General features: G+C 40.2%; 2 protein-coding genes across 6 annotated transcripts in view; both read left to right on the forward strand.

Annotated features, from left to right (window-relative positions):
• The first annotated feature begins 6,336 nt into the window (after positions 1-6,336).
• Positions 6,337-119,702, forward strand: NCKAP1 (NCK associated protein 1). Of its 4 annotated transcripts, none has more exons than XM_039494900.1 (32): positions 6,337-6,512; positions 29,025-29,042; positions 30,247-30,357; positions 47,412-47,504; positions 47,747-47,803; positions 50,421-50,563; positions 50,652-50,742; positions 52,792-52,929; positions 53,942-53,990; positions 55,566-55,722; positions 57,610-57,666; positions 62,370-62,466; positions 62,649-62,755; positions 65,634-65,766; positions 69,975-70,056; positions 71,275-71,333; positions 78,001-78,146; positions 81,649-81,781; positions 85,375-85,494; positions 88,037-88,176; positions 89,543-89,674; positions 93,434-93,652; positions 94,052-94,182; positions 94,588-94,685; positions 98,927-99,020; positions 100,310-100,392; positions 100,892-100,972; positions 108,813-108,906; positions 110,346-110,462; positions 113,984-114,093; positions 118,069-118,158; positions 118,762-119,702. In XM_039494900.1, the coding sequence occupies exons 1-32, from the start codon at positions 6,405-6,407 to the stop codon at positions 118,876-118,878; spliced, it is 3,405 nt and encodes a 1,134-aa protein (XP_039350834.1). In that variant the 5' UTR covers positions 6,337-6,404; the 3' UTR covers positions 118,879-119,702. The 4 variants fall into 4 exon arrangements, with proteins under 4 accessions (XP_039350834.1, XP_039350835.1, XP_039350836.1 ...); XM_039494901.1 differs by having other exon boundaries at positions 47,418-47,504; XM_039494902.1 differs by lacking the exon at positions 29,025-29,042.
• A 17,913-nt stretch (positions 119,703-137,615) lies between these two features.
• The window catches only part of FRZB (frizzled related protein), a 33,601-nt gene continuing 27,037 nt past the window's right edge, over positions 137,616-144,179 (forward strand). Inside the window, exon 1 of one of the 2 annotated variants that reach the window (XM_039495848.1) lies at positions 137,616-138,881. In XM_039495848.1, coding sequence (XP_039351782.1) covers positions 138,422-138,881 — 460 coding nt within the window. In that variant the 5' untranslated portion in view covers positions 137,616-138,421. The remainder of the gene's footprint in view (positions 138,882-144,179) is intronic. The other variant, XM_039495846.1, reaches the window with a different exon arrangement.

The raw sequence follows: 144,179 nt of genomic DNA on the forward strand, positions 1-144,179 counted from the left end.
CTAAAGATTCATATGTCCCTTCATGCTTCAACCACCATGCCAGAGGATATGCATTCATGCTAATGACAGGTTCTGCTCGAAAACGATCCAAAGCAGAACGGACCGATGCATGTTCATTTTCATCATTTGAGTTAGATGCCAGTAGCAGAAGGTTGATTTTCTTTTTTTGGTGGTTCAGATTCTGTAGCGTCCGCATCTGAATGGTGCTGTTTTAAGACTTCTGAAAGCATGCTCCACTCCTCATCCCTCTGAGATTTTGGATGGCACTTCAGATTCTGTAACCTTGGGTCGAGTGCTATTGATAGCTATTGGTAGCTATTTTTAGAAATCTTACATTGGTACTGTCTTTGCATTTTGTCAAATCTGCGGTGACAGTGTTTGTAAATCAAACAACATGTGCTGGGTCATCATCCGAGCCTTTTATAACATGAAATATATGGCAAATGTTGGTAAAACAGAGCAGGGGACAAACAATTCTCTCCAAAGGAGTTCATTCACAAATTTAATTAACACACTATTTTTTTTTTTAACAAACATCATCCACATGGAAGCATTATCGTCCAGAATGGTGGCATGAAGCATGAAGGGGCATATGAATGTTTAGCGTATCAGGCATGTAAATACCTTGCAACGCAGCTACAAAAGTGCCATGCAAATGACTGTTCTCACTTTCAGGTGACATTGTAAATAAGAAGCAGGCAGCAGTATCTCCCATAAATATAAACAAACTTGTTTGTCTTAGCAATTGGCTGAACAAGAAGTAGTGAACTTGTAGGCTCTAAAGTTTTACATTGTTTTGTTTTTGAGTGAGCACTTTGTATTCTGTGTTGTATTGAAATCAATATATTTGAAAATGTAGAAAAACATCCAAAATATTTAATAAATTTCAATTGGTATTCTATTGTTTAAGAGTGTGGGTTAATTGCAATTAATTTTTTTAATCACAGTTAATTTTTTTTGGAGTTAATTGCGTGAGTTAACTGCAATTAATTGACAGCCCTAAATTTTAATGGTCACTTTTTTAAAGCACTATTTACAGCTCTACTGTGTGTGTGTGTGTGTGTGTGTGTGTGTGTGTGTGTGTGTGTGTGTGTGTGTGTGTGTGTGTGTGTGTGTGTGTGTGTGTGTGTGTGTGTGTGTGTGTGTGTGTGTGTGTGTGTGTGTGTGTGTGTGTGGTGACAAAGTTCCTCCTCTACCTTGGTGGGTCCTGAGCTTATTGGTGGATTTGCTCACCTCACAGATTCACCCTGTGGCTTGGGAAACAGCCCAGAGACCTTCCCCTCTGGTAGAAGCCACAGTCCAGGTTAATTCCTCCTGTGTTTGATCAGGAGTTGGGAGGTTTGGGGGGAACCTGGGCTTGCCCTCTACTCTGGGTTCCAGCCTAAGGCCCTGTGGACTGCAGCTGTCTAGAGTGCCTCCTGGGATACAACTCCCTGGGCTACTTCTCTATGGCCTTCTCCCAACACCTTCTTTGCCCTCATCACCGGACCTTCCTCCTGATGTCTGTAACCTTGTACTTGTAATACTTGTACTTCTCAGTCCTCCAGCAGTATGTCTACTCACTCTCAGCTTCTTGCACACCTCTTGCTCCCAGTTCCTCACACACACTTCCTCTCCTCTGGCTCCCTGGCTCTCTTTGGCCTGACTGGAGTGAGCCCTTTTACAGCATCAGAGGGGTCTTAATTAGAGTCATGTGCTTAACAGCCTCAAATAACTCTTAGCAGCTTAATTGGAGTCAAGTGTTCTCATTAGCCTGGAGCAGACCCTCCTCTGGTCACTGAGGGAACAAAAAACTGCTTATCCAGTGGCCAGTATATCTCCCTTCGACTACTCTGCTGTTCCCAACTGGCCTGGGTCTATCACAAATATATTTTCTAGGTCTGTAGTTAAAAAAAGGTCACCCGAAGATAGCGTGTCTTGAGACAAACTCCTCCATGCACCTTCCTCTATGGTGGATCATGCTGCATTTGCTTCTGGGGCAATTTTGAACCAAAAAAAATTAAAAATTCTGCACACAATATTTTAAAATTCTGCAGATACCCTGGCATCCTTTACCTAGGAAGTAAACTGACAGTGGGCTTTCTTCACCAAAATGGAATCTCAGCCAGACTTGGCTGAAAGAACTTTGTGTGCGATAAAATTCTTTTGGATAGGAGGATAACTTGTTAATTAAGTTTAAACTCGAGAATGCATGTTATGATTTTGTTTTATATGTAACCATTTGTTCCCATCTCTCACACTGGTTTTTTGTTTGAATCTTTATTCTTTCTTAAACACATTTCCTTTTGTTCCTCTGGGCGGCCCTGGGCCAATGCCAGGTGGTTCAAAGAAAATTAACAGAAAAGGGCAATTATCAAGTGATCTATCCCCTGTTGTCCACTCCCAGTTTCTGGCAAGCAGAGGCTCTCAGAGCATGGTGTTGCATACCTGCCCATCCTGGCTAATAGCCATTGATGGACATATCCTCCATGAACTTATCTAGTTCTTTTTTGAACCCTGTTATTGTTTTCGCCTTAACAACATCCCCTGGCAAAAAGTTCTACAGGTTGAGTGTGTGTTGTGTGATGAAGTACTTCCTTTTGTTTGTTTTGTTGCTGCCTATTAATTTCATTGGGTGACCCCTAGTTCTTGTGTTATGTGAAGGAGCTTACTTACTTTTTCCATATCAGTTAAGATTATATAGACTCTATCATATCCCATCTTTGTCCTCTCTTTTCCAAGCTGAAAAGTCCCAGTCGTTTTAATCTCTCCTCATATGGAAGCTGTGCCATATCCCTAATCATTTTAGTTGCCCTTCTCTGTACCTTTTTCAACTCCAATATGTCTTTTTTGAGATGGGGTGACTAGAACTGCTTGCAGTATTCAAGATGTGAGCATATCTAGGGTGACCAGACGTCCTGATTTTATCGGGACTGTCCCGATATTTACTTGTTTGTCCCACGTCCTGACCGATGTTCGGTCGGGACGTGAATTGTCCCGATATTTTGCACTCCGGCGCACAGGCGGAGGGGGCTCGTGCTCCCAACTCAGCCCTGGCCCCACCCCGACTCTGCTCCCTCCCTGCCCCATTGGATCCCTCCCCAAATCCCTGCCCTGGCCCCACCTGTTCCCCAAACATGCCGCATTCCTTCTCCTCCCCCCTCTCTCCCAGGCTTGCACGAATCAGCTGTATGGCGGTGCAAGCGCTGGGAGGGAGGGGGGAGAAGCAGGACGTGGCAGCTCGCTCAGGAGTGGCAGAGGTGAGCTGGTGCGGTGGAGGGCGGGGCAGGGAGCTGCTGGTGGGTGCTCAGTCCCCACCAATTTTTCCTATGCTCTGGCGGCAGCGATCCCCCCCCCCCTCCCCATGTCCCGATATTTCATGGCTCTCATCTGGTCACCCTAGAGCATATCATGGATTTATATAGTAAAAGTGGAGGAGCTTGGTTTGCCAGACTGATCAGCAAAGCCAATGCTGATGAACTCTGAAAAGGCTGCAAAACACCAATCCTCTGGACTGTATTGACATGCAGAAAGCCGTATAAGCCAGTCATTGTCAAAGCCAATTTTAGAAGTACTTAATGAGGCTGTTAAAAATGCTGGAGACACAAGACAGTTTATTCAAACAAACATGCTGTCACATCATACTTTCTCTTTAAGCAAGAGATACCACACACTACAAACTGGAGGCCAATGTGAAGTGCATTATCATTTGTTAATCCTGAAGTTGGACATTGGTTCAGACCAAGATCAGCAAATGCTCGCTATTTTTCTGCAAGACACTCAACTGACTGCTTAGAAGCATGCAGTGCAACAGTGAAAGACACAGCAGTTGAAAAAGTGAAGAACTCTCTCACCGCATTCAGAAAATGATGTGCATATATGGCTCATGAATGAACCAATGTAAATGGGTGTCTAGTTATTAAGTCACTGCGTACATTATCTTGATGTCAGTGGTAGGCCAGTAGATGACTTTCTAGATGTTCAGTTTATAGAAGACACATCGGCTGCATCTCTGACAACCCATGTCTTAGAAGAGTTAAATGTTTGTCAATTGGACCCCAAAGAATTGGCTGCTTGTGCATTTGATAGAGCTGCAAATTTCTCTGGAAGACAATGGAGTACAAGCTTTGATCAGAGAAAAGTGTAACTCTAAACTCTCCTATACACACTGCAGAGGCCATCTGCTCCAACTAGCACGAGTATGAGCTGCAGAATCTTCAAAAGGAATTTAAAAAGCTCTACATTTAATGTCTTCATTATACTCTTTTTTCAGCAAGAGTCCAAAAGGACTGAATGTCTTGTAAAATATAGAAGGTACACTGGGACTGAAGTTCAAATTAGTCCAACTTGGGAAAACCTGACGGCTTTCTCATGAGCGATCCTTGGGTGTTATCTTAAAATTACAACAACCATTATTATTGGCTTTGGAAAATATCTACCGAGATGGGACGGATCTAAGTAGTGAGGCCGTTGGACTACTTTTGCTACTAAGTTCAGAGAAGACAATCACCATTATCTCTTGTAATTCTACTGTTGAAACCACTTTGGCCATTGTAGCAGATGCCCAGATGGCATTGTTTAACAGTAGTAGATCTCTGTCCAGCAATGGAAGCTACACTTGGATCAATCAGAGAGATATTCATTGAAAACATACTGGAAGAAGCAAAGACTTCAGAAGTTGACTAATTAAGGCACTTATATTGACTCCTTAAATGAAGAGGACAAGAAGTGTTTGTTAAGCCAGCTGAAAAAGTAAAGTACACAGACTTGATTCTTATTGCTCTACAACAGCAATTTCTGGATTCTATCAATCTCTACATAGCTTTTACAGATGGGTGTTTTATAAAATGCCAAGTTGAGCGGATTGAGGCATTACCAGTAGGGTGACCAGATGGCCTGATTTTATAGGGACAGTCCCAATTTTTGTTTTTTTTCCCTTATATAGGCTCCTATTACCCCCCACCCCCATTTTTCACATTTGCTGTCTGGTCACCCTAATTATTAGCAATGGGGCGGCGATGTGATCAGGACAAAATAGAGAATTTGAACACAAAGTAGAATAATGATGAACAAATTAAGATTTGACTTCAACTTCTTCTTTATCCTCACTAGTGGTTTGATCCAATTTTTGTGCTGTTTCCTGGGATAATTTTTTTTAAATGATAGGAGATATACCTATTTCCTAGCACTGGAATGGACCTTGAAAGGTCATTGAGTCCAGTCCCCTGCCTTCACTAGCAAGACCAAGTACTGATTTTTGCCCCAGATGCCTAAGTGGCCCCTTTAAGGATTAAACTCACAACCCTGGGTTTAGTAGACCAATGCTCAGACCACTGAGCTATCCCTCTCCCCTATAAAAGAAGGGGGATGAAAGAAGTAGGAATTCATCTCTTTCTAGTCCCACTCACAACAGCTACAGTTGAGCGTTCTTTTTACTCATTGAATAGAATTTTGGGTTCTGAAAGAAGTCACCTTCTGCACAATCATTAGCCTATCATGAAGGCCTGGAATTACCAGACAGATGAGAAGCCACCAAAAAGAATGCACTGCATTTGAGAACTTCATTAACAGCATTGTGCAAAATTATAACAAGAAACCAAGAAGGATGCAGATATAGTACTTCATAGTAGGCTTGTGTAGCCAGCTTTAATTTGTGTGATGATTTAAAAACATGAGTTAAATCTAATAAAATGGTCATGAAACATTTTTCAGTTTTTACTAGGGTGCCATACAGTCCCCTTCACCCTAATAGTCTCACCTCTCATTGGTCCTCCCTCCTCCCCCCAGTATTTTTGAACACCTCCCTTCCCTAATTTCAGTCCCCTTGGGCAACAGTGGCCTGGAGGGAAGGATGAGCAATTTATTTTATGTGCACTTGTGAGTATTCTTTTTGCCCTAGGGCTACCATTGCTAGTCCCCTAATGGCAGCCACCTCCATCTGCAATTTAAACCTGTAACTAAAACCTGTGCAGCTGCGTGCTGTGTCAAAGACCACTCCTGCTGGGTAGCTCTCGTGTATTTTATAATCATTGTGAGTGGGGGCCCACGGGTATGTTTGGAGCCTGGCCCACAAAAAGTTACTCCGGCCCGTCAAGCGCTGGGCTGGGCTGGACGGGGACCGTGGAGCAGGACTCCGGCTAAGCAGGACCAGCCCATCCCGCCCTGTCCAGGCGGCCGCGTCTCCCCGTGGTGGCCACAGGGGGCGGCAGAGAGAGGCGCGTCATGTGATGCGGAGGCAGAGCCCGGCCTGGCGGTGGGCAGCGGGTAGAGCCGCCGCCGCCACCACGCCTAGCGGAGCCTGCGAGCGAGGCCGGGCGGAGGGGCAGCGCGGGGGCCGGCGGGCGATGGAGGCGCTGTGAGCGCAGCTTGGCAGGGAGGTGGCGGGGGCGGCGGAGCCTGGGCCGGGAGCGCGGGGCGGCGGCAGGATGTCGCGCTCGGTGCTGCAGCCCAGTCAGCAGAAGCTGGCGGAGAAGCTGACCATCCTCAACGACCGGGGCATCGGCATGCTCACCCGCCTCTACAACATCAAGAAGGTGCGGGGGCCCCGCGGCGGGGAGCCGGCTGGGCGGGCGGGCGGAATCACGGCCGCCGCGATCACTCCTGGGCCCTGGCGGCCCCCGCCGCCTCCCTCCTGCGCCTGATCCGGCCGCCGCTGCTCCCGCGGCGGGACCCTGGCGGCTCCGCCGCGGCCTAGCTGCGGGGCCCGGGGCGCAGCCGCTCCCCAGCGGAGCTTTCCTGAGCGGCGAGCGCTCCGGTCCCCGCACGGGCTCGGCCCGCGGCTGCGGCGCTGGGCGGGGGCTGCGGGGTCGGGGCTTCCTGCGGGGGAAGCGGGGTCGCGATGGGAAAACTTCCCGTCTGGCCTCGGCCTCGGCACTGGGGTGAGATCGCCGCGGGGAGGGACCCCTCCGCTCCCCGGGGCCGCCGCCGCCGGCGGGATGGAGGCCGATCGGACAGGACTGTGGAGTCCGGGAGTGGGTGTTTCTCCCCCAGGGAGGTGCAAAGGGGGGGCAGGTTTGCGAGACCACCCACAATCCCAAGGGAAGCGGGCAGCGAGCCGCCCGCACCATGAAATGAAATGATTGTCTCCCGTCTGACCACGGCACTTTTTGGGAAGAGCCCAACAGGGTGTAAAGCAGGCATTTCCCCTCAGGTTTTTTTTGCTTGTGAGTCATGACACCAGGAGAGTATGGGTCAGCTTCCCAGCCCAACCTGCCAGAGGTTCCCGGCTACCTAAGAGAAAAGGGCTCATTAAAAGTAATACACTTTGATCTCAACAAGTTTGAGGCAGGTCAGGTGGTTGCTTAGGAAGATTGCTGCTGGTTTCAGTTGTAACAGATGTTTTGAGTTCTGGTTGGTGCTTAAAGACTAGTAACAGCTAGTCTCCACGTTGGTTTTACTTTTATTAGAACAATAAAGGAAAGAAAATAGTGTTTTTGATAAAGGAAAATGGTTCAGAGGTGCAGGAAGTAAACATACATTATGATTTATCATGTAGGGAAAAATCACCACTCCCTCTTCAGAAAGGTTTCTCAAATTTAGTTCTACCTTGTTTAGTTTTGAAGCAAGGTTTTTTGTGTTTATCGACTGTTTAGTGAACATTTTTAGTCAGCTGTTTGTTGCATTGAGTTCTTGTTGACATCTTCTAAATTTGTTGTTAGCTTAATTTCTTCAACAATGACATACTGACACTAGGTAGAACTTGAGGTTTCTAATGAATCCAGTTGAAAGGGTGAATTTTGGTTAACTAAGATTTTACTACGACTCCTATTTTATTCTGTTTTATCTAATTAGTGTATTCTAGAAGGCATAGTTTGATTGCACGTCATTTGATTTAGTCTTTATATTTTGAGGATGTCATAGAATCTCAGGGTTGGAAGGGACCTCAGGAGGTCATCTAGTCCAACCCCCAAATGTGCAAATGTGTGCAGGATTGAGGCCTTACATTCCCCAAGCTATTCTATGAGTTTGTAATTCTGCACACTCAGATTTTGCACTCATTATTTAAAAAATACTTCGGGTTTGTTACATGAAAAAAGAATCACCCTGAAGGATTTAACAAGTATTGAGTGACTGAACTGAGTGATTCCTGGTTAAACTATGAGCTGCAACACACTTCCTGTCAGATAGCTTCTACATTATAGGAAGCATTTTTACTTCAGAAGTTATATTGTGTACATTGTTAAATTTTAATGTGCCACAGTAGCTTTCTAATAGTTTTGTAATGTGAGAATAAGGGTATCTACATGCAGACATATCAATTTTGCTGAAGCTGTGGGGTTTTTGTTGTTGTTTTTTGTAACTGACTTAGTTAAACTGGTGCAAAAAGGCTGTGTTGGACATGCTTAGTTAGGACTTATTTAGTTTGTCAATTTAGGAGCAGATTTTCACTTGAAACGTCAGAGAGAACACCCTGGTCACTTCCCAGTATACAAAACTGTAAGCTAAGAGCACCTATATCTATATAAAGGTGCTCTTAGCTTACAGTTTTGTATATTGGGAAGTGACCAGGGTGTTCTCTTATATTTATACTGCTATTAAATTGAAACATAACAATATAAAGTTTTATAGTAAAACAGAGAAACCTTGTGTTCAGGGGAAATGACTTCAAGATACTTATTAAATCTTTCTTATCTACACTTTTATGAAGTCTAAAAGCTTGCAGGTGTAGGTATACTGGCAAAACCCTCCTAGTGTAGACAGTTATATTGGCAATAATCTTTTGACAGTATATTTTATGCTAGTTTGGTGAGTGAAATACATTATACAAGTAAAAGCACTTTTTTTTTTTTCGCTATTATAACGGTGTTAAGTCAAGGCTTTTGCCCATATACATATGTTGTCTTATTAAAAAAAAAAATTCAACCTGAAAATAATATATATATATATATATATATATATATAAGCAAAAGTGTTAAGGGTAGGTCTGGCTTTAGTCACCAACAGTGACTCACGGACTGGGTCTGCTTGGCACTTTTGGGGATAAGATGCTCGCCCTTCAAGGCTCTAAAGTTGCATCTGCTCCAGATGACATGATGGTAAAAGTGCTTAACTGTCCATTGTGTCCAAAATTCCCAGTGTTGATGCACCTTTAGGGAGGACAGGACTCCAGTCATGCCCTGCAGATATCCCATGTTCAAACATTAGATACTTTAGTAGTATGTAGGTAGTTCAGCTCTATGTTGCATACTCCACTGCAAAGTTGGTACAGTAATTCCTCACTTAACGTTGTAGTTATGTTCCTGAAAAATGAGACTTTAAGTGAAACGATGTTAAGTGAATCCAATTTCCCCACAAGAATTAATGTAAACAGAGGGGGTTAGGTTCCAGGGCAGCTTGCCCTACGCTGCAGGCACCAGGCGCGGGGGCCTCAACCTTCAGCCTGCCCACTCCACCCCTTCCCTCAAGCCTCCACCCTTAACCTGCCTCTTCTCCCCACCCCCCCCTTACACTTCACACGCTGCATCCTGGCTCCTCCCCTCCCTCCCTTCTAAACGCTGCAAGCCAGCTGATTGCTGCGTTAGGGAGGCAGGGGAGGGAGGAGGCAAGCCAAGTCCTTGCTCCTCCCCCCCTCCCTCCTGCCCAGGGCGGTCAGCTGGCTTGCAGTGTTTAGGAGGCAGGAGAGAGGGGGGAGGAGCGAGGACTTAGCTCAGGCTCCCCTACCGTTGCCTCCTGCACGGGGTAATCAGCTGGCTTGCGGCATTCGGGAAGCAGGGAAGGGAGGGGGACCCTGTGCGCCGAGTCCTTGCTCCTCCTCCCCCCTCTCTCCTGCCTCCAGAATGCCGCAAGCCAGCTGATTGCCGCGGGCAGGGAGAGGAAGGGGGAAGGTGCTCATCCGTGGGGTCTGCTGGCGGGTGGGAGGCGCGAGGGTTGGGTGAGGGGGGGTGTAGGGAGGCTGTCAACTGTGGAGAAAGCAGGCAGCCAAATAAGGTAAGAGTGGAGCATTGCACAACTTTAAATTAGTATGTTCCCTAATTGATCAGCAACGTAACAACGTTAAGCGGGATGACTTTAAGTGAGGAGTTACTGTAGAGTCCCAGATAGAAATCTGTGTGGGAGTTCGTGTAGCTGCTTGTTTTTCTACCTAAGTTTTTTTTTTAAACAGCATTCATCACTGTGGTAACTGAATGGCAACATGATGTCTGAGTGAGGAGGGGGGGCTTCCGGCACAGAGCTGAGGAGTTGGGCTTCCATAGGGTTGGACCAAGAGTTTCCCATGAATCTTGGGCTTGAAGTGCACATCCCCTGAGCTCTTTGTGACTACAAACCTCTCCTCAAAGAGGAGACTGTGTCTGAAACCAAGCTGAAACTTTCTGAATTTTCAGAGAACTCTGCAGGAGGAAAGAATCTTAGTGTTTTTAGTTTTGAAACTCCCTTTAAATATTGAAAAGGAGAATTGGAATTTGAAATTACTAGGAGTTACTAGTCAATATGTGGTACTGCGGTTAAAGGAAATGGTTAAGATGGTTTTTTTAAGAGGAAGTGATAGTAGATCAAGTGATAAGACTGACTGAAATTGCTGTAATCATTGTTTAGAGAATACGGATGTTTAAAAGATGGTTAAGAAGTTTCTTGCCTTTTTAAGTGCACTAAACAAAATATTCACACCAAAGTAATTTTAGAAGTTATCAGGAATGGTTAAAACCTGAGTTTGTACTTCATCTTTGCATGTAAACATCTCAGTTTTTATGTTGATTGCTCTTCAGTTCCTGTCTGCAGAAACTTCCTGCTGTTACATTGTTTTTTGGAATTCATTAAATTTAACAACTTGAGCTGATATTGTCTATCTTGAATAGCACAAACTTTAATAAATGAAGAAGCTCACAGGTTCTTCAGTGTTTTTTAGATGTAATACACAGCATGTGCTTTACACAAAACTTGATTATCATTCATCTTTCTTGCTAATGTTCTTATTTTTTTTAATACTGCGTATGAGTGAACAGTTTTAATTGATTTATCTGGAAATCTTAATGCTCTTAAATGAGTTTGCACAGAAGCAGTGGTTGTGGGATCCACTAGACTTCTTCTCTGCTGCCAATACACCGTGTCTGCTACTCTACTCTCTCCAATCTTGTGGCACTGAAAGGATCTATCTTCCTCTGTTCATAGTTCTCTCCAGCAGCAGAGTTAAACTAATGTAATTCCCATTGGTTTCACTACTGCCCACAGGATTCTGATTAGCAACAGTGATTTGGGGACAAGAACAAAATGAAGTAAGGAAGAGTACCTGGTGAATGGTTCACTCCCCCCTATGGTGAGAGCTCAGGGCATGGGTAGTATGAAGAGTGGTTAGTAAAGTGGTGTATGTTGCAGTAAGACACTGCTAGTATGTTGCTAGTGGACCATCTGTTTTATGTCTAGTCTGTACCAGGAGTGGATTTCTGCAGGATCGCAACTGTCTTCACAGTGGTCCCAACCCTTCTTGATACTGGGACCAATCTTAATTTTGAATTTGAATGTGCTGCCTCTACACTTGCTCTCTTCCCTTGTTCCTTCCCATCATTTGAGCCTGCCTCTTTCTTCATCTCTTCAAATAATTATATTGTTGATGATGCTTTTCACACAGAACTTCCTTAGCTACTATGCTTGTAGGTGACTAACTTTTCTTAGTGCTCTCCCCTAACCTCTGTTCTACTGAAAGCGTGCTTCACGAGTAAAAGCTTTCCTGCTTGCGACTTTGTCTCTAGTAAGAGCAGCAAAGATAAACTGATTAGACTGTAAATTTCTCTGTCAATGCTCCTACAAAGTTTCTAGGTAGCAATGACACAGGAACAATTCTTTTCAGTGGGGGGTATTTCTTTTTAGAGACTTTTTTTTTTAAAATGTGTGGTTGCCAGGTAGTATTTGCTACAAGATTCTATGGTGAATTTAAACACCTGGAATAGCTAACTGAACCAAGACAGGAATTTATGATGGAAGCCAGTGTTGGTGTTAAAGTTCTTGTGGTTTTTGAATAAATTATTTTCATGAGTGTCAGAGCAACATAATAAAGTTAAGGTCACAGAATAATACTCCAAAAATAAGGAATCAGAAATCAGTATTTTTAATATTTTAATTGCATTTGTTGTCATTGTGCTATCAATATCCAATTCCAAAGCACAGCTTTTGTGTCTGTGTACAGAATTTGCAAAATTCTTCTTAAGATATTGTCAAAAGATGTTGTATTTAACTTAGAAGGAAAAAATGGGCACAGGTTAAAGCTGTTACATGACCTTGTAGCTTTCCAAAATTAAACCGTTTTAAACAAGGCTCCGCATTTGGTACATAGTGACTTCATTCTGTTTGGTAACATGGCAAATGTACCATTTAAAATCTTTTAAACCTTTTATTAAAGATACAGGAAAAGAAAAAAGTTAAAGGATTTAAAATGAAAGGTATTAAACAGGGTTCTCATTTTAATGACATCCTTTGTTCCATGGTATTGAAGATGGTAGTAGCTGCCCTTTTTGGGGAAAAGAGAAGAAATTAGTTGAGATGAAATGGAGATGTGGTTGCTGAATTCCGATCCCATTTCCCACACAGACAGACCCACACAGAAGGGGAAAGAAAAAAACAGCAAAGACATAAAATGAAATTTCTGTCCCTGGTGTTGTTTTCACTTGCAGCCTTGCTGTTGGAAAAACACAGGCACTGCACATGTTCTTAACCACCACTCTGAGACCTGGCAAAGTTTTACCAACATTGGTCTGGTTAAGGCATTGCATTTAGCTGCTGTTCTGGTCACAGACTTACATTGCAAATGTTGCAAAATATACAGTCTTGGCTGGTGTAGCCAGACTCTCTATTAGATTGAAGAAAAAAGGAGAGAGATAGGAAAGAAAAGAAATGAGGTAGGAAAGGAGAGGGACACATGGTGGGATATATGTGAGACAGACTCCCATTCCAGGTGGTGGTGGCAATGGTGGCGGCCTCATCTCTGGTCAGGATATCTCTCAGGGTTAGGGCAAAAAAGGTTTGAGGTTTCAGGAGATGGTGGGAATGACAGCCATGATGGTGAACCTTGCCTCCTTCCCCTTCTTTTGTCTTCAAATCAGCCAGCGTTGCTGTAGCCAACTGTTCTCCAAAGTCTTTTATGTTAAGGACCCAAAAAGGGAGTGGTAGGTGAAATAGCCCAGTGGCTCTTTACTTTTCTAGGCTACTGTATCCCTTTCAGGAGTCTGATTTGTCTTGCATACCCCAAGTTTCACCTCACTTAAAAACTACTTGCTTACAAAATCAGACACAAATGTACATAAGTGTCACAGTGCACTATACTGAAGAATTGCTCACTTTCTGATTTACCATATCATTCTAAAATATTTCAATTGAAATATAAATATTGTACTTACATTTCAATGTATAGTATATAGTGCCGTATAAACAAGAAATTGTATGACATTTTAGTTTGTACTGACTTCGCTAGTGCTTTTTATGTAGCCTGTTGTAAAACTAGGCAAATATCTAGATGAGTTGATGTACCCCCTAGAAGACCTCTGCATACCCCCGGTTGAGAACCACTGGAATAACCCTTTCCCTCCTGGTTTTGTTCACCAATTAGGCCTAATTTCCATCACACCAATTTTGGTTCATTGAGTTCTGGTCCCACACTTCTCCTATGTACCAGGCATGGTCTTAACTCAGTCCTTGAGTTAGATCACTAGGTCTTCTTTTTTGTAGACTAATTTAGTCTTTGTCTTCACTTTGCCCCTTTTCCCATCAACATTTGTTATAGTTATTCTGACAATTTACACATTTTAACCACTTTCCACAGTTAGACTCATAGGTGGAATAAACTTGTAGGCCAAATTATTACAACTGATCAGTCGTAGGAGTTGAAATATTGGTATCTGCTTACCTTCTGTTAAATTTCCTTGTAGGTCGGTAAGGGCCATCTTGGAAAATAAAGTTAGATATGTAGTTTAATGTACAAAACTAGCAGAACATAATAGTATTAAAATGTATTTACCTAATAGGAATATTGAATGTGAAAAGCATAACCAAACTAAGCCTCAGGATCAACAAAGAACAAATTGTTTTACATAGTCTAACTTAAGACTACTTTTAGCTTTCTAAACTGATGACTTGGCTCCTGATCCCACAGTGAGCAGCATGCAGATGAAGGGACATCCCGTATAGAGCTTATTGTGAAATCGGAGCTTAAAGCCTTGTGTAGCAAATTACATCCTCCATTTTGCAATCTCAAAATCAGGGTTGTTAAAGCTTTGCTTTTAAATTATATTAGCAGATATAGTACCACTTGTCAAATTTCCAGCACTTACTCATAAGTCAGGTGAGTGCTTTTTCACTTATTTAACTTTTGCCATAATTACAGGTACACATTATTTCAGAAGAGTAATATATGGCATAAAAATGGTGCTGAAGGAGGAATAGTCTCTAAGGAGGAACACCATTGCGGACAGTGGGTGAGGTTCTCACTTCTGCTCCAGCCCCTTTACACTTGATATAAGGGCAGAGTCCCTGAAATCCCCAGTTCTGGCTGGGAAGGGTTTCAGTCAGCATAGGTACTATAGAAGACAGCTGTAATACTGCCTTCAGAAAATTCCTTCCCAACCCTTGGGCAGTGACTGCCTTGCCTACACTAAAGGGAAAAGTCAATCTAAGCTACGTAATTTGAACTATGTGAATAGCGTAACTCAAATAGACGTAGCTTAGCTCTACTTACCACGGGGTCCACACTGTGCAACGTTGATGGGAGACACTCTCCCATCGACTCCCCTTACTCGTCTTGATCAGGTGGAGATCTAGAGACCCGCTAAATCGACTGCCGACCCATTGATCGCCGCAGTGTCGATCCTCCGGTAAGTGTAGACAAGGCCTCAGGCTGGGGACAGGAGTGGCATATCTGGGGTAGGGCCACAGCAAGCAGTGCTGCAGGATTCATTTGAGTATTCTGTGTCAGCTATGGGTTTTAGAAATATTGAGGAGAACTTTGAAATCCTGTTGTTACAAAACTGCAGATTGCCTATTCATTTCCACACCCTGTTCATTATTCAGTCTGTCATATGATGCTACAAAAGTGACTAATTTAAGTTACTGTAAAGATAAGGTTATTTTAATGTTCAGAGGATGATCAGGTGCAGCTGAAGAGGCTAGTGCGCCTCTTTTGATTTACACATTAAATTGAAAATCATCCCAAAAGAGCTGGTCTATGTTTTGCGAACGAAAGAGAAAGTTTTAACAACGTTTTTGCTTCTCGGGCAGATCACAAGTCACTTAAATTAAGACGTTGAAATTTTGTAGCAATTTAAGCCCATTATTTTTTCTTCGCATTACCTGTCACACTGCCCTCATACTTAATTAGTAGAATCAATCTTTTCTATTTGATCAGTTCTGATATTTACAAACATTATACATTTTATATGGTTAGCTCTGAAAAGTTATTAGGTTTCTGTGATGTGCTGTATTAGATTTAGAATTAAGTGTAAAGTGTCTGATTTTGTAGCCATTCTTGACACAAAAATGCCATTGATGTAAGTATCTGTGCCTGAGAAACACATGCTCTGTCTTGGTCTAGTTCTAGAAGACATTAGGTTGGACTTCAATTGCTGCATCAGAAATGACAGGTGATAGATTTAATTTTAGTATTCAGGAAATATTTTGAACAGTTGAACCTGCCTACACTACAAATATGGCTGTCTGAGCCTGTTAAAACATTAAAATTTGTCACATGGATGACACCTATCCTCGTTGCAAGGCCTTCAGTGACTTCACTAAGGAAGTCCAAAGCTTGATCGTATGTACCTGATCCAGTTACAGAATGGAGGGGTTTGGTCCATGCTAAAAATTGTAACTAGATGAAGGGGATAACTGTGTAACAGAGTCACTTGGCATGGTTGTATCTGTAGGTTAGTTGGTGGAACTTTTGATTGTACACAATACAAATAACTCATGGAACTTCTGTGACACAGAATTAAGCATGTGCTTTTGTAGGAGGAAGTTTGTCAAAGCTCTTAAGAAACATCAAAGCATTCAAAGCTTTACTGTGAGAAATAATTTGCTGATATACTAAAGACTACTTTTCACAGCAACTTGTTTAGTTCTTGTATGAAAGCCCTCATTCACGTTGGCTTTTTAGCAAACAAGCCAGTTGATTAATCAACTGTAGACTTCCACACAGTATGGAAAATTTAAGAGAATGAGTTAGCTGCAGCAGCCTTCACCAACTATGTTAAGGCAATCACTTTTTAATCTTACACTATTCATTTATAGTGTACAGAGTTTCTTTATACGTTGATCTTCCAGTATAGCTTTTCAATAGAATAGCTGTTATTTCCTCTCCCCCTCCCCCCCAGGGTTTTGACTTTTTCAAAATTAGACATTAATAAATGATAATTAGCTTTAAATAAATGGCAAACAAAGGTTAAGTAACTGACAAACCTAGGGAAATTCAGAGGTATGATGCAACTCTATCTCTGAATTACCTTTTTGCCTAACTTTTAAATTAGTCACTTTCAGCCCACTCATACATAAAAGGCAACTTACTGTCCCTAAAAAACAGTTCAGTCAAACTTCGTTTTTTTTCCCCTCCATATTGTAAGCACCACATTGTAAGAACGCTTGCCCATGATTTTCTTGTGTGGGAAGTGAATTTACCATACAGCAGAATGCAATGGCTCTAGAGTTTCTAAATCTCTTATTAGGGTATCTCGTAATTAGTATTGTGTAGGTTAGTTGTAAATTTGGGGGAATGTCATAGAAATCTAATGCAAATTACTAAAAACATACCCTAAATTTTGGAAAGCTATATGGATGTTTTGCAATACTGTACCACCTTTGCAGAACCAGACCTTAATGTCATTTTTCTGTGTTGGATCATTTCATGGTTTCCTGTGTTTTTCCATATGATCTTAGTATTTTCCTAATTCCAGCCTTCTCTTTCTCATATAAATCCATGGTACGCCCACATCTTGAATACTGCATGCAGATGCGGTCTCCCCATCTCAAAAAAGATATATTAGAATTGGAAAAGGTTGAGAAAAGGGCAACAAAAATAATTAGGGGTATGGAACGGCTTCCATATGAGGAGATATTAATAAAACTAGGACTTCTCAGCAGGGAAAAGAGATGGCTAAGGGAAGATATGATTGAAGTCTATAAAATCATGACTGGTGTAGAGAAAGTAGGGAGTGTTGTTTACTAGTTTTCATAACACAAGAACTAAGGGTCACCGAATGAAATTAATAGGCAGCAGGTTTAAAACAAATAAAAGTATTTCTTCACATCACGCACAGTCCACCTGTGGAACTCTTTCCAGAGGATGTTGTGATAACAGGGTTCAAAAAAGAACTAGATAAATTAATGGAGGTTAGGTCCATCAATGGCTATTAGCCAGGATGGGCAGGGTTGGTGTCCCTACCCTCTGTTTGCCAGAAGCTGGGAATGAGCAACAGGGGATGGATCACTTGATGATTACCTGTTCTTTTCATTCCCTCTGGGGCACTTGGCACTGGCCACTGTTGGCAGACAGGATACTGGGCTAGATGGGTGTTTGGTCTGACCCAGTATGGCCATTTTTATATTCTTATAAATGCCTGAGAAACTAACTCCGCTGGTCATGTCTTGCGCTAATACAGGGGTTGGCAACCTTTCAGAAGTGGTGTGCCGAGTCTTCATTTATTCACTCTGATTTAAGATTTGGCATGCCAGTAATACATGTTAACATTTTTGAAGGTCTCTTTCTATAAGTCTGTAATATATAACTAAACTATTGTTGTATGTAAAGTAAATAAGCTTTTTAAAATGTTTTAAAAGCTTCATTTAAAATTAAATTAAAATGCCGACCCCCCCCCCCCCCCCCCCGGCCGACTGGTGGCCAGGACCTGGGCAGTGTGAGTGTCACTGAAAATCAGCTCATGTGCCACCTTCGGCACACATGCCATAGGTTGCCTACCCCTGCGCTAATAGTTTCAATGAATTCCCAGTCTGGCTTTCACTACGGTCACAAACTTCAGTTCTCCATCTGATGAGTCTTCCTTTCTGCTCATTGGTCTTTCTTTCTCAGTGTGGCTTTTGACATGGTGAACAGTTCTATCCTCCTAGATAGCGTCCATAGTTATTTAGTAATCTTCGTGCCAGCTGTTATAGAATCTAACAACTTTTTCCGAAGGTAGTTCATTTACACCAGGACACCACCGTGAAGTTTCATTGGGTGGGGAATTTTGCAGAACAATTTTTTAAGATGATCACTTTTTCATCCCTTAGTTTGGCCTTTGGCATATGGATTTAACTGATTTGTGTATAAAGTTGATTTACCTGGGCACTTGGACTCAATAGATTTATTTAAAGGGAAACTATTAAAACTGGCAGTCAAGAAATATGACCATGTGGCTGTGTTTTGGATTGTGAGCATCCTTGTGTACGCAGCAGCCAGCAGAGGAAGAATACTAAGAGCTAGATCCACAAAAGGACTTGCGTGCTAAAGTCCAATATTTAGGTGGCACTGAGATCCTGAAAACCACTACTCAACTGCCACCTAACTCTGGGGGCACCAAAAGACCCTATGCACGTAAATTTCCACCATTAAAGTTCCCTAGGTACTTAAGCTTTGCCTTTGAGAATGCATACAGCTGCCTCAGTCTAGTGCTTGGGTACGTAGCTCATGCCGAAACCCTAGTGGGGTACTCAAACAGGTGCTTGTCTCACGATCATGTGATCTAAATACTCCTAATCCCACACAAAACAGGAAAAGGGTGTGTTGGTCATGTACCCCAAAAGTTTTAGTTCAGTGGTTAAAGCAGTCACCCAGGTTCTGTTCTCCTCTGCCTAATGTGGAGAAGGAATTTCAGGGATAGTGCCCTGACCGGTAGCCTATCGGGTATTCTGGAGCAGCAGGTCTTTCTTAAGCTCTCCTGTTGAAGCCATTCCACTGTATACATAATTTTAATATGCATTGGAGAAGGCGGACTGGATCCTGTGTCACCCACTTCCCAGCTGAATGCGCTAATCACTGGGCTTACAGAGTCATCACATTCTCTGATCCAGTGATTATTTATACAAAGCGGAACAGCTTTAACAGGAGAGTGTTGCAATAGGTGCCATACCTGCCCCAGAATACCCAGTAGCCCCGTGGGTAGAGGGTCCTCCTGAGAGGGGTGAGACACAAGTTTAAATATGTTCTTTCTATCAGGCTGAAAGGGGAATTGAACCTGGTTCTCTCATAATGGGTGAGTGCTCTAGTAGTTACCACAGGGATAAAAGTTACGAAGGGGGCTCTATGACCATCTCCTCCTCTGGCATTTCTTGCTAAAAATGTCTTTGGTGCCTAACTCCAGGAGAGAATTCATGGCTGAGAATCCCAAGCAGAGACAGGTGCTTCCCTCTGACCCATCAGCTCCTAACTTCCTTTGAGTAATGGGGCTTAGCCATACCCCTCTCCTTGGCATTTCCTATGACTAGCGTAGGTGGCTTCCTGCTCAGCATGTTTGCTTTTGTGGATCTCTTTCTTAGGCACCTGTCTCTCCCCTGGTGTTGTATTGGGAGCTTAGGAGTCTAGCTCAGGGCTGTGGATACCACTGGGTAACAAGATTCCTTTCAGGTAGGTATTGCAACACTGAGTGGTGCAGCATCTAAATCTCTGTGGATCTAGCCCTAAATGTCTATGAGCAATCAGTATAAATGTACAAAAGTCTCGCTTTGAATGCTGTGTTTTTTAAATGTTGATTTTAAGATATGCAGAGTTTTAGGTGTAACAACCTGTCACTGTGTTCCGTATTTTTTAATAAAAAAAATTGTCTGTAATTTTCCCAACAATTACTAGATCAAAGGTTAAATCAGGGATCAGCAGCCTTTGGCCTGCAGCCTTTCAGAGTAAGCCCCCTGGCGGGCCAGGCTGGTTTTTTTACCTGCCACGTCCACAGGTTCGGCCGATTGTGGCTCCCACTGGCCGCGGCTCGCCACTCCAGGCCAATGGGGGCTGTGGGAAGTGGCGTGGGCCGAGGGATGTGACTTCCCCCCCCCACCCCATTGGCTGAACCTGAGGATGTGGCAGGTAAACATAGCAGCCTGGCTTGCCAGGGGCTTACCCTGGCGGGCTGTGTGCCAACGATTGCCAATCGCTGGGTTAAATCAACATGTGATTAATCTACTGGTTCTGACACAGGCTACAGATCCTAAGTGCAGAGTGATACTGTATCAGTCCAATTCTTTACTTTCACATTTTAATCATTTCTGTCATTTTATGCCATTTTTACATAATTTTAAACATAGGGCTTAGTTCCTGTTTATTTTACACAAGTGATTTCTCTAGCAACTGAAGCTTTTTTTTATAAAGGTAGCTTCAGTGGATGGCAAGTATTCTGTTGTCGCTAAAAATACAATAATGTATGTATAGTTCATTATTTCGGAGTGCAAATTACTCCATGCATTGTTGTGATTTCTTTATATAGATGAGATAATTACTTATCTGATCAAAAGATAATTTTAGGTTTTTGGGGATCAGGGTAGTTACAGTCAATAGCAATATTTTCCTTTAAAATTGCATTAAAAAAGAAAAGTAAGAATGTGTTTTGGTGGCTTATGTAGGAGCGAGAAAGTGCTGTACTTCTAAGCATGACCCTTTAGTTCAGGAACATTCACAGATGTATAGGTTCTGTTGGAGAATAGAAGTGTATACTGATGCAATTTCCCACTGTCTTCTGACCAGCTGAAAGTTGCACCTTCATTACTAATACAAAGGTTCTGTTTTGAGGATGTTTCCCTTCTACATCATTTGGAGCAAGGGGAATGGGCTGGACTAAGGTAGCCGAAAGGAGGAGAAGGGGGTAGTAGGGTAAAAAAAAGTATTTCTGACTTGTAGAAACAACATAATATAAATTTGCTATACCTTTGCTCTGATGTATCCTCTATGCATTTATCTCCTTGTTCACAATTATGCATTTTTCTCAAATTGCACTGGAATATTTTAAAACTCAGTGTTTTTCATTGTAAAATGTTATTTGTTAGGGTATCCCCTAGAGGCTCCAACCTAGATTTAGAGTCTGTGCTAGAGACTGAACAAACATATTAAGAGTTGGGCTGTGCCCTGAGATGCTTACATTTACAGTCTAAATTAGCAAGGCAGGGGAAGAGGGGGAGACAGATTCAGAGAGGGTGAGTGGTCTGCTCAGGGTCACGCAGCAGAGCCAGAGATGCCAAGAGTTGGCTGTCCTTAAGAGTGAGATTTACAGCTCCAAAGGGTGAGAGTCAAAAGCCAAAGGGGTGAGACTTTCCAGGTCATGTGTTAGATGATTGCTTAAGACATGGACTCTCATCTTTGGTCATTGGCGACATCCAATAGTCCAGGTTTTCAATGCAACCAGCTATTTAATAGTTTGTTTAATATGTACGCTGGTTACTATTGCATATGAAACCCTTAAATGTCCTAATTCATATTAGGGCAGACTGTGCGGTGCGCCCCTCTGGGGGGTAGTGTGGAGGAACATTGGGGGGGATGTAGCTGGGGCCTAGGTCAGCCCCCATTGAGGGTGGGGAGGGAGCGCCACCCAGCTCCATTCCTGGCCCTGGCCCCACCCCCAGCTGTGGCCCCAGCCTCGGGCCCCTTACCCTCGTCCGCATCCCCCTCTCCTGGAGCCGTGGCCCTGCTCCCTGCCTTGTCTCAGGAAGGGGTGTGTAGACAGGAGCAAGGAGGGTGCGAGGTAAAAAGTTTGGGGACAACTAGGGCATGTGAAAATTCTATAAGCAATGCAAACCAGTGGATTTTCATAAAAAAACAATTATTTGTTGATTGGAACAAAAACCTGGATGGTTGGAGATTGCTGAGGACCAGAGTTAATAACCCTTGGTTTAGGCACAGAGTCAGTGGACAGAACAAGAGAAATATTCAAAACTAAACTCTTTTTATATAAACCTAACAAAAAACCCTCTTATCAATACACTATGTTTATTTTGCCTGTTGCCTTGTCATAATGATCATCCATTTGAAAAACACTCTACAGTACAAATATTTGGTTTGTATATGATTGCTCATATTACGTTTACAGCAAAACTTAATCAGATTCCAAAATAAATTAAATTAAAATTAAATAATTAAAATTAAATACAATAATACATTAAATGACTGTAAAAACAATTAAATTGACTTTATTTAATTTGAAACTAACAAACCGTAGATAAAGGATTCAGGTTCCACATTACTTTTAATGTCTAATTACCTTTCACATTTTATTCATGTGCTTTTTATGTTGCATGTGGCCTCCTTTGTGGTTTATATAACTACTTTTGGTGGCTCAAACTTGAAACATGGCTTAGGATTTGCCAGCTTCACTTGGATAATAGAGGACCGTGTCGCATCTAGTCAGAGGTTTGGTCTGAATGGTGTCTTACTCTTTAGAACAAGACTGAACACTCTCTTCTCATGCATTTGAGTCAGATAAAACTAAAACAGGCCTGGCAACCCTGGACAGAAATGGGAATTTGAGAAAAGCACAATTTAAAAAAGTAGTACATTTAAAAGAAAAGAAAAGAAAAAAAAAAAGTCTGGTGTGCTGCCGGGACCATGGCCATGAATTTGTCCACTGTGATTTAAATTTTGAACTATATTTTGCAGAACCTGCAAACTTTCGATCACGTCCTGCTTGTTTTGTGGGTGAACTCATATTTTTTTTTGACCATTCATTCTCTCTCTCTCTCACACACTCACACACACACACACTCTCTCTCTCTCTCTCTCTCTCTCTAGCCTCCTGTCTCCTCGTGCGCGCTTATAGAACATAGGCTGGTAGTCTCCATGCTTACCACAGTACACAAGCTGCTTTCCGAGCTCTAAGCCCCATGCCTGAGGCCCCAGATGTATTGTTGTCTCTTTCAGCACCTGAGTAAAAATATTTTATATTTTTATATATTTACTCAAAATGAGTGAGATAATCTTAAGAAGGTGTGTGTGTGAGAGAGAGCGTGCTAACGCGTGAGTCTCACACCGAGTGAGTGAGACTTGACATCTTCAGGACAGCAGGATAAAATGGGAATAACTCTAGGTCTCCTGATTCCAATTCAATACTTGATCCACTAGACCAGGGCAAACTTTTTGACCTGAGGGCCACATCGAGGTTCCAGAACTGTGTGGAGGGTTGGGTAGGGAAGACTCTGCCTCCCCTAACCCTGTCTGCCCCGTCCCACTTCCCACCCTCTGACTGCCCCCCTAGAGCCCCCGACCCATCCAACCTCCCTACTCCTTGTCCTCTGACCACCCCCTCCTGGGACCCCACCCCCTATCCAACCCCCTCGGTCCTTGATTGCCCCAACCCCTATTCACACCCCTGCCTCCTTACAGCCCCCCTGATACCCCCCCATCCACCCCTCCCCCCACGCTCCTTTCAGAATGCAGCCCTGCGAACATGGGCGGAGGACTCAGGAGGAGCAGGGGCAGCTGGAGAGAAGCGGTGTTTTCCCCTTCAAAGCGCCGCTTCTCTCCGGCCGGCTGTGCGGCTGCCCGGTGTTCCTCTGAGTCCTCCGCCCACGTTTGCCGCGCTCCCGCCACCTGCACCGCCCACCTGCTCCCCTGAGGCGGCAGGTGAGCCTCCCTTCCTGTTCTCCCCTGCCCCCCGCAGTGCAGCCCCCCTCCCGCGCTGGCGTTGCATCGCACTGAGGCTGCAGGGGAGGGGGGACAGCAGGGGAGAGGCCAGGGGCGAGCCTCCCCGTACATGAGCTCAAGGGCCGGCAGGACGGTCCCACGGGCCGTACCTTGCCCACGTCTGCACTAGACCATGTTGCCATATCTTAAAGACTGATAGTGTCTTTTATATATGAGCTCCTTTTATCCTGTCTGATTATGACCTGATTGTGTGACTTGTATGGCCACACACAGTAATTTGGTTGATCTTTTCAGTAGAGTAAAATACATTAGGTTTTGTGTTTTGCTGTAACCAAATTAACTCTTATTGTAATGGTGTAATTATACCAGACAAAAGAGCCTCTCCCTGGATATATCCTTGCAGTGTTGCTACCCAAATATTGCGGTATTGTCCTAGTGGATGTGAACTAGAAAGTGAAACTGCCTAGATTGTTTTCCTTATCCAGTCTGAGATACCTTATTCCATGTTACTTGATTCCTTTTATTACTGTAAGTTCTTCAAAACTGTCTAAGCTTTTCTTATCAAATAAGGAAACACATTTTAAAAAGACTTGACGGTATCTCTTTATTCACTAAAACAAACTCCATTTGACAAATTGTGCTTAAATAGAACTTGGTCAGACTATCTGACATCAAATTAAAATTATCTGCTTTTACTTTCATAAGCACACACTAACTAGGAATGAAAATGTAGCAACTAAAATCCTATGGTTCTTTGATATAATTTTTGACTCTGTTCCAGATTTGTGTTTGATGTTATTTCATCATGGGGAAAAATCTTCATCTTAAGGTGAGGACACGAACTGTAGCAACCTAGTATAGATTGCTGAGGAAACAAATGCTCTGTAACGTGATAGGAATCTAATGTCTCTATTATTTTAATGAGACTTTATTTCTAAAATAGCAATTCCATGTATTGACCTTGATGCTTGTGTTGCATCATTCCCAACATAGTTACGTTACATCTGTCAAGAAGCATAGAAGAGAATTTGGAAATGACTTGGAGAAGATTCCTTGAGCATAGTATTCTAGCTCTGAAGCAGCTGGAAGCTCATAGCTTCTGAATGATGTATTCCAGGAATGCTGCTTTAGTCGTAATATTTTTTTTTTAAGGTCTTGATTTGATTTTTTGGAAGTGTTGGAAAGTCACCATTGCATTCTGTGGCCATAGATCAGAAATAAAAATACATAATTACATCAACCCACTTAGTTAAGAATGGAGCATCTGCATCTAGCCAGGTATCAAGCCTGAAGAGCATCTAAAGATACTGAATCTTTAAAAATATCAAGTGCTTTTGATTTAATAGCAAAACGTTTAATTTTTATTGGACTCTATTCTCAGCACCATACACCACACAGTCAAATGGGTGATTGAAAAATTTTACATCCAACTTTTATTTGACTGGTATCTAAAAATCTTACTTTTCCTCTAAAATTGTTGTTCACTTTTTTCAATTCCTCTTTACTCCAGTTGTTTTTATCTGTCTCATAACCTTTCTTCTCGCTTTTGATTTCCCTCTTTTGAGTAGTTAGGGGGAGAAAAGATGTCTGTGTGGTGGTGTGGTTACTGTTAAGCAGACTAACCCTTACTCCTACTGAAATCTATTAATGTTGCTTTTTTAGTTCACCTAAGGTGAATTCTAGAGTGCAAAGTGAGGCAAATTGTCTCAGACTGGGCATACGCTGCACCATAGTGTCCCTGGTTGCTGCAGTGGGGAAAAGAGGAGTTAAATTTGGTTCTTAACACTGCACTTGTATTAGCCAACAAACACTACCCACTGTTTACTTGGACTTTTATTCTGAGTGCTGTTTTCATCATCCCTGTCTCTTCTCTCTTTACTACCCCACCCAGATAATATTATACCGTTAATTCTGCTACTGACTCCTCAGTAGCACCAGCAGAGGACACTAGCATAGGACTGCTCAGTTTCACTCTTTTTTCCTGGGTAGTGGAGTGAATGTTCTGGGCATGAGCTGCATACGTGCAGTCCTTTGACAACTCTGGGAGTGTGACAAGAGGTCTAGTGTGGGAAGGGTACAGAAATGAAGTTGCATGCAGAGTCACACAAATGGATGAAAGATATGTTGGTGTAGCAGTAGCTGACCTGGTAACCAAGCTTGGTTCCTTGCTCCATCTGCCAACAGTGTTCTGGGAACTGTGCTGAGACTTTGCTTTCGCCCAGTGGAAGAGTGGTGGTTGTTGTCATCCTGTGAAAACCATTTCTGAATGAAAGCAGGATTAGTAGATCAATTACTGAGCAATGACCATGATGCATGGAAGAAAGGAAGGAAAAGTATATGATAAAGGGAGAAGGATCCTGATGCTTTAAGCATTGACACACTCCTTTAGTCAGGTGCATTGCATTTCCTTGAACGGGTGAACATTAGTCTTTGATTCGGTCTAAATAAAAACTTCAGTTTTAGAAATATATGAATCTGAGGTATTACTGTATTGGTTACTTTTTATATCTTCTGGATGTATTGTTACCCAATTAAACCAAGTTTTGTTTAGCTGTATCTCTGTATTCATCTTGCAGATCTTATCAATGATAGTACTGGTCACCTAAACAGATGGGTTAACATAGGTAAACATAAGTTCTGAAATGTTGAATCAGTGCTCTAATCTTGAGGAAACTTCAGTTTTATGATGATTTGGGAAAAGTAGTCAGAAATTTTGTGTTTTCAGGCCTCTTTCCCTGCAGGGTGAGGTCTTGCTGTAATGCTTCACATAGTAAGCTTTCATACTGAAAACTGAGTTCTGACTCAAACCTGTCTCGTATTAGAAGAAAATGATATCTGTTTTTCTCACTACAAGAGTAAGAAATAGTATATGTGAAAGTAATGTTTAAATTAAAACTGATAGTAGTGAACTTGGTGTTAGTGGACAGTATTTAGATTGATGGTGTCATGTGTGTCACTTTAATCTAGATGCCTTGTGGAAGTCCACTTGAAGATTCCATATCTTTTGCCTGCTTTCATATGATCTTCTAAAATGTGGCTACGCTCCAAAAATCACTTGCTAAATCTGTGTAGTCCAACACTCTTCTAGTACAATTTTTTTTTAAGTTTTGTGTATCTATTTTCTTTCCAGAAACTAAACTTGTTTCCTGTTCCTCCTGATTGAAACCAGGTCTTTGGGGATTCCTTAGTGGTGAGGACTTTGGAGCAAGAACCTGTGAAATGTAGAACAGGCGCAGAGTAACTTAAAGATAGCTTTACATCTTACGTTTCTGCTTGCTAGAACAGTGCTGGAAGTTATAGGATATTCACCATGCTACCTCATCCAAGGACTCCATCTCAGGGAGACTGATGAACCTGGGAATGCCCTAGTTAAGAACAATTTGTTCATGTGGGCAGGAAAAGGCAGCTCTCTCTATAAACTTCCTGAAAGCCCTAACTCTGAGGAAGGAGGCAGTAGTAAAGAAGCTAGTGCCTCTTCTGACTCGATACACAGTCCCCACAACTTGTGTGTGAGCTGCAGTATCAATGGAGTTTACGTACATGCTAACTTGACTGATATGTAGAGGATGTCTAGGCTGAACTGTTGGCTGGTATTGATCCCTTTTTGGCCAATGCATCTGCTGTTACTCTTGATTTCCACCCAAAATAAGAGCTGCTTCCCCACCAGCTGGCCTAGAAATCTTCCCTGATACTTCCCCTTTCCTTCTTGGGAATTGCTGCAGGTACAGACACTAGATGGGCCCTAAGCCAGCTAAGTGTTGATGCACTGCAGTTAGGCTGCTGTGCCAGCTGCCTAAGGAGTAGTCACATCAGCCAGTCTCGTAACTCCAAATCAAATGCTAGGGCTCTTAGGTGGACATTCAGGTGGATCCCTGGAATATTGGAAAAGGAGGTAGGGAGTAAAATATCATGTTACCCGTTGAAGTGTTCAGCAAGCACGTGGTGTAGTTGAAATGCTCTCAAAACTGCTATGTTCTACCCTCTTCTGAACATCACAGATTCTGTGTCTCATCGTCACCAGAGCACCCCATGTACCTCTCTTCAGAAAGTGAAGGCAAGCTTCTGGAAAGAAAATGTGGAAAACTTTGAAATTGAAGCACTTTTAAAAAAATTGTTGTTAGTCTTCAAAGGAATCATTCAGATTTGAAGAGTTTTTTGTGTATCTAACCACAGATTTAATATTGAAAATTCTAAGCAAGATGTTTCCAAAATAAGCTTACAATTCATATTTTGATGATGAACCAACATATAAATACTTGCTAGCGGGGTTACAAAATGTGTTTACCCTTCTCTGCCTCAAGGTTCCAGCAACAATTTTTAAAAGGCTAATGGTACGATCCAAAGCCCATTGGTGTAAGTGGGAGTTGTGACATTGACTTCAGGTGGGCTTTGGTTCAGGCCCTAAATTATGTGATTAAGCTGCAGTGTATACATAGGGAGAAATTTTGAGGTTACTTTCAGGTTACGCCACTAAGTAAAAGGACTACACATTTTTTCTTTCTGAATCTATCAAATTTTAAATTGACATTGGTATTGTGTATTTTATAATTTTGGTTTGAGATCTCAGCCAGTAGCTGAAGAAAAGGCTCTTAGTCTCTGGCCCTGTCTTCAGAGAGGAAAGAATATGAATGTGAAATGATTATAAGTAGAACTCTTAAATTGAGATGATTTTACATAGAGATGCAGATGAACCCATGACAACCTCTAAGGTTTTGAATCCTAAATTTGAAAGCTTGAATTTTTTACTTTCTTGACTCTCTTGCATACAATAATGCAATAGCTTTCACTTTTTTGAAAATGGAAAAATACCTAAAGGAATTGTACAGTATGGACTGATTCTCTGTATGCTTAAATAAATTTCAACTTGTAGTGCTTGCTTGTGAGACTATTGAAGCAAAAATTATTGTTCCTAATTAAAAATGTGGGCATTCAATTTTTTAGTTTTATTGTAACTACTTTTTGAAGTATTGTAGAGAGTTAGAGGTGACAGTTCAAGAAAGGTTAGTATTGAATTGGTTCTCCACAGGACAACTAGCAGCTGTGGTGCTCAGGTGTAGATATATTTGCATAGTCTGTGGTTTTCCAGAAAGTCTATGTAATATGAGCAGGAGTTTTAGAATTATATTATAATGACTTTTTTTTTATTCTTGGCTACCATTTCTTTTTCAGGTATGTAAAATTCACTGACAGTCTTTCTCCTGTTTTTTATAGTTGCATGTGCTGTCTCTTGTTAACCCCACTCCCTCCTCAAACTTGATTTGAAAAGAATATGAGGGGAACTGACGTGACATGTATTGCACTCAGAACATTGTTGTACAGTAGTCTAATTGTAATAACTAAATGTAATAGTTTGTGTATATTTAGAATGGCAGTCCAGCAGAAAGTATGTTAAATATAGCCATAACCTTAATTTGTTGAATATAGATAAGTGCATTAATTCATTTAAAAGTAATGATGCCAGAGTTTGAGAATATTTTGTTTATGTGTAATTTTTTCTCTCTTTGTTACAATGCTTTCCCAGCAAGGACAAGTTTGGAAGGTTTGCAAAGCTTTTCACCTTCCCTCTGCCCGCTTGCCCGCTTTCAGATCAGTCTCATACTCCATGACTTCTGTCTCTATAATCCACGAAAGCCATAGAAATCAGTATAGAAAAGTGTTAAAATGAGCTATCATCCTAGGTCACTATCCTGTGTAGAAGCACATAGCATGTGATTTAGTTTGCATGAGACACAGATGTTATATTAATTCCTATGGGGAATATGAAACTGTAAATATTTGAATGGAAGTACAGTTTGAGCACAATATTTTGTCTTGTAGATAACACTCCTTTAATTACACTTCTCACACACTTAAACAGTACAGCATTGCTCAGTGGTCTATCCAGTTTGTCACTGAAGTTCATAATAGTAAGTTTCTAAAGAAACATTCACTTAGGTTTGCAAGGATCACCATCATCTGATGAAGATGGTTGATTAGTTGGTTGCCCAGAGAACTCTGTACTGCTGATGTGGCCAAATCAGTTACTTCAGAGTTAACATTTTCACTTAAGAACCATGTATTATATCATATTTTGTATAATTGCTTGAAGTGCTGTTTTTAAAGTACAGCCAACAGCAGTACTGTAATTTTGCTTAGGGTCAGGGGAACAATTAAAATTTAATTTACAATCAGAGTAGATTTAACATGCTTCTAACTATTGGGAATAGTCCTTTTCTTTAGATGAGGTAAATATTGGTAGCTTAATTTCAGGAGGGAGAACTGTCTTGCAGAATACAATGAAGGAGAAAAACTTAAATACAGGTTGTTTCCTATTTTTCCTCACATAGGATACACTAATCATTTAATATGCCCAGCACTCTCCTCTACGGATGATTATATGATTGGATTTTCCAACAGTTTATTAGCGTCAGATGAATACAACCCTACCTCAAACCATGAATAGAAGTAAAATATCTTTTTCTTCTTTTAGGATTGAGCTTTTCCCCTCACTGCTGTTCTGCACTAACTGCTTTGAAACTTCCATGCATTTTTTTCAGTAGAAGAGCATCTCTGTACTGTCTCCCATTGCATATTCCAGCTGTGACAATCCCTGCACTTTGCCTACTCATTTTATCACCTGCTCACTAAAACCCAAAAAGTCTTTCTAGTTTCTGACTGAAGACTTGCTACAATTACTTAATTTTAGCAAGATGAATGAATGTATTTTTAGTTCACTTCCGTTTTTTCTTTTTTTTTTTTTGTAGGCATGTGGGGACCCCAAAGCAAAACCATCATATCTTATCGACAAAAACCTGGAATCTGCTGTCAAATTTATAGTCAGAAAGTTTCCAGCTGTAGAAACACGCAACAACAATGTAAGTAACCCAAATGACTCTGTAAATATGCAATCTGCTTAAAAAACCTTTTGCATTTGATGCATAACTCTGCTTTGTAGCGGTTTTACACATTCTTCTAAAGGATTTGTTGTTGACGACTATTGGAGACAGATTACCTATCTAGATGGACTGTTGGTCCAACTAGCGTGACAATGTGTTTGTTTGTTTAAGCAGGGAAAGACAAGAATATATTAATCTGTATTTCTAGGTTTATTTTTATTGCAATAGACTTGTCGTCCCTGCTTTAACTAGTTTCTTTAACTAGTGTGGCTGGCCCTGGGGTCTGCCCGAGTCCCCCAGTGTGGCCAGAGCAGCCGCTGTCGGCAGCCCCCGTCGGCAGTCCCCAGGTAACACTCTCCCCAACTCCCCTCTATTTCTCCCCCCCCCCCAATCCCCAAGATTTAGTCACAGGTACTTTTTAGTAAAAATCATGGACAGGTCATGGGGCGTGAATTTTTGTTTGTTGCCCGTGATCTGTCCATGATTTTTACTAAAAGTACCCGTGACTAAATCAGGCCTTACTTATATGAGAGGACTCGCCAGCATAACTGAGACGACTCAGATAGATGGGAGTTATGACAGTTGAGTTGCTCTGCACAGATACTGATGCTAGTAGAATGTATATGGGGAGTCCCTGTGTGAATTAAAGATGCTTCGACACGCTCAGTAGAAATCCCTATTGAGTGCAACAGGAGGAACCCAAGTTTTCTTCCAAAGGAAGGGTTCTTCCCCCTCCAGCTTTTACATACCAGTGAGCTTACTGATACAAGGAAGTATATTTTAGATCACTCTACCAGCATTGCTGAATTTAGCTTGTAACCTTTTAGAGAGACTAATATATGATTGCTGTGATTTCTGTTAGGAGCAGAAAGATCTACACACATTGGTTGCTCTGTTACTGTTTAGAATTGTAAAGTGAAGGGGAAGATTTCTTTACATGCTTATTTTTCTTTCCAAAAGAGGAAAGGAAGGTAGGTAATGGGTTTGCATGTTTCATGCATGCAACTGTTTGATGACTGCTTGAGAACTCCCATTTTCAAGACAATTATTTAGGCTCACTTAGAGCGTTCTTCTGTTTCTGCAGTTTCCATTTTGGCAGCCTTAAGCTGCATCTAGTTCTTTCCTTTTATGGTTTGTGCTAACAGTAGCTCCTAGTGGTCCCAAGTAGTATCTCTAGCAAAGCCAACAAAAACCTATAAAAGTGCATTTTCTTTTTAAATAAGGAAACTTTTTTTTATTTAAGCACAGCAATGCATTCTTTTGTATTCTTAGTATCAGAGGGGTAGCCGTGTTAGTCTGGATCTGTAAAAGCAGCAGAGTGTCTTGTGGCACCTTATAGACTAACAGACATTGGAGCATGAGCTTTCGTGGGTGAATGCATCCGACGAAGTGGATATTCACCCACGAAAGCTCATGCTCCAATGTCTGTTAGTCTATAAGGTGCCACAAGACTCTTTGCTGCTTTTGTATTCTTGAATGTTTGCATTGTTTACCATTCTTTAGATTGCTTATCTTCATGTATTGAATTTTTGTCTTTCAGTAACATATATGAAAACATCTGTCTTAGACTTATGTAAAAAGTAAAAATATACCTACATTTTTCTTAAACCAGGTCCAGTGAAACCTCTATAATTCTCAACGTTTTATTACAGCTCATCGCCTATTAAAAATAAAATGGCACATTGCTAGGTATTGAGCACAAGAAATGAACTTCAGTTAAAACACTCTTGCAAATAGCCTCTGTGGAGTCTCATACCTGGGTATATTTGAATTAGATTTTAGATAGTGTTATACACTCAAGAAGTTGGTTCTCTGAAGATCAAATATGTAGATTAGAGCTGGCTGAAATATTTTAACAAGCACAGTTTTGTAAAAAACTTGAGCTTGTTGACTTTCCATTTTGTGACAATCTATAATGATTTTAGGGTGAGGTCATTATATCATCCTGGCTGTATATGGAGAGAGTAAATTCTTCATCCTTTTCTCATTATCCTTGAAAGAAAATTACATTATTTACAATATATCCTCCTCACATCTTCTAAAGATGAATCTGTATTCTAGTGCTTAAGGATATTTAACTGTTGTTCTCGCAGTAGTTTGCACTTTTTCTCATCTTCAGAAGTTCTGCCTCTATGATCAGAACACCAGGCAGTTACTTACCTAAAATTAATTTTGGAGGGTATGAAGTGAGTTTTTAATTGATATTTTAGCATCTGTGTGATACAGAAACTTCAGAGTTGGAGAAAGGAGGTTTTTACCACAAAGACACGGACCTAAGGAGGCCAAAATCAAGTTTCTGAGTTGGATGCAATGCATCCCTTATTTTGAAGGAACTATTTTTTTGTTCACAAATGAAACGTCTTTAAAATTTAAGAATGTCTGACTCAGTGGGAAGCCGGAAGGGGCCAGATTTCCCTCCTTCCTCTTCCTCCTCCCAACTCAAGGGCCAGTGGACGTTACAGTAGCAGAGCACACTGACGAGGTTCTCTGCTAAGGAAGCAGATGTTCAAAGACCCGCAAGGGACAAGGAGTTCACTGGCACAGAAGAATCATTAAGTAAAATTCTATTGAGCACTACTAGAGGGACAACAGTTAAGTGATCTTAACATATGTAACAAGAGTTCCTACCAGCTTTTCACAGAGACTTGAATTTTTCCAGTTTCAAGCGTAACAATTACCACTGTTCAGTGCAATGCATCCAGACCTTTGAATTTGATACTACTTGTCTGTCAGCAGATGAAATTGCCAGTTGAGTAAGTTTGTGTAGTCAGAAAATCATGAGCATTCAGTTCATGTTGGCAGTTTTGTTTTGTTTTCACAATCTGAGGGGGGAAAAAACCACTTTTAGATTCCTAAACTTTAAGGCCAGAATAGACCACCATGATCATCTAGTCTGACCTCTTGCACATTGCAGGCCACAGAACCACACCCACCCATTCCTATAATTCAGATTAAAGACAAAATGAGAAATTGAAAAACCCACAAATTTCATTAAACAAATACAATATGAATCTTGAATCATCATATAATTTGATTCACTGTTTATTCTTCACCCTTAATTCAAAATAATAGCATATAATTCTCAGTAAAATTTAAGAATTTGATAGTCTCAGTCCAGTAACTAGTAAGGCCTACCACTTTTTCTGTCTGCCCTAAGATATTAATCACTTACCAACTTGTTTTCATTTTAGTACCTACCATAATGTATGTAAAGTTTTAACCAAGTCAGTTGAAGTGTACTAAAAATACTCAATTGATGCTGAACTGCGGATGGACAGCAGTATGGGGTCTTAAAACTCATGATTCTGAATTCAGTTTTTTCGCACCATCTTGATGCAGTAAACTGTGACACAGCCTCCTTTAGAAACATGCTTTAGGTATAGAAATCTAGATCTTCACTTTGAAATGCTTGAAATATAGGAACCCGTACTCACTTTTTGGCATTTTCTTATACAATGGAAAAGATCATCTTTCTCTTCTTTGCATGTGTCTCTGGCATTTTCAGCTATTTGGTCATAATATTCTATGCCTTTCTTTTTACACATAGAATTAATAGCAGTAAGTGGAAACACTCTTTCCTTGGCATTTTTCATGTTCAGCCAGTCACCTCACTTCAGTGTTATTGCGTCTTTTAATTAGTTGTTGCTCTTTCTTCACTTGCAGCGTCAAGTGGATACGAGAGTTAAAATCTTTCTAGATTAGTGGAGCCAAGGTGAAATGCTGCAATCATTGCTTTATAAATTCCTCGCTGTGTGCTATATTGAAGGCAAGGATAGAATAAGAAGGTTGCAACTCAAGTTTGTCTGCCTTTCAGTTGTTTTTAATGGCATAGTCTCTGAATTATCTTTGCCATTTTTTGGTGTCAAAGATGAACAGACAAGGTTTCTGAAGAGCTGCTGGAAGGCCTGGAATCTGACTTAAATTGTCACCATTGCAAAGTTTTGATAAAGTTAGCAGCGTTGAAAATGTCTCACTCAGTGTTCTGCTCTTGAATCTCACTAGACTTAATTTTATTGATGGGAATGTCTTGAAGAATACAAGACTAAATTTTTGCAGCCACTGAAATGATTGTGAATCTTTATTTTTCAACTTGATTGTTGACAACGTTTAAATTTTTATTCAGACCCTTCTTTATTCATTCGCTGGTTTCGTACCATTTCCTTAAACTTTAGGCAGGCTGTGTTAAATAATTCATACGCTGTCAGGTATCACTAAATGCTAATCACGCATTTCAGTATGAGTTAACAACTTCATATTTACTAGAATTAGAATGAGGAAAAAAAAGCCTAATTAATCCAATATTATGAAAGTCAAAAAATAAAATGTAGCAGCAGGTTTTCTGAAGAACCAAATTACCAGGTGCACTGCCTATCTTCCAAAATAATTCTAGATTATAACAAACCAAACACCCCCCCAATACATAACTCCACATGCTCCCTTCTTAAGAATCCAGTGACATTTGTTTCTACCCTTTAGCCATACTCTCATCAGTCACAAACATCACCACCCATTCTTTCTCATTTCTATAACTTTTTTATGGTTTATTACGTTAGACATAAGTCTTGATGTTCTCATCACTTTGCTTTCTACTTTTTAGAATAGTTTGATATCAATCTGCCAATGAAAATTGAGCATGACATATCTAGTATGAAAAGTCTTTGACTGTATTATCATGTAAATAACAGTGGTTGGTACAGAAATTAAAATGCCAGCCTTATAAACCCTCTAGGCTGGGATTTTTCTGAGGTGTTTCACATTCACAAAAAGAGAATACGGGAAATGGCAAAAAACTATAAGCAACTTAACCCTCCTTCCTCATCTGAAGAAGTGATAACCTGTAACCAAGTGAGGATGATTAGGGAAAGATTTTATTCCAGTGCGTCTGAAATTTTTTTTTTGATCTCTCTACTAGGGCATATTTCGCAAGATTACTGGTGAGACTAGCTAGGTGGTGAGAATAGCAATACACCTGTACCCTCTCTTGCATGACATTCATTACAGAGACCTTACAGAAGGGGGTGGTGGATGATATTTAGTAGCTGAGTACGCAGTAGTCTTCATTTTTTTAAGCAAGCTGACACCTACTTGGAACTAGGAGATAGATCTGAGTCAAAATCCTTGGACAGACTTGGGCAACATTTGGAAGCTATTGTTAGTTTGCTGAAAAATCAATGCTCATTGGGCATGCTTTTAAAAAGGATACACCAATTATAAAATTGTTCTTCTGCCTGAACACCTTTCATCTTTTTTATATATATAACAGACTATAATAAAGATTAGTGAGAATTATTTTTTATTCCCACATTTTGTGCATTTGACAGCACCTTTAAGTAGTCTAATAATTTTGCCTTTATGGTCATATTCCTATTGGCATTTTACACAGCAATAGATAAAAGAAATATGATTTAAAAACATTAACTGGGAGAGGGAGTCTGAGGTATGTGTAATATATGTGTAGTCTTAACTTATTTTTTTAAAATTACAGACTTTCTAGTTTATGTCCCTTTTAAGACTGGCAGTAATGATGCACTACAAACTCTAGCAGTGGATAGTTAGGCTACCCTGCATATGACACTTGTTTCCTAGTGGAAATATAGGTAAGGTGTTCTGGTGGTGAGAAGCTTCAAATGACTGCCCAGTTACTAATATGTGAGAGAGAACCTAAAGCAGTAATTTCTGTACCATTCCAAAGCCATGCAAGAATGACAGTTATACAGGACCTGATGTACGATTGGGAACCTTACTTGTTGCATTTGATCTGAACAAGCAAATTCATACTCTTGAGTCTCTAGATGTTAGAGCCATAACTAGTCATTATGATTTTTATCATCATGTATTGGAGTAGTGCTATCAGGTGTCACAGTAGTCTCTCTTTTATAAACAAGCCTATCTTTCTTACTTTGACTGCTGTTGTATATCAAGCTGATAACTAATACCATTTTCTGATTGAATAAAATTCAATTTTTCTGTTTTCCTGTGTCTTGATTGAAATTACAAATATTTAAAAAATTCATTGGACTAGATAGAACTTCAGGTGAAATCCTGGCTGCATTGAATTCAATAGCAAAATTCCACTGTAGTGGGAATTGGTCTTTTTGGGACAGATTTTCGAAAGAGCTAAGCACTCAACATCTTGGGTGTTTAAATGAGGGAGATTTTTTTTAAGTTAGCCCTGTATATTTTTACACCGCCTCCCCTCCCCCACCAAAAAAATAAAGTATAGCAGTTTCTGGCTCTATTTTTACCTATCCTCTTTACTTCCTTAGTGCTGGTTGAAGACCTGCCACCAAACTGATGACATTGGAAAATGAACCTAGTGAAGCTTAGCTTCCTTTTGACAACTTCTCCCCAAGTTCTTGTGGAGTCAAGGTGGGATCTGAATGATCCTCCTACCTCCAAGGATATCCCTTTTAATTCTGCATCTGATTGTGTGTAATGGATCCAATCTCCATGCCGTTCTGCTAAACTCCATAGGGGAGATCCTTATAATTACTGACATCTTTCACATTGTTTCTCAAATTGAGGAAACTGAAGGGATCTCAAAGTGGGTAACAGTTTCCTATTGACTATATTGGAAAGTCTTTTATAGAGAAAGTGTGTCCTTATTTCAGTACGCATTGAGATTTTAGCCAGTAACTAGTGAAGCGAGCAGCTTAGTAAACTGTTACACAACTTTTATTTAATTGAAGCATTAGAAATGCCAAGGATAGAAATACCTGTGTAATTTTCAATGGTTCCTTTGGGTTTGAATAGCTGTGAACATGTGTCTTTTCAGCCATCTTGTATGACTGGAAAATTAAGTTAATATCTGTCTCACCCCCTTTGGCGTTGTTCTTGGCACACACCTAACTTCCTAGAAGGCAATGGTTCACAGCTTGCTTCTGCTGTTCCTCTGTTTACCCTTCTTACGTAACACAGTAGGGGAGGCAGGGCTTACCAGAACCACAGGGTAAAGTCTTTTGAGATTCAAGGCCAAGCAAGAAAAGATTTTCAGCCTGAATGGGATAGGGCCACTTTCTTGAAATGTGTGGAATATAACCTGATGAGGATAGTGTGTGTCTGTTTCTGTGTCTGTGTGTGTCTATATTATTTCAGGATGTGTGAGTGGGTGCTAAAAATGTTGCTATATTTTCTCTTCTTCAAAATGGTAGTTGCCATGTATTAGATAAGCTTTACATTTAACTTTAAATTTAATTATTTTAATTGATTCAGTAATTTAAAACAGTTGAGATGTAGTGTTCCTGAAACCTGTTAAATACTGACCTGAATAAGTAAGCAGGATTTCAGTATGCTGACTATTACTGATGTATATCATTCATTTTCTTATCATGTTCTTGTTACACTATAGTAGTGGTGGTGTGAATAATGACCGCGTGCCTTGAACAGGCCCATTTCTGACAATAGATACAAAATATTGAAAGATGTCCCACTTCCTTTGTCACCACTACTGATTTTTCTTCCAGTTGTAGTTCAGTGCATATGTTGTTGTTCGGGCAGCTAGGTCAGTGGCTCTCAACCTTTCCAGACTACTGTACCTCGTTCAGAAGTCTGATTTGTCTTGCCTACCCCTCAAGTTTCACATCACTTAAAAACTACTTGCTTATATAATCAGACATAAAAATGCAAAGGTGTCACAGCATAGTACTACTGAAAAATTGCTTAGGTTCTCATTTTTACCAAATAATTATAAAATAAATCAATTGGAATATAAACATTGTACTTACATTTCAGTGTATAGTGTATATAGAACAGTACAAACAAGTCATTGTATGAAATTTTAATTTGTACTGACTTTGCTAGTGCTTTTTATGTAGCTTGTTGTAAATATCTAGATGAGTTGATGTCCCCCCGACGAACTCTGCTTGCCCCCAGGGGTACACGTAACCCTGGTTGAGAACTACTGAGCTAGGTGATTCTCTTCTCTTCTATTCCACTTTATGACCTACTGGTTTGATAGCAATGATCATCCTGAGACAAAAGGCCAAGGCCCTAGCATAAGACATCCAGAGATCTAACTTAGTTGAAGACTTTATCACACTGTACTGATAAACCACTTACATGCTTCCATGTTCAATGCAGTACTTAAAACAACATTGTATAGTTGCCAAGTAGCCATTATGTTAACTGAACTTCTTGAGGTATAGATACTTTTAATAAACACATCTTTCTTGTACAAAATACTTACCTGAATAATATGTATCACTTCAGCCCTTCATTTGCTTTTTAGATTTACCACTAAGATTCCCTGAAGGCGACGCAATGCATAAAGAGAAATTTTGAAATCGGTGAAATTTTTTAGTACTTTAGCATATATAGTGGTAATTCAAATATCATTAAAAAAAATTGGGCTGTGGGTGAGAGGCTCAGAGTGTAACTTACCTAGCTGCTTCACATACTGGCAAATTCCAAGAAGTGTGTGTGTGTGTTTGTTTGGTTTTTTTTGTTTTTTTTTTTTGGTGGTACTTGTTTTTGTATTATGTTTTTAAGAAAAGTTGCTTGCTGGTGAGGAAACAATACAACAGTCAATATGCACACACAACATAAAGGCTGGGGCAGGCTGCTCTCTAGGAAAGAAGCAATTCCAGTTCGAAATGCCAAAAGGATTAACATTACGTTTACCAAAAACTTGCTTTTCTTTCCCCATTTTCTGTGGAGTGTTGTGTATCTCGCAGCTATGAGAAACCCTCTTTCCCAGACTGATCATTGCGGCCTTATAACTGCAAAGAGCTTGGCATTGTACTACATAAATTGCTACTAGATCAGGAATGGTCATGGGATAAAACTCCGTTTCCAGGATGAAGCCCTGCCTCGGGGCATATCATTCCTTCCTCAGACATGTAACTAAATAGTTTCTGTCTCTTATGCTTGGAGAAACTTACGTAGATGGTAGTGCCAAATTAGTACTGAATTGGAATTGATATTCTAAAGTCCATTGATGCAGCACTCCCCTCATAGAGGGAATTTGCTGCAGATTAAAGTGACATGATTGTTATCCTACCACCACCCATGATTTGTAATGCTCTTCCTCTGCAGTACTAAGAAGATGCATCAGTCTTGGATACCTGAACTAATTTCTACGTAGGTGCCAGCTATCTAGATTGCCCGTCGCTGTTGGGAGTAGAATGTGCTTATGTTCATTATGCCATTGCAGTTGAATAGCAAAGTTCTTGCTACAGCTGAAACTTATTTCAGTGTAGTTAGTAAATACATTTCTTATCGTACTTAAATGGCCATTTACACCAAAAATCACATTTATCACTAAGTCCAGCTTGCCTGGGTGGCAAGATGGGGAAGAATCGAAGGGGACTGTGATTCCATGCTAAGACTGTTACAGTGATCCAAGAGTTCCCATTTGTCACTGGCTTGGTGAAATCTAGTTATGGAACATACCACCAAAGCTTGAGGTGTCTGCCCAGAGGTAGGCACTCATGGTTGTGAGCCACTCCAGACACTGTGGTTCAGTAAAAGATACTACATAACCTACCTTCTGTCTAATATCCTGGGACCTACATGGCTACGACTACACTGCATAATCCAACATTGTAATTCTAACTGTTCAGGTATCCAGAGACATATGTCTAAAACATGAGCGTACCATCTTACCCCAACTAATTTGACGGTTCTTAAACAGGTTTGGTTGAATAGAAGTTTTGCATCAACTGGGGAGAATTTGGGAGCTATGGGGCCTTCCACTGAAAATACCTTCTGCCTACTTCCTGTATGTCCTTTACTTCATTAAATGTCTTTTGTATTTTTGACTTAAGGGAGAACCTTAAGAAAGCTCTTGGATAAACTAAAAAGTTTGCAGAGGTTAAGAGGTAACTTGAATTGCGGTGTCTGTCATACTGTCACATTTTTGGGGTAACTGCACCTTTGACTCCACGGTGGTTTCCTCAAGGATTGCCACCTTTATGTCTCAAGTATCAAGCCAGTGCCTGTATGAGCAAAGTCCCATGACTCTCTCCCTCCAGACTGGGGATTTAGCTTGCTCTTTCTCTTGCTATGCACTGTGTATTTCCCAACAGGGCTGATCTAGCTCAGCACCTGCGTTTTCACTGTTTTTCCAGGGACAATGATAGTGGCTTACCAACAGCTTTCAAAAAATAGAGCAGATTTATGTAAGGACCAAAGAATTACAGAAATCATATAATAAAACAAAGTCAAAACACACATTAAACTTACAAGAGGTCACCCATCTTCCATGTTGGGGATCTGGTAGGTGTCAAAGTCCTTCAAACCCTTAGCAGAGTGTACATTCTTGGTTAAAGTTTCATGTCAGTTTTCTGATCAAAAGCCTACGCAGTCAGTTTAGGCTGGCCCTTTATACCAAAAGCCTTTCTTACTCCCCTCAGGCTCAGTCTTACCTAATACATGCACTGATCTCCAAACGGTGGTACCTCATTAGAGTTTTATACTGGTCCCAGGGTTTGCAGTAATTGCTTCTCTCTGATTATAGTTCAGCAAACCTCCCTCATGGAGTTGCAATTCAGTCTGACTCACAGAGGCGAAGATAACATTTATAAAGTTGATGCAATAGTCTAAAATATATGCCTGTGTTGGTCATATCTGTCACACCTACGGGGGAAGGATTTCTGATAGTAGATGGCTGCTTATTCTAGCAGAAAGAGGCATAGCAAGTTCCAATAGTTGGGAGCTAAAGCTAGATAAATTCAAACTAGAAAAAGGCACAAACTTTTAACATGAGGATAAATAAACATTGGAGCAAATTACTCAGGATGCGGTACTCAGGACTTCACTTGAAGTCTTTGAATCAAGATTGGTCTTTCTAAGAAATACCTTCCTGGTGCTTTGACCTTGTCACCCTGTTCTTTGCATCCCATCACTGGCTTCCCCTTCTCTTTCACACCAAACATAAGCTGCTTTTATTCATTTTCAAGGCCCTTCCTGGCCTTTCATGGCCAACTTTACCAGTCATTTCTGGTTCACTGTCAGAATATTGGCTCCTGCCTCAGATTGGTTCATGATGTCCGCCTCCATTGCCTGCTTGTTAAATCTTCAGACAAGTACCTTAATGCTTTCCCCCCAGGCTTGGAGGTCCCTGTAAACATCCACTAAGTTACCTTATTGGCATCTGTCATGAATAGTTAGTAAAGGGTTAAAGCATAGTACCTGGTGGGCACCTGACCTGAGGACCAATCAGGGAAGAGAATTTGAAACTCCTAGGAGGGAACTTTTCCCTCTGTTTGGGGGGGTCTTTGTCTTTAGCCCTTTACTAACTATTCATGACAGCATCTTTGAAATTTTTCCTTAAAAGTCTCCTTTACCATGATACCACTAAAAAATTGGAAAATGGTTCAATTGTTGGTGTGTTTAGACCATTGTCTGTCATCCTGACCAATATTGTCTCATTAGTTCCTTGTACTCTCTTGTCTTTCTATCTGTATCAGTCTGTTGTCTTTTGTCTTGTACTCAGATTGCGAGTTCTTTGGGGCAGGAACAGTCTCTTCTTTTTTGTACAGCATCTAGCACGTTGGGGACCTGGTCCGTGACTAGGGTTTCTGAGTGCTGCAGAAATGCAGATAATAAACAGAAGTTATGGCCTTCCTGCAGAAATTCCTGGGAGAGGTTCTGTGGCCTGTTATGCAGGAGGTCAGAGTAGATAATCATAATGATCCCTTCTGGATTTTAAAACTATTAATTTGACCATGGAGACTTAATAGGAGCAGTCTAGCTGATCTAGTGCCCTAACAAAGCATTTTGGAGAGGAAAAGAGTGATTTTTTTAAATTTTTTTATTTATTTATTTTTTTTTTTGGTATCCTGGGTTAGTAACTTGCTTGAAGTGAGAGGGAGGAAAAGAGAGGTCAGGAAAATATTTTCTTATGACTAGCTAGTCATTTAGCATATGAAGATGAATCACGCTATCACGAAAAGAAGTTCCTAGTGTAGAACAAATCAAGGAGCACAAATGTTCCATCAGACTTCTAAGTGGACAATCAAATCGTGAATAGCTACTAAAGAATAAAGGATGCCGTTCCCCAAAACTTTCAGCATTGACCTTACTTTGATAGCATTGAAATCAGTGCCAGTGGCTAACTGCTTCAAAGCTCTTCCTCCAACATGATTGTAGATCAGATGAAGACTTTAGGTAACAGATGCAGGTGACTTTTTCTTGATATTTTTTTTTTTGTGTGTTCAAACTTCTGTACTAAAATCCTTGCATTTTTCTTCTTACTATTGAGCCCTAGTATAGTCTCTTACTTCACATGCTCTCTGTTCCTCAAGAATACTTTCTCTCCTGGTTTATATATTTTGAACTATTTTAAAATATTTTTAAATACAATGTTTTTAGTGTTTCAGTCAAGAAGCCATTATGATTATCTGTAGTTGGAATTGTTCTTTCTGAAGTTTTGAACTTATTCTGTTTCTGCTCTCCAAACTGTGTACGACTACATTTATTGGAAAGCAGAAATATTCAAAGCTTCCTAAATGAGCATTTGTGCAAATCAGCTACATTTGCAAAGTACAAAACTGACACTGAAGATGGCATTAAATATTGCTCTTCAGCAGCTGCTTAGAAATTAGTAGTGGAAAAACTTTGTTGCACGGGTGTGGAAAGAACTACACCCACATTCCTGAGTGATGAAAACCCAAGTAAATGACTAAGACGCTACATAATATCAGCTTTGTTTTTTAGCTGTCTTCAAACTTCTGTTTTGAAAATTAAAGTTATCACCATTGTATTCTAAGCGATTTAGAGTACATATTTCTTGGCATCTTGTGCTTATTTAATATCCTGCTTTAAGTATATCCTAGAGCATCCCAAAGGGTCCCAGGGCATATTAGTCATCTTTATGTGTTGCTGAAATGAAACCAATGCTGGGATGAAAATGCTTCCATGACAATTTAGAGCTGTTCTGAAGAAGGAACTAATGTGTGCGGAATGTAACAGCCCCCAGCTTCTCTTCTTATGCAAAAAAGCACTATGGGATTTCCAATAACTCTGGAGGTTCCCATAGTTTGTCTCATCCCCATAGCACCTCCAGCTGTACTTAATTTTATCTTCTTTACACAGTATTGAGATACTGGCTCAGTAGAGTTAGAGGGAAAAGTAATTGCTGAATCACCAGTGCCACTTGCAGTAACACCTATGTATACCTTCGTAGCTTCAAACCCTGCTTAGTTTGAGATCTGATGGAATTGCAGCAAAAGCGCGCTCGCTCAAGGTGTCTCTCTCATATCTCTATATTAAAAGAATAAAATCACTGTTATTACAACAGAGCTGTTACATTTTGTGTGCCATCCCTATTAAGCATAATTATTATAATCTTCCGTCTCTTTGGTATTAAAAATGTGCTGATTAAAATTATGCTGTTTTGGATTTAGTGCTGATTTTTTTTTATTAGATGAGGTGTGTTCTACTTGTACATTAAATTCTGGGTTGAAAAGTATTTAGTTTGATATCAATACATATATTTTAATTTGACATTCTTTAGGTGTTTGTTTCTGGTAATGCAATGCGATACATGATATGCAACTTAAGTTTCTTTAAATAACTATCTTTAATGCTTCACAAAGTTGGTCAGTATGAGCGATCGGGTTCTTTTTAAGAACATAAGAACAGCCATACTGGGTCAGACCAAAGGTCCATCTAGCCTAGTATCCTGTCTTCCAACAGTGGCCAATGCCAGGTACCCCAAAGGGAATGAACAGAACAGGTGATCATCAAGTGATCCATTCCCTGTCGCCCATTCCCTGCTTTTGGCAGACAGAGGCTAGAGACACCATCCGTGCCCATCCTGGCTAATAGCCATTGATGGACCTATCCTTCTAGGAGTTATCTAGTTTTTTTGTTGCTGTTGTTTTTGTTTTTCTTTTTAAACCCTGTTATAGTCTTGGTCTTCACAACATCCTCTGGCAAGGAGTTCCACTGGTTGACTGCATTGTGCAGAAAAATACTTCCTTTTGTTTGTTTAAAACCTGCTGCCTATTAATTTCATTTGGTGACCCCCTGTTGTGTTATGAGAAGGTGTAAATAACACTTGCTTATTTACGTTCTCTACACCAGTCATGATTTTTAGACCTCTATCATATTCCCCCCCTTAGTCATCTCTTTTCCAAGCTGAAAAGTTCCAGTTTTATTAATCTCTCCTCAGACGGCAGCTATTCCATACACCCAATCATTTTTGTTGCCCTTTTCTGAATTCCAATGTATCTTTTTGAGATCACATCTGCACACAGTATTCATGGATTTATATAGAGGCTATATGATATTTTCTGTCTTATTATCTATCCCTTAATGATTCCCAACAGTCTGTTTGCTTTTTTGACGGCTGCTGCATATTGAGTGGATGTTTTCAGAGAACTATCCACAGTGACTCCAAGATCTTTCTTGAGTTGTAACAGCTAATTTAGACCCCATCATTTTCTACATATAGTTGGGATTGTTTTCCAATGTACATTACTTTGCATTTATCAATATTGAATTTCATCTGCCATTTTGTTGCCCAGTCACCCAGTTTTGAGAGATCCTTTTGTAGCTCTTCACAATCTACCTGGGACATAACTATCTTGAGTAGTTTTGTATCATCTGCAAATTTTGCCGCCTCACTGTTTACCCCTTTTTCCAGATCATTTATGAGTATGTTAAATAGGACTGGGCCCAGTACTGACCCTTGGGGCCAGTTTGGATCTGTTTTCCAATCTGTCTGACTCTATCCTTCCCTTCCCCCCACACTGTCCGAGGAGGGGAGAATGCAGTTGTTGGTGCAATGTATAGTGTATACTTATTTCTGAATTGCAGCTTTCCTAGTCGAGATTCATGTAGCTTGCGGTCATTGAAATGAGATGAAGTGACTTCTCAAGCATATCCACTCAGACATGTATCCTGCGATAGTTAAAGCGACAACAGAAACAAATCTTTTTTGGTTCAGTCATTTGTACGCTTTGTTAAAAAGGGAGGTTTTTAAAAATCAAGTTAGCTATTTAAAAAAATTGTGATGTCAGGAGGAGGAATAAAACCAAATAACTTTGATATGGGATTTTCATGTTTTGACAACTGTGGCCTACGAAAGCAGTGCTGAAAATCCTAAGGGGTTGTTTCTTTGGAGAAGATGGCTGAGCTAAGCCATTAGAATTTATGATTATATTTTTAATGGAGAAATGAGGAGACCCACATGAGCTTGTGAAACTGCATGAATGATTGCTGGTGCTCATGTACCTTTTAAACATGAGGCTGGGATGGTTTTGAGTATTTGTATGAGAAGTAAGCAGAGAATTCAAGCTGAGGATTGAAGGAGAACACTTCTCTTCAGGTGTGTGTTTGGGAAACTGATTCTGTTCCACATCAGTCTCATGAAATTGAAAAGAACAGCAAGGACAAAAGATAGACATACAATATGCCAGTCACATAAAAAAATTGGTTATTTGTAGTAGCTATTCTTTGTCTAATCTTCGAGTGGGTGATGTAAAAGAAATTGAAAAACCACCTTGGGCAAACATTGCAGGCTCAGGCCTTACAGGCTAAAGCTTGTGCATGAGCTTAAATTTAAGTATGTGCAAAAGTCTTTCAGGATTGGGGGATTTAGGCCTTGAAGTAGTTGATAGGAGGAAACATGGATAAAAATTCCTACTGATTGTAATTGGAATCTTGTGGCTAATGACCAGTGCCTCACTTTAAAATGCAGAGAAAAGAGACTTATCTTCGATGAAGCAAAGTTCAAAAATAAATTGCCAGATATACGTGGGGGACTATACCATACAATGTGTGTGTGTGTGAGTAAGTGGTGTAGTGTGCACCTTTTGTGGAATGAGTAGATGGTCTTCCCTAGTCTGGCTGCGCAACATCTAAAAAAAGAGTAAAAGTAGTGAGGGTGTTAAGTTCTCATTCTCTATATCAGTTCAAGACGTATTAGCCAATCTTGAAGTGATCTTTCCCCTCCCTTTTAAAGATTAGTTTACACCAAGGAGGAAAATATAATGGTGCTGGGTTACCTTAAATGGTAATTTAAGATGTCTTTATTTTCAAATGTTATGGATTTTTTGAGGGTTTTTTTTATTGAGTCTCAAGATTGCTTTGGTGTATTTAAAATTCAAGTCACAACTTAAACTATGATTAATTGGAATTCTGATGTCATGTCATAACATAACTGGACCCAGAAATGCTATGAGAAGCTGTAATATGGGAGAACAGGGCATCTGCTAAGTAACTGACGACAAGTTTTCTGTTATACTTGTGAGCTACAGTTATTTATTATGATCATTACTAGAGTTAATTTTGACAAGCCTGAAAATCATTTAAAAAAAATTCTGTGAAAATACAACTAGCTGTCATTGTCTCAATTAAAAAAAATCAGTTAATGTGAATTACTTTTATGCCTTTGTATTCACATTTGCCTCTTCCATTTATCCACCAGTGTCTAATGCTAGTGTTTTGCTTCTTTTTCATTTCTTTGGGGTTTTTTTGTTGCTTTCGTTTTAATGTATTGTGTTTCTATGGAACTAGTCAAAGAACCGTTACTGTATTTTATGTTTGTATCTACATTTTATTTTGCATGCTTAACGTGGCTTTGCCTGGATATTCTTTTTGGTAAGTTCAGAATTTAAAAGCAAATTGTTTTTTCTGTAGTAAAACTTGTAAATTCTGCCACCTTTTCTCCCACCTCAAGTAATCTGTCATTATTTTTGTCATACTGACTTGTGCTCATGTACTGTTGTGCCTTTGCTAATTACACATATGTTAACGCTTCTTAACATTTCCCAATTTTTGTCTCAAGCTGCACTAAACAATGACTTCAATGCTAATGTGTACTAATTTGGCTTTAATCTTAAAACTAATGATAGCTAGTGGCTATTAAAGTGGTCAGTCTTTAGAGTTTTGTATTACTCTGTCTACAAAAAAACCTAACAAATGCAAAAGAACCTCAGTCATAGAAAAAAAAACATTTTCTTGCATAGCAACCTTAGTGGTTCATCTGCGCCTCACAGGTATTTTATTGCTGTCATTTTTTTCTAGCTAGTTTTTTTAATAATCTGGTGAGAACAGCATACATGCATTTGTGTTTTCTTTTACAGCAACAGCTTGCTCAGCTACAGAAGGAAAAATCAGAGATTCTGAAGAATCTGGCTTTGTATTACTTCACATTTGTTGATGTTATGGAATTTAAGGTAGGGCTTGGCAAATGCAACTCAGATGACTATTAGGATTGATTTTGCAGTAATTCATGTGTCCTATCAAATAGGTCTCTTATCAAACCTATTTTTGCAGTAGTATATCACGTATAATGAAATAGCTGCTTTTCTAGTTTTGTGTTTTATAGACTCAAAATGTGTTCTATTTCTTTGGCAATATATATTGACATAATTGTTTAAGATTTCTAAACTAAAATAAAGGATTTTTCTTTTGTAAGGACCATGTTTGTGAGCTGCTGAATACTGTTGATGTTTGCCAAGTCTTCTTTGATATTGTAAGTTTCTGATTTTTACAAAATATTTTAAATAAGATTTCAAATACCATTAGAAACTAAAAATGGTAGCTACATATAGAAAACAAGAAATATTTTTGCGTTCACTCAGTTTCTGCAAAATCCTTCACCGTTTTCATACATTTATAAGTATAACTAACTTTTTTTAGAATTTTAATATGCTTTAGAATAGTTACAAAAGCTAGAAAATTGATATATTAACAAAAACATTTGTTAGATATTTATAGCATGGTTTTATGACTGTAGGCTTGTGTATGACCTAGTCAGGCTAATTTTATTTTAAATCATGGATCTTTATTATGCCCCCAGCTTAACTGCGAAGGTATTTAAGACTAGCTTACTTTTTAACAAGACCACTTTGGAGTAGTAGCTACAGCATTGTCAGCCACTAATGATACATAGCTGCATATCTCTTGTCATGCTGATTCTACAAGTTCATTGTCTGCTGTGGATACTTGGTTAATTGTCAGCTGAAGGCTTAGAGCTGCGCACACACAGTATAAGTTTTTTAAACAATTTAATACTGGTACACAGGGATGATGATTGTGAAGCTTGTTTGAGGTCATGAAGTGGGTGGGATATTTTCCAGGGAATGCCTTACTGCTAAAAGATGAACTAGCAATTGGCTGAGCCCTCAAGGGTTAACTCGTTGTTAATGTAGCCTTACACTCTACAAGTCAGCACAAATGGAGGGAGGGGGAGACAGCATGGCGCGCGCGCGTGCGCGCGCACACACACCCTGTGTGCGAGAGATGTGCATTGCCCCTTTAAGTACGCTGACCTCACTCCAAGTACATTGCCTTTGACCACCAAAGGCTCTTAAGCAAAGTAAGCAGTCATGGAATAAGCCAGAACGTCCTCTCATGGATCAGTAACTTATTAAAAGATGGGAAGCAAAGGGTAGGAATATACATGATCAGTTTTCACAATGGTGAGCAGTATATAGCGGGGTCCATCAAGAGTCTGCACTGATCAACATATTCGTAAATAATATGGAAAAGAGGGTGAATAGTGAGATGGCATAATTTCCAAATGATACAATATTACTCAAAATAATTAAATCCAAAGTTGACTATGAAGAGTTACCAAGGGATCTCACAAAACTGGATGGCTGGGGAACAAAAAGGGAGATGATATTCAGTGTTGATCAGTGCAAAATAATGCACTGGAAAAAAGAATCCCAACTATACATTCAAAATGATGGCATCAAAATTAGCTGTTACCACTCAATAAAGAGATGTGGGCATTATTGTGGATAGTTTTCTGTAAATGTCTGCTCAGTGTGCAGCAGCCATCAAAAAAGCTAACAATATTAGGAACCATTATGGTAGATAATAAGACAAAAATATCATAATGTCACTATATCAATCCATGGTACGCCCACACCTTGAGTACTTCACACTGTTCTGGATGCCACATCTCAAAAAAGATATATTACAATTGGAAAAGGTACAGAGAAGGCCAGCAAAAATTATTAGTGGTATGGAAGGATTAAAAAGAATGGGACTGTTCAGTTTGGGAAAGAGACAACTTGGGGGGTGGGGGGAGGCATGATAGAGGCCTATAAAATCATGAATGGTATGGAGAAAGTGAATAGGGAAGTGTTGTTGTTTTACCCGTTCACATAACACAAGAACTAGTAGTCACCTGATAAAATTAATAGGCAGCAGGTTTAAAACAAACATTAGGAAGTCCATTTTCACACAATGCACAGTCAGCCTGAGGAACTCATTGCCACGGCATGTTGTGAATGTCCGAAGTATAACTGGGTTAAAAAAAGAATGAGAGAAGTTAATGGAGGATAGGTCCATTGATGGCTGTTAGGCCAGGGACACACACCCATACTCTGGGTGTCCCTAAGCCACCAGCTGTCAGAAGCTGGGACAGGACAACAGGGGATGATCAGGCGAAATTGCATGTTCTGTTCATTCCCTCTGAAGCTTCTGGCACTCATTGCTGTCAGAAGACAGGATATTGGCTAGATGGACCATTGATCTGAGCCAGTATGGCTATTCTTAATTTTGGCTTTCATTCTTGACATTTATAATGTTGTCATTTCACTAGTTCGATAGTCATTAGTCTTTTAGGAGTGGCAAACTTGCATATATAATGAAATAAAGAAGCACAGATGAACCCCTTCAGGGGATCTTTATATGTCATTAAGAATCAAAATGGTAGTAGAAGCCCAATTTTTGTCCTTTGCAGGCCGTCTTTTAAAATGCAATAAAGTTTATGGACAAAACACATTCACATTTTGATTGTTTTGTCATTTCAGATAAATTATTTTCCAGTTATTTTTCATTCCTTACACAGCATTTAACAGGTATTCACTAACACCCTGGTGCTGCAAAGATGTATATGCTTATCTTCAAGCATTTTGAGTTGTCCCACTGATTTAAGTGCTTGAATTAAGCTTGTGCATAAGTGTTAAAGAAAAATAAGACCTGCAATTTTGGCATAAAAAATTAATTGATAATTCTTGAGTATGATTTAGGCTTTTTCACCAGTGTGTGTGTGTGTATGTATATATTAATATTTTTGCTACTGAAGGTCTTCAGAATGGGGAAAAAACCTGTAACCATTTGTATTTTATCTCTAGACTGTAAACTTTGATTTAACAAAGAACTACCTAGATTTGATTATAACCTACACAACACTAATGATACTGCTGTCTCGAATTGAGGAAAGGAAGGCAATCATTGGATTGTACAATTATGCTCATGAAATGACACATGGAGCAAGGTAAAAATCCATTGTATATTTTTTTTAAAATAGTATTTTTTACATGATTTTGTCTGCAGTGGGGTAAATTATTTATTGCGCTTTTTAGTGATAGAGAATATCCACGTCTTGGACAGATGATTGTAGATTATGAGAATCCTTTAAAGAAGATGATGGAGGAATTTGTACCTCACAGCAAGGTATGTTTGAATACTTTTCACAGGTTCATAGTCATTGCTGGTTGAAAGAAGCATGTATGTGAAAGCAAATGTACAGTTTATAAGACTACTATTTAAAAAAAAAAACTCTACAGAATTAAATTGTTGATTTAGCAGATATATGAACAGAGAGAGACAATTTATAAAGTTTGCCAAACCGCCCCTCTGCCTCACAGAAGAAAAACTAAACTAAAACTGGTTATGCTTTTTCACTGTGTCATAGATATATACAACTTACTGTTCATTTGTAGTATGGTAGCCTAGAGGCCCCATTCAGGTTTAGTACCCCAGCGTGCTTCCTTCAGATATCTTCACAGTAAGACCATAGAATTTATAATTAATTTTTTAGATGAGATGGAAAAAGTGAGCTTAATCTATGGGGGGGAGAATTGGCTGGCAGGACAAGTGTAACTGGCTGCATAGGTGAACTAATGAACAACTTGATGCGTCCAATTTCATTTTTGTTCACTCATGGATTACCGTATATACTCGTTCAGAAGGGGAATTTTTTTAGTAAAAAGAAGCATTAGAGAAGGGGGTCGGCTTATGAACGGGTATAGAGAGGGAGAGGTGGGACACAGTCCCTCCCCTCAACAGAGGGAGCAAGGAGAGGCAGCAGAGCCAGAAGGGAAGAGGCGGAGCCAGAGTCTCTGTCCTTCTGGCCACGCTGCTCTTCCTCCAGCCTCCGAAGCAGCCGCAGCTCTAACAGGCTGCAGCCATGCCACTTGGCCCTGCCCTCCCAGAGCAGGCTGTGGCCGCCCGGCCCGCTGGAGCACGCTGTGGCTATGTCATCCGGCCCAGCCCACTGGAACATGCTGCGTCCGCGCTGCCCAGCTTGGCCCGCCGGAGCAGGCTGCGGCCACACTGCCCAGCCTGCTGGAGCAGCTCCAGCCAGGCCAGAGACATCCTCCCCTGACCCTCCGTGGATAAGGTGGGAAGGGATGGGATGGGGGAGAGTGTGGGGGTCCTGGGCCGGGGTGGATGGGGTCATGTGGGGGGTAGTCAAAGGGGTTGCTCTCCCCCCCCCCCCCCCAAAAAAAAAATTTCCCCACCAGTTGCTGTCCCGGCCCGTAAGGGTAAGCAGTTGGCGCGCCGGGACACTTTGTTAACTTAGATTTACCTCTGTGCCTGTGGATGCTCGAGGTAAACAAACCATCTTGGACCACTAGCGGCTTATCCTGATGGCCCGGGAGCCAAAGTTTGCTGACCCCTGAGTTATAGGGTTATGAACGGGTCATAAACATTTTCCATTTTTAGTTATCCATCTTGGGGGGGCGGGTTATAAACGAACAGGCTTATGATTGAGTATATACGGTGTGTGTGTATGTGTGTGTGTATATATATATATAAAAAAATAAAAATCTTCTGCCCTTGTCTTTTCATTTTATTTTAATGTTGTACCCTAATTCCTCGTACACCTCTACCTCGATATAACGCTGTCCTTGGGAGCCAAAAAATCTTACTGTATTATAGGTGAAACCACATTATATTGAACTTGCTTTGATCCACCTGAGTGCGCAGGCCCTCCTCCCTCCCCCCCCCCCAACCACCGGAGCACCGCTTTACCGCGTTATATCCGAATTTGTGTTATAGCGGGTCGTGTTATATCAAGGTAGCGGTGTATTTTTAAAACAGTTTTCTAGTTTTCCATTATTAAATAAACAGTATCTTGTTTCTTCTATGTGAGCAACAACAGGCTTTAGTTTAGTTTAATTCAAGGCTTAGTGTAGTATTTAGCCTCAAATATTTTAGTAGACAATTGTGATTATTGCAAGAATGGACATAAACTAACTAATCTCTAACAATTTGGTACTTTTTATGCTAGGTTACATCAAGGCTTGAATGCCAGTGTTAGTCATTAGCTATTTAAGCTGCTGAAAATAGTAGAGTAGAGTAGTTTCTAACAACTGTGTCTAGATATTACTGTACAAGAAGACTTCAAATGAAGTACATGTCTTGGATATTTGCTAAATTAAAGCGTTTGGTCTTGCAGAGTTCTTCTAACTAAATATTGTTTTTCTTACTTCCTAGTCCCTTTCAGATGCTCTAATTTCACTCCAGATGGTCTATCCCCGCAGAAATCTGTCAGCTGACCAGTGGAGGAATGCACAACTATTGAGCCTCATCAGTGCCCCGAGTACAATGCTTAATCCTGCACAGTCAGACACAGTATGACATTTTACCTTGAGTAATACAGTAGTATTAAATGAGTTTTTCTGTGAAATAATTTAATTGTGTGTGTGTGTATATATTTGATATAGGCTTACATATTATTGGATTTAACTGTTTAATTCGCTGTCTAGAATTCAGTTTTTCTGGGCCATTTTTGAACCAATAATCACTTTGGTAACACTTGAGTATTTACACCTGCAGTGCAGAATGGAATTAATTACCTATTTAATTGTAAGCCATCCTTTGTCTTAACATATACCTCTATCCCCAGTTCTTGGTAATTGTGGATTTTATTGGGTGGGGAGGGCAGGAGATAGAATTCTGTATAGTATTTAGGGTGTTGATAGGGAAACAGACGGGACATCAGGCTCAAGATTTTTATCAAAAGTGAGACGTGACTTTGAATGCTTCCGTTTTTGGGTGCACATTTAGTAATTTGTTTAAAAAAAAAAATCGGCCCCCTTCTAGGTGTCAAGTTGGGCACTCAAAAATACTCACCCAAAGTTACTAGTCACTGTTGAAAATCTTAACTTAGAAATATTAGTTAGATATTCTTATAAAGGGTTCTTCATTGCTTTGTTTAATTTTCCGCATTACTGGAAATTTAATTTACTAAATTGTATGCGATTTTTTGAGATTATAAAAAATTGACAATTGTTTATCATTTTGCTCAAGAGACTGGAGACATAAATAAGTGTATGTCAAACTTACCAGGAATTAGAAACTGATTTTAGACTGAGTAGGCTTTTTGTACTTGAAAAGAGTTCAGGCTCTCTAAAGTATATGACTATTGATGCTTAAGCATCAGCTAAGCTAAAAGCAATTTAGTAAACATAAGCAATCTTCTTTGTTCTTGATATTAGGGTAATATGTCCTGACAGCCTTTGTGAGGAAAAACTTATTAAATTGTTGCTTTTGTGTAAAAAGCTATGTTCTGTAAAATGTATTCATTAGAAATTTTTTTTTTACTATGTATCATTAGTTTATTATAAATTATTCTTTCAAATAGATGCCATGTGAATACCTCTCTCTGGATGCAATGGAAAAATGGATTATTTGTAAGTACAGCTTTAAGAGATTGTGCCTTTTTAATTGTTTTACTTCTATAAAGTGCCTATTAACTTTTCATAATGCTGTACTAAAGCAGTTGTATTCTGTAGAATGTGGTTTGACCCTGTAGATCCTTTCATTTATGCAATATATCATGCTTTTGTATGTCTTTAAAAAATTAGTTTATAGCATATATTACGCTTGAATTTTATGAGTTTCAGATTCTTTGTGACTGTAATTTGTGTTTGAGTTATTCTTATTAGTGATAATTTAAGCAGTGCCATTAATTAATTCATACCAATGACATTTTGGTTATTCATTGCTGTACTAGAAAATAAGGTGCGTATACTGTCACGCTATCTAGAGTGGCTCACAACTGCCAATCTCAGGTCAGACTGTCAGAAAACAGGGCCAACACCCCAAACTGGTGGTATATTCTGTAATTAGATTTCACCAAACCAGCAACAAATGTGAACTCCTTGAGCGCTATATCAGTCTTACTTTGGAGTCACAGACAGTCCCCTTAAGCTCTCCTGCCCCATCTTGCCACCCAGACAAACTGGATTAGTAATAATGGTCACATAAACTAAAAATCACATCACATCAGGTTACTCCCAATCCCAAAGGATCAGTTGCTTACCCCAGATCAGTTTGGTACTCTGGATGTCACATCAAAGACAATGCTGGCAGCCAATTCTCTAGTAAACTACTTTAAGATTTATTAGCTAAGAAAAGAAATGAGTTATTGATAGTTTAAAGCAGGAAAAATACATTAACAGGTGAGACAAAGTTTGTAAATCCAAAATGATAGCAGAGATGTAGTAATCTGCTGGTTTCCCAAAAGTCTTTCGGGGTTACCTAGAATAACTCTGGGGATCTTTTGTCTTCTTATCCAGATATTCTACTCTGTTAGAATCCAAGCAGTCCAGAGATGATGAATCATTCCTCTGAATCAGTATTTGTATTTTCTTTCCTCAGATAACACTCTGACAAGTGTTTTTACTCACTGCCTGGCTCCTTGCTTTGGAATTAGCGTTTCCTGTTACAGCCATTAAGTCCTTCATTAACATTTTACAAGGTTTCTCTGAGGAGTAATTTTAGTTACAGGGTTATACATGAATGGAAATGTTAGTAATAGCAAACAACAATCCTTCATTAGTTTGCATGAAGTTTACACGTTAAGTACATTTTCATCTTTACACTAACACACTTTTGATGTAGGGTTAATTAGTTACATGGGTATACATAGTGTAATACGATAGCAATCAGCAGGTTATAGATAAGTGAAGACAATACCATTAACATTTCTTTTGAGCTAAACTATTTACACAAGTGAATTGGCCTGAGTACACTACAATACCTTTTGACACTCCTTTGATTTCTTTTAGCATATGTGTGAATTAGCCTGCAGCCCTGTCCTGAGCTGGCAATGGGGTAGACCACATCACACATACAACTATACATGAAATCAGTATATTAAAAACTATTGGTTCGGCAGTTGGCCACAGTAGTTCAGGTTCTCATGTTGTCTTTGTATTTCTGCTCTGTGATATTTTACATCCATCTTGAATTTTCTTTTGAAGTTGGGTTTATTTTGTGCCATGGAATCCTGAATAGTGATGCTACAGCTTTGAACCTTTGGAAACTCGCTCTTCAAAGCAGTTCTTGCCTGTCTCTATTTCGAGATGAAGTTTTCCATATTCACAAAGCTGCAGAAGACTTGTTTGTGAACATAAGAGGGTATGGTATTTTCATGAATGTATTGTGTTAGCAAACTGTCTTCATTGCTGATAATGGAGTTAGAAATTGTTATTCTAGCCCTGTGCTGTGTCAGGATGAGAATTATATTACAGCTTTGATTGATGGTTTTAGAATATGGAAATACTGTTGGAGGGGAAGTAGGAGGTTAGATTCTCATGGCCGTTTCATTATCGCCATTATGATAAAAGATTAACACATTTTTATGTCGAAGCTTGTAAGTTTTCATGACTTGGCTATGTTTGGAAAGTTTTGAAATAGAAACATTTTCCTTTTTTTCAGAATGTATTTTTCTAATCCCTCATTGTTTAGAATGCTACATATATTTTAAGATCATGTTAGTAGTATTGAAAATAAAATGAAATGTAGAGCTATTTTGTATAAAAAAGGCACTTTTTGAAAACATATTGTATATACACTTCGATATTTTTTTGATATTTGATAATTTGTTCCATACGCTTTTTGCCATAGGTACTCATCTTTCAGAGATATTAGCAATGAAAAAACAAAACAAGCCCCTCCCCTTCCCCCCCACCCCGGTTCCCCCAACTGTGCTTTAGTTCCTAAATTGAGCACTTGTTTGTGGATTGCTTTTAGTCCTTGTACATAGATCTGTAGAGCGTTGGATCAAAACTGCAAAGTGTGTTCCACGGATTTTGTTGGTTAGAAAATTATGCATCTACCTGTTAGATGAAAGTTCTGCTTGCAGATTTTCAGTATTTACAACATTTAGGCTACACTACAGCTCAGGTCGGTATAAGCTGTGTTACTCAGAAGTGTGAATATGCCACCCCCCTTAGCGATGTATGTTACACTGACCGTGGGAAAGCTGCCCCCAGTATAGCTACTGCTGCTCATAGGAGTAAGTCAACAGGAGAGCTCTCTCGTTGGCTTAGAGCATCTGAACTAGCATTGGTGCTGCTGTAAGCTTTGTAGTGTAGCCATAGCCTCAGCGTAAACCATTGACTGCTGCTTTTCAGCAGGGGCGGCTCCAGGCACCAGCGCTCCAAGCGCGTGCCTGCGGCGGCAAGCCGCAAGGGGCGCTCTGCCGGTCACCGCTAGGGCGGCAGGCAGGGTGCCTTTGGCGGCTTGCCTGCGGAGGGTCCGCTGGTCCCGTGGCTTCAGTGGACCTCCCGCAGGCTTGCCTGCAGAGGGTCTGCTGGTCCCACGGCTTGCCTGCGGGAGGTCCGCCGAAGCCGCGGGACCAGCGGACCCTCCGTGCTTGGCGCGGCAAAATGTCTAGAGCCGCCCCTGCTTTTCAGTGCATGAACTGAAGGATTCCTATTCTGAGTATTACGTTCTTTATTTTCATGTCAATTCAGACATGATTTGGCAGCTGATCTGTCAAGCAGCAAGAGTTAATGTAACTGTATTCTGTGGGTTTTCAAAAGGTGTCAGAGGATCATGATCACCCTGCCTTATCCATATTAATAAATGGGAGAGATTCTGGTGGTGGTGTGGGGGGGAGGGGTAGAGGAAGAAGAATCTGTGTTATCTGAAAGCTACAGCTATCTGCAACAATTTTTGCAAGATCAACCACTAAAATATTGAAATTCAGTATTTCGCAGTGAGGAAGGAAGCATCACAATACATTTTAATGATTTTTAAAGGTCTGTCAAATAATCAAGGCTAAAAATATAAATATAAAATATGTAAAAACACAGGAAACTCAGATCTCGATCAAGGATGGGTATTTCCTGTTACTGTCCAGTGGCTCATCTCGTTAACCAGAGCAAGGTAGTCTTTATCCAGAGGCTGTTTGCTAAAGACAAATTCCCTTTGCTGTGGAACTACAGAAAATATAGGGCCCTAGCTCTTGCTAAGGCTGTTACCAATACTTGTTGACATTTCACCTTATTTTTCTCGCAGCTACAATAAACGGATTAATGACATTAGAGAGTGCAAAGAAGCTGCTGTATCACATGCGTAAGTATCTTATATAGAACCACAGCATGCTGTGATTTTTCAGACTTGAGTACTGCTTACTTTTGTAAAAAGCTTAAAACCAACAACAGTCTTAACTGGAATTTTTTTATATCATGAGTGCATTTAAATGGAACTTTATACTGAGCTATCCTGTCATACTAAGCTTATTGTTCTTGGCTTTGTTTTCTTTTTCCTGCTTGAGAGCGATATCTTCTTGTGTACTGCTGTTTAAAAACAAACAAAGCAAACCCTTACTTGAACGCAGTCTGAATTGACATTTTTGTGCATGAAGTTTTCCTGAATTCAGAATCAGTCATGGGAATTGATTTTTTTCATCTTCATATTAAGTCAGATCAAAATATACACCTCTACCTCGATATAACGCTATCCTCGGGAGCCAAAAAATCTTACCGTGTTATAGGTGAAACCGCGTTTATATCGAACTTGATTTGATCCGCTGGAGCGTGCAGCAGCGCCCTTCCCCCCCCGAGTGCTGCTTTACCGCGTTATATCCGAAGTCATGTTATATCGGGTGGCATTATATCGGGGTAGAGGTGTATTTGTATTCACTATTTCATCAAGCTTCTTCAAGAGTAAAACTATTGTAAATAAAACGTGGAACGTGAAGTTTTAATTTAATAGTTGTAGCTGTGTAAACACTTAACAGTGGCACAGGAGCACTACTATAGTTAAGGTTGTGTCATGACATCTTCAGAGATGGACCTCTAAGTCCTTTAAAACTGATGTGTTTAGTTGGATTTCTGAGAAATTTGGTGTACCTCAGGAGGTGCAAGGTAAAGTTTGTGATCCAAAATTGGAGCCATTTGAGCCAGGAGTCCTGAGGATATAATTCCTGGAAAATACTAGCCATTTAAATTTTTATTTATTTATTTATTTATTTGGGGCCTAACGCTGGAGATGTGATGTGGGTCAAAATAGTCTCAATCTGTAATGTTTTACCCAGGGTAGTGCATGACACCCATTCTATATTTGGATGACCCAAATAGAAAACCGTATTTAAGAAAATGTATATTTTTGCCCCCCCACACACACACCAAAAAATAGCTAGAGGGTTTCCATTCCCACAATTCTATATGTTTTAAACTCAGCTTTTGTAAGTGCTCTAAAATCCAAATGGCTACTCAGATTGCTGTGAAATTTGATGTGGCTCATGATAGTGTTAGTGATTCAAATTTGGGGTTATTTGACTGAGGAGTTCCAGAGTTACAGCTCCCCTCCCTTCCTCTCCCCCCAAAAGCATCAGGTGCCTTGTGCTGTTAAAAAGAGAGGTACTGGTGACTGGATGAATCACAGACCTCTTGGTTGCTGTGATCTCACTTTTTAGTTAACACATCTAAAGATAAATTAATCACAAGCCCCCCCCATCTAATACAAAAGGATTTGGCTTCGAGTTACTGTAATTTGAGAGTCATGGGTGGCAGTTTTGTTTTGGGGGGAATATAAGCAAAGTATTTGGGGGGAAATATTATACATGAATGCTTCCTGGGAGTGGAGAGGTGTTGGGGGGTAGAGGTGTGGGGAAATATGGGGGAGTGGTGTTGAGGTCATATGGAGAGACAAATAAATGTGGATGGATGGTAGTGGAGGTGAGAGAGGCTGGGGTGTCGGGAGACATGTACAGCAGCCCCTAGCTTGGCCAGGGTACCCCAGGGAAGGGATAGCTCAATGGTTTGAGCATTGGCCTACTAATCCCAGGGTTGTGAGTTCAGTCCTTGAGGGGGCCACTTAGGGATCTGGGGCAAAATCAGTACTTGGTCCTGCTAGTGAAGGTAGGGGGCTGGACTCAATGACCTTTCAAGGTCCCTTCCGGTTCTAGGAGATAGGATATCTCCATTAATTTACTTTATTTTGTCTTCCTGCACCCTCCAGCTGTGTCATTGCACTCCTACCTTCCTGCACTCCAAAGCTCTTCTAGTGCACCCTACTGTTTGCACCCCCCATGTTAACTAGTGCACTTCAACCCTCTGCCCCCCACCTGTGCCAGTTCTCCCCAGCCTCCCACTCAGCTAGTGCATCATAACCTTCTGGCATCCCAATCATCCTTCACCCCCCACCCGCAGCTCTCCAGTGCACCTCAACCTGTGTGCACTGCATAGCTCTGCCTGAAGGAATTAGGAATTTTTAAGAACACTTTTGTAGATGTCCAAAAAGCCAGAATTCAGGAGGAAAGCCGTATTGGTTTAAAAAAAGTGGTTTAGAGCAGAAATGAAGGCAGCTATAAAACGTGTGAGAGACAGACAGACAGACACATGGAAGAACGGTGAAGTTGATAGTCATGAATATAAATCAGATGGTAAGAACTGTAGAAAATTGATAAGAGAAGCAAAGGGACACAAGGAACAATCTGTGGCCAGCTGAGTTAAGGACAAGAAGGAGTTTTTAAAGTATATTAGGAACAAAAATAATCCTAACAATAGTATTGGTCCATTACTAGATGGAAATGGTAAAATTATTACTAATACTACAAAAAACACAGATGTTAAATATTTCTGTTCTGTATTGGGGGGGGGGGAGGGAGATGAGGTAGTCTAATCATATAACTTTCCATTTCACTAGTATCTTAGGAGAATGTTAAACAGCAGCTACTAAAGTAGCATCAGCTGGTCTAGGTAACTTGCATCCAAGAGTGTTTTTGTTTTTGTTTGGTTGGTTTTTCTTTTCTTTTTAAAAAGCTGTATGAGGAGCACACTGGACCATTAATGTTGATTTTCATTAAGTCTTGGAGACCTGGGGGTGTTTCAGAAGACTAGAAGAAAGCAATGTTGTGTCAACATTTAAAAAGAGTAAACAGGATGACCTCTTTAATTGTATGCCTGTCAGCCTGACATTGATCCCAGGCAAGATAATGGAGTGGCTGATACAGGAGTTGATTAATAAATATTTAAGAGAGTAATATAATAAATGTCAGTCAGCTTGGACATGAGGAAAATATATTCTGTGAAACTAACTTGATGGTTTTTTTAAGGAGATTTCAGGTTTGGTTGATAAGATAATATACTTAGACTTCTGTAAGGCCTTTCCCCTGGTACTGCTGTGACGTTCCCCAGGGTACAGTCTGGACTGTTGAACCACTGTGTCCCCCATAGCCCCGAGTACCTTTTACACTGCTTTGCTAGTGACAAGCAGCCTCTCAAGGCTCTGCTCACACACAGCCATTAGCAGAGTTACATCAGCGTTCTCCCAGCTACTCATGAACAAGGCAACACCCACAAATGCCCCAGCTTTGCACGCCAGGAATGTGTGTCTTACACTGCTAATCTCATTAAAAGTCCATCATTTCATCAAAGGGAATGATTATGCACCAGCCTTTTTAACCTGAGTAGAGATTCTTCAAACCCTTAAATCAAAACACAAAAAGAATAAAAGAAGTTTATTAACTAGAGAGAGATTTTAAGTGATAAGTAGTAAAGGAATAAATGTCAGAATTGATTACAAAAGATAAACACGCAGGCTATTTTCTAAACTTTACTAATCTAAATAATAATTGAAAGCAAAAGGATTTCTCACCCAAAACTTTCAGCAGTCCATACTAACTGGAAAGCCGTCCAGTTAGGACCACTCCCCCCTAGTTCAGTGATAGTTCTCTGTCTTTCAAACAGTACTGCTGCTGTGAGTAGAAGAGGAGAGGTAATATATAGGTCTTATTTTATACCCTCCTCCTCTCTTTGAGGAATACTCCACGAAACCCTACAACCAGGGGCATCCCTCCTAAGAACAGAGCGGATGGGGGTCTCTGTGGGTCCATGTCCAGCCACAGATGGTCAGAGGCAGCCTGAGGACCCAGATAGTCACAGAGCAGGTGGTGGGGTACGTGTGGGGGGAGGGACAGAGTTCTGCCATTGGCTCATAGCCCAGAAGGGCAACAATAGAAGCCAATTGAGTAAAGCAGCACCCCGAGTGATTCTTTGAGCCTTCCACTCTTAGCTGTGCTTTGACCTTTTCTGCCTCCCAGTCTGCAGCTAAAATCTACCTCAAAATACCACTCAGTTTATCTGAACCCCAGGTTAGCCAAAAATTAGATGTTCCCCACGGCCATTCAGATACATAGAAGCATATCATACTTAAGACCCGTACACTGGTTACCCTAATAGCCATCTACAGGTTTGGCTTTTAACGGCGAATTAGACTTCTAAAAACTCAACTTTTTTTTCATTTTAAGATGCAAATACCTGAAAATAATTTCCTGCTACTTTTCCGTGAACCACAAAATTCAGTGGGGGTGTAAGACTTTATAAATAATACATCATCAAGAAAACCATGGCAGGTAGTTTATACCCCAAATTTAGGTTTATTTAACAAAAATAAATGTTTAAATTTATGCATTCCCCCAGCATTTTTTGAAATCTCCACAATAGAGCATTGCTATGCTAATCCATGAGAACTCAAAGTAACTAGCTAGAAACTTGAGTGAAATATGAATTGAAAAGTGAGAGTTGTGAAGAGTAGATTGTTGTTAAACTTCTTAGTGATTTAAAGTGTTAGTAATTGACGTGACATTTTTAGTCTGACCTGTGTTCTTTCAATTACTGAATTGTCTTTGAAGTTGGTGAAATATGAGCTGTAAATATTAAGACCAAGACACGTAATTTAAAAATAAAAATCTTTCCCCAAACCCATTTTTATAGTGACTCAGAGTAGATATTGATAATTAATGATTTTCAATCTTTGTTTTTTTAATACAGTGGATCAATGCATAGAGAAAGACGCAAGTTTTTACGGTCTGCACTGAAAGAACTAGCTACCGTCCTGTCCGATCAGCCAGGCTTGTTAGGTCCCAAGGTAATTGCAGTAGTTATTTTTGATGGGTATGTAGTCTATTACATTTTCTTTCAAACTTCTTACAATAAGCTAATTTTTAACGTCTTGGAAAAAATGCTACTTTAAAAAAGGTAAAATCTGGTAAAAAGGTAAACATATAAGGTGTTTACTTTAGGAACTAATTCATATTTTTTCTCTTCCAGGCACTTTTTGTATTTATGGCGTTATCATTTGCTCGTGATGAAATTATTTGGCTTCTTCGTCATGCAGATAACATGCCTAAAAAGAGTGCAGATGACTTCATAGATAAGTAGGTTAATGATATTTAGTGTGGTACTTTAAATCTTTATGCAGAATTAACAGGGAAAATATATTTGAATGTAAGATGACCTGTGCAGGAATCATTGTGGCTGTATGCATGAATTAGGGCTGTTCAGAAAAGTGGAAATTTCAACTTTTCATTGAAATACTGAAACCTGAAATTTTAGCCAAAAACTGGAACTTTTTGATGATAACTTAAAACTTTTGTGCAGAAAGCTGACGCTTTTCATGAAAAATTTAGTCGAAACCCCAATTTATCTTGGAAACAGTTCAGATGGAAATTTTTTTACTAGCCTTGGTTTGTGTAAACCAGCTGTTTATACTTTTTGTTGAAGCAATGTAACAGAAAATTATATAGATATAAATTAGTTTTAAATTTACCTTGCATTGTAAAATTACTAATACCCCAATCCTATGGAGAAGTTCAAGTGGCTAATGTTAAATCAGATAGCGCTAATCCGGTTGTACAAAGTGCCGTATATGAACAAGCAAGGTGGCCGCAGGATACCTGGATAAAGAAATTATTCTGGTGGATTGGGGGGAACAGCGCCAGCTCACTTTAGTAGCCAATCCAGGAACTTCTCTCAGTCTTCAAGTAGACTAGCTACACTGTGAATCTCTTCTCCTATGAGAGTAAAAACTGAATGTTAAGTTCCTTGAAGGTCTGCTATCAGTAGAGCAAGCTAACCATGAATCTCTTCACACCAGTGAAGATTGAGCTTTCTGTGCTCTACAACTGGAATAGGAAACCCTGTGATTCAACCAGTGATCTATTCTCCATCCACTGGGGAGAGTCAGCTGATACATCCCATTCACTTGATTCCATTGGTTTTGAGAGAGAAAACTGGACAAAATCTGATCCTAATTACACCATGCTGGTACCATTTGCTGTTAATCCTAATATTTTTCCTTCAACAAATTTTATATGCTGACTCTGTATAGTACTAGAAAAACTACATGTAAAGGATTGGTTTATGAAAAGAAAACTCCTAACAATATTGGCTGTCAGATCTCTGCAGTGCTAATACCAAGAAGGGTATCCACCTTAATTTTATTACCTTACCTAGGAGAAATTACCTTGGTGTGTACAACTTAATCCTGTGCCATCTGTGGTATGCAAAAACCCTTTGCACTCAGTGTTTGAGGAACCGTCAGAGGCCCTTCTGTGAATGTTGTCCACTGTGTGTGGCACCCTTCACTATGCAGATCTGAGGGCAGTGGAGAACCTGTCTTAAAGCCCTTGCTGGGTAATTCTTGCATGGAGATTAAATACAGTGCTTGATGGACTCACGTTTCTTTTCTCAAATCTTTGTGTTCATTCACTTGTTTTAGGTAACCATTCGTAGTGATTGTTACCTCGGAAAGGAGTGTGGGGAGTTTCCTAATGCCCCCTCAATAAGGTGGCTGTTGGATAATCCCTAACTTTATTTACAGGCTGGACAGTAGTTTTCCTAGAACCAGAAAAATTACCATTAACATACCTTGTGTTTATCTTAGATATTATGTGCCATAACCTAGATTTAGTCTAGTTAAAATTCTAGACTAGGACCTTAAAATTCTAGTTATTTCGCCGTCTGGCTTCTGCAGGTCAAGACTTTTTGTTCTATTCAGTAGCTCCAAGTGTGAGGAGAGGCCTTCATATCCTAGCAGAGTGGCTCCTTCATATGTATTAAAGTAGTATACTAAGCTCCTTTTGGGTGTCCAGACACCTTCCACCAGAAAAATCACTGCCTTTTGGGTAGAACAGAAAATCTCTGTGGATTAAATCTACCAAGTAACTACCTGGCAATCAGTTCACCGCTTCATTTGAAATTATTAAGTGAACATTTAGCACATTAACAGATACGGTTTTCAGACAATACTGGGAGCCATAGTCTAAGGTCAGGTCTATGCTAAAAAATCAAGTCTATCCAGGTCCATCACTTGGGGAACATTGAGTGACGGATAAGACGATCTAATTTTCCGGGGTAGGCAGTGCTAGGTTGACAGAAGAATTTTTCCATTGACTTACCTATTGCCTTTTGGGGAGGTGAATTAACTATGCTCATGAGAGAACCCCTCCCATGGCTGTAATGAGTCTCTATAATGAAGCACTACAGTGGTGCATCTGCGGTGCTGCAACTGTGCCGTTGTAGTGTTTCAAGTGTAGACAGGCCCTGAGATGGTGCTGCTCCTTCTTTGTATAGTATCACTCGTTGTGGGAACGGCTTGGCATAGCCTGTTTCCAGTCCAGTGAGCATCCAGCAGATAAGGATCTTATCTTGTAAACAGATTTATTTTTTAGTAGGGAGAACTTCCAGTATGAAAGCCTCACCATTGTAATTATTGTTTAAGTTGTATTTCACAGAATTAATCAATTTGATTAAAAGAACAGGAGTACTTGTGGCACCTTAGAGAGGAACAAATTTATGCTCAAATAAATTTGTTCGTCTCTAAGGTGCCACAAGTACTCCTGTTCTTTTTGCAGATACAGACTAACAAGGCTGCTACTCTGAAACCATACGGACATTTCAATTGGGGTGCTAGTGGGAGAGGGAGAGCTTCTTTGGAGAATAGAGTTTGATCTAAAAGCATTCCTTTGGGGCCAGAGCTTCATGTTTTTTGCCCTTTGGCCTCTTGGTGTCCCTTCTTACAGAAACTCAGATCTACAAGGTGAGACCAATAGTTTCTTTGGTTTTCCCTGCTCACTGAAAGACTCTAGTGAATAATGTTTTTTTAAAAGAAAACAGTGAAAGCTTAAAGCCAATAAAGTATTCTAAATCCCTTGTAAACAAGTGTTTCTAGTGGAAAGGGATCTATCTTAACCTCTTTCACAAGGGGTATGTTTTTGTATTTGTAAACTTTTCCTTTCTTTTTTTCTTCCTAAGGCACATAGCTGAACTGATATTCTACATGGAAGAGCTCAGAGCTCATGTGCGAAAATATGGACCAGTGATGCAGAGATATTATGTGCAGTATCTCTCAGGTTTTGATGCTGTGGTCTTAAATGAACTTGTGCAGGTGAGAGGTTGTTTGTTCATTTGTTTTTATAAACACATGTGCAGGTTTGCCAAAGCTTGTTTAGCTGTTGTCTCTGATGTGGTATTTAGAAATGCATCTCACTTTGTATAAAACTTGAATTGCTGCGTTTGTGCTGTTTAAATAATAAATATTGCAAAATAAAACAAACCAAATTAGTTCTTGGTTCAGCTTCGTGCTATAGAGATTGGACTTTGATTACGTTGTTATGTAAAAAAAAAATGTAAATTCTGTTGCATTTGGTGAAAAAAATCTATATTCACCTAAAGGTACAAACTGAAATAGGTTAAGATTCCTGGCTGTGTTCTTTCACCAACTGACTGGCAAGAACGCCTGTAGCTTCAGAGTTGTAAAACTGTTGAACCACCTCACCAGTGCATAGTACGTTCCTGCTTCTATCAGTGTGAAAAAGGAAGTGACAGGATCTAGACTATCCAAATACTTTAGGTTTTTCAGCTGTATTTTCAGCATTTCTCAACAGTTCCCTTGACTGTTTTCCTCAGGAATAATATTCTTTTGTGCTTTATTGCTTCTGATCTCACTTTAAAATGTTTATATGTATTTATTTGTCCACACAGAGCAATAAAGCTTGATGTCTCTAGTAGCACTAAGAGAATCTTTTTTCTTTTGTGATATTTCTTCTTTATAAGATCTCTGGGAAGCAGCACAGTGCCCTCAATTGCTGCCCTGAGAGTAGTCATAAGATGTAGTTTAACAGCATAATGGAGACACCTTGGCCCATACTACTTCACAAACATGCTGAATAGGAGGGAGAGACTGACTGACTGGAGCCCTCTGGCACCCCTTATAAGCTTGCATCCATCCATCCACCCACCGATAGGTACCATAACTATGCTAGCAACATTTCATGATCAGTATCAAAGACAGTTGACAGATCTAATAATCTTTGTGGATTCTTGGTTCTTGTCCATTATCAGCAAGAAGCTAGCAAATTATGCTGGTGGACACTCTCACTCACACACCTGCCACTAGATTGGCCAGTGTGAAGGAAATCTGAGGACTGTAGGTATTGTTAGAAGTTGCTTTGCCACAATCATCTCTATTCCGCTTCCCCTCACAAAAGAGATGAGGTGATAAGGATTAGTGAGGTGTGTGTGTGGTGATTGGGGTTTTTTTGAGCAAGGGCCTGATGTTATGCTTTTGTATTAGCTTGAGGGTCATTTACAGCAAGGGGAAAGGACTTCACAGTTGTTGTAAATATGGAAGCACTCACTATGAAGTGGAAAGTACAGGCAGAGGGATTCAGCGCTTATGTCACTAGTAATCCCTCTTCACAAAACCGTTCCGCAAAAAGATCTTGTATATTCTTTGGACACTAACAGACCCGGTATTCTAATATGTGGTTACAGTTCAAGTATAGTGAAATCCTGGCCCCGTCTATATCAACAGCAAAACTCCGATTGACTACAGTGGGTTCTGAGTGTCATACCAATGTTCTACTTCAGAGAGCAAGGAGAGACATTTTGTCTTCTTTGTTGGGAAATTTTAGATGTGGAACTGCAGATGTCTCAAAAGAAATTTCTGACTGCAAAGGAGAACATGCTCACAAACTTCACTGATTCCTTACCATCTCGGGGGGGTGGTTGGGGCCACCTTCAATGTATGGACCTCTTTGCAATACCTCTACCTACTAAGTTGCTGGTTTTTTACATGACAGACAGCCCTGTACCATGGAGATGGACATTGAAATCCATGGATATCTTTGCTATTTCATAGGGAAGGACTTTTACATACACCTTGCACGGTTTCATAGATAAGAAGCCTGGCCAATCTGAGGATAAATGTGTGTTCCAAGATGCTGATGATGCCTTATTATCTGAGAGAGATCTGTTTCTCATCCCCACTGGATGTGATAGTGTTCAGCCCATTAGGTTGAAGGTTTCTCCACATTTGATATCATAGCACCTGGGCACATCATCTCCCAAGTCAAGTCCCTGTCTTCACTAGCTCCTGAAAGCGTAGAAACAAAGAGGTTCAGTGCTTCAAGGCAGGTGCCTCAAGTTCTCCCATCTGCTCAAAAGGAGTTTGTTGAAGTATATGTAACTGGAGATGAGGTTCTTCACTAGTGTCATATCTCTTGCCTGTAAGGACAAGCCAGTAGGGCAGAGAATGCAGAGATATCACAAGAAAATTCCATTTATTTTGTCAGAGTAGCTATACCTAAAGTACGAGTGGCCATGCCTGCAAACCAGAGTGGTAGAGCATGGATGGCTCAAAACTCAGATCAAAGAAGCCACTGACTCTATCTATCTATCTATCTATCTATCTATCTATCTATCTATCTATCTATCTATCTATCAAATAGTGTAAAGTCACTCATCATTGCCAAGGGCATGGGGAGATGAAGCAACAGAACTCAGAATCAGACTTCACTATGTGATTCTTGAAGGCTAGGACCCTGTCTCTTTTGGATAGTATTAAATATGCTGATAACATTCAGCAAATGCTATTGCCAAAGCAAAAGGCAAAGCAGACGAGTTTTGAGTTTATGTAAAATAACTTGCCAGGAATAAAATTGGTATTGTGTGAAAATTGTTTTGTTTTTAAAGCTCAAAGAAATTGGACATTAGTATGATTAATACAATATTAGTCAAATTTTTTTCTTCACCTAGAGCTTGACAAAGGTGTATGTAATGGTGATCTACTGTATTTAGACTATACTCTTGTGTGACCAGTAGATGGAGCTCACATTTTGCTAATCTGTACTTCTGTCCTCATGAATGCATTTATTTCTTATTTAATTAGATTGTTACTTAGTGTGTGTTAGATTGTAGATTTATAGTTAGGTTGAATGTGTTGTAAATTCTCTTTTAATTATTGAACTTAATACTGTAAAACAATAAAAATAACTCTCGTTTACATTTTAATTTTTTTTATATTGTGTTATTTAAAACTAAGTGAATACTTGGAGTTACTGATTTGGAATGATTTATTTGCTTCTAGCAATTAAATACCTGCTTTTTGCTGCTTATGTATGTTCCACCTGTCATCAGATCATCCTTCTCTATTATCTGGAAAAGTTATGACTATAAAAGTTGTACTCTTATTTCTTCACATCTGCATGCTCCAGAGTGATGGTATAGATTACATTTTTCTGAATTTGGCATCAGTGACCCCGGAGAGATGATATCCTAGATGCAGTAAATTACATTTGAGCTCCTTGTACAAATGTACATTAAGATGAACCATGAAATGAGGAAATGATCATAATAGCAGGTTGAGTCCTGGGGCTAACTACTTTTAGTACCAGAAACACAGGGATAGGTTGAAATCATTAAGTGGTGAGATCCAGTATCTTTTGAAACTCCAGGTCTGGAAGAAAACCCAAGAATATTGACCATAATCAGAACTATATAAAATGACTATTGTGGTTTAGTAGTCTTCCATTGCAATATGGTCTTAGTGTTTACAACAACTGCTATCTCTGTGAAACAAAACTTTTTATATTGTCTGAAAATGTCATATCTCAGCTTCCAAATGGTATAAATCAGCGGTTTTTTACCTTTTTTGTTTCCGGACCCCTACAAAATTTCAAATGGAGGTGTGGACCGCTTTGGAAATCTTAGATGTAGTCTGTGGACCTCCAGGTTGAAAACTACTAGTATAAATCCCATCTAACTGTCGGTTCATGAACTGTTAGATGTGGAAATCATAGTTGAAGTGGGATTTAATGGAAAACAAGGTGGTGAGCTAGTGTGATCATGTGTTTAATAGTCTGTCTTGCATCTTGCCTCATCTGACTTTTGCATGCAGAGAGGTCAGGTGGCCATCTAGATCAGCAAAATACTAGGAACAGAAAAATGTGTAGTGACTATTGCATGAATGACTAGGCTGGAGAGTGTGGAGGCTTTACCTAGAAAGCTCATAACAGTGCACTGTTTACTAAAGCATTGCGTAATCCCTTTGCAGCTACATAGGGATTGTAATATTTTTTTTCTCATCACTGGCTGAGGACAGCTTGGAAAAGTTTACTGGTTCCAGAACCACTTGCACCAGTCTCCTAAATTAAGGATACCTCTAGAGATATTGTTATCTTGCTCTTAAAGTTAACTTTTAAAAAATAAGTTTTAAAAAAAAACACTCTGGTGTGTATTTACTAAATTTGTGGATTTGATTATTCTTGATATTGTTTCTGTGAAGCAATTGATGTGTTTCCATTGTTGTTTTAGAATCTTTCAGTGTGCCCTGAAGATGAGTCAATCATCATGTCCTCCTTTGTAAACACTATGACTTCCCTGAGTGTGAAACAAGGTAAGGCTGTTCAGATGAAGAGCTCAAGCAAAAGTCAACTGAAGCTCGGTCTCTATTACCTTGAAGCTGCTCAGGCTTTCTGGTGTTTTAGGATCAGAGATATTTTCTCTTAATCCCATTCTGCATGATGGCTGCTTCTCTCCATTCTACTTCCTCCTGTTTGCTTCCTGTTGTCTTGTATAACCCCATCTGCTTGATACATCAGTGCACATTTAGCAAAGGGAAATTTACTGAAAGGAATCCTACTCTCTGATTTTCAGAAATTAGTATTCAAGTAAGTTTCACATTGCTGTTGCTGACACATGGTAAATGGGAAAGACTGTACCTGGAATCTTAAGCAGGAGTGAAACACTTACATCAGGCAAAATGCACTTTCATTACTGCTGCACATACGTTATGTCATGGTGTTCCACTGGTTTCAGTGAACAGAATTTGGAATGCCACAACAGAGCATCAAAGTAATTAAGTGAAAGAGGAGGAAGAAAAATGGTGGGATAATAGTGTTGAAAGTATTAAAAAATTACTTTGTCTTCTCTGTAAAATGCACAGTGGGCAGAACATGATCTTTATTGCCCAGTGGGCATGTCAGGGCAATGCCATGTGGTGGTATGTCAAGTTTCATGTAGTGGTATGTCAAATCAGACTACAATAAATTCAGTTTCTGGTAGGCACATTGTTAACCTAAGGGACTCCTTCAGTTTAATCTTTAGTTACCATTGTCGGTGCATACAATCTAGGGTAACTGTGTATTGTATTACTGCTTTTCTTACTCTGAGGGGACCAGAGTCCATTCCTTGAGAGGCAACTTCACCTGCTAAGCTGTGAGGAAGAGGTCTGCAAAGCAGCTGTGTGGTCCTTATCATACATTTACCAGGCGTAGGATAAACACACAAGCCTTTGTAGCTGCAGCTTTGACAAAACTGTTGTGTTTTTTCTTGTAGTAGTCCCACTTTTTCATTTAAAGTGCGTGTTTATTCATAACTCATACAGATAAATGCTTTATCCACTCAAAGGCAATTTTATTCCCACGATCGTATATGCTGGGTTGGAATAATTTTAGTAAATTATCAGACCAAATCTAACCTTATTCTCCTAAAGAAAGTGGTCATTAAGAGACTTTTTATTAAAATTGTCCTTAGAAAAATGTGATCGAATTTTTATGTTCATATTTACTCTTTAAAGATTTTATTTTACAGTCTGTATTTTTTTCTGATGCAGTTGAAGATGGGGAGGTGTTCGACTTCAGAGGAATGAGATTAGATTGGTTTAGATTGCAGGTAAGTTTTAAATATGTGTACTTTTGCAGGTATGTTGTAAGGAATAATTTGTTTTTAAATTATTGCCTATTTAACTGTGTTTATCTTGCAAATGAGTGACAGATATTCAAAGGAGGACAACTTAATATACTGATACAAAATAAAATTTAAGAGGATAATCCATTGGCATATTTTATTTTAATTCTTTTTTTATATTTTCTGTGTATGTCTTTGTAAATACCTAATACAGTTAATACTGTTTAGAAATCAAATATACTGAACACAACATGGTACGGACACCCGAATACACCACACAGCACACTGGTATTTGATTCAACCAAAGGAATTTATAGACTTTTTTTTTATAGTGTGAGAAAATAATGCAATGTATTTCTATTTGATAAAACTGTTGCTTTACATTAAATTACATTACACAGTGCTTCACAAATGGAATAAGCCTTTTCTAGGCAGGAAATTTCTACTCTAGCTTTGAATTTGTTACAGATCAGAAAGAAAATCTTAGGGTTTTTAACTAAGAATTAAAAAATGAACGCTCAAGTGTCTAAATACTTAATGCTGTAGTGTTGCCAGCTGTATTAACAAGGTGGCACTGTATATAACTGTATTATGTTCCATTGCATTGATCATTGATTGCATTTGAGATAATCAGTATAAATGGCATATCTAGTACTGTCGTCTTGGTTTTCACATAAATGTCAGCACTAGAAATTCAACCCTGGATCTGAAAGTTGTGGCTTTTTGGCTCTTGAATTATCACCAGTAATACAGATTCCTCAAGCTAAGTTCTGATCTTATTTACACTTGTACAATTTTTCTCTTACATGAGTCTGCACAGATGTAACTAATGGCAGAATTTAGCCCTACCATTAGAACTTAGTTAACAAATCTGGTGCTTGAACCAAAATAGAATACAGTGCTCTGAATCCCAGTAATATTGGCTCTGCAGTGCTAACAGGATTAAGAAGTAATTAAAACTTTTTTATGTTTATAGAGTAAGTAGATGCAATTCTGAATACACACAGTGAAGCAATCTGTTGAATGACTGCTGTTTTTACATAGTCACTTGCCAATGTATGGCCTTACTTTTCATTGTCTTTTATCACACCCATAATTGTAGTAGACCCCAAAGTACTTTTAAAAATGTAAATTGAAACACAAAGTTTGCATAGGTAGAGCTTTCCTTTCTCTGAAATGTGACATCTGTTTAAGCATCACATTGCAATACCACACAACCATTTAAGCAAGAAAGCAAAAAATACTGTGTATTGTTGACATGGAAGAATATTTAGATAGGTAAAAGGAAATTTGGCATAGACATGAGTTTTTAACAAAATCACTGTAGACCTCCAAATATTGAGAAAAATATTCCAAACCTCCTGTTCTTGAGTTCTTTACATTGCAAAGAATACTCAAGCAAGCTTTCCTGAGCAAAATTCCAGATTGTCAATTGGCAGGCCAATTATCTTTCTGGGAAAGTATTTTTAAGATACCATAAAGAGCCTGGTTTTCCTCAGCTGTGCAAAGAAGCTGTAAAAACAGGATTGGAAAAACATGATCTCCCTTTTCATGTAACTGTTTTTCACAAATAGAACACATGCTCAAAGTCCTTTTTGGACTTGGACCCAGGAAATCTTTGGCTACACATGTAATGTGACTGAAATTCTTAAGTTACCTTACTCGCATGTAACATCTGCAACAGTAGCAGAATAAATACATTTTTATTGGTAATTGCAGGGAGCTGCAGCAATATTTGTTTTAAAAAGAACTGGAAGGTCTCTTCAACAGAGAACATTAGTAGCCAAATCTGAGGTATTAAATCCTCAAATGAACTATCTTTATTGTGATAGAAATAAGAAAACATCTATTTAAAAAAAATTAACTTTGAACAAAAATTGGTTTGGGGGGGGGGGGGAACCTAGATTTCGTTATTAGTTAAAATTAAGCATAAATCTGAATTCCATTACATATCAGACTCTTATCCTGTAGTGCATTAAATGGAAGGGTACAATTTATTTTTAAATATAAATTGAAGCTAATATAAGTCGTAATAACTTGTCAGCCATTGATGACAAATAGTTCTTGCCTTGAATTTTTTCAGCACTTTTCTGTAAATGAATTTCATACAGGCATACTGTAAATCCTGCTTTGTAACTCACCCTTTGCTGATATGAAAAAAGAGAATAACTGTGCTCAAGGGGGCACTGGCAACTTGAAATTTAGTAATGTCTAGTTAAAAAAAAAAAAGTTAGATTGTTACTACACCTGTTCCTGAATTTCTTTGTCAATTTTTATTTAATTTTTCTACATTTTACAGGTGTCTGTCTCTCCAATTGCTGTGTGAAAATACATACAAACACGCGGCTTATGATTCAAAAAGTGCTGTGAGCTGCACAAACTAAGGAAACTGAAAAATAAAGAAAGTTAATGTTTCTCTCATCTTAGTTATAGTAATCATTGTGTACTTTATAACAATAGCAAAAACAAAGCAGGATTTACCGTTTCTTATTTTACTGTACTAAGATTAGACTACATGTATAAAGTTAAAATGGAAAGCAGAAAAGAGTGATTCAAGAGATTTTGTTGGGTATAGTGATTAGATAAGCAGATTTTTCCAAAAGCCACTACCTATCAAATTTTCCATAAAACATCTAAGTTGAAATCTTGGCTCCATTGAACTTCATGGGAGCTCTGCCATTGACTTCAATAGCATTGGACTATCACTACAAGCATGTTAAAAAGGACAGTACATGACATTTTGTCAAAGCTTTTAAACCTTTTTTTAAAACTCTGATTATAGCTACCACTTAGAAGCACAACACTGAAGTATTTTTTGCCACCCATTTGTTTTTCATCCATTAGTCATTGATATGTTAGAAGACTGTTCATGAGTACTGTCCTTTTGTTTTTAAGAAGTGAATTGAAGCATTTGTTTAAAAACTATATATCAAGAATGCAGGAACAAAGAAAATTTATCAAGTTAAATTTTGGGTAAATTAGCCGTGTCTTGGCCCACCTATGCTTTTTTTAAAATGGGAAACTTACAATAGAATCCTAATTGGGATTTAAAACTGTAAGATTTATTTAATAGCCGGAGATGCAGGAGAGGATGATTATGTATCAGAGGGGTAGCCGTGTTAGTCTGGATCTGTAAAAGCAACAAAGAATCCTGTGGCACCTTATAGACTAACAGACGTTTTGCAGCATGATGCAAGTCTTGCATCTGAAGAAGTGGGTATTCACCCACGAAAGCTCATGCTGCAAAACGTCTGTTAGTCTATAAGGTGCCACAGGAGAGGATGATTGTCTCCCACCCTCTTGAGTCTTTGCAAAGTCAAGCTGCTTTTTTGCTTCTTCAAAGCTGTTCATGCCTCCACCCATCCTTACATTTCTGCTTCCATCTCTTCCTGCCTGCCCCTTCAAGCTTCTTGGCTGATTTCACATTGTTTCCTCACCTCACAGTACCACATGCACCTGGAGTGGCTTTGCAATAAAATGTGTGGCTGGATTCTTCCTTCTGCTCTTTCAGAATCTATGGAAACTATTATGCCATGAAGCGTTCTATGTTGTGTTGTACTGTCATATTCACTCCTGCCTTTAGATTGCAATTTCTTCAGGGCAGGTACTTCTATTCAGCACAGACCGATCTTGGTATTGATGCTTTGATCCACTGTTGCATTTCTAGCTCCTACCTCCACTTCTTGATTGAAGGGAGGACCTGCAGGTGATACGCTAATGACATCCGGAAAGAGCAGAGCTCCTGGAATTAACGAAACTGTCCAAAGACTAAGCGGAGATACTGTTTTGGCTGAGGTGTTCCCTCTTCTTCTACTAATAAGTTGGCTTTCAAATGGGCATTGTTCAGATTCTTATTACTTGGAAAAGATGGGTTTTGCAGAGCCTATCAGCCCAGGTAGCTGCTGGCTTATGCCCATGCATTGAGAGCAGGAAGTGAGGTTGAGCCTCTATGGGGTTTTTTTTTGAACATCTTCAGTCAGGGACTGCTGGCAGATTTCGGTCCAGCTGTTCCTCATATCTACTCCTCTCCCCCCCCCCAAAAAAAACAACCTCCCATCCCCTTCATTCAGTTTTCAGTATTTATAGCAGGGATAGATGCTTTGGGCATCCCACCATGGCAGACTGCAAACTATCAGGGTTTAAACCCTGCCCAACGCAGGCTGGACTCATACCCCTGGTTAATGGCCATAGTTGGTGATTTTTCTGGTTCAGGATGAATAAAAATTGATTATTGAAAAAAATTAAATTGAATGTTTTTAAATTTTAAATACAGGTATATTTTTAAAAATAAACCTATTTAAAATTAAATTTTTGAAATTGACAACCTGTGTGAAGGCATGAATTTACTATAATCTCTTTAAATGATTTGAATTAAGGAAGAGATAATAACTATCAGGATTGTTTGCCAAATATAACTCTTTGGGAGCCACCATGCCTCATTCCATCAGGCTAGGTCCAATATCACTTCAGACAAATGGGTGTTGGATATCATCACCTATAGTTATCCCATCCATTTGTATATCCTCCTGGCTACTCACCTCCCTTTCCGATCCCTCTTCAGGGACCTCTCTCACAAGCCTTAAAAAAGTGCAATACTTTGCAAACTCTTCTACAGCTCCTGTGTAGAGTAATATAGAAGGAGAGGGTTTTATTCCCGGTAATTTCTTATTCCGAAGAAGAAAGGGAATCTTCATCCTATCCTAGACTCAGAAGACTGAACAGATATATATATATATATATATATATATATCCTCAGATTCAGGATAGTAACACTTGCCTTCATCATTCCGTCCATGTCTACCCATACTTAGATAACTGGCTAATCAGAGGCAGATTACAGCAGGAGGCAGCAACGAGCCTTGAATATGCTGTATCCCTGTACATCTGGCTGAGCCACCTAATAAGCTAGGAAAAAATCACTCATGCCATAGCTGATGGTAGTTAGCAGGAGCCCAGATCAACTCCAGATCAGAAAAAAATATATCTGCTCAGGGATAGGTTCCAGTCATTACAAGCACTCATATTCCAGTTCATATCGGAATGAAGTACCATCAATGTCTTATGTCCACTAGGAATTTACTGTGTGATAGCTAATGTACGTTAGTTATGCTATAACACACGCACACTTTTTTTTTTTTTCAGTAAAGACAAAGCCTGTCTTGAACCAATTGGCCATGCTATAGTCTCTCACCTACCCATGGGTGGAGACTGGGGGGGAGGGCATAGAGGGGCATCCCCCCCATACTGGATACATCTAAGAGGTGACACGTGGGGAGAGGCGGTGTCCAGATTTCGTGGAGGAGGCAAGGCGAGCAGTGACACAAGGCATTCTGTGCCTCCTGGTCACTGTGCCCACGTGGGCTGTGTAAGAGGATGGCAGGGAGCAGCTCCTGTTGACTCACCACACAACCCATGTGGGGAAACTGACCAGCAGGCACAGAGCACCTGGAGTTGCTGTTTGGTCCCACACTCCCTCAGCCTAATGGGAGGCATAGAGGAATGTTGGGGGGGTGGGGTCAGCCAGGCGTTCTCTGGTAGCAGGTCAGTTTCTCCCTCATGGGCTGTGTTAGGGGAGGGCAGGAAAGCTGTGACCTAGGAGAGGCGGGTGGCTGAACTGCTTCCCAAGCGTCTGCAGTGTACAGCCCAGGTGAGTGACAGTGAATTACTCCTGTGGGAGCTGGAATTCTGCACCTGGTTCAGCTGCTGGGGGGTGAGGGAGAGGACAGGATTTCTTCTTCCCCTGGGACAGCAGGGTCTGGGTCAGACCCACCCCCAGGAACCTCCGTGGCTGCATGAAGCACCGCACCCCTCCCCTGCTTCCTACCTCCATCACTTAGCCGCAGCGAGGAAGGTCACTATGGGGAGCTTGGCCCCCGTCCACCCAACACCCTTGCATCCAGACCCCCCCCCCACAGAACTTTCCCCACTGAGCCCCCTGCACCCAGACCCCCCCATCAAGCCATGCACCCAGACTCCCCTGTTGAGCCCCCTGCACTTGAATCTCTACCCTGCCGAACCTTACCGCTCCCCCCCCCCACACACACACACACACCCCTCGAAACATACCTATTCAGCTACCTCCAATTCACTCTTGGTTTCTATGCACACCCCTCTTCCATACTTCTTGGCCCATGCTCTTTTTCCTGTGCAACTTGATATCTTCTCAGTCTAGACTCTCCTCTCCAAAAAATCTGGTTTGTTAAGGGAAGAGGCAGAGAAGTGGAAGGATACCATCTTGTAGCCAAAAGTATCTTAGCAGTGGCTATGTGGGAACACTCTATCCTCTGCTGTGAGAGTACTGCTTTGGTCCAGAAACTTTACCCCAGTGTTGCTGTCATACCATGCCTTCAAACAGGAAATTAGGGCAACACCTTAATATGGAAATTTGATTGTAAAGTGTTATGGGTTCTAAATTTTAAAAAATGGGACGGAGGATGAAGACAGGTGTTTACTCCAAGCTTTGATATTTTTAAAAAGCATGGGTCATATACATGGTTCAACCACTCTTTAAAATTACACTGGGCTGAAGAGAAGTTTAAAGAAGCATTAATAACTTATATGCAACTACATATCCACATTATCTGAGTTAATTATAAATATAAGAATCTTAATATTACTAAACTATTGTCCTTATTCTATTATGTCCTTACAGGCCTACACCAGTGTGTCTAAGGCTTCACTTAGTCTTGCAGACCACAGAGAACTTGGAAAGATGATGAATACAATTATTTTCCACACAAAAATGGTAGATTCCTTGGTGGAGATGTTGGTGGAAACATCAGACCTTTCTATATTTTGGTATGTCATTAATTTGGCTCTAGAAGCTTTGTCTTTATAACTTTGGTTACTTTAAGCCTCTTACACGTGCAGTTTTTAAACAGCATATCCTCTAGGAAGATCCAGCAATGGGGGAGTGGATAGTTCCTGATTTTCTGTTTACAGTAACTTTCTCCAGCACTGATTGTGTGTGTGCGTGTGTGTGTTCCTCATTGAAAATCCATATAGCAGGCGTATGCTTTGATTCATTCAAAGGACAACAGCAGTCCCCATGATTATCCATCATTTGCCTAGCCGATATAGAGTTTGCCCTTCAACATGTAAGTTTCTCAAACAAAGCTGATAAGCAGGCAATAACTCTACTTTTTATTTACTTATTTATACATTTGCAGTACATTTATCATAAGGATCCTGGTTAATAAATATATTAAACTATATAAAATTCATCGATCTGTGTCAGCTAAAATAAAAATACCCTCTCCTCCCAAAGTAAGCTGTATTTAACCCCATAATACTTTATAGTATTTAAAAACAAAATCCTTTGTTCAGAACAGTAGTATATGTAAGTTGGAAAAAGGCTTTTCACCAGCTACAGATTGTAAATTAAATTTCACCCTGTTTTAATTGAGAAACGGTGCTTGCTTCTGCATTATGGGAGCCAAATAGAAGACTGTAAATCACTTTTATTCCTGCCTTAACAGTTTCAACTTCAGGACTCAATTTTACCCTCCAGGTCCATTGGGAGCTAACTGGAGCAAATCTGGGGGGTGGTGTACAAGAGAAGGGGAAAACAAGGCATGTTTTCTCTCTGCTATAAAATCAGTCTGGAGTCAAGTGCCTGGTAAAGAATAAATTTTATCAGGTGTCCCAAACTTGGACTTGAACTGGTGCTTCAAACCTTGCATGTCATTCAGCAATTCTTTTATTCACAGAGTGTCAATTAGCAATAGCTATGTTCAGTATTTATTTTTGTATCCCCATCCCCTCCCCAAAAGTCAAAGTGCCTAGAATTAGCACTGAATCAAAGCTTTGCTTCAACTTCAATAGCAAAAGTTACATTAGAAATGCTTTATAGATTTTAGGGATGGAAGGAACCATAAGTCATTTTCTAGTCTGACCTGCATAACACAGGCCATAGAACTTCTGTGAATTAATCTCTGTTTCAAGCCCAATAGTTGTGCTTGAACTAGAACATATGTTTGAGAATCTACTCCAGATTTTAAAATATCCAGCAATGGAGAATCCAGTACAACCAGTGGTAAATTGTTCCATTGGTTAACTACCTTCACTGCTAAAAATGCGTGTGTGGTTTCTAGGCTGAATTTGTCCAGCGTCAACAGTCAGCCATTAGATCTTGTACCTTTGTCGGCTAGATTGAAAAACCCTCTGTTACCAAATTTCCATTCCCTATTTAAGTACTTATAGACTTTGATCAAGTCATCCTTTAATATTATCTTTGTTAAACTAAATAGAGTCAGATCCTTGAGACTGTCTTCACTGCAAGTGGAGGTGTGATTGTAACATGAGTAGGCATACTTGTATTACCTTAAATCTAGCTAGCACCAGTAACAGACAATGCTATATTCCCCTCCTCTTTTGCCCAGTTAGTCCTTCCTAAATAGGTTATAATAATTTATTTTTAACATTCCAGTCTTGCAAATCTTTCTGCCAGGTTTCAGTAATTAACTAGATTGACTTTATGATCCTAGTTGAACAGTTCTTGTAGTTTATTACCAAAACTCCTAGCATTGGTGTATAGAATTTCTTCTTTTCATGTGCCTTGCTTAATTTTGTTCTTGACATCTAGAAATTTTGTGCTAAACTCTTTTCACCATTCCCTTTTGTTAGTTTAATGCCTTGAGGACCAAATTAGGTTAATATTATGCACTTCTGAATCACTCTGTTAACAAGGACATTTTATTTGATGGAACAAGCCTACATTAATGGGACAATAAAAACTAAACAAGAATCTCTCTGGAAATAAAATAATTTTTAGTTGATTCTACGGACAGTGGGGAAAATTATAGCAATTTTGAGGGATATGATGTAAGAGGGTACTATGCTTGATCACAAAATCAACATGGCACATTTAAATGGATTAAAAAATGGCTAGCCTGATAGGTCTCAAAATGTAATTAAAACAGGGACTCATTGAACAGGGTGTATCCTAATGGGGTGTCTCAGGAATCGCTTCCTGGCCCCGGCACTATTTCATATTTTTATCTATGACCTGGGAGAAGACATATTTTTCAGATGACATGTTGGGGAATGGTAAATGAAGAGAAGAGGTCACTGATACAGAATGATCTAGAATGCTTGGTAAACTGGGCATAAGCAAGTAATATGTGTTTCAGTATGGCCAAATGTAGGGTTGTACATCTCAGAACAACAACAAAAAGCTGTTCAGTGCATTAAAAATCATACAGTATTTCATAGCTGAGAAGTACAGAGTGAATACACCTCTACCCCAATATAACGCGACTTGATATATAAGGTGAGTTCGCATACAAGGCGGTAAAGCTCTGACACACTGCTCTGAGGAGCATGTTAAGGGTGCCGGGCCGAGGGGTTCGATAAGGGGCAGAGGGTCTCAGGGGCTGTCAGGGCCTCCCCCCGTCTGGGGGGCAGGAGCTGTGGGAGGGCACTTTTGGGGGCCTCACAGTCCCAGAGTGGCTCGGGGGATTAGCTGGGGGCCGGGAGCAGCCTGCTCCGCTTCCCTCGCCCCGGCCCCAGCCGTGTCGCTTGGGCAAAGGGATCCCCCCGCACTCACCTGCGGAGGTGGAAGCGGAGCAGGCCGGCGCCAGCCCACTCCACTCTGCCAGCTCCCAGCTGCAGCGCTTCGCTTCCTGCCGCAGGTGAGTACAGGGGCACCTTTCCCCAACCTCTCCGCACTCACCTGCGGCGGGAAGCGGAGCAATGTGGCCCCGGGCCCTAGCCGTGTCACTGGGGGGTGGCTAGGGAAAGGTCCTGCACTCACCTGCCCTGCGGGAAGTAGAGCGCCATGGCTGGGAGCTGGCGGAGTGGAGCTGGCTGAGGCTGGGCTGCTCCGCTTCCTACCGCTGATGAGTGTGGGGAGGTTGGGGCCAGGATGCCCCCTGCACTCACCGGCGGCGGGAAGTGGAGCGACGCGGCCCCAGCCCGCTCCACTCTGCCACCTCCCAGCCCTAGGGGTGATTAGGGAGTGGGGTCATGGAACAGGGGGGCCAAAGCAAGTTTGATATAACCTGGTCTCACCTATAATGTGGTGAGATTTTTTTAGTCTCCCGAGGACTGCGTTTTATCGGGGTAGAGGTGTACGTAGCTGTAAAGCCATGCAGTGACATTTCTGGTGTCTGTGTGTGCGTGCGCACGCACACTCTTACCTGGCAGATGAACTATGTTTTGTGAGAAGTCTAATCATTAGAGTTAGTCTGAGTAAATGAAGGCCGCATTACAGCCTCTAGCAGTGTTTACAATATTTGTTTGCTGAAAGGTAACCATCAGATTACATTAATACTAAATTTTAACTTCCATTTCTAAACAGTTTTTATAGTCGTGCTTTTGAGAAGATGTTTCAGCAGTGTTTGGAGCTACCTTCTCAGTCGAGGTATTCAATTGCATTCCCGCTGCTTTGCACCCACTTTATGAGTTGCACCCATGAGCTGTGTCCAGAAGAGGTAATTTCAAAATACTTCATGAGAATGTTCTTGTGGGTTTTTAATTATCTATACTGCCTTGTTTAAAATATTTGCAGCTAATTAACGCTTAAAAAGTACACCGCACTGATGCATCACCGAAATGATGCATCTGGAATACCATTGTTAGTTTACAGAAATTCAGACTGAATGGGAATAAAGCAGAATATTACTGATGTTGATCACATGTTGGTTTATTAATAATTAGCAGTTATGTTAGCCCTCCTTTACCAAGATATATAAGCATTATTATTACCATTTCAACGAAAAGGAAACTAAGTCGCAGGGGTTAAATGTTCCTTGGGTTATTCAGTGGGTTAATGGTGGAGTTTTGAGTAATACTGAGATCTCTTCACTACTAGTCCATTGTCCTATCAGCTTCTGTAAAGTTCTCTTAAATAACTTAAGTTTTGGTAAAATAAAACATTTAAAGTTAAGTACTCATCTAAAAATATTTTGTTTTGGTTTGTGGTGAGGGGAATGGACTGAAGTGAATAGGTTAATCGGTTTGGTTCCTGCATTATATATCAGTTGTATCTGGTTATGGATGCTAATTGGTGCCATATGTCGATTTAAAATGTAAAGACTGTTCTTATAAATGGTTTGTAAACATTTAAAAACTTGTATCCATATAATGAAAAAGGAAACAACAAGCTGATATCGGTGCCTATGTTATAAATTATAACAGTTTATCTGAACAATATTTGTAAGGTACTGACTCTGAACTATAGTGTTTTGCAAGTATTCATTACACTGTGACCTACCTTTGGATAGAATGATAAAGCAAAGCAAGGATTATTCTCACAGAATTGTTTACATTTTCATGCTATAATGAAATATATCCTTCAATACACTTGGTATAATTTCATGGACTTTGGAATTACACCAGGGATGAATCTGTCCCTCTTTGTTTGCGGCCAGTAGAAGTATTCCTTAGTACTGCTCAGAACTAATATGAAAACACTTAAATGCATAAAAGAGATTTCTTGAAATATGCATGGTTTGGATTTCCCTTATTTAAACATTAAACTCCTTCTCCCAGTATATCTATACCAGTCTTTCCTCTTTTCACTCAGCTTTAAACAGCTGCAAACTTTATTTACATTGGAGAACCACAAAAAAGTTTCCAGGAAAATTTCCATTCAAGACAAGACGTGTCTTTCAGAACAATTTATAGGAACAGTAAAGAGATTCAGTTGCTGTCTACTCTACAGTAGTTATTGTAAATTTAGCTATAATGAGAAAATGTTGCTACAGCTAACACACAGCTTGAATTTAGTGCATTAATTGTGTATTTTGGTCACAATTACCAATTTGTAAAATTAATCTTTTATTATACTGTATAATGAATGGTAGTGTAAGTGTTAAAAAGTAAACATGACTAGTGAAAGAAGGGTTTTCATTGAGGCATAATGCTAGAGCTGTGCTGAGCAAAAACCAAATATGCTAAATCCTGCAAGCTGCATACAGCAGAGCTGCATGGTGGGATCTGTTCAGTGGCTTGAGTGAAATTAAGCGTACATCTACACAGCAAGCAGGATCCCATGGCAGTGAGGCTGAGAGCTGGGGGTCTACAGACTTGGAGTATTGCTACAGTGCTAAAAATAGCTGTGTAACTGTTGTGGCTTGGGCTCTGAAGCCTAGGGAGAGGTGTGAATTGGTTTACTAGTTTTAAAGTTGTGAATATTGTAAGTTTCTTTAGATGTGCAGTAAGATTTTGTTTGATCTGTGGTTTAAAATATGTTTGGGATGTACAAGCACAGTAGGTTTATCTTTCTGTTTTAATATACAACTGTTTCAAATGTTGAAGCCACTATGCAGTACTTTAGTGCACTCCAAACTTGTACAGGCTGTAGAAGTTCACCAGGCCCACCAAGTGCTGTGGTGGTGGTTGTTCACTCCCTACTTCCCCAGCATCCCAACAGGTCACATGATCTAACATAACAAGCACAGGTCTGGGAACCCAGAACACCTGAGTTCTTCTCATCTCTCTTGTGGCTGGCATTGTTAACTTTACAGTGGTGTTCAGAGGCCTAACTAAATATTTGTAAAGTAGATTAATATCATTATCCACATATTACAGATGAGGGAAACCGAGTGACTTTCTCAAGCATACCCAGCTAATCTGTGCCAGAACTATAAGGACTAAGGATTTATGATGTGCTTATCCTTGACTAATCCACTACACTGCAGTGATTCTGAGGCTAATCTCTTAAAGATGATCTGCAAAAAGTAATGAGAGGAGGGGGCATATGTGCTGCTTTGATGTATGAAGGAGGGGCAGGAGCATTTAAATTAAAGTTTACTCTGCACTTTGGGAATTTTGACAAAAAATACCCACTGTTAGCAGTGCAGTTCCACTGGCATTGGCAATGTTGGTAGCCCATGGCTCGCCGGCTTTGACAGTGTTCAGCAACTATTGAGGAATGGTGTAATCCACTGATAGTTCTTCCCAGATACATACATGTGTTTCTGCATGCCTGAATGTTGACAGTAACTTTAAGCTCTGAACATGTGATATCTCAGATAAGTGTTGGATCCATCATTGCCCATGCTGGAATTTTCATTTGTTTTTAACAAATATTGGGGATTAGACAATTTAAATACGTTTTATAGTGCTCTCTAGTCACAGTTGACCTACTTCAGAGGTATGTTGTTGTGCATGTTTGTCTGTAAACATGTGAGACCTAACCCACTTTAAACTATGGCTATATTTTAAATAAATAGTCACAGAGTATTTAATTGGGTGCCTTCTCTCCTGGCTTCAATAGCATTGATATTTCAGAGAGCATAATCTGTTTACCACAGGAAGTATCAGAGTAAAGCTTGTCACATTCTTTTTTCTTCCAGTATATCTTATATGTCAGCTACTCCTGGTTTATTTTTCAGCTCTAACAACCAGACATGGGTTGTTTCCCACCAATCAGTGATTATTCTAGTGATTTGCACAGTACTGAAAATGCTTAAAATAAAATAAAATAAAAACTCTTTGCTGTTGGATATGAACGAAAAGTAACAAAATGCAAAAGAAGAGAACAATTCCAGGAAGTTACTCAGTTTTTTCATGTTTTTGCATGCCCTTTGAAAATGTTTGAGATTTTTGTGTTTTGGCTTGTAATATCCAGCCTTTCGGTTAAGGAGGTGCTAATATTTAAATTAGCTGCTTAAAAACACTTTCTTTACCTTGACTGGTTTTTTTGTTTGTTTTTTTGTGGTGGACGAGGGAAAGAAGATATGGAGAATTTTTCTTTGACTAGTCTCCTTTATTAACCACACTCAAAATAACTGTTTTGTAGTACAGCCGTATGTAATATACTGGTGGTATGTGTGCATACATGGGAGTCACTGCCCTCTATCGGCTAGCTGGTTGAGAAGAAGATAAGGGTTGTGTTACTATTGCAGTAGCTAGGGAATATCTCCCCTTAGCTCAAGTGATGGAAGTTTTATTTTTGGAGCTAAAAGACCAGGAATTTTGTCCTAACTCCCCTATTTGCAGTACATAGACTTGTTGCAGGTATATTATAGGATTGGCAGAAATTTGGAAAACCATTTTTTTCTATTTTCTTTTTTGATAGCGACATCACATTGGAGATCGCAGTCTTTCCTTGTGTAACATGTTCTTGGATGAAATGGCTAAGCAGGCTCGAAATCTTATCACAGATATTTGCACAGAACAGTGTACGCTGAGTGACCAGGTGAGAATTAATTTTTTGTTAGAAATATGTTGTATTCATTTGAGACAGTTCTGAGAAGCTTGTAGTTCAATTCCACGTACACTGTAAATGTTGGATTTAAAATAAATATTATCCACCATTAATTTTTAAGCTATGATTTATGCTCAAGTATTGAATTAAGCCCTACCAAATTCACAGTCCATTTTGGTCAGTTTCACATAGAATTTTAAAAATTGTACATTTCATGATTTCATATATTTAAGTCTGAAATTTCACAATGTTGTAACTGTAGGGGTCCTGCCCCAAAAGGGGGTTGTGGGGGGTGTTGCAGGGTTATTGTGTGTGGGTGGGTGTCACGGTATTGCCATTCTTATTTCTGCACTGCTGGTGGCAGTGGCGCTGCCTTCAGAGCTGGGCATCCAGAGAGCAGCAGCTGCTGGCTGGGAGCCCAGCCCTGAAGGCAGCGCTGCAACCAGCAGTGGCACAGAAGTAAGGATGGCATGGTATGGTATTGCTACCCTTACTTCTGCACTGCTGCTTTCAGAACTGGGCTCTTGGCCAGCAACCGCCAATGTCTGGCTGCCCAGCTCTGAAGGTAGCAACGCAGAAGTAAGGGTGTCATGGCAGGGTATTGCCACCCTTACTTCTGTGCTGCTGCTGGCAAGGCACTGCCTTCAGAGCTGGGCACCTGGCCAGTAGCCACCGCTTTCCAGCCACCCAGCTCTGAAGGCAGTGCAGAAGTAAGGGTGGCAATATCATAACCCCCCCACAATAACCTTGTGACCCCCTTTTGGGTCGGGACCCCCGTTTGAGAAATGCTGGTCTCCCCCCCTGAAGTCTGTATAGAATAGGGTAAAAGTACACACAAGAGCAGATTTCACGGTCTGTGATGCATTTTTCATGGCAGTGAATTTGGTAGAGCCCTGTTTATAAACTGTGTTTTATGCAAAAAGAGGACTTATGCTGTCACAATAGGATTGGTGTTGCGTAAAAGGCTGTTGTGTGGTCTTTGTTCATTGTGGTGGTGGAGAAAAAGAGAAAGCGTTAATAGTAAAAGTTGCAGAGAAGCTTTCCAAAGATGGGGATCAACGGTGGAGGTTTGGGAAGCAATGAGTAATGAGAAGGAAGGTTTGTTTAAAAAATCACCATTAAGAACAGGAATAACGGCATAATTGACACTAAAACCATGTCACGCCTTTATTTCCAAAAACTTGACTGACAACACATCTTTGAATGGATAGCAGTTTAAGCTTTGAGTAATTCACCAGACTAGAGACCAGTATTGCAGGTTTTGTGTATAATATGGACTTAGGGGTGTCAAAATCAGGGACAGGTTTAGGTATGGAAGGGTTGTCAGACTGTTGCTTTGTTGATTGGGGAAGGAAGGTGCTTTAAGATTGTGAGGATCAGAATTTGGCAAGTAATTCTGAAGGGCTATATTTAAGAAGTATAGGAAGAGAGAAGAGATTTGGTCAAAGATTTGGTTAGGAAGAGGTGCCTTATGTGGGAAAGATAAGGTTGGCACTTTGGTGAAGAGGGTTTTGGTGGTGATGGAGAACATGAAAAGCAAATATCTGATATTTGGTGTTGAAATCTACTAGGAATAAGATTATGCTATATTACAGGTTGCAACCTAAAATTTTCCACAGTCCTGTGCTAAGTGTTTTGAAAATTCACTTCAGTGTGTGTGTGTGTGTGTGTGTGTACTATCTGCTGTTTATTTAACATGGGTTAATAGTTCATAATACATCTGAGAAATCTACAGAGCCCATCAAGAAATTTGTGGTTGTGTGCACATCTATATACAAATAGAGCTGGGTGACATTTTTTTGACTAATAATTTATTCACTGAAAAGCACAGCTTAGGTCAACCAGAAACTATTCATGAATTTGATAGCCAAAACGTACTTTTTCTGGGACTTAAACTCTCTCTCCTGGGAGGTGGGAGACCCAACTTCAGAGCCCTTCTCTAGGCAGAACGGGGTTGGGGGTAATGTGGGCATCTCCCATACCCGGGGTAAGTGCCCTAAGCACCGGGCTGTACATTATAAGGGACGTGGCACCACCATCACCACTTCCTCCTTTGGCTGTTTTGTGAATCTAGCCCAGGCCAAACAAAATATTTTGTTCACTAGAAATGAATTTTTTGCTGACTTTCTGATTCATTATTTTTTAATTTTCATTTTGTTTGACCCGACTTGAATGTTTTTTCAGAAATGCTAGCGAACCAAAACAAGTTATTTTCCCACCTCTTTATATAAATACACACAGATTTTTTTTATATATTATCAAATTACTCCCTGGCATTTATTCTCTTCTATTTATTTCTCTAAGTGTTCAGACACTCTGAGATCATTTTCATAGCTGTATTCCTAATCAGTTTTCCTTTTGGGCATATCTTGAAAGTGAATGAGGATGGGGTGGAGAACTTTCCTAAACTGGAATTGTACACTCAACTAAACAACATGTAAAGTGTGGATTTCTTTGTGATGAATACTCCACCTGAACCATAACTTTATTTTTAATCTAATAGTGGCTAAGATTTTTTTCCATCCTCTTTTAGCTGCTGCCAAAGCATTGTGCCAAAACAATCAGTCAAGCAGTGAACAAAAAGTCAAAAAAACAGACTGGAAAGAAAGGGGAACCGGAGAGGGAGAAACCCGGCGTAGAAAGCATGAGGAAAAACAGATTGGTGGTGACCAAGTAAGCACGTTCTCTTGCTATTTCTTCCTCCTCCTCCTACATTCTCCCCAATCCTTTTGTTTAAACATGGATATTTTCTTTGTGTTGGTTTACATGGTTAATTTTAGGACCAGTAATAATGGAATTTTCACTTTATCTTTTGAGTAAATTTACAGCCATGTAAATAAAGCGGTGGGGGTCTGTCTCTCTCCTCCCTCCTCCATTGGCTGTGTGGAGAAGGTGGGGTTTACACATCCTTTAATCTACCCCTTCAGCATTCTCTCTCCTGGGCAGCACAATCCCACCTGGTGGTTCTGCCCCACTCAGAATTTTGGCTAGCCTGTGGGGCAGGAGAGCAGTGTCCGTTGCACATTGCCACCAAACTACCATCTGATTTGATGAAGCGCTAAATAAAGTGAGCTGAGACGCCTACAAGATTGTTGGTCTCCTTCCATCCTTTGCACCCCCATCTGTCAGGGAAGCTTCTCTGAATAGCAGCTGCCACAAGAGGTTGAAAACTATTAGGAAAACAATGTGATAGGAACACGGCAGGAGAAGAGTGCATATGGTAAAGGGGACAAAAACACCAGGATGAGGGGAAATGATGGAAAGGAAGTAGTAGTGCAGGGGTTCTCAAACTGGGACCGCTCAGGGGGTTGCGAGGTTATTACATGGGAAGTCGCAAGCTGTCAGCCTCCATCCCAAACCCCACTTTGCCTCCAGCATTTATAATGGTGTTAAATACTTTTTTTAATTTATTAGAGGGGTCGCACTCAGAAGCTTGCTATGTGGAAGGGTCACCAGTACAAAAGTTTGAGAACCACTGTAATAGTGCTTACCATTACAGTTGGAAATGCTGAGTATGTGTGCGCACTTTGTGAAGGAAAGCTTGCTGCCACAGTCAGCAATGGGGCATCAGATAGCTAGCATGAGTGGAGTGGTTGAGGGAGAAGGCTTACTTAGAATTTGTGAAATTAGTTAGTTTTAATCTTAAGAATTTTTTAATAACTTTCAGTGGTTACGACATGTAGTTTCTTGAAGTGATTGTTGGATTACAAAACATAAGTTAAGCAACCCCCTAAAGAAATTTTTCATTTTGGTGAACTGTGCAACAATCTTTCTTCTCTTCTGCACAGTATAGAGCAACACACAACCGCAGCATCCTGCATTAGCCAGTTTTCTCCCAAAATCTGATTTTAAATTAACTAGGTGTGAAAAGCCTCCTCATATGATTACTGCACACTGCTAACTTGTTTTTAAAGGACAAAACTAGTTGATCTTACTTACATAAAAATTGTCAGCAACACTCCCCAATAATAATGTGTGCTTGTGTTTCTTTGAAAGAGTTTTGTAATTTCTTATGTAATTTGTGTCAATTTTTTTTAAGCCTGGACAAACTGCACACTGCACTTTCCGAGCTCTGCTTCTCAATCAATTACGTACCAAACATGGTTGTCTGGGAACATACATTTACCCCAAGGGAGTACTTAACATCTCACCTGGAAATCCGTTTTACCAAGTAAGAGACTGCAAAATTAAATTTTTACTTAACCAAGGAAAATAAATCATTTTTTGTTCTAACATTAAAAATACAGTGTGTATCTATTTCACAAGACTATTTTTAAAGATGAACTGCAAAGCTTTAAAATAGCAAATTCTAAGAACCAAGATTCCAGATCAGTTAGAATAAATATGTAGGCATACAACATTTTTGAAATTATATTTAAAACAAAATATTTGAAAATAAATTTCCTCTACTTACCTCCCAGATTCTGAGTACCTAGTTCCAGATTCTTCATAGGAGTCCATGACTACAAATCATAATAGTACAGAGATTCTCTTCACACTGCCACATCCCTGCAGTGCTGAACCTTGTTTCCGGTGTTGGATTTTACCAGTGTTTGGAGGGGGGACTTAGAAATATGAACTCAAGACCTGGCAAGGAACCTAAAAGGAAACTTTTTAACATATTTGCTTTAAAATAAAAAGTGCTGTGGGCTGGTGTAATGGTTGCTTGATGCACTACTAGGTGGGTTCTTGGCTTGGCTTTTCCCTGTAGTAAGTGGGTGCAGTAAAAGGTAAATTTCAACCTCTTGTGAGAATTTCTCATTGTAAAAGCCATCCCTGTTGATCATGCTGACAGTCAGCTTTGGTAGAGATTTGAACTATCTTTTGTATTTCACATAAGGTTTTAGGGGGTCTCTAGTCAGGGCCGCCCAGAGGATTCAGGGGGCCTGGGGCAAAGCGGGGGAGCCGCAGCGCTTGTACTCACCCAGCGGTGGTCCGGGTCTTCGGCAGCACTGAAGGGCCCCCCGCCGCCATAATGCTGCCGAAGACCCGGACCGCCGGGCCAGGGCTCCCGGGGCAAATTGCCCCTTGCCCCCTCCTCTGGGCGGCCCTGTCTCTAGTGATCAGGACATGATCTAGACTTTTGTCTAGAATGTTCTCTTGATACACTGAGACGTGATGGTGACATAAAAAGGGTAAAAATTGTTGACTTTTCATGAAGTCCTGGGCTTAAGTCCCTAAACCACAGTGCTCTGTAATTTTATTTTTTGCCTTATGGGTGGGTAGCACGTCCACAAAAATGCTGAGTGATGGTTTTGAGGGGGTACTCAGGGCAGCCCCAAGCTAGGAATGGGATTTGCTATTCAAAGACTGCAATGTCTTAATTTTTTTTCTATTTCTGATGTTAAGTGGTATTTCTTCCAGAGGTCTGCAGTTTATCTTTATTCAAAGGATTGATTTCCTATCCTATATAAACATGTTAGTTTTTACTACTTTAAGCTTGTATATTTCTTTTTGTGATTGAACTATTGCTTATATTGCTATGCCAGCTTTATTTTGTAATGTAGCACTTCCTGAAATAGGTTTAAAAAAGAAAGATGGCATCAGCGGCAAACTTGTAAAAATAAATAGTAAAACGTTTCAACAATAAACGTCACTTGCTTCAAAACAAACAAAATTGCATTTGGCTTTAAACAAACTTCAATTCTGCTAAAACAGTCATTTCATGTCCAGCTCTTCTTGTCCTGCCTTCATAATGTGTATCACTATGAGCACAAACTTGAGTGTGTAATTATAATCTTTAAGTCCAAAATGATTACCAAAATACTGAATTACTTTTCAAGCTCTTTGACTCTATTTACTGTATAAAAGCCTAGTTCTTTGATGTACTGAGCACATTTTATGCCCACTAAAGTCAATAGGAGTGGAGAACGCTCAGCATCTTTCAGGATCAGGGTCTAAGCGGGCAGTTGTCCTCTAGAGGATTCAGCATGGGACTGTGAATCAGTCTGATACATGGTTCATGCCTAGTATTGTTAACTTATTTTGTGAATTTGGGCAAATCAAGTTTTACTGCAGTTTCCCTGTCTGTAAATTAGGGCTAATGATTAAGATTAATTTTCTGTCACGGGTATTTTTAGTAAAATATCAGGGTCAGGTTGCAGGCAATAAACAAAAATTCACAAAAGTCCACGAATTTACAGTGAGTTCTGGTGTGCTCCCCCCCCCCCCCCTTACCCGGCTGCTCTTCTGAAAGCCCTGGGATGACAGCTTCTGCAGACCTGCCCCAGAAGAACTCACAGAATCCGAGGCAGAATTGTTTCCTTAGTAGTGATTACTTGGCTTATATGAAGCACTCTGAGATCTATGGATGGAAGGCACTATTTAAGTGTCGTGTTTTTCAGACATTTTAGTAGGAAATAAAAATCACTTTTGTGGCTAAAATTGTATAACCAAGAAATGCTTATGCAGAGTCCAGATGTGACGAACTGGGAATGTTCTTAATGTGTTCTTTGAATACTGGGTGGGGAGTATTGACCTGGGAAAGTTGCAGGTGAGTTTTTCTGAGACTGTCTGCATTAGGGATGGGAGACTTTCCTTGAGGGAGGATACCTGAGCACGTAACATGAGAACCAGGATGGGGGTTGGAGGTCAGCTGACACCTCTGCCTGGGAAACTGGACAAAGGGTGGGGGAGGATCCAGTGGGAGGCTGAGTAAGACGGCCGGAGGGAGTTTCAGTTTGGAGCTGGCTGGGGAAATGGAGGGGATCCCAGATGGGGCTCTGGCTTCCCAGCGGGGCTCTGGCCTCCCTGCCCCCTGAGATGGACCTAACTGAGGGGGTCCTGTTGTGTGTACCTGCAAGACCTGTCCTGGACCGTGTTCCTGTCGTCTAAATAAACCTTCTGTTTTCCTGGCTGGCTGAGAGTCATGATGAATCTCAGGAAGCCAGAGGTGCAGGGCCTTGACTCCCCCACACTCCGTGACACCACTGACAAATGCTTAGCACTAAAGTAATGAATGCTAACCCAGTTGAAGGAAGCCCAGTACGCTGACACTTCTTTATGTAGAAGTGGTATCTTTTAATCCATTTTTAAAAATGAATATCAGGAAAAGCTTCCTAACAGTGAGATGTGGTAATAATTTTCCAAGAGAAGTAGTAGAAGATCCATTAAACAAGACAATTAAAATTAGATTTGACAGACTAATTCTAGATATGTTCTAGTCTTGAGAACAATACTGCACTTGCACAGAATGGACTAGATTATTTACTAGAACTCCATTTCTAACATAATACATTGTGTTTTGATTCAGGAAATTGTCCATTCTTGATATGCTTGGTTGTCTTTGTTTTGCAGTGCATGTAAATTAGATCACAAGCTGATCTGAGGCCCCAGCATGAGTTAATTCTTTTACTTTCGATTTTATTGTTAATTAAATTTCCTTTTGTGCTTATTTTAATGATCAATTTTAGTTTAAACCCTTTACAAATATATAGAAATGGACATAAACTATAACAATACCTTTGTACAAAGAATTTGTCCTAAATGGTGCTCCTGAGAATGATTATAGATTAACTGGCTGGTGCTTCCTTTTAAGCCCAAGTATGTGTTTGTGGTAGATAATTACAGTTAGTTTCTCTCATGCAAATGTATTTTGGGAGTGTTTTTTCTTGACCAAATTGTTTGTGGTTTAAATCTTCTAGTTCATGGGTCATTCACTTGATGGTAGACCATACTTCCCTGGGTGTCTTCATAGGGTTCACTAAGTGTTTGTGTTAAGAATTCCCATGCAATTTTATCTGAGAACATAGATTATGAGTCAGTATTCCTGCTGAATTCTCTTTTTGAAAAGTGCTGCTATCATGTTTTAAATCTCATTGAGATATTCATCTAAAAGTTTGAATTACCCAATCCTTTATACAACCAGGAAGAATTAACTACTGCTTAACTTCATTAATGTACAAAGGTAACTCTCTTTTCTCTTTAAAAGGTCAATTGTTGGAATGACTATGTATAATCAAGCAACACAAGAGATTGCAAAACCTTCAGAGCTGTTAACGAGCGTAAGAGCCTACATGACAGTACTCCAGTCAATAGAAAATTATGTGCAGATTGACATAACGAGAGTATTTAACAATGTTCTTCTTCAGCAAACCCAGCATTTGGATAGTCACGGGGAGCCAACTATTACCAGTCTGTACACAAATTGGTAAGAACTTAACGTATTAACATCTATTGTGAGCTCTTTGTTTTACGTTTAAATACACTTAAAATCTAATTAAACTGAATAGCCTGCATCAAGAAATTGGAATTGTATATGGCATGAACACTTGCAAATTTGCAAGTTTCAAACAAGACAGATTTACTGTTTCTACCAATAGCTGTTTAAAAAAGAGTCCAAAAACTCACTGAAGGTGAAATTCTTTTTGTTGCAGAGGGCAAGACAAAGTTGAAATGGAACTTAAGTGGTGTGTAGGCCTTATGCTGTCCTTCTGCACAAGGATGAATTTCACCCTTGCAGAACAATGAAACTTTTTTAATGTTAAGAGTAGCATGGTATAATTCTCATTGAACTAATATTTTTATATTAATTTTTTTTCCTGCTAAGGTATTTGGAAACCTTGCTAAGGCAAGTCAGCAATGGGCATATAGCATATTTCCCAGCAATGAAGGCATTTGTGAACTTGCCCACAGAAAATGAGTTGACGTTTAATGCTGAAGAATACTCTGACATATCAGGTAAACTTTTTATGACATGATTCTAGATATTCCTTGTGAGGGCTGTTTTTCATGTGCTTGAGACTAAGACTTTTAGAGAGATTGTAGAATACCAGAACTGTTTTTAGGGAAGTATTCTATTATACAGAAGAATTTTGCCTTTCTCGTGTTCTCTCCTTGCTGTTTTTGTGTTATGCCTTTCTCGTGTTCTCTCCTTGCTGAAACAATTACTGGCTATGTACATGTGACTTGTTGTAAGTAAATGCAGTAGGTGAACTTACTACCCCACTGTTGTGATAACTTAAGCTTTACTCTGTATCCAGTTTTGAGATTGCTTTGATAGAATGGTATTGCTACATGTGTTATGGTTGTTAAATCACTGCAAAATAAATGTCAACATAAAGACAATTGTTTTTTCTTCCTTAGAAATGAGGGCCCTCTCAGAACTACTAGGACCATATGGCATGAAGTTCTTAAGTGAAAGTCTTATGTGGCACATTTCCTCACAGGTTGCTGAACTTAAGGTAATTATATTTTGATTTTTTTCCCTAGGCACATTTTATTTATAGTGCCCAAGAGCTATGCTTTGCATGTTATTCACTGAGTATTACCATACCACACTAAAACTGAAAACATATGGGTATTTTTTTAGCATTCGTATCTGTCATCTGTGAACACATAGTACACTTGAGCATATCTCTGTATCATATTCTCTCAATGGTTGGACTGCGTCCAAAACACCTCATTTCTAAGAGCCCTTTCCTTTAACATTAAGAATCTGCTACTATATTAGCATATTTTGCTCACTTTGATTGCACTTAATTTCAAGTAGGCTTTATTTTCTGTTTTGCTATTTTTAGCTCTCTTTAATTTTTTGACAAAATTATCCTTTCCAGTTTGAATGGTTTTCCTTTAAAATAGATTCTGAGCTTTGTTCAAGGTGATGAAATAGCTGTTCAAATGCAAGTTGTCCTCAGGGATTTGAATAGTTTGAGTGCTTTGGGACTGCATTATTACAGTGTTTTCCAACTGAATGTTAAGACCCAGTAGTACAGTGTACTCAAGTACAACTTGAAAGATTCTGTTCTAAAAAAATAGACCTACTATTACCATTTTACTTTACAAAGCTGGGGCAGCTTTAGTCAGGATTCATGGGAGTAATTGCATCCACAGAAACCCTTGCAGTGGTAGCACCTGTCCCAAGGGTCTGGGCCTGGCTCCCCGCTCCTGGCGTTGTGACCTGGCATGCAGGCTGCCAGGCCAAACCTGAGCAGCACTGCAACCCTGTGCACCTTGTCATTATGCCTAGAGCAGGGAGCCAGGTCCAACCCTTTGGGACAGGACCCAGTGCTGCAGGAGTGAATGTATGGTGGGCTTTGTTCTCCAGCACACTCTCCTTCCTCCGGCGCTCATTTCCAAAACTAGTGTTAGGATTGCAGTGCCAGTGCAGATGTGCTGCTGCGGGTGGTTGGTGCTTCCACCCCCCAGCAAGGCAAAGAGGAGTGCACCTATTAAAAAGGGAGGGTGCATCTGCTACTGATACAAAGGCAATAAATCTAGTGTGGTGCTCTGCAAAAGTTGAATGGAAATTAACACTAAAAGTGGGTATTCAAGGAGTTTCCTACATATGAAACCAAATTACATACATTAACACTAATAGTGGAAAAGTACATTTAATACATATTTATACTAACTATTGTTAGGTGAACATTTTAAAATATCTAATAAGATTATTCCGGTATTTTTGCCAGACAGTAGCCTGTTTATGCAAATAGACTGTGGGCTGTAAAATCTGTGCTATTCTTGTTATTAACCCCTCTAATATTGTAATTTATGGACTTAGTAGCAAGTTAGTAGCCATATTGAGTCCCACTCAATTTTTTTTCCCATTGCAGTTAGTGATGGGTTTGCATTTCTTTGGAACATACCGCCTGATGATGGATGCTGACTTACTGTTTTTAAAAACAAACAGCTTAAATTCTTTGAGAATTTTTGTTTTCCAGTTACATTTGTTCTTGAAAAAATCCTTTTAGAATACCATAACCCTTTTAAAGTGTGTGCACATCTATATACATTCAGTCTCTCCACCCCCACCTCCACCCATATGCATTTTCCTTCATTTAAGTGAATTTCAGTGACATTGAATTGCCAGGGTTTATGATACCCTTGAAAATATGAAGTTAAGCAGAGATATTGCAAGCTTTCCCATTTCCCTAAACAGTGTGTGTGACTGGTTGAGCCCCCTGGTGTGCTGGGATGCCACTGATTCAAACTATACTTCAGCATGTGTGGGGGATACTTCTTTTCTTTTCCCTTCTTCATGATGCATGGCTTGGGGAGGAGGGTAGGTTATTTCATGCTGGCTCAGGGCATTGGAGCCATTGCTGTTACAATAGGCAGTGAAGTTGGCAACATATTAGTTCCTATCTGAGGAACTGAAGTGGCTACTGCTTGTTGCCTAGCTGAGTAGCCATTTTGGGCTCGGTTTCAGACTTAACCTTCCCATCCTTGAATTGGGATACTAAATCTCTTGTGATGCCTAGGGGTAGACTGATTGCCAATTATGGAATTTTACCCAGATGGCAGAAGTGGAAAACTACCTGTATGGGTTTTCACCTTCCATCTGGAAGACCTCCAGGGTGGTTTAGGGGATTTACATTCCAATTGTCGCAACTTCGGCGGTTACAATGCAGTTGGTAGATTATAAGATGTTCATTTGAGGTCCCTAACCCGTCAGCTATTTGAATATTGGTCCTGGGCACAGCATTGCATGGTTAAGGAGTATGCCTCAGTCTCTCACAGCTTGTAGGTTCCTTTCTGTTGTTTCTACTGCCTTCAGTGTGGAGGAGGGGAGCCCAGAGTCTGTAGGCAGGCCTGAGGGCATAGGGGGCATGACCTTCACAAACACCTTCAGGTTTGTAGTACCCAGTCGTTGGTGCTAGTTGAAGTCCGCAGTGGAACAACATTGCCAGGTAGTTTGCGGGTGGGTAACAATTTTGTCAAGTTACATAGAGTAATACTATGGTATTTGTGTCTCATTGTGTTCACATTATTGTTTTAATCTGTTGTTGAATTTCCATGCTTACAAATTAATGTTTCACCCTGTCTACTACATCTGTTGAAGACTTATAAGGCCTCTTGTAAAGATGTTTGCAAAAGTCACTACTTGAGCCTTACATCCCCCTTCCCCAAATGTGCTTGGATACAACTTGTAGTCTCTTCATGAGCCTGCTTTGGTTGTAGGATCATGGAGTCCATCTCTTCTCTTTAGAGTACAGATGAAAAGTCAAAGTTTTTATAGTTATATGTACTCCTGTTAATGAGGTATCATTTTTTCCTTCATGTTTTAGGCTGTGGCTTACTGCTACTTAGTAGCTGATCTGTATTGGCAGAAGTCTGCTCCAATAGGACACTTGTATTCCATGTTGGCTATTCTGAGACTGCTTATTATCTTCCAATCCAAAGTGTCCCTTCCTCTGTGTCCTGTTTTCTTCTTCCATCATCCTTATGTATGTTCCAGCATTGGCCATATTTTCAGGGGCATAAAGCACCAAACGAACTCTTAAAGAGTTAGTGTGTGATGTCTAGGGAGAAGTAGGCATAATCTTTCCTCCACTTAGTAGTATGCAGAGCTACATGGAGGTTGGCCTCTCCGTAAGAAGCTCAATTAACATGCGAGACAATAGTTCTATCTCTAAAGATAAACATTTGAATGGATTATCATTCATGTACTGTAGCTTCCCTTTTTATAAGAGTAAAATAACCACTTCTTGCTTGTGGTTGGAGGACTTGAGGTAGCATAGGTGCCTTACCAGGTGTTACAAAACATTCCTTGTTGGATCCAACAGGTTCAACTTTATAGCTATGGTTATGCAGCTTCACAGTCCTTCAAATCCCTTATAATTTATATATTTGGAGAATAATTATTACACTTACGTACTTGCTACGGAGATCTCTAGCTCATGTGTGTTTATTTAAGGATCAAAGAAAAACACTTCCTTTACATATTGTTTCAGCCAAACTCTGTTTGACATGCAGAAGAATTCTGGCTTTCTTTTAAAGTTGACTTACTGCTTGAGACTAAGTTGCATGGATTTAAATAAACAATTTCATATTCCTTTTTCTTTAATGCTCTGTTTTTGTGATTGGAGTCAAAAAAAATAATCTTAGGAAAGCTGCACTGATATTTAATGTTTGAATAATTTATGAGGACCAGATTAATTAAAAAAATAAAACCTCTCTTGTTTTACACTAAAATGTGAAGCAATCAAAATTTGTGAGAAGCACTGCTTTCCGGTTAAGGAGGCTTCCTAAATTCACTGCAATCCAACCATCACCCAAGCATACATCTAGTGAAAAGAGCAAGGGAAGGGCTGCTGTATGAAAAAAGCTATTGAGATGCGAATAAGAATATTATTGGAGTTAAAGATGCTTTATACTAATTAGATTTGTACAAGGTTTATTTTGTTAAGTTTTAGTCTAAGATCATTAAATTCATTTTATGAAATTGCACATACTTCTGAAAATATAAACTGCATTCCCATCAGCAGTTTTTCTTCCTCTCTTGGTCATTCAGACCTCTCTTTGGTGTACAATCAGGATTTACCAGAATAATCCTGTAGTTCCTTCAGAAGAAAGATAGCGGGGACATCTGGATTTCATGAGCTTGATTTCCTGCTTGCCAGATTGAAATGTCCTAAAGCATGCACCTATCTTTTTAACACACTGAGATCTACGGCTGACCTGAGGTCTTGCTTCTCTTTAGAAACTTGTGGTGGAGAATGTTGAAGTGCTAACACAAATGAGGACCAGCTTTGACAAACCAGACCAGATGGCAGCACTCTTCAAAAGATTATCATGTGGGTAACTAGCTATATTGTTTTTCTTTTTCTTTTTGTTCCTGCAGTTGTCTGCATAAATAAAACATTGTGAAAACTATCCTCTCTGAATTTAATATACATGAACGTTGAAATGTACATTTCATTCACTAGAGTTTACTCATAATGTATGTGAACTGATTAAATTTTAAAACGTATCCAGCCTGTACATATATAAACAAAATGAGATTTCAGTGTAAATTAGTGCATAAACACTTGGATATAACAATGAAAAGCTGGGGTGGGGGTGTGTGCAAAAATATGATGCCTTTCTACCAAGGATAGGGGCTGTCATGCATTGGGATGAAACAGATCTTGTCATCCACTTCTAATAGCCATAAATATAATTCTTCAGAGTACAGGCATGTAGAAGTACATGCATGCAGAGCAGAAATTGAAAAGTGTTTTGTGGATGCACCTGTTTCAAATATGATTCCATCATGGTATATTGCTGCATTCTTTAAAAAAATAGGGGCATTTAAAAGTAAGTATTAAACTGAGACATTGTGAACTATGCAGAGAGGAGTGTTTTACATCCAGACATTGACATCTGTGTGTAAACAAGCTCATTCTTTTGAAGTAGTCTACAGGCATTTATACATTTATTGCCAAATACAAATATCAGCTACATACAAAAAACAATTGTCAGGAATATTTTAGTTCTTGTGATTTTTTTTGCCTTTGTCAGAATGTCACATACTTTAAAGTTGTTTCTATATTTTCCTGCTGATATTAATTTGGGGTAGAATGTTTGAAAAGGCTTGTTTTGTAAATCTTGGGATATATTCTAGTTCAGAGGTTCTTACATTTTTTTTGCTGGGCCGCCCTTTGAAAATATTTCACAGTGTGATGATCCCCTTTCCATTTTGGTACTGGACATAGCTTTCATGACATCAGTCCGGATTCCTACAGAGCTAAGTAACTATACCATGCCACCTTTACTTCTGTGCTGCTGCTGGCGGTAGCTTTGCCTTCAGAGCTGGGTGCCCAGCCAGCAGCCTCGACTCTCCAGCCACCCAGCTCTGAAGGCAGTGCCACCACTAGCAGCAGTGCAGAAGCAAGGGTGGCATGGTATGGTATTGCCACCCTTACTTCTGTGTTGCTGCCTGCAGAGCTGAGTACCCGGCCAGCAGCCACCGCTGCCCAGCTCTGAAAGCAAGGAAAAAGGTGATTTCGTGATCCCCTTACAATAGCCTTGTGACCTCCATTTTGGGTCAGGACTTCAAGTTTAAGAAATGCTGTTCTAGTTCACTATTTTTCTTCTAATTCAGCTGTTGACAGTGTTCTGAAGAGGATGACCATTATTGGCGTAATCTTGTCATTTCGCTCATTGGCACAGGAAGCACTTAGAGATGTAAGAAATAACTAAATTTCTTCTGCATGATGTTAAGATGAATTAACATTGTATTTAAATGTCTCAGCATTCAGGTGTCTTGTGTTTTAAAAATAAAACCAAACTTAAAATAAGTTGCCTTGTGGGTAAAAGGGGTATACGCAGAAACATACTGAACCCAAGATTCCCAGTTCTGCAAGATGAAATAGGCATTTACAGAGAATTCATTGGGTACTGTTCAAAACCATTTTGCTCACAATGTTAGAATCTGTTATATAGTTTTGACAGTGTGTCAGCATGTATTTTTCAACTTTAATAATGTCTAAAAGTGCTTGTCCACTTGGTCAATGCTATGCTCAATTTTGAATGTATTATGCTTCCAAGTCTCTCATAGATTAAACTATCTGATACGCATAAAATAATAACTCATGACAAAGTAGAGTAAATCCAGTAATAAGTTAGTGTCTAAGATTATTTTTATTGAAAGAATTTTCTAGTTGCATATTTGTTTGTCTCTTAGGTCTTATCCTACCACATTCCTTTCCTTGTAAGTTCAATTGAAGACTTTAAGGATCACATTCCAAGGGAGACTGACATGAAGGTAATGTTTTTGGTTGAGTCAGTCATTTTTATGGCTTACTAAAAATATTGGGCAAAATCATTAACACTTGATGTGAAAAATCCAGAAACAAAGAATATACTGTGAATTTAGGCTATTGTGTTTATGTAACCTCTTATATGTGACCCTTATTATCAAAAACTTAGAACACTAAGACTTTTATGGAAATATATAACAGGGTTAAAAAGCAAAGTTTCGTCAAGAATTTAAATTGGTTAAGCAGCAGGAAAAGGACCATTTCTGTTTTATTAATGATTTGTTGATGCAACTTGTTGATGACACAAAGTTCTTTTGCCTAGTAAAAGGCGGAAACTTCTTTTGGGTTTAAACACATTAGGCGATTGAAGCCAAAGGGAAAATGCCTAAATACATTATTAAAATAGTCTGAATTTAGAGTTGATAGGAACCTGTGAAGTTGTCAACAGTTTGAAGATTGCGGCCACAAACTGGGGGAATGTCAAAGCAAGTAGGATGTTTGATCTATTTAAAAGGATAAAAAAGTACAAAGCCTATGTGATATTTGCGAATGATATGGCATCATTTGGAGAACTACATTTAGCTTGGTTTCCTCACTTTAAAAATGTAGCTGTAATTGAAAAGCCCCCGGGAAGGGCTAAAAAATGTCTTGAACTTAATGGGATTATGTGTACGAGAGCATGTAGGGTATAGTGAAAACTGATAAATCCCTGCTTTTTATGCTAATTTATTGTACAAGGACAAGGGGATAAGTCTGGTACTCTAGCTGGCTGTAAAAAGGAGCTGGATAATCTTGACCAAAGATACTTGTATTTGTTTTTCTATAAAAGGCACAATTAACTCTCATACTTCAAGGCATGAACAGGGTCAGGGTCCCTCAAATTTACGCATTGCACAATTGACTTCTCGTTATAGGGGATATTCTCCCCTTAAGGATCTGATAAAGCCTATTGTGAGAGGCCGCATACCAGACTTGAAGTACATATGGACTGCTCTGGTATAAGAGATGCTTTTATTTTCAGTGATTGCACATGTCCATTCCACTGTGTTTCTTTTAAAAGAAGAAAAAAAGATTGTTTGACACCACTTCTCACCTGGGAACCGATGTCAGTTATGCCTCGTTCTCTGAGCTTCAGGTCCTACCACTCTTGTGGCACACCAATGCCAGTTAGTGTCCTGCACCCTGGCTGCCTTAAGTGCTTGGAGAAGGCTCACATTAGTGACGGGTGCAGTATCTGTAAGGGGTTTAAGCCCTGATCCTAAAAGGATAGGGCAGCTAAACTTAAGTACTTTCTATCTTCCATCGGAACCTTCCTCTTCAGTCTGGGTATCGAGCACTTCTGCATCGGTCAACAGTGCTCCTCCAGCTTTGGCAGAATTGAGAGATGGTTTCACCAGTGCCAAGAAGAGGTACCGCGGGTCATCTAAGCACTCTGTACTGGGCACCTCAAGATTGGAGGTGAAGAGGTTTGAGCTCTACCAAGGACTTGGAGGTGCACTCAGAAAGAAGGCACTTTGCAGAGCAAGCCTCAAAATGGGAATTTGTTGACTCCAAAGCCTAGTTCAGGCCAGGTGACACCGACTCCTGATGTGCCAGGTTCATCATTGTTGCCTCAGATTCCGGTGCCACAAAATCAGAATGCTTTCCTGATACCATCTATGCCTGAGGAGTTTGTGGCTGTGAGAAAGTTGTTGAATCTCTTGGTACCATCTTCCTTGGCACTTCAAGATTCTCTTGCCATCAGCACTAACAGTCACAGCTTCAGCACTACACTATTGTGAAAGCATCGGATTTGACAGTTAGCATACAGATTAAAATGGTACTGTCGAGGGAAAGCTGCAGATGATCTCACAGGTATCCTCTTCTCCAGAATCTGATTCTACCTCACCGGTACTGATTGGGGCAGCTCCTCCATGGTCTGAAGAATCAGATTCTTCTTCAGATTCTGAAGTGCGTTCATATGTGTCTCAGCCTGGATATATCCAGTAACCTGTGTGCAATGCCTACTCACCCTGCTTTCAGCTTCAATTCCAGCAGGGTGCATACTGCAAGGACCCTTGGTCTGTGCACGGTTGGGGGCCAAGGCCATATCAGCAGCCTTTATGAAACTTGTGGGGGTTCCCCCTCAATCAGGAGCATCCCCATCTCCTTCCCAACCTGCTTCCTCGGCTGGTTGACAAGAACATTGATGTTATAAGCAGCCCACCCTATGTACTGGCCCCGGCATCAGGCAGGGACAGGACCCTTCTCAAGAGCTACCCCAAGAAGAGTTGGAAAAGAATCAACCCCAAGAGCCGTTGGTATCCTCTTCCTTATCCCCTGATGAAGCTGTTGTGGTGGAACCAGTTTTCCCACCGCTGGATGACTACAAAGTCCAGCAGGAGTTGTTGAGAATGATGGCTTTGGCTTTGGACATCCATCCAGAGGAGGTCCAGTAAAAGTCCCTCGGGCTTGTGGACATTTTAACATCAGTGGTTCCATTAAGGATAGGTCTGCCTATTAACAAGGCTATTGTAGATCCTACTACGGTTCTTTGGCAGACCCCATTGTCCCTGCCACCTATTGCAAAAAGAGTGGAGAGAATGTACTGTGTACCCTCTCAGGGGTTCGAACATTTTTACAGTCATCCCCCGTCCTGGCTTCATGGTAGTATCTGCAGCAAATGAAAGTGGGGGGGGCAGGGTCACCAGGCACTGTTCCCCCTTCAAACCTCCCCCCAAAAAGCAAACCAAAAAAAAAAACCCAGGAGGCTAAGAAACTTGACTTGTTCAGAAGGAAACTTTGTTCCACAGGAGGTTATGGCTTTGTACTGTGAACCAGCAAGCTCTGTTAAGGCGCTACAGTTTTACCCTGTGGGATACAATTTTGATGTTTAAGGGAAAGCTCCCAGATGATATTAAACAATATTTTTCAGGCTATAGTGGAAGAGTGTAAGTTGTTTCTAGAACAGCTATGCAGGCTCACTACATAGCCTGACCATCACTATGCAACAGTCTTCATGTTTGCAATCCTCTGGTCTCTCCCCAGACTGTTTCCACATGTGCAGGATCCTGTTCCCCCGTGGAGCTTGAATCTAGTCTTAGCAAAGTTGATGACTCCCTCCTTTGAGCCTCTAGCGACCTGCTCCCTATTGCTCTAGGAAAGTGGCATTTTTTATGGCTGTTACATTAGCCAGGAGATTGGGGGAATTGAGGGCATTAATATCAGATCCTCCATTTACAGTTTTCTACACAAAGTTTACCTTCGTCCGCACCCAAGGTTTCCTACTAAGGTGGTTTCCAGTCTTCATATTAACCAAGTGATCTTCTTACTAGCCTTTTTCTCCAAAACTTGGTCATAAAGGTGAGGAGAGGCTTCATGCTCTAGAGACGTTAGAAGAACTTCATCTTTTTATCTGAACCGGACTAAACCTTTTAGGTCTTCGACACAGCTGTTCATCATGTTTGTGGATAGCATGAAAGGCTGCTAAGTATCCTGAGTCAAAGGAGCTCATCTTGGATATCCAGTTGAATTTGGTTAAGTTACCAATTGACTAACGTGATGCCTCCGGATACTGTTGGGTCATTCAACTAGTTCCAAAGCAGCTTTGCTGGCCTTTTTAGCTCACACGCTCTATTAGACATTTGCAAAGTGGCAACCTGGTCGTCATGTCATATGTTTGCCTCTCACTACTCAGTCTCCCACCAGTCTAAAGATGATGCCAGCTTTGGACGAATGATCCTTCGATCCCTATTCAAATAGACTCCAAGCCCATCTCCAGTTTGGATTGCTTGTGAATCACCTTCAGTGGCATGAACGTGCAATCACTCGAAGAATAAGAAACGCTTACTAACCTTTCCATTACTGTTGTTCTTAGAGATGTGTTGCATGTCCTCTCTATCAGCCTTTCCAGTAGGAAGGAACTGAGGAGGATCAGGGGAAGCTCTGCTATATGCCTGCACACAGTATGTAAGGCAGCAGAGGGCACTCCTACAGCCCCGACAAATACTGCTAAAGATAAAACTCGGAAACTGCACACTGGAACTCACATACACCTTTGCAACACATCCTGAAGAACAACAGTTGCAGAAAGATTAGTAACTGTTTCTTCCATTTGACCCTTCAAAAAAGGGTATGTACAATATATGCCTTTCTTGAATATAGCAAGGGGTGTGAGGTGTGCCCCCCAAAGGGGGGTGCAGAAGACTGTTTGCAGGGGGGCACAGCTTGGGCCCAGGCCAGCCCCTATTGGGGGTGGGGGGGCAGGGAAGGAAGCACCACCCTGCTCCGCTTCTGGCCCTGCCCCTGGATGCCAACCCCATCCCCAGTTGTGGCCCCAGCCTTGGCTGCCTTACCCCTGTCCATGTCCCCCTCTCAACTCCGGGACTGTCCCTGCTCCCACCCTGGCTAGGTGGGAGTGTGGACAGAGGTATTGGGTGGGGGGCAACCCTGAAAAAATTGAGGACCACTGAATTACGGGGATTCCATAGTCTCCCTTGGAAGCCTATTCCAGAGCTTAACTATCCTTTATAGTTAGCAAGTTTTTCCTACTATCTAACCTAAATCTCCCTTGCTGCAGATTAAGCCCATTTCTTCTCGTCCTACCTTCAGTGGACATGGAGAGCAATTGATAATCATTCTCTTTATAACAGCCCTTAACATATTTGAAGACACTTATCAGGTTTTCCGTCAGTCTTCTTTTCTCAATACCGAACATGTCCAGTTGTAACATTTCCTCAGAGGTCAGTTTTTCTAAACCTGCTCTCTTCTGGGCTCTGTCAAGTTTGTCCACATCTTTCCTAAAGCGGAGCACCCAGAATTGGACACAGTACTTCAGCTGAGGCCTCACCGATGCCAAGTACAGCAGGACAGTTGTCTCCTGCGTCTTACATATGCCCTAGAATATTAGTCTTCTTTGTAACTGTATCCTATTGTTGACTCATTCAATTTGTAATAACCCCCAGATCCTTTTCAGCAGTTACCACTAACCAGTTACTTCACATTGTGTAGTTGTGCATTTGATTTTTCCTTACGTGAAGTATTTTGCACTTATTTTTATTGAATTTCATCTTGCTAATTTAAGACCACTTATCCAGTTTGTCAAAGTTGTTTCAAATTCTAATTCTGCCCTCCAAGAGCTTGCGACTCCTCCCAGCTTGGGGTCATCTGCCCATTTTATAAGCATACTTTCCACACCATTATCCAAGTCATTAATGAAAATATTGAATAATGCTGGACCCAGGACCAACACCTGTGGAACTCCACTAGATGTGCCATCCCAGTTTGACAGCAGACCATTGATAACTACTCTGAGTTTGGTCTTTCAACCAGTTGTACACCCACCTTATAGCGATTTCATCTAGACTGCATTTTGCTAGTTTACTTAGGGAGTGTCATGGGATTGTATCAAAAGCCTCACTAAAAATCAAATTTTATCTTTCCCCACCCCCTGTCCAATCCAGTAGGCCAGTAACCCTGTCAAAGAAGAAAATTAGATTGGTTTGGCATGATTTGTTTTTGAGAAATCAAAGTTGGCTATTCCTTATTAACCGTATTATCCTCTAGGTGCTTATAAATGATGTACTCCATTAATTGTATCTTCAGCCATAGACATTTCAGCATCAGAAGAATAAACTGGGTGTGGTTTTCTCTCTTATTCATATAGGAATAAGATGTGTAAGGAAAATATGATTTATAGGAGTTCCCTGTAGTAGGAAACTTCATGCAGAACCCTGTGTCTGTTGGCTGAAGAAGCACCAAGTATTGTTTATCTAACCAAACTAGGATCAATTGAGGGTAAAGATAAACACTAAGCTTTAGAGCTTAAGTGTGTTTAAGATTTAAGGAGCACTATAAAAAGTGGCCACTTTATAGGGTAACTTTGCCAAACACGTGTACTTTATTAATATACCAGCTTGTAACGAAAGGTATTTGTGCCACTTTATCGCCTTCCTTCAAACTGTACAAGTCTAGTAAACCATAAGTAAATCCTGTGATGTCAAGCCTTACAGCACCAGATGTTTTTTTTTTTTAAAAAAGGCTTACAACAGAAATGTCAAAAGATATATATACCAATAAACAACAACAAAAAGGAAGGCAAGGAAAAAATAACATGGCTTTATGTCAAGGTTATAGAGGTTATTCAAACCAGAGGTATCTATCAGAAAGTGGAGATGCAGTCCTCCTCATGAAGCCAATAAAAGGAACATAAACTACTATGGCATGTAATATGTAAGGTTAAAAATTAGGAAGGCTAGAAGGGAATTAGAAGAGCAAATATTGAATGACATAAAAACAATATGAAATGCATTAAACAGATATTAAAAGCAGGAAGCTCCTGAGAAAAATGGTTGGCCTACTCAACTACCAGAGTAGATGGGCAATTAAAAAAGATGAGGGAAATTGCAATGAAGCTAAATGATTTCTTTGTATCAACCTTCACAACAGAGCATGTTAGGAAGATGCTTTCTCGTTTTAGGAAATAAAGATGAGGTACTTCCAGACGTTGAAATATCAAAAGAGGTGGTGCTGGAACAGGTAGATAAATGAGGGGAACAAACTAATAAGAGCAGGATTGTTTACTTACAGGAGATCGGAAAGAACCTGAAAATGAAGTGGCTGAGTTTCTAACAAAAATATGCAATCTCTCCTGGGAGGCTGGAGACTTTCATACTGGATCAGACCAGAAGCCAATCTGATCCAGTGGCCTAAAACTAATACCAGATGCTTCAGACTAGGATGCCAGGAACTCTGTAGTGGGCCTTTATGGAGTAGCCAGCCCAAAGGGAGAGTTTTTCCCATGTTGGCTATTGTTTGGCTTAAGCCAGAAGAATGAAAAATTGTCTTTCTGAGGGGAAAAAAAATAAGTTGTTTTTAATGCTAAATTTAACTGTGAATATTCTCATTAAGCATCTAAAAGTCTAATCCTTTTAAAATCTTACTAAGCTCCTAGCCTTAATGATTAAAAATTAGCTATTGTACAAGAGGTGTGAAGGGTAGTAAATCTACTTTTAAAGGGGTATTAAATAACGAGAGCGAGAATGAACAGGGAAAAAGGCAAATATTTCAGAACATGATGTAAAAGAGTATGGAATCTGGGTGTTTACCTGTCAATCTGTCCCACAGGAGGTTTTCAACAAAAACAAAATTGTGAATCACTGGTTTTAATATAAAATACATAGGATATACAACATTCTACGGCTAAGATTTTTCAAAAGTAACTAGTGAATTTTGGGTTCCTAACTTGACACCCTATGTGGACCTTATTTTTCAGAAAGTTCTGTATACCCATCCTCTGAAAATGAGGACCCTTTTAAGATGTCTTAGGCTGAGCACCCAAAATCCCTTGTAACTTTGAAAATGTTCACCCAATTTAACATTATTATTATAGGACCATTAACTTTTTCCTCACTCTTGTGCATTTAATTTGCAACACTGTATCAACATATGGTCTTAATTGGCTATATTTATGTTAAAATACTTTTAAAAACACTGTTTGACGCTTCTGATCTGATTGCTTACATCTTTGTTAGTTTTACTTTCTGCATCTTTCCTTTCAGTTAGAAGAGTTAACTGGATGCTAAGCTGTTTGTGCTGGAGGTAGTTGAGGAAAGTTACAAAACCTTCATTTGTCTTGACAGCAAGACATGATAACCTCCTAGCACACCAAGTACTGAACCAGCTGTTCAGTTTAGGTTAGACATAATACAAATCCAAAGGTTCTTTATCATATTTCAGAGACTGAAATTCCCTAGCGTTCTCAAACTCTGCAGTTTAAACATTTCAGTCCAGCTGTGTTCAGAAATGAGATTTTTAGAAAACATTTGGTGTTTTTCACCCTGTAATAATTGCTATATTGTGTCTCAGGTGGCAATGAATGTATATGAGCTGTCATCTGCTGCTGGATTGCCATGTGAGATTGATCCTGCCTTGGTTGTAGCACTGTCTTCCCAAAAATCAGGTAACAAGTCATATAATCTTTAAAAAGTATAGTTAGCAATGCACTTTGACTCTTTTTGATGTAAAAAAATAATAATCTAGAAACGTGTGCAGATGTTTGCAGCAGTAGGCAAAGAGGTGTAGGTGGATTATTGGCTCTTCTGTATTGCCTCAGATGAGCCACGTATATTGCCAGGTGAATTTTCCTTTGGAACTTAAGCATTTGCTATGCGTGCTGCATAAAATACACTGATATGTAGATGAGTTTTGTGAGCCAGTTGCATTGGGGAACTGCTGTAGAAATGAATAATAGGTGAAACATGGATGAATGTAATGCCTTTGGGGAAAAAACTGTATTCATTTAAGGAGAGGAAAATATTGGGTTGTGTTGAGGATAACAGAAGTCAAATAGTCTATTTTTTGATGCACAGTAGCTATTAAATCCATTCCTCTCTACTTTTAATGTTTAAAATGTCAGTTAGATTTTACAAAGCAGTTAACAAACCAATATTGTGAAGTATATGAAGGTTGTGTTTTATGCAAATATTAACATGAAGGCAGACAAAAACATTTTCAACTATGCCTGTGAAAGCATCCAAGGCATGTTGGGACAATTTCAGATTCTACAGCATTCATTTTAAAGGGCCATTGCAAATCCTTCCAGTTTTCCGATTTTTTTTGACTGACATTATCCGTTTAGAGGGGTAAAAATAAATGAAATTCTTAAAGCTATTTGGCAGATATTCATTTTGTTCCCTATGTTTCTTATCAAACACTTTGATTATTCCGTACAAAAGAAAAAGCTGATGAAACAGTGGTAACACAAATCTATGAATACTTCTTATTTGCTTTGTTCTTGCTATTGGCTGGATATCTATAGAGCATGAACCGTTAAAGATCCTACCTAAAGTAACTTTTTTCCATTTTCTCAGTAGGGGTAGAAAACACATTTAAGTTCCTGAAGACATTTGTCCCTATTATTTTAATAGTAAATCACATATTGGGTTCAAACTACCTGAATGGCTTTTTAAAATGTCATTAGTAAATATTATTTAACATTTGTGTGATTCTGATATCTCGTCCCTTGATAGTTCTAGCTACAACATATTCTAGTAACTATGATGGAGTTAAATTGTGTAAACAGGACATAGCATTTTATTTTAGCTCATTCCTTTTGGTGTTGGGGTCTCGTATTTTAATTCCCATCTATTTCTGCAGTTGGGTGGAGTGACTTACTGTCATCAGTTAGTCAAGACATGCTGACCATTAATAGTGTGCTAGATACTGTAATTCACTACTTGACTTTTTTAACTTTATAATCCCATTAAAGGTGGCCGCAATAATATTTTAGAAAATGTGACATGAATCATGACAGACCCAAAAAGGCAACTTTCTGCTCAGTTGTCATTGGATAAATCCCAGAGTAGCTTTTAAATTTAAGGAATTTCTTCTTCTTTTCAGAAAATATTAGTCCAGAAGAAGAATATAAAATCGCCTGCCTTCTCATGGTCTTTGTGGCAGTCTCCTTGCCAACTTTGGCCAGTAACGTGATGTCTCAATATAGCCCTGCCATTGAAGGTACTGTATATTTGGTGGTGGTAAATTTTTAGTATGAATATTTTCTTGTTGACATATCTTGATTATTAATCTTTTAAGTGTATTTTCTCAAATATGTGCTCTTTGGAGTAGCAGAATTTAGTTATATTTTATTATCATATGCTTTATGGTGGATGGAGCTAACCGTCAGATTGAACTGAATCTAAATCATGACAGAACCATGATTATAATTTTTAAAATCATTTACCTTAATCTTGTTTTGAAACATGATGTATTAAAAATTAATATAATCCACTTGAAATTTTGAAGACTAGACATTAGTCCTAGAATATGCACTTTAGGAGTTAGCTGATGACCTAAAACATATTTTCCACTTTGATTAATCTAAGAATTTAAATTGATTATCATATGTGTTGTTTTAGTAACTGTTAATTTATTAGTGCTACTTTGGATTTGTGCCTATTCATATGACTTGATAGTTTAATATCTCAGCTACTAAGAATAAAGTTATTTTTTTAAAAATCTAGAAGGAATGAATTGTAAGTAGAATCATCTTCTAAGGAATCTTTTGCTACTTTCCTTTCCTATTAAAAGAAAAGATCTTTGCCTCAAGGAAATTCTTTGTAATCCACACAAAAAAATGTTTAGCTCTTTCACACAAAACTAAGTTTAACAGAAAGGATTGTCAGAACTGCTCCAACACACACACAAATCACTTTTCAACAGTTCAAACTTTCCTTCAGTGCTGTGTACCATGGTCCAGATAGGAATATGTGGAGTCTGTGTCCATTCACTTGACCCACAGAGTTTTCTTTATTGGTCTTTACCAGAATCTGCTCTGTATCCTGCACAGGACAAAGCTTAATTAACATAGGACATCTAGCTTGTCAATCATTTCCTTCCCCAGGTTTCCCAGAATTAGTAGAAGCAGCAAGGGAAAGGCCAAAATTTCTAAAGCTTTGAATATCAAATTAAAGAAAACATAGTGTGTAATAACTTTAGATGCACGAGATCCCGTGTTTCAAATTTCTGTGTGCATAGCTGGCCACTTGTGCATACAACAATTAAGTCTGCAGACTAAGATTGCAATTGCCATGTATTATTAAGTACACTAAATTTCCACAAAAAATTGTTATTTCAAGCTTCTATTTAATTCAACAATGTTAACTTCCTTGATGGGGACATATTTTCTTTAATTGTCAAGGTGCATAGGTATGTACACTGTAACTTTTAGTTAGTAAGTGTAGATAATAGTCTGAGCTCTGCACGTACATGCATCTTTTCTGGCATTATCTGTAATGAACAGAAATTAAGTGTAGCTAATGACAAATTTAAATGTGAACATTTTACTTAGATGAATAGGGGGAACAATTCATAACCCTCAGAGCTATTGGTTCAGGCTATCTGCAGATTTGGAAAGCCAGAAGTGCATTGCTTTCCATTTTGGGAGGCTTTTTTCAAAACCAGTAAGGGCTGGAAACTTTTTCCAGATTAAATGTCCAGGGGACAGGGAGGAGAGAGGACCAGAAAGTGTACTAAAAGAGAAGAGACAGCCCACGAACTAGAGAAGGGAACTGAGTCATGGTGACAGGCCTGACTCTCTCAGCTGCAGTCTAAGTCTTACTGCAGTGGAGTGGCTCATATGTAGTTTTGATCACTTTTCTCTTCAAGATGAACAGGACTTGTTTATATTTTGATAAATATATTGCATTAGAAAATACCCCCTGTCACCAGTTTCTCTTCCAATGGCAGTCTGACTCTTCCATTTAGCAGCTCTGAGAAGGAGTCAGGCAAAGGTGATGACCCTAAGAGGAATCCTTTAAAGTGGGGAAAGGTGGGAAGTGCATTAACTTTCCCAGACCCTTTAAGTGATCCTACCCAGAGCACAAAAAAATCTATATCAGGACTTGCCACTGACTGTACAAGATCAGAAGGATAAACCCATCAAATTTGCTATAGGCTCGGGTGGATGCTTCAGTCTCGAGACTGAACAAAAAAGAGGTTTATTTTTCTCAGGGGGGCAAATCTCCTTTATCTGATGGACAAGCAATCCTTGAAGAGAGGGACTCTGTCTCCATGGCCTGCCTTGGATATACAGGGCTTCCTTTTGTTGGGTGACTACATCTAAGTTAGTCAAAACTAAAAGCAGGACACTTAACCCTTTTTAGATGGCTTTTGTCCCTTCTTTTATCACTTTTTCCCTGTCTGGTTCTACAATCCTGAATTATAGCATTTGGCTTTGGATGTAAGCTAAAGATTCAGTCTCATTTTTGTTGTGCCTTTTAGTGCCATTCAGCTCTGGCAAGATCCTGGATCTGGCCCTCTAAAAAGTTTAGGCTTGAACTAGCTTCAGTTCCCAAGCCAAGCAAAAGAGAGAAAATGTTATCTCAAAAATACAGACTTCAAGATATTTTTGCCATATCTGAGTGCCTCCCGTTTGTTTATTCAAGACCAAGGGCTCCTTCTATGTCTCCTGGCAGAGAGCCAGACCCAAAGTAACCTTCATATTTGCTCCTGCTAACAGAAGACTGAGATCTTGACAGTTAGCCAAATTTCAAACTAATTGCCAGAGATTAGTTTTTCCTTAAAACTTGGACCAGTCACCTGCTGACAGATGAGCAGAGATCATTCATGCCAGTTTCACAGTCAGATTCTCCTTCCCTGTCTACCACAATGCCTCTTCACATATTTCCCTCCAGTCAGAGAAAAAGCAATCTCCCTCGGTCTTGACATGCAAACTGTTCACACCAAAAGCTGTTACTAGTGTTCACCCATCAGAGAATTATTGACAAAGTTTTAGAGGACATGCTGTTTTACACCCTATCCTGGACTGGTCTCCTCTCCAGATGTGTGTAAAATCCAAATTGAGAATGGAGGTCCTTCCCCTGCTTTATTCAAGAGATCTCCTTTGCTCCACAACCACCACATGAAAAATGAATAATCCTGTGCTCCTTGAACCTGAAAGACGCCGTGTGTACATGCCCATATGCCCAACTAGTTACAAAATCTTTCATTTTTGCAGAAACTTAAGTATTTTTCCAATACATGGCTGTTCCCTTCATTCCAAGAGTCTCTGAGATCTTTCCCAAGCATGGTGATAATCATAGCCCTTAGGAGGGAAGGGATTTGAATTTTTCATTACCTGTATGATTTCAAGTTCAATCCATATAATATTTAAACACTGAAATATCTCACCTTGTGATTTTTAATGACCCTTACAATGACAGCATAAGGTGAACCTTTGTTGTAATAAATGTCTGTTATTTTTAGTATGCTACCTGGGGCTTACCTGCAATATGGGAGTAAAATAGTGTATTTCATTGTATTAATTCTAAACATGTTTCCTTTATAAGCTCTTTACTGAATGTGGCCCTGAGGTCCAAAGCACTCACACAATTGCTAGCAGATTTCAAGTTAGTTCACTGCAAAACCTTCACCCTGTTGCAGTTATGAATTATGTTCCTGTTGGCTAAAACATTCAAAGAATCATTTGGTTTTGAGGAGTGTTGCTAAAGTAGTAATGTGTCTGTGTTTTTGTTTAGGGCACTGCAACAACATACATTGTCTGGCAAAAGCTATCAACCAGATTGCTGCAGCTTTATTTACCATCCACAAGGGAAGCATTGAAGACCGTCTTAAAGAATTTTTGGCTGTATGTACAGTTTGATAACCAGAGTTGACTGCTACAAAAATCAGACTAAAAAACCAAACCAAAACCCTAAACCTTTGTTGCAATTCAGACTTGCCTTTTAGATGTACAATGGTCACTATTAAAATCTTCAACATTTTGCCTTTGCAAACAGATATTACTGTGGTATTCCCCATGCATAGAACAGAGTGCTACAGTAATCTTCATTGTAATAACATTTATAAAGATTTTAATAGAAGTGACTTCAATTGATCTGCAAGATCTGTTTGCTTCTTATGTAACAGTATGTGTGTACTTTGTTTAGTATTGGTAGTTATTTTCCCTTTGGTCTTAAGCTAAAGAGAAGAAGGCTAAATTATTCACAGTAGCGTTTTCATAGTTTTCATTTTCATTTGGAGAAAATCTGATATGGGGACACAATCAGTTGGTTAATCATTAGAGCTGGGTGAAATTTTTCGAGTGAACATTTTACGTGCTGAAAAATGCCGTTTTGGTGCATCTGTAACCATTTGCTAATTCAACCCAATAGTTCTGGCTGGAAAAATGTTTTCCAGAGTCAGCAAAGTGAGTGTGTGCTTGCACCCTGCCACCCCTTCCCCCCATTAACTTTAGTCATGTGCGTAGGCCCTGGGATGTGGGAGACCCTGGTTTGAATCTCCACTCTGGAGCAGGGACTTGAAATCAGATTTCCTGCCTCCCAGGTGAGCATCCTAACCACCAGGCTATAGGCTAATCATCTTTTTGCCTGATGTAGATTCAAATCCCTCCTCTAAATCTCTTACTTCCCAGGTGAGTGCCTTAATAACTAGGCTATAGAATCATCATCACGCTCTCTCTTTGACCAGTGACTTTAAAAATTTGTACAAAGTGGAACAGTTTCAACAGGAGAGATTGAGAGTAACTTGCTCTAGAATAGCCAATAGCTGAGGGAGAGATCTAACTTCAAGTCCATGCTCTAGAGTGGGGATTCAGACCTGGGAGTTCCACATCCTGGGCAAAGGCCGTAACCTCTGGGCCAAAGGTTATAAAGGGACTCAGACATACGTGGGTGTGTTTGCTGACCCTGAAATGGGCTTTTCCAATTTGCTGAGTTTTTTTTTTTTTTTTTTTTTTGCTGGCCAAACCAAAAAATCAGTTATTTGCCCAGCTTTCTTGGTCATAAGTATTTCTTGAAGATCTAACCTTTTTATTAAACTTTGTGTCAGGAGTAGATAGTTGTACTTTATTCTTAAGAAATTAATCTCTGATTTAGTGGTCTACAGATACTTTCAAAATTTAGATTGAAAATGTAATTTTAAGGAGCTACCTATTTTACTCTTATTTATATTTAAACTTGTTATAAATTGTCGTAATTTTGATACACAGAATGCAAATGAATCGTACAGACTTAGATGTGTATAGATTAAATGTGTGATATTACAAGAGGTGGTTAAACATCGGTCAGTTGATATGCTATTACATGAAAGTTGAACTTGAGCCTGAAGCTCATGTAGCATTTGGGGGGGGGGAGGTGTGTGTGTGTGTGTGTGTGTACACCAAGTCAGCTAAGGTTACTTGTTATGACAGACTAACATATAATAAACTGGAAGTACAATATATCTTGTGGAAAATCTCTTAGAGCTTCAGAAGGATATAAACTCTGTTTCCAATCTTGCATTACAATCTAGAAGATCATGTGTTCTCTCTCTCTCTCTCTTTCTCTATCTCTCTCTATATATACACACACACTAATTACACACGGGTGTATATGTGTGTGTGTGTATAGAGTACATGATCTTCTAGACTGTAATGCAAGATTGGAAACAGAGTTTATATCCTTCTGAAGCTCTAAGAGATTTTCCACAAGATATATTGTACTTCCAGTTTGTTATATGTTTGTCTGTCATAACAAGTAACCTTAGCTGACTTGGTGTAGCTTTTGGATTGTTCTTTTGAGGTTGAAGTTCTGTTTGTGCAGTAACCATTAGGTGGAGTATAGTTCTCTAGAGAGCCAAGAAAACTTGTGTAAGAGAATTAGTGGTGTCTTCAGGGTGAATTGGAGATCCAGGTCTTATCTGTGATACGTAATGTTTTGGCTTAGTATATCTAGATTAATCCAGAATGACCTGACTCGCCATCATGCTCAAAAATCTGTCTCCAACACTTATCTGCTTTAGGATCAGATCTTTGTAACTTGTCAAATACATACATCTGTGGTTTATGGTTTGGGGATTTTTTTGGTATGAGTTTTAGCATATTTCATTGTGTGTTTAAAATAGAAATTCATCTTGAAAATTGGCTCTCAGCACTTCTGAGGTACATAAGGTTAAAATGACAGACTGCCAAGTAGATAGTCTGGTCTAAATTTTCAAAAATAGCCAGTGATTTTGAGTGCCTTTGTTTTTTGGATGACCAACTTTAAGAAATGTGGTCAGAAATGACAGCCTTACTTGGGCAAATTAAACATATTTTTGTGTGAATTTGGGGAGGCGGGAATCTGTCTTTATCTTCAATGGTTGGAGAGGTATAATGAGCAGTACTTTTTGCAAAAAAATTCTCACTTTTGGTAATACATTGTTACTTTGTGGAAGAAAAAAAGCATCTTAACCCATTGACCTCATGAGTTGATATGGTCTGCCGCAGCTGCTGGTAGCAAAAGATGAAAAGAAAAATAGTCATGTCAAGTTGTATATGCTTGACAAGCAAAGGAAAGCAGTGCAGTTTCATGTGATATAAACATTTTTCCTACAAGAATTTCATTTTTGGTCGTGTGATCTAGAAGGTACACCTGTTTTCTTTGACTGCTCAGACTGTAATTAAAGTAGTGTAGTCACTGACTTTATTTTATTCAACTTGGTGTCTTCCAAATTCTTATCTTTAAAGAATTATTTTTTTTTCCACGATTAGCCTGAGAAGGCCTGGAGCTCAAGAAAATATACTGTGGGAAATAATTATCTTCTGATAAAGGAATGTACTAGATAACCTAATTGCTCTTACCAATTGAAATTAAATATGGGAATGTTCTAAAAGATTTTTTTGAAATGTGAATACTATCACCTTAGATTAAAAATAGACTTTTTTTCTTTTGGCAAATGTATTAACCTCTTTTTTTGTGAGGGATGGTGATTCAGTCTTCAAGAATATTTTAAAGTGAAAATTCCCAACCCAGAAACTTAGATTTGTGAGCAGATATTAGACATGGGGCTGCTGCTTCATTGGCATGTACTATATCTTGAAAATTCTGCTTCTGGAAGTTGAACGAATTTTATTTCTTATTTGTGTATTCTACAGTTCATGAAAATAAAATTAACAGTTCATTTGTGATCAAAATATTTTACTGAAGTCTGTGACCCTGATCCTGCAAAGACTTAAGCAGGTGCTTTTATTTTTGCTGTATCTGGGCCTTTATCACTGAAACAAGTAGTTTAGTTTGCCTACAGTTTAACCAGCAATTGTCATAAAGAAGTAATGTATGCATTTCTTTAATTATATGTAGTATTGGAGTTTGAGCATTTGATTTTTTTTCTCTCCCCCACATCATGACCCGGATATGGAATGATAAATTTTTAAAAAATTATTTGTATTGATTATGCAAGAAGAGTACATAAACTTGCATCAATATTGGAAGGAAAAAGTTGGTCAGTGACAAAACGGCTGACTATGTGAAAGTCAGGATTTCACCCAGAAATTCTGTGCAATGATAATCTCGTTTTTTCTCTCCTCAAATATACATGTCAAACACTGCTAATGATAAACTACTTCAATTTGTACAAAAAATGCACATGCCTAGCAGAGCAGAACACAATATGCAGAAAGCCCGCTTGTAATGTAGTCATGGTATTTCCTTTCCATTATGTATTATGTTGTACTGATAACTACACTGGTTAGGGAGATTAGTTAAAAGAAATGTAACAAAAGTAGCAAAAACAGATCAACTTATAGAGCACAAAAATGATACGATATTTTAAAATGTTTATTGTTTTTCAATATTTTTTGTAGCTTGCATCATCTAGTCTACTGAAAATTGGTCAGGAGACAGACAAAACTACTACAAGGAACAGAGAATCTGTTTATTTACTGCTAGACATGGTAAGTTCTCATGCTCATTGTTACTCCTAACAACAAAGGCCTTTTTGACAGACACCCTTGCTGTTGTAACTCATCAACAAATAGAAATACTTTCTGACATCATGACAATAGAATGACATTAAGAACTGAAGTTCTTTTGATTTTTTTTCCTCCCGTCCCTCCCCACAAGTACTTTACTATTGAGTATTATCTTTCTCTGTGTTGCCTAGAAATGCCAGAAAAAGTTATAGCAGTATTCAAGTAACTTTCACAATTGATTAGTGGATACAGCTTTATATTGATGTCATTAAATTAGTGCAAATTAAACAGTGAAGATAACCCATGAGACAGTCTGCTCTGAGCATTTCTTTTAGTGTCACAAGCCTGTTTGAAGTATTTGCAACTAGCTTTGAAAGCTTCGTATCTGTTTGCTTAAACTTTGTACTTGAAAGGACTTTGTGGGATGAACATGCTGCAGTATTTGCCTTTTCCTTTTTAAGCCTAAGAAATATAAATGCTGTTGTGGTGCAGGCTGATAGTAATCCAATGGTGTAGATGGTTCTCATCAACTGATAGTTTATTTTTGAACATTAGAGAATTTTGATACATTTTGGTATTTTTCAGATTGTGCAGGAGTCTCCATTCCTGACAATGGATCTTTTGGAGTCTTGTTTCCCTTATGTCTTGCTGAGAAACGCATACCATGCTGTCTACAAACAAAGTGTCACATCCTCTGCATAAATATCTACTTACTAAAGACATAGCACGCATCTATGTTGCCTCAGTTTTACCTGTAAACTGTGGAGCTATTTTACTTTATGGCCTGACAAACAGTTTTGTGGATTATAAACTTTCTTCCATAAGGTTGTATTTCTGATCAGTGGTTTCTTAATATGGTTGTACTACAATATGAGCTTGATTGATTTTAGGTTGCACATTCATGGAAAATACTACTTTTTTTTTTTTTTTGAGTATCGGTTATCTCTAAAAGAAAAACACTACTTCTGCTATATGTTTTTGATATTTGATCATGCAAAACCATAATTGCTTGTTTATTTCCAAGAAGAAAAATGGATTTAGTGATTATTTTAGATAGTGTTCTAGTTTTCATCTGTGTGTAAATTATTTCATATAGGGAAAGTTATAATCTGTACCTATTGTTCTTATTGAAAACAAGAATTGGATGTGCATTTCTGTGAAGTAATTACAGCATTTCTACTTTCCTTTATTTTGAAACATTCACTAAACTAAGTACTATGACACTATATAACATTAAAAATGTTATAGGACTGCTTATCCTTAGACAGCAATCCTCTCCCGATATTCTTAAACAACAGCAAGTGGTGTTGTTTGTATAAAGCTAAGTGGGAAAAATTTTTAGACTAACTTCCATGGTGCCCTGTTGGCATTAACACTACCATTGTACCCTGCTGTATAATAAACATTCTTACACATTTATCAGATGTTGATAAAAAATGTTACCCCTTAACCACTTTTTATATGTTTTAAATTTTTGAAATTCAAGTGTACCTTCCATAACATACAATAAACACTAGACTGTATTACATGTTGGTGAATTATTTTTAATGTAAAATTACAATTAAAATCTTAATTTATCCTAGCACATTACGTTTTAACACTGATCTTGTGCATTGCTTTGACATTCTCAAGTGATTAAATATCAGCCCTTAATCCTTCCAAGTGAAGACTTTTTAATATTCAGCTTTGTGTAGAGCTCTGCAGTAGAGTAGATAACTTATAAAAACTTCAGAGTAAGAAATTTAAAAAAAACACATGAAACCTCAGTTGAATGCCACTGACCTTCAACTTTTCATTTTACAAGATACAACAAGAAAAGTGTATCTCTAGTGCATACCAACACCAATTGCACCTATAGGGGGGGAAATGCCCTTCTAAAGAGTAAAAATTAAAATAATTGTAGAATCTGAGAGAGTGCTGCTAAAACTGTGACATCAAACGTTACTGAACAAGACAGATATATAATAGATCTGTTTTTGTCAGTCATGCAAATTGGCATGCAGGATAGAGTTGGCTCATTTGGTTTTCCAGATGGTTTGCTTTTTGATCAGCACCTTAAAGATTGTGGTTCTCAGCAGCTCTGACTCTGGACATTGTATAGGGCCCCTGTTCTTGGATGCAACTTATATACACACTGCTAACTTTTTCTGTGATCAAAGAGCTGTTGTGTGCTCATCGGTTATAATGATTTCCTCTGTCCAAAGGAAAACAAGCCAGTGGGATGAAATAGAAATAATGAGTAGCACATTACATCCATATTAATTACTTATTCAATCTATTTTTAAAACTAGGGAAATAAAAATGTTGCTTTTTATATTATACAGTATCATTACGTAGATAAGTTAATTGGTTTATGAAGAAGTTAGATGGGAGATCTGATGCAGCTTATTAGTTCAGTACCCTAGTTTTAAGATGTCAAAATTCTGTCCTAATATTAATTAAAATAGCTCTTAGTTGAAGTGCAGTATGTTTGTGGTAAAAGGGCTCCCATCTTCCAATTGACAACAGGTCCTGCATGTCTCGAGCTTTGCTGTCAAAATCTACTAAGGAAGTAGCACAACTGTGTGTGGGGGTTTGGGGGGAGCTTTGCATGTTTAATGGTTGCTTTGATGTTAATTAGCCAATTCTCTACTGGTCTTTTGGCAACTTATCTTTGTCGATGGTATTTTAAGTCCTAACATTCACTAGTCCTGATTATTGCACATGTCCCTTCTCCAGTGTAACCAGAGGTAGCTGAATTTTACTACCAGGAAATCATACCTGGTTTGGCCACACTCTTTCTAGTGGCTCTCCAACACACCTGCCAGCTGTAAACACTCAGACATCAAATTATTGAAAATTTTAATTTTTGTTGGGCAGGTAACAAGCTTGCTTTCTGTGTTAGACATGCCAACATCTGACCCTCAGGGCAGTATTCTGGGGTTTACACCTTGTCTGTGACTCTTGATGGAGCACTCCCTCACCACACTGCCTCAGCAAGGCAGCATTATTAGTTCAAGACTGGAAGGCTCACCCCATGTGAGACCACTCTCCCAACCACTGCTGAGAACAAGTTAACACTGAAAACATGCTCCCCTGCCCTCTGAACTTCACAATGCGAAGGAAAGAGAACTCGGGCATGAAGGAGCATCATCCCATCACCGCACCCTGAATACTTCAACAGACATCAAGTGAGGCAAAGTACCACAAAGGAACACAGCAAAAACCTCTTCCTAACAAAGAAAATACGTTCAAAAGAAAATACGTTCAAAAGACCTTACCATATTATTAGTTAGACCTACCGTAACATTGGGGAGGATGATTCTGAAAATAAGGAAGGAAACTTAATCAGTTATCATTACATCACAATGGCCCAAGCCACCAAAGAAATTCTAGATAGCAGTGGCAATAAAAAGGCCGCTTTTTCCACCACTCAGACATGAACATAGCCAAAGATGACTCCTGTTTCAAGAAACAGAGTAGTTCAACTTGATAGTTTGGAAATTGAAAGGAGAATGTTGGCTGAAAGAGATGATTTAGGCAGTTGCAGAAAATGTGATTTCATCCAAATGCCCTTCATCTAAAAAAATCTTTTTGCCACAGGTTTAACCTTTGTAGGGAAAGAGGCTTCAACCCCAGGAGACCAAGTATTCCAACACTACAAGAATTACTCTAGGATGGTCTAGCACTCTAGTCTTTGAGCCAACACCAAATACTCTCTTCAAGAACTACATAAATTCTAATTGATTATTCCCCCAGCCAAATTTCTAAAAACAGAATAGCCACATCGAAGATTGATAAATGAGTTCTGGTGCTTCAAGCTGTTACAATCACATTTGAATCTTTGACTGCAACTTATTTGTCTCAAAGCATTTGTAACAATCGTGTGTGCAACATGAGCTGTCTGCACACAAACTGTTGTGTATGGCTCACAAGACTTACTCCAAACCCTTTTATAAACAAAGTAAATTGCTCTTTCAATGCAAACAACATTCTTTAACAAATTGTGGCACAAAGTCAGCAATATGAATGCAGCTGAATTGCACAGCAGCTGTGAGGCTTTCTGTTTGTGTTTTTTACTCAGTGCAAAGGGGCTAAATCTCAAAAGTTTTCTCTGGCAAGGGGGATTAAATGCTGCATCAGAGACTTTTACATGGCCTGTAACCAGACTGTTCCAGAAGGCACACTCAAGAACTACAGGTGCATCCTGGGGGTGGAGGGGAGGGGAATTACAGGCTACATCTAAGGAGACAGGTCTGTAAAGCCCCAACAATTTTTCTGTGCTAGAATTCATGTCTATTACACTTAATAAATGATCTGCCATGGTGATTCCTTTGGCAGGCTTTTTAAAGCAGTAAGACTGTTTTGTTCTAATTACCCTTGCACTTCATCCCTCCCTATGGGTCTTTACTGCTTGTTATTTCTGAATAGGCAGGACCATGGGAGCAGTTATGATTTTTGAATAGAAAATATACTTCCTAATCACTTCTCTATAAAATCTGTTGTCACTCTTCTATCCCAACCACCTGCCTTTTGCTTTCTGAACCACGTTTAAGGAAGTGGAGAATGGTGTGACTCATACCGGTACATGAATCGTGGCCAGTGCTGAAGCTGTTTTAGCCTAATCTCTATGGCCCTGTGGATAGCATCCTGCACTTGAAGCCAGGAGACTTAGATTTCATTTCCTGCTCTGCCACTGGTTTGCTGGATGATCCTGGGTGAGTCACTTTTTTTCCTGTGCCTCAGGTTCCCCAGTTGTAAAAGGGGGATAATTTTTCTCCCTCCGAGGTCTATGGATGAAAAGTGCTCCGAAGTTAGGTATTGCAGAAGTTCTTACACTGCCCTCAACCTAGTATCTAAGTGCTTTCCAGTAATTTATTTAGCAATCTGCCTCATGTGGTTAGTTCATCTTTCTTCTCCCCCAGGGGCAGAATGGTGCATGCAGTGTAGTGTTTTGCTTTGGTAGGGTATTTTATATATGTACATGTGGCTAAGTGTTTGTTAGAGAAGGCAGTTCAGAGTACCACAGGCTAGCTTTACCCTTGTGTTAGTCTACATCTACTCTACACACCACTTTTGGCAGCATGTAGGGTACATGTAGCTACATGCCACACGGAAAAGCAGGCTTCACCCCTGCTGCAGTGTGTAGCTACATGTGTCCGTGAAAGGCACTGGCAGGAGGCGAGGCAGCGGGGAAAGGCTTCACAGCAACTCCCTGCTGTCAGAGGCTTTCACTAAGACTTTCCCCCTGCCAGGATTGTTACCTGCAGTGGGGAAAGGCTCTAGCAATGGAGAGCTGCTGGAGTCTTTTCCTCAGTGGTGAAAGGCTCTAGCTGCAGGGAGCTCGCAGATCCTTTCTCCACTGCCAGGGCTGGGACCATCCCCCCGATGTTCATCTTTTCCTGGAGAGGGGAAAGGGTCCAGCAGCTAGGAGGCAGCAGGACATCACACTGCTAAAAAATAGTGTCGATTTGAAGGCATGGCTTAGGCAAGTGGAGAACCGTGTAGGATATGTACTCAGGTACTGAGACCTTGAACTTGAGCCAGTAATCTATGGGAAGCCAGTGTGGAGAGCAGAGTAGCCTGTTTAGCTCTGCTTGTGTATAGCAATGTTATTTTAAAATATAAATTTAATTTCTTCAACAGAAGTAAAGTAACACATAATGTGTGTTTACAAAGCCATGGAAAACCGAGAAGAGGAAAGACATGAATGTCGGTATTTCAAAGGTGTGCCTGCCATCTTGCCGTGTGTACTGTAAATATACCTTATGCCAGCTTGACATGAGAATTAAGAAAGAGAAACATAGGAAAACTTGTGTGAGGAGTAGTGTGTGTTTGAAAGGTGAGATCATGGAAGGCTCCGTGGTGGAAGATAGGAGTAGCTAGGAAGGATCCAGATGTCCACAAGGTTTGGACCCATCTCATTATGGTGCTCCTTAGGTAGGCACCACTTTGGTGTGAAGATATCTTACAGCACTTTTTGGAGAATTAGTCTAGATTGCCTCTCCTTGACTTAGCAATTGCATCTGCAGTCCTAGTGGAGATGATTTATGGTTTTCATGCCATAAGTGGGAAAGAGCTTTTTTCCAGTGTTTTAGGTTTACATATGAGAAAAGAGCTGAGAACACACATTTCTGAGGTATAATGGTTGGGAACTGTGCTTGTCAAGACCAAGTAGGCAACTCTGTGGGATGTTAATATGGATCTAGTTACTGTCATCACCCAGAAACATGAAGATGGCTTATCCTGATTGGAACACAGTTCAATTTCTCTCCTTGAAATGCAAGTTGCTGTCAGCCATGTTTAGCGATTCCCTCCACACAATCATCTGTCCTTATCAATCAGGATTAATTAAAGGGTATTTGGCATCATGTCAGAAGTTTAACTTAATCATTTCCCCAAATTCATCCTCCCAGAGTTCTTAAGTATGAGACACTCAGACTGTTCCTCTCTGGTTGGCATGAAACCAGCCCCCCAGTTATCAGTTCACTTTGGAGGACACACACCACAGTTTGCACACCAGAGATCTGCTTGGGAAAAATATAGGCAAAAATTTTTAATAGAAAAACCAGAGATTCAAAGATGAAACATGGAAAGCAAATGTAGCAGTTACATAGCAAATACACATAAAGACGCAATCTCAGGCATCATGTTTCTCTAATAGATAAAATTCCTTTTCTAATACAAGTTATTGCCTTAAAACAGTTTCTCAGTGCACCCCCTCCTCGCTATTGGAGCGATCCAAGTTTCACAGACAGCCTTCTGCCTCAAGACTGTCCCTCAAGTACTGGATAAAAACCTTCATCTCAAGCCTGTTTTTAAGACTTCCCTCCTCCCCCCGCCCCCGTCTCATTGTGACTAATGTTTATTAAAAGGGGGGGAAATTCCCTCTTGATAGCTGGGATGTCTCAATGTCTTTCTGTTAACTGTAATGGTCCATCATGATCTTTCCCTGGGCTGGACAATGAATATTTACTTGAAGCTCCTTTCATGTGAACAGCTGACTTGGGAGGTGCCTCTCCCTGGTTGACTGCTCACCATCCTGCTGTGAGGTGTAGCTGAAGTTGTGGTACAGGTTATGAGCCCAGTTTTCTATACACGCAAATACATAGATTCATAATCATAGTGTGTGTACCAGTGATACTCGGGCTGAAGCTCGGGAGCTGCAAGTGGTTCTTTAATGTATCTCTGCAGCTCTTTGCAGCACATATTAAAACACTGTGTGATTTAACTGTTAACTAAGCTACATTATTATCCAATTTGGATGCTTTTACTATGTTCTTAACCAATTGTAGAATACTTTGTCAGTCATTTTGCTGTGAGAAATTTTATGAATATATATAAATGAAACCATGAATTCACATTACTGTGGCTCTTTCAGGTAATGTTGATCACTAAGTTCTGTCCTGAATGACTGATGCCTGATGATCACTGCTGTATACATAGATCATAATGACCATCGAGTGGAGAACATTACAAGCCTTCATATAAGAGCTTACTCAATATACCTTTAGCGTGCAGTATTACAATCAATTAGTTTTATTGCTCATTCTTGAGGCTTGAACCTTCTGTTTGCCCTTTGGGGTATCTGGACCTGCGTTGTCACAGCAGTATGCTAGTTTGCCTTCCAGTACAGATTATAGCAGCCTAAGCTTGTATAATAGCCATTTGAAGCTTGTCTCATATTTTTTTGATTAGTATAAAGTTGAGTCAGAATTAATTTGATACTGAAAACCATATCTTCAGCAGGTGCAAGTGGGTGTATCTCCTTGGACTTCAATTAAGCATTTGATCCACATGAACTGAGGATCAGGCCCAGAGTTTGATAAGATGGTCACCAGATCTCTTTCTAATTGAGTTCCTTGGACACTCCAATTAAGCACCAGGTTAGAATAATCCAAAAATGTAAATTTCTGCAGAAGGATTAATCATGATTGGTGTGGAGAAAGTAAATAAGGAAGTTTCAGAGTAGCAGCCGTGTTAGTCTGTATCTGCAAAAAGAACAGGAGTACTTGTGGCACCTTAAAGACTAACAAATTTATTTTAGCATGAGCTTTATCCGAAGAAGTGAGCTGCAGCTCACGAAAGCTCATGCTAAAATAAATTTGTTAGTCTTTAAGGTGCCACAAGTACTCCTGTTCTTTTTGTAAATAAGGAAGTGTTATTTACTCCTTCTCATAACACACAAACTAGGGGTCACCAAATGAAATTAATAGGCAGCAGGTTTAAAACAAACAAAAGGAAGTATTTCTTCACACAATGCACAGTTAACCTGTGGAACTCTTTGCCAGAGGATGTTGTAAAGGCCAAACCACTAATGATTCAAAAAAGAACTAGATAAATTCATGGAGGATAGGACCATCAGTGGCTATTAGAGGCCCTAGCCTCTGCCAGAATCTGGGAATGGGTGACGGGATGGATCACTTGATGATTATCTGTTCTGTTCATTCCCTCTGGGGCACCTGGCATTGGCCACTGTCAGAAGACAGGATACTGAGCAAGATGGACCTTTGGGCTGACCCAGTATGGTCGTTCTTATGTTTAATGAAGAAAAGAGAAATCACCTACCAATATCCTTAATGTATTTTTGACGATCTACTGCACAAGTTACAAGTTTCTCCATTCTGACCATTTGCTAGAAAACTCATCTTGGACAGGTGAGACTGGAACTGAGAGCAGTCCAAGCACCAACCTTTAGATCATAATTTTATGGTTAGGTGCTTGTACCTCAGTGTTAATTTAACTGAAATGAACTACTCCTGTGTCTGTAGGCTGCTGATGTATCAAATCCTAAACTAGGAGGCAAAGTAAAATAAAAAATGACTAGCACTGCCAAGTAACTGTTATATTACAGTATAAATTATTTGAACCAAGTAGAATCGGGGGCATTGAGAGCACTGGCAGTTACCAGAAGCACTGGAGCTGAGGTGGGAGGCAGACAAAACCACAGGGAGAAGGCAGTCAAGGAAAAGTAGTCATCAAAAATCCTGTGGTGGTATTTTACAGCTTGGTAAAATATATTTGTATAAAGCTTTATCCTAATGACTCCAGCGTAACGATGATTGACAGTATTGAGGACAGAGACCTGGATCATTGTATGTTAGGTTAGGTTTTAGTGTGTAGATTAATTATATAGATAAGTAGTTTTAAGTCACGAACCTTGATCAAGTTTATGCCCATCCATTAGATTTGCAAATATTTGTATGTATGCTTGCTGGCTCTTCTGCTAAAAATGGTTGCTTCTAATTTTTGTAAACAAGCCTGTGGTTGCAGGGAGGAAAATAAACAAGCAAGCAATGTTCTATATACAGTATATAACTGTGGAAAAAATTAGGCTGGGGAAAAAAATTGTCCAGAGGTTAGATTTATAGATCTCGTAACAGAAATGTTAGGAATGATCAGAAAATTATCTACATTTGTAATAATTGGAAATAGATGCTGAAAAACATGCCAGCTGAATTTTGCATTTTGTGTTTTTAACTGAACCAAGAAGGTTTGTTTATATATCAGTAAAGTAAGATAGTGTGCTTGGCAGCAATCAGCAAACTCCTCATCAAATTGTTTGCATTATAGTTTTAGATACAAAAGAATTATTACATTGTGAGAAAATTAGGTAAAAGGTAAACATGATTTTAAATAATTTCCTGGGTCTGATCTTTATTCTGCAAGCTTTTAAGTGTGTGCGGGATTGGGGCCCAAGACCTTAAATTTATTAAGGTCTCAAATTACCCTTAGAAACCCATTTTTGTTACAAGCACCAGCCGTGGCCCAAAGAGTAATTGTAAATCACCAGATACACTGAACATTGCAGACTCATGCAATAACCTGGGAGAGCCAGTGAACAGGGACAAAACTCTACAGGAATGAGGAATTTACAGAGACAAGGACCTTATTTTTAGATGGATATTTAAAATATGTTCTGGAATAGTCCCAGCTGTGTGTAGCTAGTAGTTTTTTAACTGGGAAATAGTCTTTATCATCAGTTGTTACTGTACACAATCACTGTGTGCATCTAATTTTTGTGACCCTCCCTGAATTTACATCCCTTCCCCACTGTTTTCTCTATCAATAAATAAACTGCAAAAGGAAGGGCTTTGTTAAGCCACATGAATGAGTGGAAACCCATCAATAATTTCATATTCAGTGCAGGTTCAGGGAGCAGCATCCATCCGGTGCACTGAATGAAACAGGGGCATTGTGGAAAAAATGGTATGTGACAGTGTAATTTAGGACTGTATCATAATGCATATGCACAATGAGGACAAATTAAGGTTGCACAAGCCATCTTAATTCTGGCATTTCCTAACTTTGGAGAGCTTGACTCTGCAAACTTAATGTTCTTTTAATGTAGTTATTTTTATATAATTCTAATTATTTTAACAAACTGTAGTCTAGTGTATATGAATAAACTTCATAATACACTTTATGGAAGTAATAGAGTCTTGGTAATAAGAGACTTTACTAGAGGATTCTGCTATTAAGCATTGGCTGGTCAAAAGGGAGGGACTGTGTCTGTGTGTCTGTCTCAGAGAGAGAGACAGGGAGAGATTGAGAAAATTATAAGATTTCTGTAGTACATTTAAGTGAGGCTCTTTGTAGAGATTGAAAAGAGCAAAGTACATGAACAAATACTTACCGAACATATGTGAACGTTGCGTGCTCATATTTAGACACAATGCTTGAGCCTGTGAGTGCTGAGCTATCAGCTCCCAATAAAGTCAATAGGACTTGAGGGTGCATAGCACTTTGCAAGATCATGCCCCTACAGTAAAATTTAACTGTATCATGAACTCTGATTTTAGAAATTGGATTGATCTGGCATAAAATGCTGCTCTGCTCTGATAATGGGGTGGTGCTGGTGCAAATGAGGGCGGAATTTGGCCCTGCCATTGGGTAGGGAATAAGTCTTAGTAATGGCCTGCAGCGGGTTTGGTTTTGGGTTTAGGTTTAATCTGAAATGAGCTCTACAGAGGGCACATGTGGAAAAGTTGCACAAGACATAACCATACAAGCTGGCCATCTTTGCCTTAAAATCCCTGTCCTGTTAGCAAGCAGGGGTTGATAATACTGACAAAGGGTTAAGTAGGTTCTGCTGGACTCTCTGAGCTTACTTGGGGGAAAGGTGTATTTTTACATGTGCTAGCTAACATGTTGAAATCCTAGTGGAGACAAGGCAAGTTTTGGTATTAATATGTGTTAGCTAGTTGAGGTAAACCTAGTGGGGAGCCTAGGATTTACCTTGACCAGTTAATACATACTCATGCCTTGTCTACTGTAGGATTTTAACCTATGTTAGTTATCATGTGTTAGCTAAAATGCATCTTTTCCCTGCTAAAGATGTGGCTACTGAGGCAGATGGCTCATTACCCCGACCAGATGCAAAGGAGATGGGAATAGTTCTCTGAAGGGAAAGAACCTAGAGTGTGAGCTGAGCAGCAATCCTTTGGTCAGGACCCCCAGGAAAGGGCAACCACAGAAGAAGGCTTCCGCTGAACTTTGTTGTCTTTTAGGGTGGCATTTTCAAAAGCATTTAATCATTTGACTTTCATGGTGATTTCTGTTTGTAAATCATGCAGGTGCTTTTGAAACCCCACCCCCCCTTAGTGTTCAGAGTCAGAGGCTCTACAAGGTGTGTGAACTCTGTTTTAGAGCAGTTTGGGAAAGGCACCTACTCTAGCTCTTGGTAAACAGAACTCTCGGGTCCTTAGAAAAGGTCACTTGAGATTACAGAACTTCGTTTACTTTAAAACATGCAGCCAATTTACTGTTGCTCTCGGGAGGACTACCCTCAGCTAGCCCGGATGGGTCCCAACTCAAGACAACAATAAACATTAGTTATGCAACTGAAAACGTTTCAACTAATTGAATGCCACCTCACTAATGTGACTCTTTGATGTGCTGCAGATCTGTGTGAATTCTAATCTACTGCTTGGCTTTTATCTGTCTGGGTTTATTGGAATGACATAAAAGCTGATTTTTTTTAACATTGTTAATTAACTCTGTATTTGGTTATATTGTTAAAGGAAATTGTTTCATCATGTGTTAATCACTGAGGCAACTGTCTTCTATTCCCCCTAAGGAAAAAGCTTAGGAAACCCTGAACTTTGTCCCCTTTTGTCAATGGAGATGCAGATCCTAAAGTATTTAAATTGTAAATGTGAATCAGATTCCAACAGAGCCCTTAGGGGTTTATGTACCTCAGTCAAGTTATCAGAGCAAGAATTGTGTTGATGACATTAATTAGACTGTAGTAAATACAGTTAGGGATTGTGGATTGTCCCTCTCTGACTTTGCACTGAAGAGCTGCCATATTAGAACAGACCAATGAACTATTGGAGAGTAATGGTAGGAACTTAAAAATGGGAAAATTTAGAATATCAGGAAAATCTTCCAGTCTCTCAACTGTTGGCTTCCCATGGTACCCAACCTTGCAATTAGGACCCAAAGTTACATGCAAAGATGTTTTTGGTAGGGCACAAAATTTTTCACAGACTGAAGTCCTGATTCAGCAAATGTTTAAACATGTGTTACTTTACTCACCTTAGCAGCCCTGCTGAACTAATTGGTGCTACTCATATAAATAAAGTTACACACAGGCTTGTGTTTGCAGAATCAGGGTCTAGGCATTCATATAAAGACTTCAGTGCAGGTGATTATCTCCTCTCAAAATCAGGCTGTTTTTTTAGGCATCTAATTTTAAGCATCAACATTTGAAATTTTTTCATTCACATTTCTAGACCTTGTGGTTGCAAAGATAATGATCCAAATGTAAACTGAATATAACTACTTTGGCATCAATGTAGATTGCACTGGGAAATGTTCTGTTCATATTACATTTTCAGCATGAACATATAAATAAGTTCTGATACACTTTTTAAGTGTGAAATTAAAAATGTCTGCCCTGAATGTAAATACATCTTTTGGCCAATTAAATTTGCATAAACCTACCTTCCCCCAATTTACCAATTACAATAATATAGGGAATTGTATAACTTTTTTTTTTAACCTGAAACAATGCAAAGGTTCTGAGCTATAAAGTAGTGGGAGAAAAATGTGACGGGGTTTTAGGTCACGGCTGAAAATTTGGATGGTGTCAGAATCACAGACAGAATTTAACAACTTCTCTGTCAATTTATGGAATGCTCTCCCAGGTGAAACGGTCAAAGCACCATCAGTTGTCAGTTGCCACATTGAAAACTGTATTTAACAAGACACTGACGTGGCCTGGGATTTAGCAGGGTTTGGAGACTAAACCCCAGATTCCAGTATCAGTCAATGGGATTTAGGCTCCTAAGTGCCTAAATCACTTTTGAAAATGAGACTTAGGCTCCTAAGTTATTAGGCATTGCAGTGCTGAGCACTGTAATGCCTAAATACCTTTAAAAATCTGGATCTTAATAAATTCCAGTTACACTGTAAAATGGAGCAATTCTATAACAATGTTGAGACACAATAGTGAAGTTACTGGGTCCCTGGCAGCTCTGTTTGGGATAAAGTTGGGCCAGTTGTCAAAGGAGTTCTACCATCCATTTGTCAAGCTTCTTATTCTTTGATGAAAGTTTCTTCTGTGTGGCCAAATGCCACAAAAAGCATACATGCCACATAAAGACTCTTGCTGTCAATTTACACAGGCAAACCAAAACAGATCGCTGTGCCCATGCTGAAAAGCTGCATTACAGCTGGCAAACCCTACCAAGAGCTAAAATCCATATGTAGCTGCAAAATCTGGGAGAGTCGCAAGCACCTCACACTCTCAACCTGCCAAATTAGACATGTACGTGTGTGTATGTATGCCATGTACCTAGAATAGGCTAAAGTAGACTCTTTACCAGCATGTTCTACGCTCTTTTGGTGCACAGAACTATTGTCGATGTCAATGAGCCTTTTCAATGTTTGTCAATTGTGTGTAGAGCTAAATGTAACTGGGCATGTTTCCAAACCCATAATATTAATTTCACTAGTAACAAAGGATATGGAGTTCTAGGGCAAATCACATTCTTCCTGACTTCTCAAGGAGATAGATGTGAGCAAAAATTATGCATCACAGATTCAGATTTTTCATATTAAAGACCCAGAAGGCACAGGATGGTTAATAACGAACAGTATGCAAAATTATAGGTCTGAAAAAGATCATATGAAAAGGACCTTTCTTATTCCTTTCTATTTGTAAGTTGTCCAAAGAGAAGCTTGAAAGTTTATTAAAGTAAGTTAATAGTCTCCTGTGCTTTATCTACCTGAGGGAGCTGTAACAAAACCTTGGCTGGAACAGGAAATGTACAATAAATCCCCTTTTTATGACTCTGTAAGTCAATGATTTTATGGTTTTAGTAACAGCTATATAAAATATTTTGTGTTTTCTGGATACATAAGTAAATTAAATTGTAAGTAATACTAAGATCATTACAGAAAGGCTCAGGAAAGTGAAAACCTGTTCTGAATACATGCTGTTGATCTCAACATGACCTTTTCTTATTAACAGTCTGGGTCTGTGTACATATGGATATAGAAAATACTACACGGAGTAAAACAGAAATGGTTGGAATGGACAATTGGTTGTAGCAGATAGATTTCTAAAAGCAAAAATATTGTATTGGATGTTTTCCTTAGCTAGCGCTTCACACAAAATGTGTTTAGCTCTTTAGAAATAGTAGCCCGTTACCAAGGTACCTGGGTCTCATATTGCTAAAATAATCACAAATCAACAGAATATAACAGAAAACCATGATTGCTATCAAAACACCTTCACTAGCTAATATTTACACGATTGATCATAGAATCTGACTCTAAAGGTAGAAAACACCTGGTATTGTCATGTTAGCACCAGGTCATGCTACTGTAGGTTGTTCCTACGGAATGTTAAACAGTGTGGGTGTTTTGATCAATTTAAATATAAACATGTTAGGTAACTGGATTTTCAACCCTTCCCTTGGATAAGTATTCCACTGGCTAAAAGATTTCACTGTTGCATGTTTTTTTCCTGAAATCCAGTCTAAATTTTTCCTTTCTTGATTTCATCCCATTGCTCCTAATTGTATTCCAGTTAATTATGAAAAAGAACTCTCTTCCCTCTTTGGTGTTCACCTTCAGATATTTATAAACTATTACATCCAACCCTTAGTCAGTTCTTAGATAAGCTATAGCTATGTAGTAAATTTTTGTAGCTGTGTAGTATTTTTACAAGACATTTCTCACTTTCTAATTGTCTAAACTTTTTTTTACTGTTCAAGAGAAAGTTAAAGATCCATCAAGCAAACATCTGGCCAAAAGAACAAGTCTTGCACAGGGTTCTTGGGCTGTGATTGACTACCCGATAGAGCAGGTTTCAGAGACGTGCTCCTTTACATCAACTCCAATCATATGTGCTCTAGTCTCTTCCTAGCCAGACGTAATAAGCCCCACGTATGAAGAATATAGTGCCTACACTTTGCCCACTTGATATCATTTAACTGCTTTGTTTTTGTCTGTTTCACATTCTTTGAAAATGTAGAGCCAGATCCTGTGATCCAGTTGAACAGTGCTCTGCTATCAAGTAGTCACTAACACTTCCCCCCCCTAATTCCCCTCTTCTGGTGTCAGAGCAGCCATATGGTGGCTCTAATGTATACTTGACTGCCCACAACCTCAAGGCAAGTTCTGATTGCCAGGGCTGAGAGAGACACTGGCTACACTCCTTTTGCTTTGGCTAGACCCCTCAACTGGGAGGGGAAGTAAGAGGTGGTGGTGTAGGAACTGCTATTGTGGATATTATGCTACCCAAGGATTTCCATAAGGAAAGGACACCTCACTGAGACTGAATCCACCATGTAAAACTCCATCTTGCCTCCACTGATGAGAGCAGGGAGTAACAAGTCCACATTTATGTGATAAAATTCTTATTTTGCATTAGCACTCCAAAACATTTTAGTGCATATGATGCACTATAAACAGTTACACTAAGGCACAAGTAAACACACCAGTAATTCCTGCTGTCCCACTAATAGTTTGCATCATAACTTTCTGTTTCTGATCACATATATTACTCATCCTCTCTTACCATTTACTCAGTGAAGTTTTTATGTGAAATGGCAACAGTCTAAACTTTTTTTAATAATCTATTTTAAAAGCATGAGATTTTGCTAATTTACAGTTCTAAGAACTAAGATAAACACCATGACTCTGACCTTGGTTTTTAATCCAGTTACTGACTGACTGACTACTGCGAGAGAGAAGTAGAAGGGGGTGGGGAAGTGAAAGGGGAGAAAGCTAAACAAGGGAACAAATTAATTCCAGCCAGCTAGAGGCAGCTTCTTTCCTAGCCTTGCTTTGGTATGGCTATGAGAAGAAGAATAAAGAAATCGATCCCTTTTCACATTCTTGTCAAATCTGCACTATTGCTGTTACATCTGTATGCCCTAATCAACTTATTCAGACATCCACACAGCTCCGAACATTATCAGACAACTTACAGCTGAATTCTGTCCTCATGGCAGTGTGAGCTCACTGACAGTGAGGTTGCACTAGTATAACTGAGGGCAGTTTGGTCTACAAGATATATTTTGCATCACTGTAGATTACCCCAAATTTTGCAGGATATAATAATCCAACTTTTCCTTTAATTTCTATATAAACCACTCAAAGAACAAACCTACTTTGGCCTCAGCTCCACTAAGGGCTTTTATACTCTAGGAAATGACTTAGTGTGATAACAGTTGTTATATTATTCCTTAGATGTATAGATCCATACCAACTCCTTAAACCCCACCTGGAAATTCATAGGTAGCCAGTGCAGATCATGAAGCACTAACTGAACATGCTCATATTGAAGCACTCATGTAAAAATGGGAAATGACTGCCTAGGAAGGAGTACTGCAAAAATAGGGATGGGGTTGGGTGGTCAGAGTGGATCACAAGCTAAATATGAGTCAACAGTGTAATGCGGTTGCAAAAAAAGCAAACATGATTCTGGGATGTATTAGCAGGAGTGTTGTAAGCAAGACACAGTATGCAATTCTTCTGCTCTACTCTGCACTCATTAGGCCTCAACTGGAGTATTGTGTCCAGTTCTGGGTGCCACATTTCAGGAAAGATATGAATAAATTGGAGAAAGTCCAAAGAACAGCAACAAAAATGACCTATGAGGGAAGACTGAAAAAATTGGGTTTGTTTTGTCTGTAGAAGATCAGCTTGAGGGGAGACATAACAGTTTTCATGTACATAAAAGGTTGTTCGAGGAGGAAGGGGAAAAATTGTTCTTGTTAACCTCTGAGGCTAGAACAAGAAGCAATGATATTAAATTTCAGGAGGGGCAGTTTAGGTTGGACACTAGGAAAAACTTCCTGACGGTCAGAGTGGTTAAGCACTAGAATAAATTGCCTAGGGAGACTGTGGAATCTCCATCATTGGAGATTTTAAAAAACAGGTTAGATAAACACCTGTTAGGGATGATCTAGGTCAGAGGTGGGCAACCCACTTCCCGCAGCTCCCATTGGTTGGGAATGGTGAACCGCGGCCACTGGGAGCTGCGGGGGGCCGTGCCTGTGGATGGTCAATGTCAGCAAAATGTCTCGCGGCCCACAATCAGATTACTCTGATTACCCACATGTGGCCCACCACTGATCAAGGTAATACTAAGTCCTGCCTTGAATGCAGGAGACTGGACTAGAAGACCTCTCAAAATTTCTTCCAGTCCTATGATTCTATGTCAGCTCATCATGTTTAACCCTATGATCCACCCTAGGGTTAACTAAGATGTTAAACATGGCTACTCTTGTCTCCTTTCAGTACCAATATGTTTAACACTTTGTTCACTAGTGTACAGGATGGGGAGGGCATGGGTGGGCAGATCTTCAGGACCTGAACTGCCTAGTCCCCTGCAACTGTGTAGGGCATCCATATGAAAGTATGCACTCTGCAGAGAGGATGTGCATCGTCTGTGTGGTCTCCTCACATCCATGCTGCTGTATGTGGCGTCCTGCAGACTGAGAGAGATGGAGGGGGGATTTGCCTCTGACGTTGCTCAGATATTGGTGGATCTCCCACTTAATGTAAATTGCCAGCCCTTATTTTGGGTGGTAATTGCTGGCTATGAGCCATTGATTTTGTAACAATGGGCTTTTTCTTTGTTTGCAATTTGGATCTCCTGAAGGGTGAGGACATTGATGTTGATTGTCTTCAGTATTTTCTCCAGATAATCACTCTTGGACCATGAGTCTTCAACATTCAACTGGCAGATCTTTAACGCAGGTCTGATCTGCCTAGTACATTGGCCTTGAAAAGGCAGGCTTATTTTGTTGCTCTTTTGACCAGGAGGTCGGCAGTCAGTATTCAGTCGCCGGTTTGATGATGATAATTGTGGTTTCCCACTTAACAGTGTGGGATGTGTGAAGGTCGTCACCTTCCATCTCAGAACAGTTCTGCTAATGAGAGTCCCAAATCCATTCTAGCTTGAATATAGCTATCTCCAAATTTACTATTCAGAAGGGGAGTATTTATCTCAGCATGTCTCTATTTTCTTTTTTCCAACAATTCAGTGCTAACATTTCTCATGCCTAATTTATTTGTTGTTAAAAATACTAAACAGTTACACCAAAATAAGCCACTCCGTGTTTCAACTGAATTAATCCAAGTTTAGTGTCTGTTGTTCTTTGTTCTCAAATTAACAAACTTTTCTTTGGGGAAAAAAATGTTTATGGTGCCATTGTCCAGAATTATTTCAGCAATAACAAAGCCGTATAAACAGCAAGTGAATGTTACATTTTTAAACATCTTTCCTTCAAGTCAAATCCAGGGCCAGAAACAGATAGCCCACTGTGCGTGCTGGGGGAGGGGGTGGGAGCCAAGGGGATAGGTTTGGCTAAAAATGATCAGCTGTGAGAAATGACTGCGTTGAAACAAAGGCACATTTTAATGGTGCAGAGCAAAGGTGATTTCCTGTTATGTTGGGGGCTTTGTTGCCCCTCTGAGGGAGTTCTCTTTTTCTCTGGTAATTTAAACCCGTTTCTCTCTCTCCCCCACTCCGCCCCCCCCCAATGCAGAGGGGAAGGTGCCTCTGTAGGTCACTTCATTTTAGACTATGCCCTGAACAGGAGGTTACGTTAGTTGGAGGGAGCAAGCTGCTAGAGGATGGATCTGCTTCATATTTTCTCCTCTAGATTAAATGCATCTGGACTGAAGGAGAGAAAGAACCACGTTCTGCCACCGTGGGGAAAGTTTCCCGCAGGACTCTGGCTGTGGAGGGGGTGGGCAGTGACAGAATGAATGCAGCCCTCTTAGCAAGGGCTGCAATTCACAAAGGCATCGGCTCCCGTGCAGCAAGACAGATCAGAAACTCTACCCCTTACGTTTGAAAAGAAAGCCCCAGAGGTGATTGTTTACACCAGAACAGAGAGACTCGGGAAGGAAAAACCCGCCTCCTTGTGTCCAGCGGAGTGTCTGAAAGAGACTCTCCGTTTCTTTACCTCCGTGGTAGGGTGGGGAGGCGGGGTGTGTTTCTTAAGTGTAGATCTGGAGCGTGCAATCTTTAAACCAGGATCTGAGGACTTCAGCAACTCAGCCAGAGCCTAGGGGTCTGGGTGGGCGAGGTTCTGAGGCCTGCAATGTGCAGGAGGTCCGGGCTTTTGTGGGTTTGTGGGTCTGTGAGCTCTTACAGGTCTGGTTCAAGAGGTTCTGTCAGGGTTGGCTGGGCGCTTCTGCTGCCCCGCACTTTCCAGCCGCTTTACAAGGACTAGCTTGATCTGGCTTCCCCCTCTCTGCCTTGCTGCAGCTCCAGCGAAAACCGAGAGCTCGCAGCCTTCCCGAGGGATAAACAGGAGGCGGGGGGTGCGGGGACGGGACAAGCGGTGTCTTATACTGATGGAAGTTAATGCAGCCTCAGGTCATCTCGGCCCCCCTCCTCCCCGCCGCCGCCCCGAGGAGCGGGGTTAAGGAGGGCCGGGAGGAGGAGCTGGGGCTCTCTGCCCAGGAGGTGGGAAAGGGAAAAGGAGCTGGGCTGCAGACAGAGCCCGCATTGCAAAGCCGGCCCGGCCCTGCAGCCTGCGGAGCGGGGCCCGGCGAGTCCCGAGCGCTTCTCCGCCCTGGCCAAACTTTGCCGGGGCTGCGCCCACGGGCCTCCCTCGTGCTCGGCGCCGGCAGGAGCGGGGCGCACCCAGGCAGCTCCCCTCGATCCCCCCTGCCCTTGCTCCGATCCCGCCGCGACCCCTAGCGCCTGCCCGGGGCAGGTGGGCAGCCGGAGCCGCTGTGGTCCGGGAAGCGCGCGTGTGAGGTCCCGACCCCCGAGCCCGGCGGGACCATGTTGTGCCGCGGCTCCGCCGCGCTGCTCTTGGCGCTGGCCGGGCTCTCCCTGAGCAGGGTGCCCGGGGCCCAGGGCGCCGCCTGCGAGCCGGTCCGCATCCCGCTGTGCAAGTCCCTGCCCTGGAACATGACCAAGATGCCCAACCACCTGCACCACAGCACCCAGGCCAACGCCATCCTGGCCATCGAGCAGTTCGAGGGGCTGCTGGGCACCCACTGCAGCGCCGACCTGCTCTTCTTCCTCTGCGCCATGTACGCGCCCATCTGCACCATCGACTTCCAGCACGAGCCCATCAAGCCCTGCAAGTCGGTGTGCGAGCGGGCCCGGGCCGGCTGCGAGCCCGTCCTCATCAAGTACCGCCACGCCTGGCCCGAGAGCCTGGCCTGCGAGGAGCTGCCCGTCTACGACCGCGGCGTCTGCATCTCCCCAGAGGCCATCGTGACCGCCGAGGGAGCCGGTGAGTGCCGCACCCTGCACTCCTCCCTGCCGGGAGCCCAGCCCGCACTCCCTCGGCTCCCCTCCCCGCCGGCACCCCCGGGAGCCCAGCCCGCCCCTGCCTCCCTCTGCTCCCCCGGGAGCCCAGCCCGGTTCCCCTCTGCTCCTCTCCCTGCCATCGCCCCCCAGGACCGCACCTCCTCTGCTTCCCTCTCTGCCATTGCCCCCAGGAATCCTCCCTGCTCCCCTCCCCGCCGGCACCCCCGGGAGTCCAGCCCGCAGCCCTCTGCTCCCCTCCCTGCTGGCATCCCCTGGAGCCCAGCCCGGTTCCCCTCTGCTCCCCTCCCCGCCGGCACCCCCGGGAGCCCAGCCCGCAGCCCTCTGCTCCTCTCCCTGCCATCGCCCCCCGGGACTGCACCTCCCCGCTCCCCTCCCTGCCATCGCCTCCAGGAATCCAGCCTGCACCCTTCCCCGCTCCCGTCCCTGCCGGCGCCCCCGGGAGCCTAGCCCCTCCCCTCCCTGCCATCGCCCCCAGGAATCGGGACTGCACCTCCTCTGCTTCCCTCTCTGCCATTGCCCCCAGGAATCCAGCCTGCACCCCTCCCTGCCAGCGCCCCCAGGAGCCTAGCCCACACCCCCTCTGTTCCCCTCTGTGCCATCGCCCCCGGGAGCCCATCCTGCACCTCTCTCTGCTCCTTTCTCTGCTCGCACCTCCAGGAGCCCTGCCTGCACCCTTCTCTGCACTCCCACCGTGCCCTCATCCCTGTGAATCCAGCCCAGAACCCTCTTTGCCCGCTCCTGCGTGTGCCCAGCACACTGTGAATCCAGTCCCCGGTTCTCATCCTTTCTGATCCCAGTCAACTCCAGCCTACCCCGCTTGTGATCTCCCTCTGGTTCCAACTCCCAGCCCTCATGCCTTGCTGACCGTTAAGGAGATCACCTCTGATCTCAGTCAACCCTAGGTTTATGGGCCCCCAGCCAGCTCCATCTGCCATCCCTCTTCTTCTCCCCTCTGACCTTTTTCCTACACCTGAATCTCACTCTCCTCCCTTTCTCCTCTTCCCTTTGTAGCATCTCACGCTCTCTTCCAGAACCTATTTCTGTCCCTCCTTCCCCTATCTAGCCCCTTCTCCCCCTCTGCCCCCCTTGCCTTCCCATCTCACTCCATGGATGCTGGTGACATCTGAGAGTGGGTAGGTGATGCTTGCATATAAAGGTGCAGAGACAATGGACAATAATGCCTTGCAGTAATGTTATTTCAAACAGGGTGGACACTGCATCCATGTGTGGTTGAACATCACCCTCCCCTGCCACCTGTTCCTCGAATTCTAAACTTGCCACTTGGATCCTGTCTCCCATTTCCAAACCCAGCTCTTGCCCTCACTCCTGTTGTCTCCTACCATAGGCTAAACTTACCTCTCATCTAACCCTCACCTCCATCCAACCCTACACCCTTCTGATAGTATCTTTATGCTCTTTTGTGTGAAATAGTTTCTGTTACCTCTGACTTTTTACTCTTGTTTAGCATTTATGTTGAGCTGATTGAGATTTTTGAGTGACATTTGTTGTTGAAATGGCCTTTTTCCAAAACTGAAAAATTCCATAAGAAATTCTTACTTTTTTGAAATTTTTAACTTCTTGTGATTTTTTTTTTAATTGACATTTTTCAGTCAAAATTTTTATCAATGCCATTGCCGGGTAATCAACATTTCTAGTTTACTGAAAAACAACAGATTCAGAAACATTCTCTCTTCAAAAAGTAGCTTAATTTTTTTGTAAAAACTGTTGAAAAAATGAAATCCTGTGAAATGGAAACAATTTCCCATTTTTTTAGCTCAGCTTTAGTATTTTGTAAATATAACTGTACTATAGTAGGGCTGTTGCCACACTATAAATGTACCCAGTACTGTGTATACAATTCCCCATGCCCTCCACTCACTAAAACCATGTGTCCTTCCGGAATTGGCTGCACTCACTTTATTTTGCATAGACAAGAGCAGCTGCACATGTGTGCTTGTTGAACTTCATGCTGCAAGCTAGCTTGTGCTGATGGGAGCAAGGTGGCGGTGCCCCTATTTCCATGGCAGTGGGAACATGAGAGAGATTGTGGTGGCCACAGGAGGAGCGAGGCTCGAGGTAGGAGAAGCAGTTGCCCCTGCCTGTTCCCATGCCGGCAGTAGCACAAGGACATGTGCAATGGCAGCTGGGGGAAGAGCGGCAGAAAGTAATTGTTGCATATTTATTTTAAGATAAACTTAAAACAAATATTACTAGTTTTACGGCATGCATAGATACTGGGCCAGAACCTCAGCTGTATTAGGGTTGCAGGCAGTGTAGTTGAAGGATGAGTGTGGTAAAGATGGCTACGTGATAACATGTACGTCTCCTGGTCCTGGGGTTAGATGAGGGTCAGTTTGGCCCCAGTTCAAATTAGAGTAGCCTCAGAGCTACTAAGCCTCAGAGCTACTAAGTTGTATCTGGCTGCAGTGGCCTCCCAGGAGATCACTGGAGGCTTCTAGAGCACAGCAGCTCTCTGGCCCCATTCCCTTTCATTGGCCATGCTTGGAGCTGTAAAGGTAGTATTGGTGGTTGTTTCAGTGCCATCTAGGTGTTCCTCTTACTGCAGGAGAATCCCCAGGTGGCTGGTTAAGCTGGCTTTCCAACTGCTTTGTGCTGCCAGAACACTGCAAAGCTCTCACTGGCTGGGCGCTGGCTTTTTTAATACAAAAAGATACAACTTCAACCATCCCTGAGCTGCTACCTCTGGGATGGAACATAGAGCCTGTTAAACTTTGCACAGCAATACAGTGTACTAGGACAAGCAATGGAGAAATAAACCCATTTATTTCCGATTGAAAGAGCTGAGATAAGCCAAATTAGGCAATATGTAATTTGGGGATTTGGCTAGGACTGGAATTTGGTCAAAGCTCTGGCGCTAGAATCCTGCATATTTACAAAATGATAAATATCTCAGTGTTTATCTCATCAGAGAGAAATACATATCGCTGATCGCGCTTGGAGATACCATAGGTGATGGTGTAAGTTAACTATTGGTACTGGTAACTATTTGACTTACATGCCAAAGTTGGCAGAAGACGATGGTGTAGTGAGAAAAGGAAGTTTTAAGACAGAGCAGGCTTGCACCTGTGCTTTATCTTACACCTACTTACACTCTTCTGTTAGTTGCTCATTCTGTGGCAGCCCCATCTTTCAGCCCCTTTGGTGTGTAAGTTACACCAGCTTGCACCAATTTGTTGATTCACTTATACCACCGTTGATGTCACCTCTGATTCTGACCCATAGCAAAGTTCTTTGGATGAAAGGTGCAGTATGTAACTCATTACTGTTGTCATCGTTCTGTTGACCCTTACCTTTCATTCCACTCCATATAAGCCAAACCCCATAATTCCTCCTCCAACGCTTTCTCCATTTCCAGTCACATCTTATGCCCTATTCCATTGCACTCTTCTCTTCATGTGCCCATTTAACCTTTCCCATCCATCATTTCTTCCCCTACCCGTATATTTTTTTTATTTCCATACCAATCTAACTCCACTTCTACATTTCAAATTACCATTTCCACCCCTTCTAATGCTGAGATCCCCCTTAACCAATACCTCAAGCTAACTCTGTTCCTTATACTTCCATAACTAACCCTTCCCCTCATTCGTTTCTAACCTGTCCTTCCTCTGTAATTGTACCCCACATCTAACTCCGCGTGTCTGTCTATAGATCTGTTGTTGCTGCTTCTCTGGGCTACAGACCTGCTGGGAGGATTTCAGTGAGGCTGGTTTTGAATTCCAAAATTAGGAATAGGTTTGTGAATGTCTCATTTTGAAGCACATTTACAGACTCTTTCCTTAGCAGCATTGAGATACTTTCAAAACTGCTTTAAAAAATGGATCCAAACTGAGTGAGGCTTGGCAAGTCAACAGATATTTGAAAGCAGTGGCATTCAAAACTGAAGGGAGGAAGTTTCTCTAAAATTGCCCCCGAGTTACCTATTGCTGAGGACCACAGCAGCACAATAACCGCTTTGAATGATTCCAGTGTGAAATCCATGAACACTTCACTGTCTGGAAACCTGATGACGTTCTGATTTCTGGGATTTAAAAATTAAACTATCCATTGGACTGAAGGTATTCTTCTGGGGAGGGGGGGAATAAATCCTCCCTTTTAAAAAATAATGAAATATTCCTAATCTAAGAAAAGGTCAGAAGAAAACTGGTATCACCCTATTAGAGGATTGTACCCCACTAGAAAACATCACTAATACAAAGAACAGACTAGTTAATGATTTGTATACAAGGCATTTCTCCTAAGTTTTTTCCTCTTAAGAATGCACTGTCTGCACCTAATATTGTTGGTGAAATGCACAGTCAATGGAAGTCAAGCAGCTGAGGTTTGAAAACTTCTCTTGGTTTTCACACCTCAGCTGCTAGAGGGCCTCATCCTCCCTGATTGAACTAACCTGGTTATCTCCAGCCTGCTTCTTGCTTGCTTATATACACCTGCCCCTGGAAATTTCCACTACATGCATCCAACGAAGTGGGTATTCACCCACGAAAGCTCATGCTCCAAAACGTCTGTTAGTCTATAAGGTGCCGCAAGACTCTTTGCTGCTTTTGCAGTCAATGGAAGTGTAAATTCACATTTATTACTGAAAAGGTTTTCATCATTCAAAATGAAAATATTACCCACAAAATAATAGGACTTTGCACTTTTATCACATCTTTTGTCCAGGGATCACAGATTTCTTTCTAAACGTTGACTGACAAAGGTAAGTATTATTCAGTCCATTCTGTTGTAAAAGGGCAAATTAAGGATGGGGTTGTTAAATGCCGTAACCAAGCTCATAGTCAGTGACAGAGTCAGGAATAGAGCCCCGGAGCCCTGAGTCCAGTTCCTTTTCTCTGCTCACCAGACCATACCACACCACCTCCCTAGTGAACAATTTGCAGTATACGGACTCACAGTGTAAAATAACTTTATATTCTATCCCATTGTAGAGAATCTCAGTTTGCAGAGTTTCTCCCAGTTAATCCACAACATAGCAAATAGTATTTTTAATTAAAATAAAATTTTGTTTCTTTACTCATTTTTGTGCATGTGGATTGGCAGTCAGATCAAGTTGTTAGATTGCTAGGGTGAGATCTTCATCTGGCTCTGGCTGGGTAAAAGGACTGGACTGGTTTTCTGTTTATCTTCAGAAAAGATTTCTTTTTGTTTGCTTTCAGGAGACTGACGTTCATGCATCAGGTTTATAATTAGGCCAAAGGGAGGAAAAATGCATAATACAAAGCAGTTTACATATAGGGAA

Source organism: Mauremys reevesii, linkage group 11 (genome assembly GCF_016161935.1).
Source record: "Mauremys reevesii isolate NIE-2019 linkage group 11, ASM1616193v1, whole genome shotgun sequence".
NCBI classification, from domain to species: domain Eukaryota; kingdom Metazoa; phylum Chordata; order Testudines; family Geoemydidae; genus Mauremys; species Mauremys reevesii.

Coding starts and splice junctions, on each gene's coding strand:
- NCKAP1 (XM_039494900.1), top strand. CDS start 6,405: ATGTCGCGCTCGGTGCTGCAGCCCAGTCAGCAGAAGCTGGCGGAGAAG. Junction 47,505..47,746: donor TTGATGTTATGGAATTTAAG/GTAGGGCTTGGC, acceptor TTCTTTTGTAAG/GACCATGTTTGTGAGCTGCT. Junction 65,767..69,974: donor TCTTAAATGAACTTGTGCAG/GTGAGAGGTTGT, acceptor TTGTTGTTTTAG/AATCTTTCAGTGTGCCCTGA.